At 42.4% G+C, this 112477-nt stretch overlaps 3 protein-coding genes across 7 annotated transcripts; 2 read left to right on the top strand and 1 right to left on the bottom strand.

Moving 5' to 3' along the window:
- Positions 1 to 1780: 1780 nt before the first annotated feature.
- AHCY (adenosylhomocysteinase) lies at positions 1781 to 28394 on the bottom strand. Its single transcript, XM_057432361.1, has 10 exons — positions 28278 to 28394; positions 26402 to 26592; positions 23438 to 23513; positions 21454 to 21606; positions 18117 to 18229; positions 15462 to 15669; positions 14623 to 14710; positions 13858 to 13975; positions 7269 to 7463; positions 1781 to 2772 (listed from the first exon to the last, which is right to left on the bottom strand). Exons 1-10 carry the CDS (start codon positions 28303 to 28305, stop codon positions 2641 to 2643), a joined length of 1302 nt encoding a protein of 433 aa, XP_057288344.1. The 5' UTR covers positions 28306 to 28394; the 3' UTR covers positions 1781 to 2640.
- Positions 28395 to 33049: 4655 nt separating this feature from the next.
- On the top strand, positions 33050 to 99645 carry ITCH (itchy E3 ubiquitin protein ligase). 4 transcript variants are annotated; one of them, XM_057432376.1, is made up of 24 exons: positions 33050 to 33070; positions 63423 to 63513; positions 67786 to 67924; positions 70090 to 70214; positions 71361 to 71498; positions 73613 to 73655; positions 75915 to 76084; positions 77279 to 77528; positions 78746 to 78841; positions 80077 to 80251; positions 81232 to 81298; positions 82141 to 82225; positions 83596 to 83724; positions 84346 to 84418; positions 85400 to 85471; positions 87262 to 87350; positions 88034 to 88193; positions 89314 to 89447; positions 92006 to 92146; positions 93897 to 94017; positions 94751 to 94855; positions 95069 to 95165; positions 95534 to 95606; positions 96208 to 99645. In XM_057432376.1, exons 2-24 carry the CDS (start codon positions 63444 to 63446, stop codon positions 96305 to 96307), a joined length of 2652 nt encoding a protein of 883 aa, XP_057288359.1. In that variant the 5' UTR covers positions 33050 to 33070; positions 63423 to 63443; the 3' UTR covers positions 96308 to 99645. The 4 variants fall into 4 exon arrangements, with proteins under 4 accessions (XP_057288359.1, XP_057288358.1, XP_057288360.1 ...); XM_057432375.1 differs by lacking the exon at positions 33050 to 33070 and adding an exon at positions 38938 to 39065; XM_057432377.1 differs by lacking the exons at positions 33050 to 33070; positions 63423 to 63513 and adding an exon at positions 38951 to 39065.
- Positions 99646 to 102766: 3121 nt separating this feature from the next.
- DYNLRB1 (dynein light chain roadblock-type 1) lies at positions 102767 to 107789 on the top strand. Of its 2 annotated transcripts, none has more exons than XM_057432374.1 (4): positions 102767 to 102841; positions 103944 to 104019; positions 105555 to 105722; positions 107277 to 107789. In XM_057432374.1, exons 1-4 carry the CDS (start codon positions 102839 to 102841, stop codon positions 107318 to 107320), a joined length of 291 nt encoding a protein of 96 aa, XP_057288357.1. In that variant the 5' UTR covers positions 102767 to 102838; the 3' UTR covers positions 107321 to 107789. The 2 variants fall into 2 exon arrangements, with proteins under 2 accessions (XP_057288357.1, XP_057288355.1); XM_057432372.1 differs by having other exon boundaries at positions 105555 to 105728.
- Positions 107790 to 112477: the final 4688 nt, after the last annotated feature.

Raw genomic sequence — 112477 nt, 5'->3', positions numbered from 1 at the left:
AAATTTGTCCTGATGTTCCCATGGAACCTCCTATGCTCCAGTTTACGCCCATTGCCTCTTGTCCTATCACGGACATCACTGAAAAAAACCTCGCTCCATCATCCTGACACTCACCCTTTACACATTTGTAAACATTGATGAGGTCACCCCTCAGCCTCCTCTTCTCCAAGCTAAAGAGTCCCAGCTCCCTCAGCCTCTCCTCGTAAGAGAGATGTTCCATTCCCTCAATCATCTTTGTAGCTCTGCCCTGGACTCTTTCAAGCAATTCCCTTCCTTCTTGAACTGAGGGGCCCAGAACTGGACACAATATTCCAGATGCGGCCTCACCAAGGCAGGGTAGAGGGGGAGGAGAACCTCTCTTGACCTACTAACCACCGCCCTTCTAATACACCCCAGGATGCCATTGGCCTTCTTGGCCACAAGGGCACATTGCTGGCTCATGGTTATCCTCCTATCCACCAGGACCCCCAGGTCCCCTTCCCCTTCACTACTGTCCAGCAGGTCAGCCCCCAGCCTGTACTGGTACATGGGGTTGTTCTTCCCCAGATGCAAGACTCTACACTTGCCCTTGTTGAATTCCATCAAGTTCCTCTCCGCCCACCTCTCCAGCCTGTCCAGGTCTCTCTGAATGGCGAGACAGCCCTCTGGTGTGTCAGCCACTCCTCCCAGTTCAGTATCATCAGCAAACTTGCTGAGGGTACATTCAGTTCCCTCATCCAGGTCGTTGATGAAAATATTAAACAGCACCGACCCCTGAGGGACTCCACTAGTCACAGACCTCCAGCTACATTCTGCCCCATTGACCACAACTCTCTGCCTTCTTCCTTCCAACCAGTTCTTGATCCACCTCACTACCTGATCATCAAGCCCACACTTCCTTAGCTTAGCTTCCAACTAAATTATTCTATGAATTCATAATCCAAGTTCACAGCAGAATTACAACCCTGTATTTCAGAATAGCAGATGTTCAGCTGAGAAACAGGTGTAGAGAAGCCAAAGCCCAGCTCTGGAAACTAATGAATGACAACACCCAGTCCTTGTTTTTATTGCATTTGCTTTACAATGACATTTTGTCATCATTGTGCTCTGTGACAGAAGGTGACCACCGCCTACATTTAGATGTGTACTACAACTGTGTATAGCTCAGTGTATATATGCAAGTTTAAAAGATAATCCTCACTACTGATTATGGAATCATTTATAGCAGCTTTGTGGGACCCAAATTCAAACTGGTACTTTTTAGAGGTCAACACAAAACAAAGCAATGAAAATATGTTGCGTCCAGATTAACACCTTGTGTACTAATCCCTCTTTTTCTTCCTCCAGCAGTTCATACTCTACACCACCAGTTTTAATGGCTGACATCACACCTGGTGCTTGAATGAATGAATCTCAGTGCACTTGAAGCATGCTTTATCATACCAAACCATTCATCTTCTTGCATCTGGAAACAGAGGTAGCCTCCTGTACATTACTCACTGCTGAATAGTGTCAAGAGAGGACTTTCATGACATATTGAGATAAGCAGGTGGTGAGAGGGAGAAGAGTGTTTTTCCTGTAAGATTCAACCCCTCAAATATTTCAGTAACCTGAGAAGTAGCTTTTCCCAGCTCACGTATATGATGCAGGCTAGCCACAGCACTGGCTTTTGCCTTAAGGAAACCCCATGTAGACACATTACCTATTTTCAGTAGCTTCAGGATCATACAGAGCATCCAAAAGCATCTCACTATACAAACCATACAGAGCAAACCCAAAGCATCTCACTATACAAACCAAATCAGGCCACAGTCAGATCTTTAATAAAAGCACTTTTGAGTCAGTGACAAACAAGATACAGCAGACATGACAACTCAAAAAAAAAGAAATCAAGTTGGGGGTAGAAGTGTGCTGCTGGTGTTTCCAGAGGATTGAACAAGGTCCCTAAACCTAACCACCCCTCAGTGGCTTCTCAGCCATTCACAACACACTAGAAGGCTGCTAAAAAAAAAGTCACTCTTGCCTCACCCCCTTCAAGTTGGTACAGAAGAAGCAAAGAAGGTCAGTGTTCTAGCAAAAACTGATGGAGTAAATTAATCCAGAAAAAAAACAAATCCTCCAATTCTAATCTCAGAGTAGGAGGTTAAGTTGATTTGACAGGAGACCAAACATACACTCCTCCTTACTTCCTCCAGATTCACAACATGCACTTCAGTTAGGGCACCTCTGTGGAGAGAACCCAGACACTGCCAGCCTCCTAATGTTAAGGATGCACCTAATTCGAGCAGGGCATGTCAGAAAGCATCTCCCTCTAGAAACTGTTCCCCATCTTACTGGTTGGCCACTCTAGAGGCTGTCACGTATTTGACAAGACTACACATTTTCATTTAGCAATCTTGTCCTGCTCCCCGTACGCGGATACCAGAAGCCAATAAAAATGGTACAGGATCCTTTTCGCAATAACATTAGCCAAGTAACCAATTCAATTCCAAGAGTCAGAGTGATCCTCTTAAACAAACAAGGCCCTGAAGCTCCTTTGGTAAGGGGAGAAGTTCTGCAGCACTGGGAGGATAACGGCAAAGGACTTGTTCTCAGAAGCCCAGCACACACAAGCTTTGGAAGGTTGTATCTCTGCTTTGGTCTTTGGGTAGTGCCACCTGTTCAGTATCTGTAGTGGTCTGGCTTGAATGGCCCATCTCTTGATAAGCCAAGGTATTTGGCCTGTTTGTCACTCAGCTTTGTCAGCTTCACACATAGTTTATCCAGATGAGCAGCAGCCACAGCTTCATCCAGCTGGAAAACAAGACACTGAGGTGAGAATTTTTGCAGAGTAAGTTAGTTCAGGAAGTCATGGTAAGTAGTAAGACAAGAATGTGAAAAATATGTAACAGCTACATGGAGGACTTTGACTGACACAGATGAACAGTCAGACAGCTCTTTTCTGGCCAATATACCTCACCTGCTTAAGCGCAGAGGTATCTGCTTTCAGCACAGAACTGCGTTTAGATGGAAAAGGCCCAAGCTTTTGAGGGAGTAAAATTAAGCTTAAAATGAGACAGAGGACTCGATTAAGTCCATTTCTATCTTATTAACACAATCACATCCATCCAACAAGTAAAGAACGCAGATAATCTATTCAGAGACAACAATATTCAGTTGGATAGAATGGTAAAGCCCCAGTCATGTTTCCACTATGAAGGCACCTCAACACACTAGGCTATCATAGAATCATACAATCGTTAAGGTTGGAAAGGACCTTAAGATCATCAAGTTCCAACCCCCCTGCCATGGGCAGGGACACCTTACAGTTTCAAATAATTTTAGAGAAGGACGTGGGGGTATTGGTTGACTGGAAGCTCCCCATGACCCAGCTTCAGTGTGTGCTTGAGCCCACAGCCCCCCCATGTGCTGGGCTGCACCCCCAGAGTGTGAGCAGCAGCTCAGAGAGGGGATTCTGCCCCTCTGATGTGCTCTGGGGAGACCCCCCCCCCTTGCAGCCCTGATCCAGCTCTAGGGCAGCAGCACAAGAGGGACCTGGAGCTGTTGGAGAGCGCAGAGGAGGCCATGGAGATGCTGCGAGGGCTGGAGCAGCTCTGCTCTGGAGCCAGGCTGAGAGAGCTGGGCTGGGTCAGCCTGGAGAAGAGAAGGCTCCTGAAGGGGAGACCTGAGAGCAGCTCCAGTGCCTAAAGGGGCTGCAGGAAACCTGGAGAGGAAGTATCTAAAAATACTTGAAAATAATATTTGGGATTTCTAAGTACTTCATGTTTTATGGGATTATAGATTATATATTTATAGGGCTTCTGACAAGGGCTTGTAGGAACAGGACAAGGGGGAATGGCTTTCACCTGCCAGAGGGGAGACCGAGACGAGCTCTTAGGCAGAAGCTCTTCCCTGTGAGGGTGCTGAGGTGCTGGCACAGGGTGCCCAGAGAAGCTGTGGCTGCCCCATCCCTGGCAGTGTTCAAGGGCAGGTTGGACAGGGCTTGGAGCAAGCTGCTCTAGTGGAAGGTGTCCCTGCCCGTGGCAGGGGTTGGAACTGGATGAGCTTTAAGGTCCCTTCCAACACAAACCATTCTATGCTTCTGCAAGTTCTAATACTGGAAGAATGCATCTCCTTTCCAGATATCCCCATTTTAGGCATACATGTATTAAACAATTCATTCCATAATCATTAATTTAGCAAGAATGCTAGTGTCTATTGGCAATGTCTTCATTAAAGAAAAAGCCGAGGTTGGCTGCAGGACACAGGCTCAGAAATGTTGATATACTTTACCCCACATGTGCAAGGCAGACATGCAAACTCAAAGGACAGAAAAAAATATCTAAACTACAAGATAGTAAAGCAGTACAGGGAATAGGTAAGAGAGTCCAAAACCACTAGAATAACAAACTAGCTGCTATGTCAGAGGGGAATGTAAGAGCCATAAAGGATATTCAAAGACAGAAAGGATAGCCCTAAGAAGAGATCAGCTGCTGCTACAACAGAAGGACAAGTTTTACCACCATTTGTAATTCCTGCAAATTACAAGTAATCATTGCTAAGAAAACAGAGAAGATAAGTCTAAATTCCAGCAGCACAGGGAAGACTGGCAGTATTTCCCCCATACAAGTTAAATACATGCCAAAGGCTGCAATATATTTGAAGGGCAATAAATCAACAAAACAATCAAGGGCAAGATCTTCAGCTTGTGTGAAACATCATGTCCTAAATGATTCAGTAGCTAGTTCTAGATTTCCCACTCAAAGGGAGTGTGGCAACTACCTTGAATACTCCCATTGCAACAAACCAGATAAAAAGCTACTGTACAGAGTACCGTTATACAGAGCGTAATTCACTGCAGACCAACCTGCTCATAGTAATATGGAAATGACAACCTCTCTTGAGCACCAACACAGCCAAAGATGTACAAGGCAAAATTAAAAACGTAAGATGAAATGGCTGAAGAACGTGGGAGTGAACCATGAAAGCTACTGAACACTACATTAGAGTCAGGAAAAAAAAAATCACAAAAGAAAAAGCCAACTGGAAGGACTGTGTTTAGAAGGGAAACAAGTCCTGAAGCTTAGCAGATCCTGCCAAAAAAAACCAAAAGAGGATTAAAAATGGAATGTGTATCTGGTTGATTAGAGTGACATGTGACAATCCGATGAGTGTATTTCCCAGCAAGTTTAAGACAAATTACACCCACTTGAAAAGCAACTGAGTCCCTGACATTCCCAGATCAGGTTCTCAGAGAGAAGCTGTTTCAGAGCTGCTTCAGCTTGGGGCCTTCAAGATTTAGATGAAAAGGTACACAAATTTAGATGAAAGTAAGCTGACATTCTATCCTGGTTTTGCCTGGGATAAAGTTAATTTCCTTCCTAGTAGCTGGTGCAGTGCTGTGTTTTGGCTTTAGTCTGAGAACAATGCAGATAATACACCAATGTTTTAGTTATTGCTAAGTAATGCTTACCTCAATCAAGGACTTTTCAGTCTCATGCTATGCTAGTGAGGAGGGGCGCAAGAAGCCAGGAGGGAGCAGAGACAGGACACCTGACCCCAAGTAGCCAAAAGGGTACCACAGCTCATCATACCCAGTACAGAAACTGGGGCAGTCAGCTGGGAGGAGCCTACTGCTGCTCAGGTTGGACTGGGTATTAGTCAGCCAGTGTGAGCAATTGTATTGTGCATCACTTTATTGTTTTCCTTTCCCCTTTTTAGCTTTATATTCTCTCCCCTTGTTATTTCCTTTATTAGTAGTAGTACTATTATACTGTGCTTCAGTTATTTAACTGTTCTTATCTCAACCTACATTCTTTCAGTTCTCCTTCCAATCCAGGGGGTAAGCAAGCAGCTGTATGGTACTTAGCTGCAGGCTGTGTTAAACTACAACACATTCTTACCTTAAAATCAGATAGCTGAGTATGACGATGCACAGAGTCAGTGCCAAGATCATGGACAGAACAGTTTGCCTGGATCTCAAGGAACACACATGGCAGAAATGTGTGCGTGTTTGTAATAGCTTATCAAAGCAATATCTTGCAGTCAGAAAAAAGTGCAATATAAGGTACTTGGTAATTCTTGAATTTTACATTTGGACCTCAAAGCTACTACGCAGAACAAGGAAAGATATTAGCCAGAAAATTCTCAGGGAAAGCTCTTCTGCCCATCTTTAGTTGATTCTGACAAGGCAAATCTTTTATTCTTTGAAATTCTCTATGGAGAGCAGAGGGTAAAAAAAGCACTTTATCACAGCACACGAACCTGAAGAGATCACTGCCATATGATCCACTAACATGCAATCCCATTTCTAAGTAACTGATCTGGCCATTATTTCTCATTTCCAGTTCAAGTACACTAAAAATTGTTCTTCAGGAGAAGTACGAAGCCACATTTTATTAGCATTGCACTACTATTTTCACGACAATTGTCAACAAAACTTTTCCTTTGAAGCTCATGTGTCAGCTTGCTGATCAACTCCTATGCTGTATTTCTGGTATGCTTTCATTAACATGGTTTTGGAGGCTTAAGTCCTTCAGCAAGCACTCCAAAAGTAAGCCCAAACATATACATCTCACTTCCCAAATGAAAAGTATTTTCACATTTAATCTCACACATGGTTTCATTCCAAAGGCAGTGGAATCTAACTCCAGCATCTTTTTTAATGACTATCTCAAGTTCTCAGGCTCTTTTGGAAAATTAAAGCCAGGTTCATTTTCTAAAAAGAATCTGTGAGTTATGACATGATCCAGATTTTTCCAAGAACACAGAATGATAAGTTTAAAGGGAAACCTGAGGGAATCTGTCATTAATATTTTGTGATGGTATTAGGACTGGGTTCTGAAAAGCTCTGCTCAGGTGCAAATGGAACCCAGCAAAAGTGATTCCTAGTTTCATTCCAGCTTCAACTCTGCCACACTAGACTTTGCTGCTGGATGGGTGTGTGAAAGCTTGCTGTGAATACTGACATTCAGCAGGAGGAACAAGCTGGTTAGAAGAAGCTCCTTACTACCTTGAAACAGCACAGGGCTTCCCAGCACCTTAGGGAAGAGCACCAGGTGAAGCCAAAAAGGGACTGGACGCTCCTATCACAGGACAGGTAAGTCCCAGTTCCGCATGACATGTAAGCCACAGAAACCAGCCCACTTCAGACTCAGCAACGCAAAGCCAACCATCTGCAAACTGATAAAAGCTCCTTGCAACAGCATTCAGTAGGAGAATGAACTCAAGGACAAACAAAACAAATGTACATGATCACATCTGAAGTTGACTTCCTTACAAACTTGCATCTTCCTGGTATTCTAACTCACCTTCTTTGGCAAGAAATGGACTCCAACAGCATATTTGTCACTATTGGTCCACAGCTCGATCTGTGCCAGCACCTGGTTGGTGAAGGAGTTGCTCATAACAAAGCTGGGGTGACCCATGGCACAGCCCAAGTTGACCAGTCGGCCCTCTGCTAGCAGTATAATGTGGCGGCCATTCCTCAGTGTATAACGATCCACCTGGGTAGGAAAACACAAGAGCAGTGCTAGGTCAGGGTAAAGAAAGCATTTTAAATCATACAAAGCTTTGTGGGCTTTCTTGCAATTCAGAAGTATGCTTGCAATACAGACTTTGATAAAATTGAGACATCCCCTCTCTCAATTCCTCACCAATGTTTGTGAAGCTCACAGCTATTCTGGACTTTGCACATGAATTTTGGCATCTGCCTTTCATATTGAACCAGTTACCCAGTTCATGGGGCTCTTCCACATATGCATTGTCTCAGATGGCTGTAGTGGGAAGCATGCTACTAGCAGTAAAATGCAGCTCATATATGCCTAATTGTAACAAATGGTGTGGAAAACAGGAGACAAGAGGGAACACCTCGGCATCAAACAATCCAGAGCCTTTGCATTTCACACAGGGGTAAAAGCCAGACTCCTCAGCCTGCTGAAACTGCTCCCATGTAACCCCTCCCACTCGCAAAAGGCCAATGCTCTACAGTATAACCAGCAGCTGTCCTAGCTTCTGCTGCACCCCCCTTTTTGCTGTCATGGGGCCAAAGACACAGTCCTCCATTCAGACTGACTTCCAAGCTATGCTGGGGACAACAGGACTCTGCACATAGAATCAAGCCTCAGATGAGCTAAGGAAAAGGGTCTCAGCTATATAAGAGTCCCACACAATTCAGGACATAATGTCACTTCATATGTGCCTCAGTTGTCTGGGCCAGATTAGGCTCCTGCAATGTTAAAGTTAACTCTGCTTCTCATCTGTACCAGTTGCTAGCTATTCTCTCCCTTGTCTTCACCCCTGTAGGAGGTTACAGTATTAAAGCCCAGAATCAAGCATCAATATGGGCTATAAGTCACAAGAAAATTCAGTACTCATTGGTATTTACTGGTCATGTTACACCAACCACAAGGGAGTAAAGCAAACCTTTGGAAAGACTTAAGAGCTAGTCAACAACCAACCTTGGACAATGGTTAATGCTTTAGACCACTTACACTGTCATAGCAAAGCAACTATGAAATACTTAAAAGGGTTCCTCCCCACAGCTGTATTTATACTTTTAGTCTTATTAAAGTTATTTAATGTGAAGCAAACCACCCAGCACTCAATTTTAGTCTTAAAGCTTTGGCATATAAGTTAAAAGCCATGTGTAAAAAACTGTAACAGTACTGTCTTCTGAAAAGCCCATCTTTGTGCAGGTCCTTAGCAGAGATGTAATAAGTAAACCAAGAGAAATCATTTTACTGAACAGGTATTTTGCCTTCAGAGCAGGTCTGTGCCTCCACCTGTCTTCCCGAGTAATGCTTCAATCACAGCACTGTTTCTATTTCTTGGGTTCATAACACAAATTGCTTTTTGAGCATAGATGCTGACAGTAAGCACCCCAAGTAGAAGCCTTAAACAATACTCTTACTTTCTCCTGTCCAAGGGCAGGACAGCAAGGTAGGGTTAGTAAGAACTTCCTCCACTGAGCAGCTGCAGTATTTCTTATGGATGCTGATTCGTCACTGTGGGCCACCAGTGACAGTGCTCAGTCCATTCAAAAAATACCATATGGGTTACTGTAAGATTATGAGAGGAAGAAATGAAACAAAGAAGGAAGCACTCATAAGGAAGAACACTAAAAACCCCTGAGAACAGCTACAAGATTATATTTAAGATTTTACTTACAAGGTAGCAGTTGAGTACCTTTTCAGTTTTAAAGTCTGGGTGCTTTAGATGTCAGAATTTTATACCCATGTAAAATCCACACAACTTGCACCTGGCCAGCTGCTCGCTTGGGCAGAGAATCACATACCTTCAGCAGCTCCTGACAGGACTCAATCAATACACAGGGTAACACAGAAAATGCAAATTAATGTATTCCTTCAGAAATAAATACCAAACAGCAGTGGTACCACCAGAGGCTTAAGTCAGAACTGTGGGAACACAGCTCATCTACGGACAGACAAACAGGCTGATGCATAAGCTCAAGAAATTGTTGTGGAAATAGAATTCAAGTTATCCAAGCATTAAGTTCATCTCCACATTTACACAAATGTCTCCTCCCTTTCCCCATCAGCATTTAGCTGCTCTGGACCTCCTGGCTGCTTTGCACATCATGATACAAAAAACTTATTTTCAGAGGCCAAGTTCATTGATCCCACCCTGATGCTTCCTTTCCCTCTCGAGCTGAGCTTGCACTACACATCAGTTTCTAATACCAGAGCACAGCTGCAGAGGGCTGCAGTGCAAAATCATATTCAAAACAACCTGCCAACTCTTCAGCACTATTTCCTCCTTAACTGTACTTTGAAAGCAACAGATGAGTCAGAATGGCACAGTGTTTTCCTTTCCCAAGTATTAAACACTTCTTACACCAGCTCACTGCTTGTAAATGGAGACCATATGGTACTGAAAACTATCATGTGAGACACTTCCACCACTACTCTGTACCTCTAGCTGAAGTCTAGCAACCCTTAGCTCCAGTACTGATCCTCTGATCAACCAACAGATGTCTTCCCAGGAGGTTAGAGATTTTTGCTCTTGACTTATATTCCCCTCCCTGCTACAAGATACAGAAAAAAGCTGCCAGGTCTTTAAGTATTTGGAGAGTTGGTATTATAAAACGTAAGATACCTCAACTCAGAACACTGATGTGAAAACCACACCTGTTATTCTCAGGATAAGCACAACATCTCACACTTTTAACAAAGGTCTAGACTCCCGCTGAGGTCTCCAAAGGACTAGGGACAACATAACCACAGAAGCATCCCTCTGATGAATCTGAGCAACAGAACTGAGAAACCAGCAATGGTCTAAGTGGCAAAGTGGTGATTTCCTTCCCAGATTTCAGTGTAAGAGCAATTCTACCAATTATTATAATGAATCTTCAACTGCTGCCCTGAGAAAGGTTTCAAGACATGCAGATGAATTCACATACAGGTGGAGAGGGACAGGAGCTGCACGATACTGGCTCCATGGAGACCTCATAACAGCCTTCCAGTACCTGAAGGGGGCTTATAAGGATGCTAGGGAGGGACTCTTCATTAGTGACTGTAGTGACAGGACAAGGGGTAATGGGTTAAAACTTAAACAGGGGAAGTTCAGATTGGACATAAGGAGGAAGTTCCTTATTGTAGGGGTGGTGAGGCACTGGAATGTCCAGGGAAGTTGTGAATGCTCCATTCCTGGCCATGTTCAAGGCCAGGTTGGACAGAGCCTTGGGTGACATCTTTAGTGGGAAGTGTCTGGGGTTGAACTGGATGATCCTAAGGTCCTTCCAACCCTAACTATTCTATGATTCTATGATACCTCCTGGGAGCTTGTTTTGAAACCTAAAGTTAACACATGTCCTGGAAGAGTTAAACAATTCCAGCAAATTTCTACTTTTAATTTGTTTCAAGCATGAAATTTGGAATCCTAAAGTCACATTTTGCCTTCCACTCCTGCCTCTCCCTCTTTTGGAACAAGTACGCTCTTAGGATGTGTATTAGCCCATTCCTGTTCAAATGCCACGGCTATCAGGAACAGAGAATGAAAAAGAATACTGAATGAAGCTTTTCCACAGCAGAACTTGTTCACATAATACCTCCTCAGCAGGTACTTCCTCACCTTGGCATGCAGGTCTGAAGTTTTTAGGGACAACAAATCTAAACAGACACAAAATGAAGCATAGGGATATACCACTGTCACAGCACATAGTATTAAGTACACCAATAAGAGTCCAACTGGGGACTCAGACTAGTTAGCAGTGCTTCAGATTCACTGGTCAAAGTCAGCAAATCCCAAGGACTAACCTGAATCAGACCAGCTTTTATTTGGCTTGGCAGTGTACACATCGATAGACCATCAGTTCAGCAAAGCTTCCAACACACAGAATGGCCATAGAAGATCAGGTTCACCTCTATGTAAATCCCATCTCCAGGGGCAACCAGTAGATGGGTAAGGAAAAGTCCAAGAGGAGGCCAAGGGCAAAATGCTATTTCTCTCAGTAAATTCTCTCAGCTTCACTATCGGTGCATCAAGCAGAGGGAGAGGTGATCTACTCAGCGCTGTGAGAGCTTTACCTTTTACAGCTTTAGGCGAGTCCTTTCAAACAGGTAGGTTTTCAGCATTAAACCACATGGATGACCTTGACCCCAATTCCACCCTTTTGAAACAGTAATATTCTGGTTTTAACCAGAAACTTGTTACAGCTTTCATACCTCAGACTATACTGCATCTCAGTGTACCCAATAAATCTGTGACATACTGGCTCCTTCAATAGGGTATATAATGAAAAAGGGACTACTACCTCGGCCAATAGTGACACAATTTTTCATGTCGACTTCAGGAGCCACACTGAATGGCCATGTGCAGGTAGTCTGTATTTCACCACACCAGCATCCAAGTTAGCCTTCAACATTTATTTTCTGAGCAATCCCAGTTCTAGTTTTAAAACCTGAGCTTGCAGAAAGCAAGCAGCTAGCTACAGGCTCAGGGCTGCTGGGCAAAATCAGCTCCACATTAAGGTCATGAGCAAGAACAGACTTGAGCATAGTGAAAACTTGAGGGTATAACTTCATATATTCAAGCTGAGCCCACACAGGGTGTCCCAACAGCAAAACACAATCCTGAAAAAACTCTTGACTGTTTAGTAACAGTTTGATGTGGGTAGCCAATAAGCCACAGGGGAACTATGAAAATCATAAGGGCAGATTAAGATCCACCATGTATGCATGCTTGGGTGTGGCATTTTTAAAAAAGTAGAAAACCTGTCCCAGAATCCTGCTATCAGCAAGCACACTCCCTCCCTTAAAAGTCAACTAGAAGTCCCATGCCAAGACAGACAAAGCCTGGTTTGCATTATGGTATATTCTCCCTCAAAGCTGGCGTTACAAACCAGTTTTGATTTAGTTTAGTTTTTCTGCTTTGAGACAAAGCTGAAAAGCTGAAATTTTAGATCCCCATTTCCCTACTGACGTGGTTTAAGCACAGCTGGTAACTCAGAACCATGCAGCCGCTCACTCCCCCTCTTCTTCCCGCCCCACTCCCAGAGGGATGGGGAGGAAAACCAAAAGAACGTAAATCCCATGGGTTGAGATAAGAACAGTCCAGTAACTAAGGTACCATTTAAAACCACTACTGCTACCACCACTAATAACAATAATAAGGGAACTAACAAGGGGAAAGAATATAAAACTAAAAGGGGAAAAGGAAAAGAAAACAACAAAACCAAGTGATGCACAATACAATTGCTCACCACCCACTGACTGATCCCCAGCCTGACCTGAGCAGCAATCTGGGCCTTCTGGGTAACTCCCCCCAAAGAGCTGTGGTATGGAATACCCCTTTGGTCAGTTGGGGTTAGGTGTCCTGTCTCTGCTTCCTCCCAGCTTCCTGTGCCCTTCCTCACTGGCAGAGCATAAGTCCTCGAATGAAGTAAGCATTACTTAGCAATGACTAAAAACATCAATGTGTTATCAGCGTTGTGCTCAGACTAAAGTCAAAAACAGAGCACTGCACCAGCAACTAAAAAGGAGAATAATGACTGTTACACCTGAACCCAGGACACGTATGTAGCTGCACCCATAGCCTGAAGTAAATACATAGTGGAACTGCAAGCAGAGGAAGGATAACACATCTGGCCTTGTCTGCCCACATGCAGACTTCTGCTCTACACAGGATTCTAAAATGAAGCCACTTTGAAGAGAAGTCTGAGTTGGGCAGAGCTACAGATAGGCTTTCCTGAAGCTTCTGACTGAAAAAAACCCTTTGAAAACAGAGGCATGAATTCTTAAGAACTTTGTCAGAACCCCAGAATTTCCCTGAGATCCACGTTAGTCCTGACAGCACACAGAACCAAGACCAAGATTGCTCTGGTGCAGAGCACTACATGAGCAAGCAGCTTTGAGAAGAAACCAGGCAATATAAGGGCTCAGTTCTTAAGTTTCATATGGTCTCTATGGTCTGTTCAAGCTTGCTTTTTGAAACTCAGTTATGGCATTGGTTTTAGCTCAGGACTATCAAAGAAAGCACATTTCGACGTCTCCTCAACATACCCCAAATGTCAAAATTGACTTTCTATAAGGAATCAACTTGAGGCAATTAACTGTTTACACAGCCACCACCAAGTGGTAGGCTCCTGTTTGTCAAGGAAGTAGGAACACATGGAGAAAGATGCATCCACATGCTGTGCACCTGGGCACTAGCTGGAACCCACTATGTTAACACCAACACAAGAATATGTCATGCAGCTTGTTTCAGTTTAATCAGGGAAGATCAGAGTAGAATCCCCATTCTCATCAGCCCAGAGGAAAACTGGCTTCCAAGAAAGCTAGAAAAACAAAGTACCTTCAGAGAAATACCTCCCTTTCTGGAAACAGACACTGAGTAGATATTGCTTTTCAAGCAGTAGAGCTTGCACAAGGGCTGTCTCACCTGAGGTTTAACATTCACCGCCTCTACTGCATTTTCATTCAGCCATTTTGCATCAACTTCCACATCAAAATGGCCAATATTACACACTATGGCATCATCCTTCATCTGCTCAAAGTGCCTGCAAAAAAAAATTAAAAAATTTACATTCAAAGTTAATGCACAAAAAAATTTCTTCAGCAAAAGAAAATGCTCTAGCCCATAGCTCTGTTCAAAGAGAAATGCTAAGTGCTCACTGATTGCATTTGACTTAAGATGTGTGGCTCTGGTAATCCTGCAGGCATGCAAAGTCTACTGGAAAAAAAACTCTCCAGCTTCTAGGGAAGGAAACTTCCCAGAGACACAAGAGGTTATTGAGGAGAAAATATTCTCCCAGTATGGAAAGTAAAACCACTGTAATTGGTCAAACCTGAAAGATGTTTACTCACAGATGGAATTGCTTTCAACCTTTACCTACCTCCTTTCTTCATATTTAGCTGTCCTAACAGAATATTCTGAAGAATAAGAGCATCAGAGCTATTTATCCCTCTACACCTTTTGTTTCCCCATCATCACATACTGTAAGACAGGAACAACTGCAACATGGCAACATCCAACTGAACTGAAAGACCAAAGCCCCAGTTTCTCACTAAATAGATGCTAAATTCTGATATCCTGCAATGATAATGTGTGCTAACCCTCACCATATTGCTGACAAGTTATGACTGTATTTTAAACCAGTCTAACTGTACAGGTATGCTTTCACCAAAGCAAATGGCTAGACCATACCTGCCCTGAACAATGTCAGTGCAGCCAGTGGTGGTAACAAAGATATTGCCTTCTTTGCAGGCCTCCTCCATGGTTGTAACTTCATAACCTGAAAAGAGAAAATGTTATTCCTCTATCCAGCACAAGCACTTATTAAAAAATGAGGTACAGTATTTCAAGTAGAAAAGTACAGAGAAAGAATAGGTCTGTCCCACCACCTGACCTATGGAGGATGCAAAGTATAAGTATACTTGTCTTACTAAATACAAACATAGCATCAAAATATCTACCCCTCACTCATTTCCAGTCTGTAGATCTACACATGCAATGTCTTATGCCCGTTGGTGTAGTACCTGGCACAGCACTCAAACTGGATTCAGGGGTCAAGTTTGCAAAGGGAAGTACACCCACAACACCTGCAGGTTCTAGTCAGGTATGGAAAGAAATGGAATAAACTGGTACTAAGTATAATTACGCAGTCACTCCCATGAAGAGAAGGAGCACAGCTGGAAAGGCAGAGAGCATGGCATCTTAATGCATGCTGGAGGTTAGAGTGACAAAACTTGCAGATAACAAAGCCATCCTAAAGCAGGCTTACCATGTTATGACATAGTGGCCCTACTCCACTACAGCCTCTATAGCCTTGACTGCAAAGACATCTTCGAGGCCTACACTAATAAACTCCTACCCTAACTGCCAGGAAAGAATTCCTACAGTTAAACTGGCGTCAACTCTACCTCAACAGGGATGGAGCTGAAACCCACTAAAACTTCCTTGGCCAGTTATCACTTGTTGCTCTACACTGACACACAGACACCTCTATCACATGCATTAATTTCTGCATCTCCTTCAGTTCTTACCTTCCATGGCTGCCTGCAGTGCATTGATGGGATCAATTTCAGTGATGATGACTCTGGCTCCAAAGCTCCGCAGGGCCTGAGCGCAGCCTTTGCCCACATCACCATAACCTGCCACAACTGCTACTTTCCCAGCAATCATGACATCTGTCGCACGCTTGATGCCATCGATGAGGGACTCTCTGCAACCATAAAGGTTATCGAACTTGCTCTGAGGAAGAAAAAGGAGCAGTTTCAGAACAGATGCAAGTAAAAATTCTTTAAAGAAACAACTGACTCATGTTTGTAGTACAAACCAGGATGCTGTGTACAGAGGCAGGTCTGAGTTCCTCAACCAGATGTTCACCTGTTCTTTGCTGCTGTTTATCAGACAATGAACTGCACAAGCAGACAAAAAACAATGCCAGCAGAATAGCTGAACAACTTATTATCATTTTTGTAAGACACATGCACCCTGAAGAAGCAGAAAGGTACCCACATTAACCATAAGAAATTGGTTCCTGCAGTCCAGGAAGATCAAAATAGCATCTTCTCCCAGGAAGAGTTACAATAATGCTGCCAGAGTGCTCAAATTTAGAAAAATCCAGGAAGGAGCCATGCACAACACTGGTCCCTCCAACCGAAGACCCCTGGATTTCATCTCCTAACGCCCCATTGCAGAACATCCCCCTACTGTAACATTAACACAAGCTTAACTGCCAGACCTCCAAATCAAAGTTCCTATGCTAAGTCAGATGACAAATAATACTCCATTTGAACATAGAACTAACCTCAGAAACATGTTGCTGTACTGATTTTTGTAGTGCCCCTGCCTTTTCTCTTTGGGCTCTTTGTTCTGACCAGGAGTGTGTGCTGTATAAACAGATTTGATTATCTGAAGAGCTACAGAAGTCAAGGGTTAAAACGATCTGGCTACCAAAGTTGTGCTATACTTCCCAAAACAGGGTATAAAGAACTCACCACTCACAACAGAAGTCTGGTCTCAAAGCCTGCCCTGCTATCAAGCATGTGTAAGGTGGTGTAAGCTGTAGACTGAGTCCCAAACTATAACAAATTTTTTACAGTAAAAGCACAAATTCCATAGGTATATAGATTTATAATAAAAATAAAAATACTGTGACTATGACTCCAATAAATCATCCGAGTAAGTTACCAGGTATACGGGCATGCTACTCCCAGCTTCAGAACCTGGCCGAGGACTAATGTGTAAGACCTTACACTTCAGATCTACAAGATCCTGACTCAGCACTTGTAAGTCTTATCACAGGCACATTTGCCATTAATATTTCAGAGAATTTGTGTCTTTCAAAATTGCAAGCTACTGCCAGTTGGTCATGCTGTTTTCTAGTCCTCCAGCAGATTTTCCTTGCATTATAAGGCTTCTTATGGAGGAAAACAGCATTGTCAGATTTGATTCCTCATCACCAAATCCCCCAATTACAGAGTCTTCCAGGTGCCTGTGTATTTCCATGCAGGCAAGTTAACAGAGTGCCAGACGTAGACATCTATCCCACCCAAAAATACATCTGAGTGGCAAGAGGGAAGAACAGAACTGAATGCTGCCTACCTTCTCTCTCCAAATACTAGTATAGGAACCTGGCAACCAATGTAAATATCTAACTAGGAGAGCAGAATTTGCCAGCTCAGTTGCATGCCTTCCTGGAGATGCACAACTGTGGTTAGTACCAATCTTTTACTAGATAAATAACAAACAGCACTTGAAAGTGAGCACTTGCTTGGCACTAGAATAAACTGATCTTAACCCAAATCCATTCAAGCTTTTTTAGAAATGTGAATTTCCAAATCTACTAAAGAGTATTAATAGTTATTGTGCAGGAGGCATAAATCTAGGTGAAAAGGATGCAAAGAGGAAAAGCTTCCTCCAAGAACAAGTGCATCCTAGCCCACTAGCTATGAAAAAAATGCCAGATGCCTCTTTGTGAGCAGAAAGGAGATACTCTTAAGGCAGCAAACTGAAAAAGGAGGCCAAACAGTCAGTGAGAACTGCCATGCCCAACAGGATAACGTTAGTATGGTAACTTGAAATAGATTTAGCAACTGGACTTTAAACATGTACATGCATAAAGCCTTAAGCACTCCTGTAATTACTACTATAATTCACCTGCATCCAAATAGCACCAGCACTCTTTGAACACCATTCCCCCTCATCCCCGAATTCACTGGAATTTGTCTCAGGAAGCAGTAATATACCTAAGAACACAATAAATACCTACTGCCCTGTCCTTTGCAACTGCTGCTCAGAGATATCAGACCTTTTACCAGTCACAAGCTTATAAACACTCCTTTTTCCATCTGGTATCCACCACCTACCTGTGGGCTTTAAGCTGCTCAAGAGTGAGGACATGTCCCTTGCCATAGGAACTGTACCCCAGGAGCCATGATCTCTATAGGTGTTTTCACATTGAGATGTAGAAGAATGCATGTCCTTACATATTAAAAAAGCTCTTCATGTTCTGAAAACATGGCACTTCCCATTAGAGACACCATGGGCTCACTTCAAGGATATGGCAAAAATCTGTTCAGTACCAGATCAAGAATAGCTCAGCAAGAGAAGCAATACTTGCATGGAAATGCTGACATCCCCACACCGAACTGGTCAGACAGCAGAACATAGCAGAAGGGCTCTAGATGTGTTACCTTGGTGACAGAGTCATTTACATTGATAGCTGGCACTTTCAGGGTCCCATTGGCCTTCATTTTGTACAGGTTGTGAACTCCAGTGGTTGTCTCTTCTGAAATACCTCTAATTCCTGTGGGGAGGATAAAAGTTGGAGTTAACAGTGCTGCAAACCAACACATCCAAGCACTGGGAGCATACTCCAGAGGTCTAACAAACTCTTTGCAGGAAGCAGGGAAGAGGTAAGAACCCTCGTTTTGGTCCACAAACAGTAGTTTGAAACTTCAAGCAAGCTTCTTTCCCCATAAGGCAATTAAAAGAGCAGGACAAAATATTCTTTGGAAAAATGGAAGGGACCAGCTCAAGACCCAGACCTCCAGCTGAGCCACTGGCTTTGCACAGAGGACAATCAAAGCTGTCAGCCATGGACAGGGACAACTTCCACTAGACCAGGTTGCTCCAAACCCAGTCCAATCTGGTCCCAAACACTTCAAACAGAATTTGTACCAGTCTCAATGGAGTTTAAAAGCCATTACATTTCCCTTTTCCTTCCCAGAGCACCAGGTTGAAGCACTGCCACTCTGTCACAAGAAGGAAATGAGACCAACTAAGCCAGAAGTAAACAGAGCTTGATATTAGGCTGATTTATCCCCAGAGGTCTGTAACCCCAAACACACACACCAGCAGGTTCCCTTCTCTGAAGACCACCTGCCTGCTGCCCCCAGGTGATACTTATAACTGGTCTAAACTGCTTTGCAACTCCACTGAGAGTCCTGCCTACACCACTCAATTTCAATGCCAGAGTGACTTCAATGACTGCAAAGGGCCTACGCTAAGGAAAAGGTTGAATTACATTGAAAAAGCCTTGCTAAGCACTTTGCTCCCCTGTATTTCTTTCCTGGTCAATGAGCAAGTCTGCATCAATGGATCACAAGTGATCCAATCTTCTCTACCCTTTCTCAATAGCAGTCTTCTGCACAGATGCCAAAGACCTCCCTTGCACGAGTTCAGATGACTTTCTCCTCTGTTCAGTTCTACTTCAACCATTCCTATCTTTATCTTACTTTTAAGGGCATTTAATTTAGTGGAATAAGCCCAAAGTAACAAGGCCATTCTGCCCTCCAACAGCAGGCATGATGAAAGAGAGAGGAAGCTTGCTGAGTATTTCCACACAGCTATTTAACATATCTCCTAGTTGAAGCAGGCTTGAATAGCCCTACTTTCAACTCTTAGTTGCACACTAGTACTGAACTAACTTCTCTTTAAATTAGAAGTTGCTGAAGCTTGGAAGACAGGCATTTCCCTTTGAAATTACCCCAGAAAACTTGTTCAGCCTTTAAATGACAAGTAGCCTTTTTAGATGCTGCATGCCAAAATGCCTCCTCTGCTCACAATAAAGTCCTTCCACACACTGTGCATGCTCTTCTAATGTTGCTTTTGTCCTACCTCTCACCCAAATATTACCACAAGCCCCTAGGATATATTAGCCTCTGTTATCATGAAGATAATAAAAACAGATGCTACACAGCTTCATTTAAGCAGTATTTGCAGCAAAGGGCTAAGCACAGAACTTCATTAAATGAGATCAAGACTACTCAGTGGTACCGTTCTGGAAGTTTTGCTGTTTCTAAGGAGCAATGGACTGGAAGGTTGAACAGATAAAGTTCTGTCACACTCCAGAGATCAGTCTTTAATTAGTTTACTAAATTAAAAGCACATAGTGCACACATTCTGCTACATATGGCATCTTGTCTAGACTCTAAAAATACAGTAGAAAAGCCATCCCCATGAATTCAGGGAGCAATTCCAGGCAGCAGGGATGTTTATCATCAATGGCAGATGGCCAAGACAGGAGACACTTCAACAGCCACTGCTCTGCTGCACCATACTATACCAGTCCCTTCCACACCAGGACCACACAAGTAAGAAAGAGCAAAGGGCTGCAGAGGACAAAACAGCAGACAGCAGGAGGGATGGAAGTGTGAAAGAACAAGGACCCCCAAGTCCTCAGCACAAGGACCCCCAAGAACAGGGACATCAGCTGAGGTGCTTCATGTTCATGGCAAAGAAGCAACTCTGTAAAACTGAGTATGAATGTGGAAAATGCATTTTTTTTTGGCCTCTGACACTGCCAGGAAGACATAAAGGCATGATCCTTTGCGGTTTGGCAGGAACACGAGATCATGAACATCAGACAGACAATCTAGAAAGAAGACCTTTGGCAGAAGAGAGGATCCCAGCATGGCTGAGCAGACACCAATGAAAACCTCTCACTACAGTTCAAATAAGATGTTGACTGGATTACTAGGGACATCAGGCTGAGGATGAAGGAGAAACGGAGGCCTGTTACACAGAAGCAGCTTCCTCTCTTCCTGCTGCCCCTACCCACATTAGCACACAGATGGGGAGCAGCCCCAGACTTTTCCCCTCACACAGCCATATCCATGGGTTGCCACCTTCAAATTTTCCCCCATAGCTTCCTCTTAAAGCAGTGCAAGAATAAGCACTGATCCAGAAGGTTTTTACAGCAACCTCACCTCTAGGTTGACCTAGAATGAATATTAGTACACAGCACTGTATCAGTATAATCTCCACCCCATATCACTTTCCAATGTTCTTCACATCCCAGATCAAGCATGCCCTTTAGCAACACTGGGTGTCTGCAGCTTGCAGCAGCACAGATAATGGACACTGGGAGAGCTCAGGAGAAGCCATCATGCTTCAGGTCTGGGAGGCACAGATCAGCTCCTGCAGGTCATGCCAAATTCTATTCAGATAAACCCTTTACATAAACATGTGCCAGCAACACCACACTGATCTGCTTTTAGTTTCACTAACTTACACTGAAGGTAAGTTAAAGCAAGAGCCCCAATCCTGCCTCCATCAGCATCTTGACTGACAAACTGGATGAGTCAATGCCATGTAGTTTATAAGGTAGAAAATTGTTCCCTTTCCAAGAAAGGTTACAAGTTGCCATGACTTCATCCAGAAGTGTGCTAAGATGATGAGGAAGTAAAAGCATTAATGGTAAAAATATTAACTGCAAGCAGACATTGAACAATTCTAAAACACAGCCCATTTCCAGGAAGGCTGGAAGCCTTGGCAAGCCAGCTGTACCACTGGTACAGGTTATGGGCACTGTGAAGGATGACCAGGACAGGTCACTGCAGCTTAGATACTAAAAAGCAGAGATGGAAGCAGCTCCTGCAGGTAAGATGCTTTGGTCTTGGCCTGTAAGCCGTTTTCACAGACTCGCAGCCTGTTCGCACATGCCTGTCTCTACCCCACCCACAGAAAGCGACTGCATAAACAGCCTCCAAAGCAGAACTGTGCCTGACAAAGCAGAATAGCACTCACCTTTCAAGAGCTGTGGGTATTTGGTATGAACTAGATTGGTAAGATCTCCACCATCATCCAAAATCATGTTGAGGGGCTGCCCATCCTTGAAGTACAGGGTCTGCTCAATGCACCACAAGTATTCCTCATCTGTCTCCCCTTTCCAGGCAAACACTACACAAGAACAAACACACAATTAGCCAGTTTCTTACTCAGCATGTGGTAAAGCAGCCAAAAGAAGATTTCATCAGCACCTCTCAGAAGCAGACAGACAGATTATTATCTGTGCCTGCAGGTCAGAAGAGACATTTGAACTGAAAAAAGGATTTCAGAATGAGCAGGAATGAAATCACATTGCTTTCTGTTCCAGGGCACAAACTTGGTCAAATTTTGAGGCTTCACTGCTCTCTTTATCCTTTTTCCATGTTAAGAGAGAGAAGGCAAAGCAAACCAAACCAGATACATCCGCAACACTCACATGCTCCCCTAAAACACCCTATGTTACTAGGAATTAGAAATAGCCTCTGGATATATTTATATAGACAAACGAAAACACAACTACAGCATTTTCTAGCACAGCAGAAGAGAGGGACTAAAATTTAGCACCAAACTCATCAGAAACTTTTAAACTTTAGCCTCTAGCACAGCACCAAAATCCAAGCTACCACGCCTTGTCTGCTTGTAATAGGGTATATTTCTGTATTGGTACATCTACCACCAGCAATATGCTGCAACCACTAGCATGTTGTATCTAGCAGTATTTCTGCCTTTCCCGGCATTTGTACTAGATTCATACTATACTTCAGCCTCAGTGGTATTCAATCCATTCAAACATATATCAGGCACAACTTAGACACCCCAACATTTGGCTAAATTCTCATGTTTTCCACTGTTTACACAGAAAATTAACCTTGAGCTATGAAAAGCCAACCATGCAATTGCCCATTCTGAAGGGGCAAATCAGTATCTCATATTGTATCCAAAGGATCAGCAGCCCTCCAGCATTTTGTAAATTCAGTATGTGAAGTGCAGTATTAACAAAAAGAGCAAGTTTCACAAAACAAGGATACCAAGGGGAGAGTTCAAAAACTTAGATAAACACTCCACCTATAAACTGCTCTTCAGTTGAGTTTTGGGTGTTGAGAGCAGTGAGGAAGTCAATATTCTAACATCAGATCTAGAGTCCCATCTGGTCTTTTGACATCAGATGCTAGAGACCAGCAGAGGACACGTTACTTGCAGCTAGTAATGAAGGGACCACTTTCTTCTGTTACCTTAGAATGGACACAGCTGGGGAAGGACTTGTGGCACTATTGAATTATATGAAAAACACCTCCCAAAGCAAAAAAAAAAAAACAGGCTGCCAGAAATCAGATCTAACCTCTGCAAACATCCAGGCTCAAGTTATGCAGTTCCCAGCACAGAGCTAGGAGGACTGCATGTCCTTAAGCCAAGTAACACAGCAGACAGCTTAATGTACCTGCAAGGACTGCCTCTTTATTGGAAGGTGCCAGTAACAAAACAGCAGCATCCTGATAAAGTGCTTCAGGGACATTAGGCAGCAACATAGCTGGCCTAGATCTAGCCTAAAAATATCTTGAGGATTGAAACTGTCACTGTAATGTATCACACTACCATCAAGATCCCTTCCCCAACCCCTATTTAGCTCCAAGCTTGCTGGAAAGCACCAACCACCATCATCTACACACACCCAAACACCAATCCATTTAATTACCCAAGCCCATTCAATCAGCTTAATGACCAGGCTTAAAGCTGGTAACATCCAGCCAGGCTCCTCCATAGCCCAACACCAACCACTGTTAGGAACCCTACATGTAGTCTGATGCAAAGCTTGAATCAGACGTCCTGTTTGGTAACAATCACTACTTTTGATGGGCTACTTCTATGCTGAAACCTGTTCAGAAGAGCTTGTTTTGTAGTTTGATTTAGCTGGAACAGGCAGTACACCTCAACTGAGAGCCAAATTAGAACATTGAAAACTTACCAGGGATACCAGCTTTTGCAATAGCAGCTGCAGCATGGTCCTGCGTGGAGAAAATGTTGCAGCTTGACCATTGTACCTGGAAAACAATCCAAGTTTTGTTTGCTGAACAAAGTTCTGAGATATCAGGCACTCTCTTCCAGACACAGGAGGTGAAAAGGGAGCAAGAGCAGAAAGGCATATTAGTGCAGGTTCTTGCCTTTCTTAGTAGCTCTGAAAGGTTAAGGTGAAAATCAAGTATGTGACTAGGCCTGGGGAAATAATGTCACTTGGGGAGAGAATATAACAGAGCTTTAGCTGTGCTGCATATTCACTCATGAGAGCTTATTCATGAGACATTCTGCCAGGCAGCCAGAGCATACATTCAGCTATAGATCTGCAGGAAGTGCACAGTAGGGTGGGTTTTAGAAAGTTTTGGTCAATGAAGTTCAGATTTTCAGAACAGCCACATAGCAAGTGTCCACTGAGGGATACAGATATGCAGCAACACACCTGCTGGCACTCAGAAGGGTCAGAAATGCAGCTGAAACTACACTTGATCAAACAGGCATTCTCCCAAGATTATGCTCACCCACCTCCCTCTCTGTGCTCCAGTCATAGAAGCTTTTCCATCTGAGCTAAGCATTTTCCACACTAGGCTCAGGCACCTAGAAAAGCAACAGCATATCGCTGAGTTGCATTGAAAAGTATCTACATACTTACTGCACCTCCCCAGCAGGCACAAAACCCACCACATCCCAGAGCCACAAGCAAGTTCTCACTGCAGGGCTGACTGGCAGGTTTTTGCATGCTTATTCGTAACAGAGCTCGAGGAGAGAGAGCAATAAGGCATAATCCTTCAGCCTGTTTCCAGATACTCATCCCACTTTATCAATAGTTGACACTTCAAAGTAAGGGCTGCAGTAGGAAGTACCTCATCTGAGCCTCCACGATACTTGTCAGTGAAAACACAACTGGAAGGAGCACAGGAAAAACAAATTCATGACCATAAGCACTGTACTTCCTCATCTGGGTTTTTCTAAGCCCCTTCCATATCAGTACAGATTACACTGGCAGATGTCATGACATTCAAAGCATACAAAATACCTGTCTATTGGTCACACTTCAAATACTTGATACATCAGCCACTTCAACTGCATCCTCAGATCTATAACACCAGTTTGTGATAACAGCATAGACCCTAGAATAACTAGCATACCCGATAGGCTCAGAGCTAATATTTACATCACTGGTTATGAAGATAATGCATTTTTAGTACAATTTTAGAATTTAGGCACTCTGAGGGAGAGAGTATTTATTCCATCTTTGCTAACCTAGCCAAAAAAGGGGTACCAAGATAACTATGCTGCAGTGAGCTACATGGTCATTCTATAGGGCATGGTTTCATCAATTTCACTCCTCCCTCTTGGGCACCAAAGTTCTGGCAGAACAGATGAACCCGGGCTGAATCCAAACCCAAGTCAAAGTCTAAACTAAATAAATGCAAGTCTAAACTAAATAAATGCAAGCACTGGGAAAAGGAAAGAGCTAACATGACAGAATACATCTTAAAAGCACAACCATGCTTATGCACTTATGCTTAGAGGAACCAAATCTCTGCAGGTACTTCCCTGAATGACTTGGATGAATCCCACACAACACTAACTGGGTACTGTGCTCAGAATAAAACAGCTTGGCAATGCTCAAGTAAGCACACAGCCTCTGCCCAGGCCAGTCACATGCTGACACACAGCAACCAACAGCAGCAGCAAGGAGCTTCCCAAATTTCAGTGGCTACTGCTTTCTTTTAAATCCTGTGGAGGGACAAGAGTTTCATATACAGAGTAGCTGGCATAAAGCCAGGACTAGCTCCACAAAGCTCTCTTTCAGTACTGCATCATTTACAACTGTGGAACAGCCCTGAACAGGCTGAAGAATACCCTGCACAACAGCAGGTACCTACCTTGCCCAGGCTGACCTGGCATGTTTCTAGACCTACCCACTCCACTTTTTGAGGAAATGCCTTAGTGGCTACAGAGAAAGCTTCTCTTTCTCCCAGTGCCTTTTGATCAGCATGACACTGCTCAACTCATTCAGCAATTCACAGGGAGGGATCCCATATAGAGCACCTCTGGGCAGCCTGAGCTCAGGCAGCTAAACTTCTAGAAGGAGCTTCAGATCACATGCATACTTAACATAACTCATCATCAGGTTCCAGTCAGTTCCCTGCTGCTCAGCATGTGAGCTACGTGAATTGTGCTCAGATGCCTGACTCTCCTCATGCCCTGTAAAATGAACACTCAGCAGTGATGTCTGGACTTGAGCCAGCAAGCCAGGCAGAGGGCACAACAGAGCAAATGGCTTACAGGTATCTCAGTATTTCATATGGACCAGGGTAACTGGTCCATAGTCACACAACAAATTCAAAGACATTGGAGTCCCCAGTCATCGATCACTGAGCTGCGCTGCCCCTGTGTTGTTTTCCTGCACAGCTAAAGGGCCAGCACGAGCTCTTCAGAAGCCTCACTGTTTTTTTGCTGACTTTACCAGGGCACAGTGTGGCTCTTAATACAGGCTAATCTGTGCTGGAGGCTGTCACTGTGCTTCCACATTACTGGCAACAAAGATACATGCCCGAGCACAACACTATCCTGTACCAGCTTTCAGCACTGCTGCTAAGGGTACTGTACACACAACTGCTGGAGCTGCTGCAGTCAGCAACGAAGCCCAGAACAGCCACTCATGAAGATGCAGCTTGTCCAGAGGAAAGACACATACCACATCCCAGAGGTGTATGCAGAGCAGGTGACAAGCTTTTTGCTTAAGGACAGAAGACATAATACATCCATCTGGGGACTGCAGCACAGCCTGTTACAAAAATTACAGCCAATTGCCAAAACCCCTAAGGTACTTATATAAGCACAAGCAGTACCCTAGGCAGAGCATTATCTAACAGAACACTAAAGGAAAAACTCAGAGGCACTTTACCTCAGCTCCCAGCTTGATAAGGGTCTCTATGAGAACTGCTGTCTGCACAGTCATGTGAAGGCAACCGGCAATACGTGCACCTTTCAGTGGCTTTGATGCAGCATACATCTCCCGCATCTTCATCAGCCCTGGCATCTCATTCTCTGCAATCTCAATGGCCTTGCGACCCCAGTCTGCAAGGCTGATGTCAGCTGCAAGAGAAGGATAGCTGTCAGAGTTGAAATAGCTAAGATTCTGGTATCTGTTCATACTCTTGTGGGTAGGCACTGGCTGCAACAGCTGAACTGAACAACCAGCAACAGCCGGCAGACAGAGTTAGGCAAACAGACCCTATTCCAGTTACTCCCTAGTTTTTCGCTATGATACACAGGCTTTCAAACAAGTTTAGAGCTAACTTAACAGCCCCTCTGGAAAAAGTGTGCTGCTGTATGAGCATATTCATCAACTTGATCTAACGTGCAGACATTCCAAGGGCCTTTAATTTGGTAAGCCCCAGCCTTAAGCGTTCCTCCTTGCAGAGACTGCCCAAGGGCCTGACACCTCCTACAGATTTACTTCCACAGGATTAAGACACGCATGGAGGGGCTGCTGGTATGGCAATAGCTTCCCCACATTATAGCACAGACAGCATGGTAGCTGCCGTGTGCACCAGGAGCTGAGTCCAGTCCAGCTGCCCCTCTTAAGAGCTGTTCCTACCCCTTATACCCACAAAGATTATTTTTAAGGCATCACAACTACCTTAAATACAAGTCTACATCTGCTTTATAAAACAGATCTGGAGTAGAAAAGTCCAGGGAAAAAAAAATGAACAAAAGACTTCCAAGATGCAAACTTGCAGTAGAAAACACTGTGCTCGCCATGGATGCCTGACTCCAGCCTTGAAAAGGCAAGGGTCAAACAGCTAGGGCCTAGGTGCAGCGCTCTGCAGCATCAGCCAGTACCCAGTGGCCCTCTGGCTCGGTTGGCTCTTTCAAGCATGTCAGCAGCTTACCATTTCATTAAGAAATATGGTCAGATAGTTTTCTTTCACCTACCTGGTGAACACAGGCCATTGAAAGCACTTGAGAACACCAGGCAGGACCTCAGAGTCAGACTGTGTGTGTAATACAGACAAGCTAATTGCATTTTGCTCCTGAATGAAGCCTGGAGGCCACAGAAACCACTGCCTCTGCTTCAGCTGACTGCTGCTCAGCTGCAGGGGAAGGGCCATGGAAACAATTCTATCAGGAGAGGGAGGTCTTGAATCCCAACCCTCCTAAGGGCTCCGCAGCTTTACCAGCGCTGCTTAAAAACCCCCAACAAATAAACCTGGCAGTATTTAATCCATAACCTCCAGGCTAAATGAGTTCTAAATCTCAGCCTTATAGGCTAAGGTTCTTCTCTTTGAATTTAGCCTTCAAAGAGCACACAACTCTGTAGAAAAATTAGGGGTTTTGTTGTTTTTTTTTTTCTCTGTGGGGTTTCAGGTCTACAGAAACACCCGCCAAAACCTTTGGGGAAGCGTGCGGCACAGGCCCCAGATTCAAACACACTTTCACGTTCGGAGCGCAAGCCTGCCCCAGCGGAGCTGGAGGCAGAGCAGAGGCCGTGGGCCCCGGGGCAGGAGAGCAGCGGAACGCCGGGTTGAAGAGCCGCTGCAGGAAGAGCCGACAGCTCCAGAGCGACGGGCAGAGCCCGCCGAGCCCCGCTCCTTCCCCGCGGGTGGCCGGCAGCACACGCGGCGCCGCGGCCGCCTGCCCTCCGCGGCGGCACGGCCAGCGGGCTGCTGCCATCTTCCCCCCGCGGCCGCATCCAGCCGCGGCTCCCCGGCACGGCGCTGCGGCAGCAGGCCAGGCCCGGAGCACTGCGCTTCCCCGGCGGCGGAGCTCGCACTCACCCACTTTGTACGGCAGCCTGTCCGACATGCTGGCGAGCCGCGGCAGCCGGCGAGGAAGGAGGCACCAATCCCTCCAAGCGCGCCTTAAGTAGAGGCGGTACCTCCGCCTGCGCGGGGCGGGGCCGGGGCCGGGCCCCGGCAGCTACGAACGAGAGGGGACCGGGCTGCCCACCCCCATGGGCCCTCCACGAACCCACCTCCCCGCGGCCTGCCGAGCCTCGGATCCCCCTGCAGCCTGGGCTACCCTCAAAAGCTGACCCCCGGTACCACGGTAGGCTCTAGAGGCCTCCTCTGCCCTGGGGCAGATCCAGACCCAGGCCAGGGCAGGCTCTGGTACCTGGAGCGGTCTTGCCACCCACCACCACAGGTGCCAAGACAGCCTTTGGAGCTCAACAGGACCAGAGCGGGGCTGGGGGCTCTGCCAGGACAGGCATGGAATCATAGAAGCACAGAATACCAGGTTGGAAGGGGCCTTAAGGATCGTATAGTCCAACCTTTTTAGACAAACATGACCTAGACTAGATGTCACAGCACCCTGTCCAGCTGACTCTTAACAGTGTCCAGCGTTGGGGAATCCACCACTTCCCTGGGGAGATTATTCCAACGGCCCTGGTCCCTGGTATGAGGCCTGGCCATGGAGACACGGTGGGCACTGACCAGCCAGCACACCTGTCTTTCTCTACTGGGAGGTTCTCTGAATGATCCCATGAGTTGGTCAGTATAAGCAGTTACTCTGTGGCATGTGGACCCTTTGCTGCAGCAGGGCTGAGGGCAGTGTACAGCTCAGGCAGTGGGGCCTGTGAGGCCGGGCAGTGTGCTGGTGAGATGCCGTGCAGACAAAGCTGAGGCACGTGAGCTGCTCTGTTTGCCTGGACCTTGGACTTGGCTGCAGCCCGCTGCGCTTTCCAGCCTGCTGCTGGTTTGCCAGGTGCAGGGCAGGAATGGCACAGGCAGGCCTGCTGGCCCTTGCCCCCTGCCGCAGCCAATGCTCGCTGGGCATGCAGGAGGCAGAGCCCTGCTTCAGCCTTGCCTGGGGGTCATGCACACACTTGCTCTGGTTCTAAAATATGAAATACTGTCGTGGTTTAACTCCCAGCTAGCAACTAAGCCCAACACAGCTGCTTGCTGGCTCCCCCCACAGTGGAATGGGGAAGAGAATCAGAAAAGTGAGAAAACTCTTGGGTTGAGGTAAAAACAATTTAATAGGTAAAGCAAAAGCTGCTCACAAAAGCAGAGCAAAACAGGGAATTAATTCACCAATTCCTATGGGCAGGCAGGTGTTCAGCCATCTCCATCACATGTATCAGTGTCTTGGGAAGACAAACACCATCACTCCGAATGTCCCTCCTTGTCCCTCTTCCCCCAGCTTCATATGCTGAGCATGATGCTATATGATGTGGGATATCCCTTGGTCAGTCAGGGTCAGCTGTCCTATCTCTGTCCACTCCAAATTTATTTGTGCGCCCTCGGTCCAATTGCTGGTAGAGTGGTGTGAAGAGCAGAAAAGGCCTTGCCTCTGTAAACACACTGTATCATCAACACTGTTTCCAGCACAAATCCAAAACACAGCCCCATACCAGCTACTGTGAAAAAAATTAACTCTATCCCAGCCACAACCAGCACAAATACATTTTTCATAAGCCTCAGTCATAAACTGAGGCAAACTTTGAAACCAGCATGTTATGTACCTTTTATCTGTGAAAATAGTTAAAAGTGAGGATTTCCTCCTACTTACACAGAAATTCTCCTTGAATCATCTTGCAAAGTTTGAAATAGTTCTCAGTGCAGAGTTCACCCCAAGACCCCAGCTCACAGTACTCTCCAGAAATAAGGTTTGAAATCTGTTAACCTGAGTGGCAGCTGACCTCAGTCCTACAGAGAACAGTCACAGAGAAAGGCAAAAGTCCTGGTAGGAAATCTGTAGCCCTTCATCCACAACATACGCAAGTGATAATGTTTGTGTTTGGTATTTGGAGCGCTGCAGGCACACTGGCATACCTGATACCACACCAAAGAGTTCTGTAACTCCCAAAGGAGTAGTGTGTCTGTTCCCCTGGACAGGTTCATCTAACTCAGTCATGCTTTCACAGGGTTACATCACCAACCTTCTTGTCACAGCTCAAATCACTGGCTCACAGCAGCAGGACAGGAGTTCAGGCTGTGGCCATCTTGTCTGAGACACTGAGGTTGCATCGCTGGCAGACTGCAGTTTCTGTGTGCTCCTGCACACCTGCATCTGATAATGGGCAAGCAGGAGACTTCCTGACAGCTCTACTTTATGCAGCATGACCTAAAGGCAACAAAATGCTCCAGACATGCCTTGCATTAGGTGCCAGCCCACAGCTTCTCCAGCAAACTCCGTTGTCAGTTTGTCAGTTATAGTCAGTGTCCTTTGGTACTAACCCATGGCAACCCATACACAAAATGTCCTTCCTAACTAATGAGCAAGACCAGAACAAAGACATCATTTCATGTAGCTCCCACCAATTTCAGCTCAAGGCATACTGCTCTGCGAAGGCTGAAAGGACCAGCACCTTCCCACAGCTACATCAAGGAGTGGGTGGCAGGAGCTGACAGCATTTATTAAAGGAGGACGGATCAGCTCCACCTAGCGTGAAGGTGCTCCAACGCAGATATTCTCAAGGAGTGCTTAAAGACAAGTCACGCTAGCGGCATGGTTTGCCCTAATCCTCTGATGCAGGAGATTGATGCCCCATAGCACTGTATTTTACGACATCTTAATGTAGCACTGACTATTCGTATGTACCCTGGTCCTTTCATTGTTGCTGTCAGTGGTAGATTTGGGACACCAGATGGCACAAGATAGGCACAAAATGGAGGGAATAGGATGTAGTGAAGAAAAAAGAACAGGAAAAAGAACAAAAAATTACAAAAAAGAAAAAAAAACACAACCTAACAGAGCATATGAAACAACAACAGAATGTTATTCAACATGTTTCATTTGCTGTAATAGTTCAAGTGGGGAAGTTCTGGGTTGTAAATTTAAATATCTCAAAGTCACTGAAAAGCTGTGAAACAGGGAAAAAAAAAAACAAGCTTTAAAAAAAAAGAGAATATGATATTTCTTCAGAATTATATTTAAAAAAAAAGGTTTAGGTTTACTGGCATGGCTGGGAGATGCTGTAGATTTCAAGGCTAGGAGAAAACATCAGTGTAAGCTTCTGATAATACAGGTACTTCACACAGGTACTCCATACAAAGCCAGGTAGTTACTTGACTGGACAATTAATCTATTATGTACACTATAAGAAGGATTTCATGCAATCTGAATTGTTGGTTTTTTTCATAAAAAGAATGTCCATAATTTGTTCACTGCCCTTCGAAAATGCCAAATACTCTGACAAAACAAACCCTGCATGTCTCAAAGGGATACCCACAAACAATGAGAACATTATATTCTGTACCTCAGCTCACCCATACCCAGAAACTGCAGTCAACGATTTCACTTTCCCACAAACTTATATACACATTGCAAAGATTTCTGCCTGTGAAACACTATGATATTGTGGTGGCAGTGTTCAGGAGCACCCTGAATTAGGAAACTAGTGTTGTTTTACCCTGCACAGAGGTTTGGTGAGGAGTGAAGAAGAATACCCATAGTGAATGACGCAGATGAAAGAGGTGTTGCGTAATGACTGTTCCAGCAAGGACAAGCTGTTCTGTTCAGTGAGGCAGGTACAGTGATGATCCAGTTGGATTTTATCATGGTAAATGTCACAAGGTGTCTAATGAAGGTTTTAACAGTGATGCCATCACTGGCATCTTCTAAGTGCAGTGCTTTGCTCTGTAGCTTCATGGCTTGTGAGGGCCCCAGCCAGCAGCTGAAAGCTGCAGCAGCTTTCTTACATGCAGGCTGCATGACTCACACTGCTAATTTAGCTTAGCAGGGGTCCCATGTGGATGAGAGCCCTTGTTCTTTGTGCCTTATATTGGCTTTTAATATAGTGGTGTTATGGGCAGCATAGACATAGGTTTATATTACTCACAAACGTGTTACAGCTCACTCCACAATTAAACTCTCCCTGCCTCAAGCATAAACTCTGAGACAAGTATTGCCTCGTGGGTTTGCACAAAGTCCTTCACAACATGATTTCCTGACTGCTATCATCTTGTGCAGCAGCACACAGTAACACCGCTGGGGATCTAGCTCAGTTAATACCATCTCAATCCACAGCAATATTTATACTACTGTAGCAAGCATTAGCATTATGATACCATGATAACACCATTTGCCCCAGTGATATTAAATTCAACACATTCCAGATTCTACTGTGAATTTTCCACTTTCTCCACCCCTCTCCTCAGCGGAGGCTTCTGCACTTCACCAGGTCCTGATTCTGTGTTGCTGGTACCATCCACTTTCCATCATGGACTGCCCAACAGAGGGCAGAGGGAGCCTTCGTTTAGTCTTCCAGGTAAATGAGGACTAGCAGAAGTTTGGTAGGATCAAGCTGGTGCCTTTTGGAGGAGTACAGTTAGTCCAAGGGTTGAAAGGAGGCTATGTTTCTGTGTCAGGAACACTAGAAATTATTTACTTGTGAACATGCTGTCTTTACACACAAGTGCAAGCATGAACTAAAGCAAGAGCTAGAAGATAATAAATTAACTGCTGTGAAGAGAAGTTTGGACTGATTTTACCTCTTGCCTCTTATTTTCCTTAGATCCCCAACATGAGAAAAAACACCAGGTTTGTTTCTTAGAGAAACCCTTAGGCCAGCCTGCTACACAAGAGGCTGGTTCAGACCCTGAGAACCTGAAGCTCTGGGTTGGTGGCAAGTCAGTATGACATTGTCTTCTCCTCCCTCTTGCAGTTGTAGCAAGCATGAGCATAATATGAACTGAGGACCAAGCCTTGAGTCTTGTAGAGCAAGTTTAACCAAGTAAATTCTCCCTTAATCCAGCATGGGAAATTATGAGCACTGCAGCTGGTATGTTAATGGCATGTGATGGGACTGGTACAGCAACCTTCCTGCCCCTTGTTGTTACTCACCTTAAGTTTGTAATTCAGCTGCCCAGTTACTAAGTGCACAGTGAGCATAAGAAAGGCTGGATGAAATAAGTTGAGTGAATGAGTAAGATTACTACTCAGCAAGGGATATTCAAAGCCAGGGCCTGTTACCTTCCCTGCAGTTCAAGACTGGAGCTTTGGTTCAGAGTTCTTGTTCAAAAGTGTAATGCTGCAGCTTCAAGGGACACACAGTCTTACGGAAACATAGAACTTCACCTCTTACCCACAAGATTGTTAGCTTGGGTTGTTTTTTTCTTTCTAGAGGAGGACATTGGGGTATCCTGGTACAAGGAACCACATAAGGTAAAGAAGGTACAGACTCCTGAAGCTGATACTTTTCAAGAATTCACGATGGAAACCAGTTCATTAGCTTTATCTGGCTTTGGATCAAGCCCCAAGTATTTAAATCATACCTTCTCCCTTTGTACTAGTTTAAACATTACATAGCTTTTTATTAGCATCTGTTTTGCCCTGAAATGCAAGCTGATTTATACCAGAGCAATTTGCAAGGAGGTAAACCACTCAGGGCATAAGTCAGCCTTTCTGATGTTGATAATTTAAAACTATATAAAATAAGGAAGGTTATCAGGGTGGGACAGGAACAAACCCAGGTCTAAACAAGATAAAGGCTCTTTCTACTAGCATCTCCATTTCAAAAACTCTTCTCAAAGATCCTGTCAGAAACAGGCATCCCACTATCACAGACACTGAGCAAATGCATGTGTTCTCATCCTTTAAGAGTCCTAGATGCAGCATCCAGACAGCAAAGAACCCAAGTAGTGCCCACGGGTGCCCTGCCTATCTGCCATGCTGTCTCACCACAGGCCTGGCTTACCTGAAGGCTGTTTGCAAGGTCTTGGTGTAGGCAGTGATTTACAGTATCATGTTCTTCAGTCCCAGGGAAAAATAACAGTCAGCCTTTTGTGTGGGGAAGAGAGGAACAATTTTCCCAGTATCTTGTCCTTCCTTTAAAACATATACATGCCATGGCTGTGTCATTTCCGTTCTCAAGACACCTAATCACTCCCTCACAGTTCCCTGACTATGCACTGTAAAGCAATTGAGTAATAAAACACTTAATTAAACAGCCATGTCTTTGTTTTACCCTTTAATTAGATTACTTGGAAATGATAATTTCTCACCAACCTGAAGGTTTCATTCTGCAGATAACAGGAAGCAATTTATCTTTTCCCACTGATACTTTCATAAATCTCAAGTCAATTCTGATTTTAAAGTCAATTAGAAATAGATAAACTCTGATTCTACACTTATCTTCATGAGTGATATCATGAATTCAGAGTCTGATAACAAGGGAGCATAGCAAAAAGTCTTTTTTTAGAGATGACAATTTCAAGATTTTATTAAATAAAAATTTTATTTATAAATATTTATTAAATCAAGTCTGTTTTAAAAAAATAAAGCACTTGCTGCAATACTTACCTACATAACAAAAAGCTGCAGAAGACTTATTTATAAAATTTACTTTATAGTTTTTTATAAAGTGCTTTGAAATCCAGTAATGAAAAATGACGTGAAAACAAAATATTCCTGCATTTATAAATCACCAACTTTGCAGACAGAAGTGTTAAGCCACTGTCAAAGATTTAAAATAGCTTAGTAGCTAATGAATGCTGATGACATCTGATGATTATTCAACAGTCACTTTGTGATATTTGCTTGGGGCTGTGTCTAGCCCAAGGTAGGTAAGCATTCACACTAGCAAAATTCCTTCCATGGGGAGATGGTCACTGTGGTCTCTTCAGTAGCAGGATCAGCTTGTGTTGTCGACTTATATAGCATTACTACACTGAGGTCCTAAATGAAGGTAGACAAAAACCTCAGGGAACTCAATAGCCAGTTCTGTGTCTGGGAGGGAGTAACCCCAAGACTGCACTGGTGATTAGAATATTGTTGCTTACAATGGCCCAATTGAGAATAAATGCTATACATATTTTGCCACAAGAAACAATCTCTGTCACAGTGACCTTGAAATCTCTATTGGAGTGAGAGAGAATGAAAAATATACTATGACTACTATTATCTCTCAGAAATTAACTCCCAGAAGCACTGCTTGAGTGTATGAAACTTAGCAAATCTGGAAAGCTATAAAGTATGCACAGTTTTTCTGGAATGCCTTTGTACAAGATCATCCTGGAAACTGTAGATAACTTTCCTAACCTGCTGGGGTTCTTAGCACTCGAAAGCTACGACAGAGAATAGCAAGAAAATTCCATCCTGCCTGAGTATCTTGTAGTTATAGACAGTATAAGGAAAAAGAAAATAATCAAATAGTCTTCCCTTTTCCCCAGATAAGCAAATAAAGGAAAGATAAAGCCTTGGATACATAGCTCTTCTGCCACTCAGTTATATTCATCTGTGCTTGCCACATTGTTCTGGTGTCAATTCATTATCTGTTATTCCAGCTCACTACCAGGCTATGATTTTTAACAGGGAAAATGATCTCTGAAAGAGTGTGAATGTGAAGATTGCTCTGTGTTCATCCTGTCCTGGCAAGCATAGACTAATCATAGTCTGTGCACCTGGAATGCATTCTTTTTCTCATGAATTTTGCAGAGCAGATGGCGCCAGTGGAACTTGACTGGAGGCATCAAAAGCTGAAAAATAAAGAGATTGGGGTTGATGGTGTTGAACAACAGTAATTTTTCTGAAATGTCAGTTACAAAAGGGGGAAAAAAATATTAACACAGAGGACAACTTGTGCGGTGCCCTTGAAAAAAGTCACTGTTATTAATTCACATCTGCTTTAGCAACATTTACCTTGGAAACCTAAAAACCAGTAAGACAAAAGCATTGACTGCAAATGGACACACTGCCCTAAGGATATATGCACATCTCTTGAATTCAATAGCAGTCACCTGTATGTGTACTTGGGGTAGTGTCCTGGGTTCAGCAGTAGCAGTCATTTTTCTCCTTGGTACCTAGTGCAGTGCAGTGTTTTGACTTTCGGCCTGGGAACAGAGCTGCTAACAATGATGTTTTGGTTTGGTCAAGGACTTTGTGAGCCTCATGCTCTGCCAGGGAGGAGGGGAAGCCAGGAGGAAGCAGAGACAGGACACCTGACCCAAGCTAGCCAAAGAGGTATTCCATACCACAGCACGTCATGCCCAGGATGCAACCGGGAGTTAGCCGGAAGGGCTGAGACTGCGGGGTTGGAGGAGGTATGGGTCGGGGCTTGGTCGGGCTGGGGGGGGGCAAGTTATCGGTTGGCTGGTGCTGAGGTGTTGTATTCTCTTCCCTTGTTATTTCCTTTATCATTGTTATTATTGGTAGTAGCAGTAGTGATCTGTGTTATACCTTAGTTACTAAACTGTTCTTATCTCAACCCGTGGGAGTTGCATTCTTTTCGATTCTCCTCTCTGTCCCTCCAGGAGTAGGGGGAGGGAAAGAAGGGCGGGGGGGAGTGAGTGAATGAGTTACCTGACTGGGTTTAAACCACGACAGGTAGCATTCAGCGTCTTCCTGCAAACTCTAAACTACTAAAGTTCATATTAATTCAGGCAGCTGAGGTAAGAGGTCATAGTACACCTAGCTTCAATGTCCCTGCAGCTTTGGGAATCAAACCACAGGCAATCTGCAAAAACAAACCCAGCGTTATGTATCAGATGAGAGATAGAGCAAATACACTGTAAGGGAAACCCAGCTATGCAGATGTGGAACTCCAGCTGAAGTCAGCCTGAGCTTTACTGTCCTGCCAGGCAGGAATCTGTACCACAGCAATGGATGAGAGATGACTTTATGTCAGTGATGCAGGAGAGAGAAATATCTGTTAAGAAAGGCTTGCAGAACTCATTAATTGGAATGGGCAATTTAAATATGTAACTATAAATGTATGTGTATGTGGTCAAATATCTGTAAAGGAAGATAAAGATTTAAAAGTGCATAGAAAAACTTCAAAGAATAACCAACCAACCAAACAAACAAACAAACCTCCAGAACTTATTTGAGCTGCTGAGTTTGTTTGGTTCCTATACTAGACTATAACCCTGGCTTCAAACTTGCTTCCCAGGGATGCATACCTTCTGGCAAAGCCACACACTTCTGACTCCTCAGCACTCACAGGCTCCGACCAAGTAGCCAGTGTTGTTCTGTGCTGGAATTAAAGGGATTCCTGTGCTTGAAGTTATGTGCGCATATATCTTGGTCAATCATAACTGCAGAAGGCTAACTGGCATGGAAACATGTATGTTATTCTGTTAGGGGAAAACAATCTGAGCTGTTTTCTTGCTTAGGCCTCATCAACAGAAACAGTCATTTAATTGCAGCTATGGAATCTTTCTTATTGGAGTTTATGTGTGAGGCAGGAAGAGAAGACGGATTTTTACATCCCTACCAGTTGTAAGAAAATGCTAAACTTTGCACTTGTAAAGTGTGCGATATCCCTGAAACATTAGTGAGGATATTCTCTTACTCTTTGAAAATAATGGATTCTTTTCTCTGATTTCACTGCATGGAAACTGAACACTCTTATTCCTCTCTGTCAAAAGAGGAAGTGTATTTTAATTCCCATGTATTCACTTATGCAATGGTGCATTCTGGTTAAGAAAAAGTACACTTGAAACAAGGGTTTATGTAAAGGTTAAGTAATATTAATAGCTTACGTATCTGCAGCGCATACATTAAAACCACAAAACCTTGACTGTGTGGCCAAAGCCCACACTACCACTGACATCTCAGTTGCCTGTCTGTAAGAAACTCAGATTACCCAGAATGTCTCTTTTTGTGATCAGAAATTTCCCGTTAGTGTTGCTGTGATAACCCAGCACTGCCAGTGGCTTTGTTAAGCTATTCTTGCAACTTCAGCAGGGTGTTAGCCTAACCTGTGGGGCTGCTTTGGTGATCAATGATTTTTACTGTAGTGTGTGGAGTGGGTCCAGAGAAGGGAATGGAGCTAGTGCAGGGCCTGGAGCACAGGTGTGATGGGGAACAGCTGCGGAACCTGGGGGGTTCAGTCTGGAGAAGAGAAGGCTCAGGGGGGACCTGATTCCTCCCTACAACTGCCTGACAGAAGGATGGAGCCAGGAGGGGCTGGGTTCTGCTCCCAAGGAACAAGGGATGGGACAAGAGGAAACGGCCTCAAGCTGCACCAGGGCAGGTTTAGATGGAGCTGAGGAGCAATTCCTTCCCCAGAGGGTGCTCAGGCATTGGAACAGGCTGCCCAGGGCAGGGCTGGGGGCACCGTCCCTGGAAGCGTTCACACCCCGTGTAGACAGTGCCCTCAGTGCCATGGGTTAGTGGTGGCCTTGGCAGTGCTGGGGGATAGTTGGACTTGATGAGCTTAGAGATCTTTTCCAACCGAGCTGGTGCTATGATTTAATATTCTATGTATGTGCTGTGCGTACATACACACACAACCCTTCCAAGGGCCCTGGCCCATACGGTTTCTGTGGCAGGTGAGGTGATGATCAGGCCCAAGCGGCTCCGGGCAGCCTCACGGCCAAACCCCAGTCCTACCCCGGGAACCGAGCGCTGCGCAGCGCCCAGCAACCCCATCGCCACAGCCCGCGCACACAACGCGCATCACCACCGGCCCGGAAGTCAGGCACCGCCGGCCAGGCCGACCCGCGCGCCAGGCCCGCCGCGGAGCACGCCGGGAACTGTAGTCACGGCGCGGCAGTGGCCGCGAAGGGACTCGGCGCATGCGCTGCTCCCGCCCGACTTTGCGAAGTGGCTGCTTCAGGCCGGGCTGGAGCCGCTGCCATCTTGGCCGGGGAGCGGAGCAGCTGCTGCGCTCGTGCCCGGTGAGGGAGCGGGGTCCGCGCTGCGGGCGGGGCGGGCAGCGGGAGGCGGTGGCGGGCAGCGGGAGGCGGTGGCGGGCACGGTGGGGTCTGGGCTCTGCGGGCTCGGGGCTCTGCGGGCTCGGCAGGACGCGGCGTTCCCCAGCGCTTCTCTTGGCGGCCGTGGCGAGGCAGGGGGGAGAGAGGGACCCCGGCGGGCGTAGGCCCGTCTGCTTGAGGGGTTTCTCGCCCCGGGAGGGCCTCGCTGAGGGAACATCTCTCCGCCAGTGCTGCCAGCCCAGGCCCTGGCGGGTGTAGGTCTTGGGCCGGAGATCGGACTAGGACGGCAGCGTCATTCTCTCCCCGGGGCACGGGGCGGCGGTGCCGGGACCCCGGCACTGCCCTGCGGAGGGCTGCCTGGCTCTGCCGCCCTTTTGCCGACGTTGCCGGCCTGCGCTGGGGAGCCCCTTCGTTCCGGCGGGTTGGGCCACCTGCCGGACCCCGGGCTGGGTCCCCTGTTTCCCCCATCTCTGCATCGCTTGTGCCCAATGTCCCCGGCAGTATCTGCCCCTGCCACTTGTTCCAGGCTCCGTGTCGCTGAGATTAACCTCGAAACCTTCACCTTCTTTGGGCTCTGGGGATTCGCTCCCGTCAGAGGTTTTGTTTTCTGGCAGTCGGTCCGTAACGCAGCGCTCTCAAGCCTTCGTGTTTAGCTCCTCTGAAGAGCGCGTCCCCCCTCCGTCCTGTGGCCCCTCTAGTTCACGCTGCAGTCTCTTTGCGAGGCTTGGCTGCCTTTGTCTCGTCAGGGTACAGCCGTACCTTGAAGTAATGTTTCCCAGTGATAAAGCATGACAGTAGCTGGAGGTTTATACTGAACTGTGTTCGCTCTTGTAAACACAGCAGAATGGCAACGCTGGTGCCACCGCTCTTATTTTGGAAACACGGACAAGTTCCAGCCGTTACACCTCCTGCTTCCAAAGAGGGTGTCTTTGACCTTGTGTAGCAATAGTATCCAGATAAAAGCAGAAGGTGGTGTTTGAGTATGCCTTTAGTGGCTCTGATAGCCAAGAATTCAGCTGTAACTTGTGATGTTAAGTGGCAAATAGAACTTCAGATCTGTGTGTGATGCAGAGGGAAAGGCAGGTGTAGCATTTGAGATGTCTGTTATCATTGTGTGCCATCCTTTACCCTTGAAGCTTCAGAAAATATCCCCAGCAAAACTTACAGTTTAGTTACAGACAAGTCAGACACGAGGGTAGTTTAGACCATATTTTCCCAATATATTATTGCTTCTTATAGTGAGTTTCTCATAATTTTGTTTGGTGTCTGCTACCCTGACACTCATCCTTTTCAAAGGGAAAAGGAGAGAAATACAGACTGATACTTGTAAGTTGACAGTCACTCTTGAGGGTATGACAGTAGATCCAGCTCTGCTTGCTTGTATTTACCTGAAATAAGGCATAGATGTTTAAAAATTAAATATGAACTGCAGACTTAGATTCTGAGGATTGTAGTGCTTAAAAAAAAAATGTTTAAAAAACCAAAACAAACCAAAACCCCAAACACCAAATTTAAACTCCTTTCTCTCACAACGAAAGTCCAGAGTGGTTCTGGTGTAATGCCAGTTACACTGCTCTTTGCTACAGCCATTTGAATCTAAACTTGCTCTAGTGTGCGTTGTTAGTTGTAGTGTCTAACAGTTTTAATCAGTGCACTGAACACATCTCTCAGCGATCAGTGAAATAATATGTAGCATTCTGATCCAAAGTGAATTTTCTTGTCTTCAAAGGAAGGACCTGATACAGTGCATGTGCAAGATGATGTTGTAGTGGAAAATAACTGAGACTTCTGAGTGCTAACTTTGAAAGCTTCTTACAGATTAAACAGTTACTTTGAGGCTTAAGAGAGATTGAGAAAAGATTATTTACATGAATTTATTAGTTAAGCAGCATCACCTCGATTTCTTCCCTCAATTTTCTCTCCCCCTTTAAAGTTCTGTTTCTTCTGTGGTGGAACACATGTGAAATATGAAGTTGTTGTGTTTCTTTGTTTCTGAGTTTCAAAATGGTTGGGGAAGTTAACTACAGAACAAATAAGAAGACAGGTAGTAATGTAGCATGATGTTTCTCTCATAGAGTTGAAATTAATGATTGTTTCTAGGCAAGCTCACCTTAGCATTGCTTGAAAAATATTTCGTGAGAGGTGTACAAAATCAATTTATTTTCTTCTATTGTAGAGCATATGCAATGGATAAGTGGCTTCTCAACAGCATTATCAGTGGATAGCAAACCAAGTGATAAATCTGTTCAGCCATAGTAAAGTGGTTTTTATGTTGTTTTTCAGTTGATTTCTGCTAAAAAGCAAGGAAAAGAGTCTGTAGGGTTAGAGCAGAGGATAAACCCCTTGCAAACAGTAATGGTGAAACTTCTGGGAGTGCTGTTTATTGTGAAGCCTTTCTGTTTAGCTAGCCAGTAATGTTCAGGTAATGTTCTAATTCTTGTCAGTCTGCTGCACTTACATGTAATTGAAGGAACTACTTTGTGCCCTTACACCTAAGGAAAGTGAATACGTGTGCATAACCTAGAGGAGAGTATTTGTCTCAGTTGCTGCCTGTAACTGTACTTTGGCCAGCTATAGAAGCACTTTGAAGTGAGTGGTTACTCAGAAGACGAAATAGACAAGCCATGATTATAGTCTAGCTTGGAAGGGTTCTGTTTTTTCTAGATACTTACTTTTTACTGTCTCATAAATTGAGTATTTTTAACGATTTTATGCAATCCTTCTTGGGCTTGGTTTGACTGTTATATGAGCTAATTCTGTGTCTGCAGTTTGGAGAGGGAAAGGTAATTTTTCTTCTTCATTCCTCTTATCTGTTCATTCCTCTTTTCTGAAGAATAAAGCAATATGGACTTGAACATTTTCTGTAAGAGACTGGCATTCTGGTTTTACTTGCTGTAGTGCAGAGTTGCTGCAGTTGAAGGATTGATCTTTTTCTTCATAAGAATTGGAAATTACACTCAATAGAAATGACAGCATTGTGACAAATTGGGAAAGAGTATTTTAAAGCAGCCAAGGCCCTATTTTGTATGACCAGCTCTTCAGTTATGCTGGCAATTTCTGCTTTTACTATACACAGGCATAGAACAAACTTCCTGGTAAAACATCAAGGGGAGATTTTTTACCCCCCTCTCTGAGGAAACGTGATACTAGATCTTGTTATGCTGGTTATTCAAATCATTTTTTAAACTTGGCAGTATGTTAATATGCTGTTCTCTCTTTTTTAAGTTTTATTACAGTCCTCCCATTTAGAAACTGATAATGCCTGCTTTCCACCCACCTGCCTGAGCTATTCTAAACCATGCTGGTAGGAGAGACCTATTGTTTCAGGCATGAAATGAATTACTTGCATGTTTGCATTTAGATCATTGATTTTTGAAGTTCAGAGTTTAGACTCAAATGGTATTGTTGGTAAGCAGGAAAAGGTCTGTTCTCTTCAGGTGGATTGTTAAAGTTTTATTGTGTGGAACCTTGTTTCTAATCGGGAAGAAGTGAAACTTGGGTGACTTACCTTTTACCTAAAATGTGCAGATCTTGTATTTGGACTTGGGTAGGTGATGATACAGAAGCTGGAGCTTTCAAGAAGAGGGTGTTAATATCAGCCTGTATGAAACCTTTATGCTCTGTTTTCTGTTCTTTAGAGGCCTAGTTTTTTGTCAAGGGTAGCCTTTCAATAGACTTCTTCTCTCTTAGTATTAGCTCAATATGTGGAAAGATCAGTTAAGATTTAAAGCAGTCTTCAATAGAAAAAGACTTAGTAAAGGCAGGTTTATAATCTGGTTCTCTTTTATTCATTTATTCATCAAGTGGATAGCCATTTGGAATGAAATATCCGTCAAGAATATAATTTGTGACTGGGAGCATGTTCATTTACTTAAAAATAAAATGGGCTCTTTGATTCCTTCAGTTTCACGTGATCGTGATGGATCTTTTGCCAGTGCAAGTAATTTGTTAAGTGGTTACTACCCTTTTTAGCTTTGTCTTGTCCAGTGCAGTGAGAAAAGCTAACGAAGACTGGGTGCTGAGCAAGCTGAAGAAGAAGTGCTGAGACATGGAAGAGCAGATTGTGTTAATTTTTAACTTACTTTTGGTCAGTAACCATTCTAGTGCTTGCCCCTATCCCCAGTGCTGTCTTTTAATTATATATTAATAATCATTACTGTTGCTTGACAGAGTGCTCAGATATCCAAATACTATTTCTTCACTGCTGGTTTCATAAACATTTGAATGGATTAAGACCTGTTGCTCCAAGTACTGCATTTGTATGTACTTTTCTGACACCTTGGATCTTGCTCTGCCAGTGCCATGAGCTGCTCTTCTCTTCATTTATTTGCAGAGCGGCTGGCTGGAGTGAGCTGATTCTTTAGAAGGATTCCTCAACTTTAAAGAGTTTTTACTTTGGCTTGTCAGAGTTGAACTAATTGACCATTGGATCGCTGATTAAATTCTCTTCACAGGGTTTACCTCCGTAAGTGCCCTGTGTTTATATGTATGTGTGTATTTCCTACTGTTGTAGGAAATGTTGTTGTACATAATTTCAGAGACTAGATAAATACTGGGATTGATATATAAAAATGTTCATGAGATGATAAAGTGCTTGGTCTGATCTTTAACCAGGCTTACTAACCTTTGTAAAAAGTGGGAGCTGCATATTTTCACTAGGTTTTACCTGTAGTTGGACACCTGTTACTATCTCTTCAAGTTGTGACCTCCTGGGGTAATCTTGCATATGAAGGGCACTTCACTCTAGAAAGGAAGTGAGGAAAAAGAAAATAGGGGAGCTTAGAAGGTAAAAAGTAACAGTGTGACACTGGCTTGTTTTCTGTGTAAGGATAGCAAGGCTGCTTCTGTTCTTCAGTGTACACAATTCATCCAGGGCACATGGTGTCATCAGTGATATAGTCCTCAAAGCAGCTTCTTATTCCAGCTGTTTGAAAGGGAAGAATGGGTATGATGATAACAGGAAAGAGGACGATGCTGAGGGTTTAGGAAAGCACTCTGTCCACCTTCCTTCACTGTCACCTGAGCTTTTGGGTTTGTTTTACATTGTGTTATTTAGTTTATTTTAATTCCATTCAAAAGTCTTCATCATCTGAAGATACAGAGGAAGACTTAACAGTGGGCAGTACTTCTGCAGATAATGGGTGTACTCCATTTTGTGCTTGTTAAATTGAGTTTAACATGCTATTCTAAAGTGTTAAAATATCTTTGCCTTCTGCAAATGCAGAATGCACTGTGTATTTAGAATGACCGATTTCCAGAGCAATGCTACATTTGTTAAACATTTGCTTGAACCGGATCTAGTTCGGGTGAATGAATTAGTGATCACAAGGTGAGGGTGTTCTCATTGTTCTTTTTGTGCACCATCGGACAATGCGGGAGTTAAGAGGGCAGGGACTTTGTTGACAGTAATGATAGGGATAGGATCTATCTATAGAGAAAGCCCTTACCACAGCTGGGATTGCTTTGCTTTTTGATCTTTCACTTCCTATTTTTAAAATAGTAAACTCTGTGTTTTGTATTTCTGCTGTCACAGCTTATAATCAAATACAGGAATGTTTTTATGCATTACAAGCTAAATAAAACTTTTCTGAACAAAATTGATAGACCTCCTCACATGTAGACTCAGGATTTGCATCTGGAAGACTCCTGTGTTGATTAAGGAGGTCATTATGCAGCATTATGACCCTATGGACTTTTACTCTAGTATGTGTGTACCTTCTTGGTTTGCCACATTTTGCATGGATGGGTAAGCCATGAAGGAGCATATGTATGGTGTAGTAAGTGTGTTCACACTGTGTTAACACTCCTTGTGTAGGACAGTTTGTCAGGGCATGCAAAGTATGCCTGTTTTATTAAAAATAAAACTAAAACTAGTTTTTCAGTTCTCAGGAACTCTGAGCTTCTCTTCTTCCTGAGGATTTACTGAATTTAAACAGGTCAGTGAGTGTCAGTTCAGCAGCAGAACTGACACAAAGGTGGGGACTAGGAGTCCCCATGTGTAACTAGGAGGAACATGAAGAGGAAGGTGAGAGCACTCTTTCAGCAATATCAGACTGCTACAGTAGGACTGTGTGCTCCCCTGATAACTGTGCTGCTGTCATTCTTACTGTGCACTTACCTCTGGCTTGCTGTCAAGTTTCAGTTTAGGAGGCAGTTCTAAGCTTCTTCACATACCTGTGGGCTTTAAGTTGTGTCCCTGCAGTATGGTGATTCCCTGGAAGTTGAAGGATGCAATTAAAACTTGTTGTTAGCAGATAAACCTACTCTTTTAAGTATGCTCTTGTCAGTTCTTCATAGAAGATCTGGCGTAAAGACTGAAACTTTCAGTCAAGGATTTTATTTATTACTACAATTGGAAGTCCTGGGTTTCAGAGTCCAAAGGTTTCAGAAGAGAACACTACTTTGTCTTCTGATAAAGGGCAAAAGGGTTTCAGAGCAGCCCCACAAAACCCCAGTTAAATGGAAGTGCTGAGAATACTGAAATAGTGGTGCAGTTCTAATCCATCTTTTTCCTATAATTTCTGTTTTATTTTTCAGAGGCATGGGCTGGAATGTAACAAGCAGTTGAATGTTGTGGGGTAGGGGTGATTTTGTTGTCCGCTCCTGGCTATGCTTTCCTGTTGCCATCTGGTCACTTGCAGAAGATTCCCAGGAAGCAGGTGGTGGACTTCTGTTGGAATTAGAAAGCATGAAGATGATTCCTCTGGAACATAAGATTGTGCTTGCAGCAGTTTGCAGTTCTAAAAAAGACAGTGACCCATAGCAGGCTTTCAGATATCTTCTTGTTTACTTAAATCGTCTCAATTTCCCCCTCACCCTCCCAGAAATTCTCATTTCCATTACATCTTTTGGCTTTGTGTATTTCACTTTAGTAAAGCATAATTTAGGTTGGAAATAGGCAAACTTTATTTCCAGCTGGCACTGAATTTAACACATGGGAATGTTACTTAATTTTGTTGCAAACACTAGATTTCCAGTTCTAGTTTCTTTGATTATTTGTAATACGTAAGAGTATTCAGAGAAGCAGATTATTTTTCTTACGGGGCAGTGTATGTACAGTCTTACCTTGGTAAATGTAAGAATTTCAGCGCATTGGGTACAGTAGTTCTTACAGTTGAGTCCAAGTTAATCAAGAGGAACGGTATCTTGTACTGTCTAACTTGTTAAAGCAAGTACAAGCAGCAAGTGACAAAGAACTTTCTTTTTCAAGAGATTCCAAATAATCCAAGCAAAGCTCAGGTTTGTGATTGCCGCTGGTAGTAGAGAATGAAGCAGTTATTTGAGCCTTGCCAGGTTGAGTTGCAGATCTGTGCAGTCTGTTTTGGCTGAGTTTATTGCTTGGGTACTTCTAGTGACAGTCTGTTCAGCAAAATAGTTTTTGTTGGGCAATATCATTCACCAGTATCTTTCTGCCGATATCTCCATGGCCCTTTTTATCTGTGTTCATGAGGTGTGCCTAGGGATCTCTTCATCACCACCCCAGAGAGAGGCACCTTTGTACAGGTGTACAGCACTTCCTCAGTGCTGTTGAACACTCTTTGAAAACAAGGTGTGTTGCATGCTATACAGTTCTGAACAGAACATACTAATGAACCATGTATAGGTTAGTATAGGTACCAGCTTTATTCTGTGATTGAAGAATGTCTTATGGGTGACGGGATCTGGTTTTGGTTCTGGGTTTCTAGACTGCTAGTAAACAACATCCTTTCAAAAGGCTTCTTTTAAAAACAATCTTTAAAATAACTGTAATAGTGGGTGTACTTGTTAGTAATGATTACAGGTAAGAGTGTAATTTAGTGGTCAAGCTTTCTATTTCCATCCCCCCAGAGTTAAAACCTTTATGTATCTTTGTTTGAATAAGGGTGCGTATGAGCCACTAAATATTCAATAAAGTGCTGCAAATGGAATGGGGAAATATGTTGGAGCAGGCATTGAGCTGCAAACAAGAAGAAAAACTAATGGCTGGAGATTACAGAGTCCTGAGTAGTTTGTCCTCTGTTAGGAACTGAATATATAACTTCTTCTAAAGTGACTTGTTCTAAAGCTGGAAGGTAGATGGTGGAACAGAAGGTGGTGGCCTTGCATTTTATTCTGCTGTGAGAGTTGATAATATAGAGATAGCTTCTTACTGACAATTCAGAAGTAATGCCTTTGAAATACGCTTAAAAATAGCTGCAGTACAAAACCAGTAGTTTTCGTCTGATGCCAAAGCACAAAATAAGCAGTCAGAGTAGTTAAAGCTCAAGTGGTTCTCCAATAGATCTGCTAGTCTTAGCTCTCTTTCCATGAGCATCAAAAGAAGTTCTGCAGTTTCTGAAATTTGTGTTTATGAAAGTTAATGATTCCCCCCTTTTTAATTGGGAAATAACAAAAACTGTCATGTGAACTCTGATGCTCTGTGGTATTTCTGTAATAGTGAGGTAAGGGAGCTAAATGTATGCACTGGAAACTGTGAAATGAGTGAAAATTAGTGGATATGTTAAAAAAGGCTAAAGTGGTAGAGCAGCACACTGATGTGGATTTAATCAGTTTGGTATGCAGCTATATTGTGCCTCCACATCAAAATACCTGTATATGTCACTGGGATTTTTGGCAGTATCATAGTTTGGTCTTTATATCGTAAGAGAAACTTCATTGCCATTCTTTCTCACTGAGGTTTGCATTGATTTATACAGATATGTCAGAAACTTTGAGAAGCTCTTAGGGGATCAGCATCCTTTAAGTGACACAGCAGTACAAATTTGTTACACATGGGATATTTTTAGTGTAGAGTAATTTGGCTGTAAGTACTTCAGAGATGGGGACAGAGGCTTTATCATGTGTAAGAGACATGGAGCAACATATTGCTTACTGTCTGGATTTGCTCTGGAAAGTTACTGCGATATGAGTTAAAATGAAGGAAATTCTTAAAGGTATGAACGGCTTGAAACCTGCCATCAGCAAAGTAAAATGTCTTTTTGTCTTTTTTTCTATCACCCATTATATTCAATAACTTCCCCACCTCTGATGTTATGTAAATAATGAAAGTATACCACAGGCTCCAAGGCAGCATTATGTGAACATTTAGTGAGGTTTCTTACCATGGCAAAAGAAAATTGCAGTAAGATGGGAATCAGTGTGCCTGTGAAGTGTAAAATGGTGCATGGGTTTATTCCTTTTCAGGTCCAGAACTTTGCACTTCCTTTTGTGGAACTTCTGTTTCATCAGCTTATTTGCTGAGGGTGAGCTTGGTCCCATTGTCCAGGTGATAAATGAAGTTGCACAGTGTTGGTCAAGTGTTTACCCTGGCTACAGCACTAAGGATTGGCCTTTAGCTGAGTGGTATCCTGCTGACCACAACTCCTTGAGTCTTAAAGCTCAACCAGGTTTTCAGTTCACCCCGTGGTTCTGTCTGACCCATATGTTGTTTTGTCTGCGAGGATGTAGTATGAGACAGTATCAAAGGTAACTAGCATCCATTGCTGTCACTGCTCTTTCTCATCGCAGAAAGTTGTCAGTTTAGCCAAATGTGATTTCCCCTTCATAAATCCATGCTGACTAATCCAAATCACCTTCTGTCTATAATATGTTAATAAATGGCTCTGGTAAGAATTTGCTCCCTGACCTTCCCTGGGATTGAGAGGGGACTGACCAGCCTGTTGTTTCTTGGGTTGTTAGTCTTGCTTTTTTGAAGGAGTGTGTCTTGTACCTTTTTCAGTACCTGGGAATGGGGAGAGTCACCCAGAGGAGCTGAGTGACCTTTTCAGTTTTGCATGGCAATTTGGGCTTCACCAAGCTCAAACTACAGAGATTTATCAGAAATGTTAGTTTTGGCGAATTATTTTCTCTAGCACACATAATGAATGAGGGAAAAAAATCTGGTTTTAGCATCTCTGTAGATGCTTAATACTTCCTGAAATGTATCCATCTTCTAAAAAGAAACATTTGTGTTTACATGCTAGCGATACTCAGTTACTGGTTTTACTTCCACATGAAACAAGTAGTTCTGTGGTCCATCCCATTGCCGAGGCCTCAGAGAAACACTATATCTTACCCTATTTGCAGACGCAAGTACTTTGTGCATTAGTCATTCAAGTTAAATAGGTACATGCTTTAAATGCAGTCTGTTTGTCCGAGAGAATCCTTATTTATTTAGTTTTAACTGCTGTGGTCATGTCTTTCCAGTAGTTTTGCAGGAAAAATTTTCTAGCCTTTGTTTTGCGTAGAAGAAGGGGAAAAGCAATGATGGAGAGTGGGGAATTTTGGGGTTTCCTTTTTATCTTTTTATAAAGAAAAATATTCTATGGAAGAATCTGCTCTGAAGCTGTCAAAAGAGAGTGAAAGGCAGAAGTCCTGACGCAAAGTGACTAAGCATACTCATGCATGAAAATACTTTACATCCACGAGCTGAGAATTAATGCAGTAGAATGAGCTAGTCAGTGAACATAACTTAGAGGTGTGGAGGTTTTCCATGTGGCTATCACGCATGCCACAGAGGAGCAGGGGAACGGGAAACAGGGAAGGCAGCTGCAGTAGTTTTAATTGTATTTATGTGGACAAGGAGTTCACTTTGGAAATGAATTCCCTGATTGTTCTCACAGACTGTGCTTTGGTTTGACTTATGGTGAGCTTGGGTCAGGGAAGCTGACTTGCTTATGCATAAAGCTAAACTGGAAGCTGCAGTCCCACTGGTGTGGGGCTGTGGGATCAGAGTAAAGCTGTTCCAAAACTCAAACTCCAGAAATGTGTACAGCGTTGGTATTGGGGCTACAGACCCTTCTTACTGTCTACCCCCTCTGCTGTTACATTTTGCTAGCTGCTGATGTGGACATGGCCAGAGCAGATCTGGTTAATGAAGGTACAGTGAGAGTTTAAAGCCCTGCAAAAAGGCTATTGCCATTCTAAAAGATGCTATAACAGTAAAGAGACAAGTCAACTACAGTATTTGAGAGGTGTGTACAAGGAGCTTTCGGAAAGATTTGAGTACAATGGCTCTGTAACAAAAGAGGAATCTGTTTTGGCAGATATTTCCCTCAGTGAAGCTTAGGAGCCACAAGACAGTGCAATAAGCTAATATGACCTAAAAAGGAATAGACCTATTTTTAAATACAACTTTTAGAAAGGAATTCTTTTAGTTTCCCTTGAATGTGTGCAGTAGGAACAAGTGTACAAAATGAAGCAGGAAAAGTCTTCAGGAAGAAAAAAGAAATGAACCAAAAAGAAACCTAAACTGAAAGAGGAACTTTTATGTGGATTTTTGTTAACAAAAGGTGCATGTAAACGCACATCCAAAGGTATTAAAGGAATACCTGTTACATTCCCTAACCCTGGAATTACTTTCGGAAAACAGTGAGATGGAGAATGGGTCAGAAGGAGTTAGATTAGAAGCTCTTCGTCTTTCAACTGGGAGCCTTAGGAAATGAATATACAAACATATATGTACAAACGTGCTGGAAAAATAATTACACATTTAAGAATTAAATCATAAAACATATCTTGTCATATAATTACATTTTTTTAGAACTATTACCTTTGCCCTCTGATTTTAGTAAAGCAGTTTGATTTACAGTTTGCATGAAGTCCTGAAAGAAGTAAATTACCTTAGCTGAGAAATATCTCATGAGATGGAAGTTGTAGTTGAATGTGGCAGGAAGGGGGCTGCTTGGGGTAGAAGAGGCTGTTCTGTTTGGAGTTCCCCTGTTCTCTGTTTATTCACTCTTTTTCTCCATATTATTGCAAATACTGAGAGGAATTGAATTTCTAAGGAATTAATCTTTAGGTACCTTCATATTTTAGCTTTCATGTTAAGTATGGTTTGTTTTTCTTGATCCATTTCAGTAGCAGTGTGGCAGGGACCTGCAGGAGGGTCAGTGTGAGGTTTTTTTGCACATTTATGTGTTAGGATATGTGTTAGTGTGAAACTGCAGTGTCACTCGCTGTCATTGTATTGAGAAACTTGAGCACAAATATACATAGGAAGGTTCTGAGAGATAAGATATAAGTGCTGCTTGGCAGTTGGTTAGACTGTGTTCAGAAATGTCTGAGAGTAAAACCAAACTCTCCTCCTCCTGTGTGAGAGGCTTTGTAGCCCAACTTTAAATCAGTGTCTGTTGTGTATAATTTGTCTCCTTGTCCGTCATTGTCTGACCACTTCATAACAGGGAAAAATTTAAGTATTTTATGGTGTGGTATTTTTATCTTGGCAGGTTTTGTTCATGTGTTTTATGTGGAATAACTTTTAATCATTGACTGTCTTTGTTTGAAATATGGAAATGTTAATTTGTGTTTTTCCTCACTATTTCTACTAACTTGCATTTCATAAGAACTGTTAGAACTGCAGAAAGATGGGTAAAAGGGAGGTGATTTGAGGTATCTCTTCCAGGCAATCATCAGTTGATAAATTACAAGTACAAAAATTGCTTAAAGGAATAAAAATAACTTACAATTGTGACTTAAAATTTTTGTTCTGGGTGATAACATTAGGATTATTTCATTGCCCTAATTAAAAATCAATTTAATAACATAAATAAAGTGGCTTATGGCTTGTGGATGTGTGTCCATCTCTTCTCACTACCATATCACATAGCTAATGCAGTGATAAGTGGAGGCTTCCAGATAAATTCCTTCCTTCCCCTTCCATAGTAACAGGCAGGAAGAGACTTTGGTGAAGTTCTTCAGAGAATTTCCTTTTCATCTTTCATGATAAGGTCTAAAATAACCTGTTGCAATCACCAGCATTAATATTTGAGATGCTGAAGATTGGGGTGTTGCTTTGTTAGGAACCTCTTAGCGTCAGAGCCAGCTGAAGCATAAATGTAGCTGTGGAGCAAAATGAGATTTTTATGGAGCAAACAGAACATAAATATTCCTGCTTTTGGTAACTCTGTTTTGTAACTCTTTTGGACTCCATCTCTTCAGTGCTTCTTTGTGCTCAGAGCTTTCTGTTGCGATTACAATATGAGTAGTGTTGAGAAACATAATCTCTGAATTACGAAACAAATTCATGTATTTCTGAGCAGATAGGGTGTTAGGGTACAGTCTTCCTTAGGTAAAGTGTAACCAAGGTTGCATGCTGCAGAATATTGGTTTGATGAAACAGTTCCAATTCAAAACACAATTCAAAGCAAGTACTAAATGCTTTTGGCTACCTGCTTGGTGTACTGGTAGTGCACAGTTACCAGTGACTGCCCATAACCACCTGGCCACACCGCCAGCTTTTCCCTTGGGAAAATTCTCCTCCAAGGTTACCACAGGAAAATGTTTACACTTTTGAAGTACTTTCTTTTAAAAACCTGGAAATTTAACAATGTTGCTTTTTAAAAGTGAAATATAAAAGGAGGTTTTGCCCATTAGGGCTCTGTCAGCACATGTCTACCAATGACATTGCTTCAGTCTTTGTAATTGTCTTTGAGAAAGGATGTCCCTGACGTTACAGCACAGTTTATTTTTAACCTGTATTTCCATCGAGCTCCATGTAGGACATGGTTCACAGTGCAAGGAAGTGGAAGAGTCAAAAAGAAAACTGTAATTAATTTTTACAAGATATAGAAGTTCTGATTGCTAAAAGTTGATGCTTTTTTTTTTTTTTTTTTGAGATGTCTAACGGTCTTAATAAAAGGAGTTGGGTAAGGTCGGATGAACTTTGGTATTTGGAAGTGTGAAAAGGGTATTTCCCTATGTGCTCCATTGTGGAGTCCCTCCCATGGGATACAATACTTAACAAACTTCTCCAGTGGGGGCTTTCCCATGGGCTGTGGTTCTTTAAGAACTGTTCTAGCATGGGTTCTTTCCATGGGGTGCACTCCTTCAGGAAAACATTCCTCCTGTGTGGGTCCCCATGGACCACAGGTCCTGCCAGCAAACCTCCTCCTGCATTGGCTCCTTTCATAGAATCATAGGATAGTTAGGGTTGGAAAGGACCTTAAGATCATCTAGTTCCAACCCCCTTGCCATGGACAGGGACACCTCACACTAAACCATCTCACCCAAGGCTCTGTCCAGCCTGGCCTTGAACACCACCAGGGATGGAGCATTCACAGCTTCCCTGGGCAACCCATTCCAGTGCCTCACCAACCTTACAGTAAAGAATTTCTTCCTTATATCCAGTCTAAACTTCCCCTGTTTAAGTTTGAACCCGTTACCCCTTGTCCTGTCACTGCAGTCCCTAATGAAGAGTCCATCCCCAGCATCCCTATAGCCCCCCTTCAGATACTGGAAGGCTGCTATGAGGTTACCACGCAGCCTTCTCTTCTCCAGGCTGAACAGCCCCAACTTTCTCAGCCTGTCTTCATACAGGAGGTGCTCCAGTCCCCTGATCATCCTCGTGGCCTCCTCTGGACTTGTTCCCGCAGTTCCATGTCCTTTTTATGTTGAGGACACCAGAACTGCACACAATACTCCAAGTGGGATCTCATGAGAGCAGTGTAGAGGGACAGGATCACCTCCTTTGACCTGCTGGTCGCGTTCCTTTTGATGCAGCCCAGGATACGGTTGGCTTTCTGGGCTGCAAGCACACACTGCTGGCTTATATTCAATTTTTTTGTTGACCAACACCCCCAAGTCCTTCTCCTTGGGCTGCTCTGAATCTCTTCTTTGCCCAACCTGTAGCTGTGCCTGGGATTGCTCCGACCCAGGTGTAGGACCTTGCACTTATCATGGTTAAACTTCATAAGGTTGGCATCAGCCTACCTTACAAGGTGGACTGCAGCCTCCTGCCAGGAGCCTGCTCCTGCGTGGGCTCTGCACAGGCTGCGGCTTCCTTTTGGGCATATCTGCCTGTTCTACTGTGGGATCATCCATGGTCTGCAGGGGACAGCCATGGTGTTCTTCATGAGCTGCAGGGGAATCTCCGCTCTGTTGCCTGGTAACACCTCCTCCCCTACTTCTTCTTCACTGACCTTGGTATCTGCAGAGTTGTTTCTCTCACGTTTTCTCACTCCTCTACCACACAACTGCTGCACAGTGGTTTTTACCCTCTCTTAACTGTGTTATTGCAGAGACACTACCAGCATCTCTGATGGGCTTAGCTGGGGCCAGTGGTGGGTGTCCTGGAGCTGGCTTTCTCCAGCATGGCACAACTCCTTGTCTTTTCTCACAGTGATTACCCCTGCAGGGTCCCTGCTACCAAAGCCACATAAATCCAATAAAACCACCTACTATGGAGACAGGTTTGGGGCTAAATTGCTTTCAGGGATTTGATACTCCATCAAGAAACGGCAACCAACAGTTGTTTCAAGATCTTGCTATATAGGGTAAGCTTCCACAAGAGGAGGCCCAGGAAAATAGTTTTGCCCATCATGAGATGGATAAAAGAGCACAAACCCTTATAAACAAACTTTGTGTTGTCTGCCCATAATAACACATGGGTACTTCCAACCATAAAAGGAATAGGCTGGAATATCTGGTTTCTTGACTGAAAAACATAGTCTTGCTTTGTGAGTAGCAAGGTGACTGCTTCCCTTCCAGTCCACAGATCAGAACATAAATCAGGTGTGCACAACAACTAAAAGCATTCTCCTGAATCCTCATCACACAAATATTAGGATGAAGCATAGTTCAGAGTCAATGCAGTATTGTGTTGAAACTGTATTATTACAAAATCTTTTTTAACAAGAGCTTAAAAGGCTAAAATAAGTTTCTAAAAGCAGTGATTTGTAAGGGGTTAATCCAGTTACTGTCCAGTTAATACCAATGAATCCAACAGTTTAAAAATCTGATTGATTGTCGTAGCATGATTCAAGTTTCGCTCTCTTCTCTGTCTTCCTAAAAGCAGTTTAATTTTCTCTGCTGTGGGTTAACGTGTGCCAAGTTTAATATATCTTGTTTTCCAACAGTGGTATTTAAGAACCAGGCATTTTAAATATTGCTCTATTTCTAAGATTACAGCAGTTCAACCAGTTTTGGCTTAGTGGTTTGCATATATGAATTGTTGTCCTCTTTGAAATGTATTGTACCATGAGAAGGAAATGGCTAAAATAAAAATAGACCATCCCTTTGTTTTTACAAATGGTTTTAATTCTCTCATGCAGCTCTCTGCAGTGGCTTTCCTTGCCAGGCTTCTTGGAATCAAGCAAAAGGCATATGACATTCATGTACACTTTTGTCTTTTGTTCCTCTCTGAGCATTTCTTAGAAGTCGGTAAAAGCTATGTCCTTTTAGTCAGGAAGGAAATTCATTGGCAACTTAAGTGAGTTGGTGGCAAAGCCTGTTCTGTCCCTTTTATCCTGCCTGCCACAGCCTTAGCCTGTGAACAGCTTGTGGTTGGGGAATTACTGATGTGCTGCTAAAAGGGAAGAAACTGTCAAACTTCTCGATTCCCCCCTCCGCACCCCTTTTAGTGTTCTATATTGCAGTACTGTTTCTTTACATGTCTTTTTTTCCAATTGTTCAGCATCAAATGCTATCTGTATGTAGAAAGAAGTCCTATGAAGTATTTCTGCCAAGGGACAGGTCATACAGGCAGGCTTCTTGGTGCACAGGGATGCTAATGAATGAATTCTCTATAATTTTGATGTAAGTCTTTGGTTTGAGAGGCCTGAAGACATAGTTTAATTTGGATTGCAGACAGTGTTGTTGGAAGCATTTTTGTCTGTATGTTGAAGTTGATGGACCAGTTCTATCTGCACAGTTTGCATAAGGAACACTGGTGATCCCTGGTATTGAGGTAAAAGTTACAGTGTGAATATCACGGGGTGTCTGGCCACAACATTTCCAGAGTTATTCTGTCTTTCCTCAGGCAATCTCTTTGTTTTGATAGTCAGGTTAAATGTTTTTCAACTCTTTCAACTTAGAAACTGTGGATTCAAAAGAGTTTCCCATGTTTATTTCTCTTTTGAAGTGGTACTTCGCAAAACCAAGGAATTGGTGCTGAGGTTTAATGTTGTATAATTAATTGTCCCAGTGCTTTTAGGAAGGTGTTTAAGGCTGTGAATCTGTAGTTCCTCAGTCTTTGCTGCTATCATTTTAAATATGTTCATAACACAGCATAGAGCCATCTTCTGATGCTATTGTAGGGTATCAGTAGGGTGTCAGACTGATCATTTATATTGTGTATGAGGTCGGTGGAAATTAGTATGACAAATCTCAGTGAGACTTTACAGGAAAGGAATGTGGTATTTACTTCTAAAGTCTCAGTTTAATTTTACCCACTCCACTCATTCTCTCCTACACATCATTTCCTCTTTTCTCTCACAGTTGTGTACTCACAAGCACCAGGACATTTGTGTGTTGAGGTGGTATAGTTGGTGTCTCTTATGTGCAATATGGAGCTAATGGTATCTGTCAGCTGTTTGGCATGGTTTTGAGTTCCTTTTGGTGACAACCTACTTTATAGGTGGATATTTGATATCCTATGGGAGTCGTTTTAAGCTTAGTCCTTTGCTTTAAAATCTGGCTTACTTCAGCCCTCATAAATCTGAAGTAAAGGCTTAAGTTGTTTTTTTTATTCCTTACTTGGAATATCCATATCCTTGTAGCTGCAGTATGTTTTCCTGCTGGGCTAACAGGAAAAGGAAGGATGTATGTGATGTAATGTAATCCTGCTGGCACTCTCTTTAACCCACAGGTTCCTTTGCTGGCCAGTCAGCTGTGTCTTACCAGAGTGAAGGCATCCTGGTCTTAACGCAAACACTCCTCAGAAAAGAAGTGTCCTTTGTTATCAATAAAAGCTATTCTTTTAACCTTTGTTTTGCTGGTTTTCCAGGTTTATACATGCATGTTTCCATTCCTCCGTAGTTCATACTAATCTTAACATCTCCATTACAGTTGTCTACAAGGTATGTTTACCTGTAGCAGAAAAACATCCAATAGGAATATTCAGGATAATAGTTACCCAGATAATCTCACTCATAAGATTATATATATATATATACACCTGTTGCAGGAGATAAAGGGAGATATGACTTCTGACTCTGAAATACTGCTGTACTTCAAAAGGGTGTAGAAATGAAAGCCTGTAAGCAGATGCAACAAGAAAGTGGTTCTTGTGTTGAGCCAGAAGTACAATGGATCGTATCTGTGGTATATATAAATTAGATAGTGGGAAAAATGTAAAATACACATTTTTAAGGTGGCATAATGGGTGAAATTTCCACTTAAATGTCAAGGATTTCTCATTAGCAAGCCCACAGTAGGGAAAGGACAAAAGTTGGACACCTCTTCTCTTATGGTTCTTGGTTTATCTATCTTGCTTTCCCCTTGTTGCAGCCCCTGAAGGTTACTTGGGTTGCTTCCCGAAGTGATTAAATTGTATTTCCCATAATTATATTTTTATTTAGTCTATTGAATTGGCTCAAGTGTTGTCTTTGAGTCTGCATCTCACTCATTCTTACCAGAGCAGCTGCCTTTATGTGGCTTCATGAATAATTAAACAGAGTGTGTATGCCGTAGAAGGGAGGTGTGCATGTGGTGCTGGGTCTAACCTGGGGAGTACTTTTGCTGATAGTGGAGATGTGTCGACACCAGCTCAGCAGTTCAGCCTAGAGTCTTGGGCTGGTTTCCAGTATACTCTGCATTTCACAGCTGTTCAACAGGCCATTTAGGCTTCTGGATTTTAAATTTCAGCAGATGTATTACGGCACAGACTACTTTGATTTTTACTGCCTTTCTAGTGAATAGGTGTAGTGCTGCTCGCATGCAGGAATGGCCATTCTGCTGTTAAAACCCTTTGTTTCCATTCCTTATATAAATATCCCTTGATGCAGACCTCATAATTGCTTCCCTTTCCAACATGTACTCAACAGTCTTATGTGTCTGTTCTTCCTGGTTGATTACTCAGCAGTTTATTTCTTTCTGTGTCTTGTTACTTATTTGGACAAAACTGACCATGTCCTTGAAACTTATTTTAGGGGAAAAAACTTATGAAAAATGTCAAACAACAAAACCAGCGCTGTCACTGGTTTTAAGTTTTTTAATTTAAAGATGAAACTTGAACAGTTAAAGTAACTGCAAATTTGCTAAACAAGTAAGTTGACAAACTAGCTGGCTCTGCCGGGGCTTACTGGGTGATTACAGCTAATGTTTGAGAGAACTTTTCCACAATATCCGTGCCTTCAGTGAAAAAGAGGCTTCAGTGTATTGGGGAAAGGAGGGGGAGCATTTGTATTTTATTTCTCACACACAAAAAAGTGCCTTATCAATGTGAACAGGTTACTCTGAACTTGCTCTGAAATACCTAATCTCACCTCTTCTTAATTGTATGTCATTCCCATCCCTGTTGATAAAAATAACTGTTGTAAAGGGGACATGTTACAGTTTATGTATTTTTTTCAAACAAAACTGTGCATATTTTACACTTTCCCCAGAAGCCTGTATTCCTGGGTTACACAGTGGGGTTGTCAAAATCACTGTTACTAGCTGTAGTAAATAAGCTTTTTCATGATGCAATGATATTTTTTACTGGGTTATTGAACCAGCAAATGCACTTTGGATTGGGAAGCCTGTAAAGAGCCTCTTTTGAGAATGAATTACTAAACATAAGGCTTACAGCAGCCAACAATGTGCAATTATTTCAGTAGTTTTTAAATTATAAAGAGCATGTGCCAACATATTTTCAGAGCTATGCATGTATAATACATAGTCACGGGGTTTCATTCTGACCTAGTTGTCTCTTCTATTCTTTGAAATAAATAGGAAACAGTATTACCTTCCTCAGTAAGCCAGTTATTTAACATGAATCCCATCACTGAATAAAGTCATTGTAAGTTGAATTGCTGTAATGCTCTGAAGATCTCTCAAGCCTTTGGCAGCATTTTATTTTGATGGGTACCCCCTGGTTGTGTGGGGTAAGAAGCTTCTTCCCATCTCTTCCCTCACTTTTCTTTAACCAAGAAGCACTCAAATCTGCACTCAAAGTGTTCCCCACTACTTCTTCTGATTTCTTAACAGAAAAACATGAGGATCATCCCCTTCTGCCTTCCCTTTTCTTAGAGTGTTTGTAGCATCCGGTAGAGAGTGCCTTTGTTATTCCACACCACTCCCACAAAAAAAAAAAATATCTGGTGATGAAGTTTGCCGTCTTGGATTAAAATGCCACTGCAGATGATGCAGTTTAGCCTGGCAGCATCAGGTCATGCCATAGGAGAGGCTTCTGAGAAAGCTCACTATTAGAGGTGGAATTCAAAGAGCTGAATCCCAAGAGGATGCATGCACTGAATTTCCTACTGTGAGGGAGATTTATTTTCAGGCATGTTTGTTCAAACCTGCCTGAGTACGAACACTGGCATATGCAATAATGAAGCTGAGTGTAATTTATCTAATGATCTACGCATTATGGGAGCATGTTATAAAACCAGACCTCCTACCTACCTGGGAGTAAGTGTGCAGCCACCGAAGAAATTCAGGCAAGTGTTTGAAAGGTTACTTTTTAATGACAAGAAGATGTTAATTCTGTATTATTCTGTATTATATCTTTTTATGTACCATATTATATCTTTTTATATGCCACATAATTTGTCTTGTTCATTTCTGAGGAAATTCTACTTACCTGATCCTTTGCTGAGTATTTGTTATGCTGCCCTGCTCTCTCTGTGACAGCCTTCAAACCTTGCAGCTACTGTTTCTAAATTGCAGACTCTGGCAGGTTTCTTGGAAAAGGGTAGCAACATCTCAGGGCAAAAATGGCAATATAAGCCATAACATCATATAAAACAAAGCAAAACCAGGGAGAAAGAACCCAAACACACAAACCCAAATCAAAGCCCTAAATACGTATGAAGATGTGTGTAACTTTCTGCTACAGAAAAACTGCTTGCGTGTCCATTCTGGGTTTGTTGAAGTACTTTTTGCATTACAGTGAATTATAAAGCAGACACAGCTTCTTTATAGTGATTTCTCAGAGTATAGTTTTGCTCAGAAAATGGTTATTTATGACATAATTTGAAAGCAGTCATTGAGCTCATTTCTACTGGCAAGAGTTCTGAAAGTCTCATGCAGTTAAAATACTTGTTGGTGTTCACACATGATGGCTCTTCACATCCAGTTGCTGACAGAACTGCTTGTCTTAAATAATTTGCTTTTCACAGAATCCTGAATGTGTTTTCTATTGTAATAAACCGAAATGGCAATATCTTAATAATGATTCCAGAGTGTATGTTGTCTTATTTTTGTGATTAAGTTTCTAAGCAGCCCTAGGCTGGTTTTGAGTTGAAATCCTACGCAGTGCTACTATTAAAAATAGCTCTTAATACAGTAATTTCTTACCAAAGAGACTTAATTTGTGTATTTGTTATATAAACAAAAGAGGAGCTAAATGCTAAAAATTAAGCTTAAATACAGAAATCAGATGGATATGTGTGACTTGAGGGGTTTATTGTGTTTTGCAATCTCTTTGTGCTTCTAAGTGTAGTTCATTAATCATCACAGATTCATATTTGACTACTGAATGTATTTTAGCCTTGTTTCCTAAGAAAATAAGGTGTATACAATCCCACCTGCTGATCCTGTTCAGCTCTTCCCCTTTTCCTGTGCGTTGCACTACAGACTTTGATAATTTCTGATCCGCTCCAGCAAAAAACTGAGGGAGATGGAGGTGTCAAAGTTGGTTAAATTTCTGAGTTATAAAAATCTGGACAGAGTGTATATATATGCGTGGTAGGGAAAAGGCTTGGAAAAGGCTTAGATTAGTGCCCAGCTGAGAGAGAAGCTGCAGTGTGAGTTCAGCTCTTCCTTGTTGGGTGCCTGGCATGGAACCAGGGATTCTGTTTGCTCAGTCTTTTTCAGCTGGTGATCAAGAAGAGCAGAAAAGCTGTTGGGAGTTGAGGTGTTTGAAAACATGAGAAATAGGCTGTTGAAGTGCAGGGTACAGGTAGATTGTTGCTTCCTGATTGTTTTCTTGGAACTCTTCCTGGTTAACCAATGGAGCTTGCTTTAAATGAGGAGCTGTTGGATATTGGCAAGTGTGTAATAAAGTAAGACTCCAAAGTTTGATTGCTCAAAAATAATTAGAAATGTTATGGCAGCTGAGAGAGCTCAACAATCAAGGCCAGATTGGACTGGCCTTGAGCAACCTGGTGTAGTGGAAGGTGTCCCTGCTGATGGCAGGGGATTTGAAGCGGGTGAGCTTTAAGGTCCCTTCCAACCCAAACCAGTCTGGGATTCTATGTGTAATGTGGTTTCTTTTCTTCTAGAAGCACTGGGAGGCAACAGGTTCTTTAAGTTGTGCCAAGACAGTTGTTAGTGAAAACCGCGTCTTGCGTGTATACATATGGTAACTCAGCACATGTTGCAGGACAGTCACTGCAGATGTGATTAAGCTGCTCGGATTTTTTCTGCATATTCTCAAATTGGTGAAATATTCATAAAGTCATGTTAATGAGTGTATTTTGCAAGCTTAGAAATGAAAGTGAGCTTTAGCATGTGCTCCTGAATAGATGTTGTATGCTGTATATGCCTACTATATGACTTCAGTTAGAATCCCCTTCAGTAATTGCATTTGTATTCTGGGCTGTATTATCTCTCCAGGTGGAAAATAGAAGCTCCTCTGTAAATGCAAACTCCTTGAGGCTATCCTGCATGTCTGTGTTGGTCATGGTGCTGTTCAGCTGCTTTTTTAAAGTATAAAGGACACACCTAGTGAGTTCAGTAGAAGGATCAGAATAAGAATCTTCCGTTAAATCTTCTACATTTAGACTACTTTTGAAATACTGATTTCAAAAGCTTTTTCACTTGAGCAGGATTTATATTTGTGTGATTTCCATCTGGAATCTAGTAATGAACAGTACTGAACTCCACTGATAACACTACATACTGTTGCAGCAAGTCATTAGTACTCTTTTTGGTGGTATCAATTTCTCCAATAATTCAGTATCAGCAAGCTGTAGGATGCAAGAACTTCCCATTCTTCTTATCCCATTGGAAGCTACCTGTGGAATTATCAGTTTCATAGTAATTGTCTATTTCTCTAAAAAGAAAGTTGCCATATTCAGATCTGATCTCCTTCTACAAGTAATGTTGTGCACGCAGAGGGCAAGGGCTGTGCTTCGTTAGACCACTTGTGGTGTTATCAGTCCATTCATGTGTGTATAGCCTTTTGTGCTCAAGGTACAGATATTAGCGTGGTAGTTTCCATGGTGGAAAGAATATAGGGTGCAGAAAATTACCTGGGAGCTGGCATGTGGTATTTGATCTGCTCTGGGGTTCCAGTTTGGTGGCTGACCATGTGCAGCAATGGGCTGGGAGACGTGTGCATTCCCAATAGCCAGTCCCTTGGCCAGAGCAGCTGAGCCCTCACCAGGTGGGAACCCAGAGAGGGGTCAGACACAGAGGTGGATGAATGGGTTTGCAGTAGGTTATGACCACAGAACACAATGAGGAGGGAGCACGGCATGAGAGGGATGCAGTAAGTTGTATCCAGTGGGTAATTTGGAGTTTTCAAGAATCCATTCATTTTCCATTGAGTAATCTGCTGTAGAGGTTTATATTTAGTTTAGTTGGTAAGGGGTACTGAGCTGAAGATGTGTCCTAAAAATGAATAGGAGACAAGGATGGCTGGACATTTCTAAAGTGATGTCTGTTTTTAAAGTAGTAGCATGCTGTTTCATTGCTGTCAATTTCGAAGCTCGATGATGCATATTGTACACTTTTTCTCCCCCTGCTTCCCAAAACCAAATACTGAATTGAATGAAGTTCAAAGAGTAGTAGGAATATCTGCGTGCTTTGGTGCTAGGAGTCCAGCCTAGCACGAGGTAGCACCCACTACCGCACCAGTGTGAGGACTGGGGTGTGGTAAGAGGTCAGGTTGAGCTCAGATGAAAGGTATCTTACCCTCTTTCAAAAGTGATCTATTTCGTCTCTTAGTTAAGTGCTTTGTAGAATTGCAGCCCCTCTCTGTTGACTTGATCTGAGTCAGTTCTGACAGATACAGAAATGGGTTTGTGTATTTAAATTTGAAATCCACTTTTTAATTGAATCATTCGTTTTCAGTCTTTTTCCTATGCTTGTGGGTTGTTTGGTTGATTTTTTAATATATAACCAAGTAATACTTGACATGGGCAGCTAAATTTACCCAGGACTTACAACATCGAAATAGGCTGATACTTTCAGACATAAGAGGTACAGCAAACTTTGCAATGAGAATGTCATTCCCTCTCAGTTACTTGACAAATGGAAGGGACAAAATCAAAAGACCTCTTTTGTGTAGGACATGAATATTTACAGGTCGTGTAATAGTAGAGACTAAGCCCTTTGTAAACCATTTCCTGGACTGTGGGGAAAAAAAAAAGGAACTAGAAAGAAAACAAGCATGGTGGGTTTGTTTGCAGTATAATGTATCTACATGCCAAAAACCAGATGATTTAATTTTTGAGTTTCTGAGGATTGAAATGTTTACGTTGTGTCTTCATCCAGATTCAAGATCCAGCCCGTATTATGGCTGGCAGTGGGTCCAGATCAGGACCATCCAGTGGGTTATCCATGAAATCACAGCTTCAGATCACTGGTAAGCCTTTTGAAAGGAAATCTCTCTTCTGGTTAGAAACATAGAAGTGTTTTCTTTCTCACAATAAATTGCAAGTCACTAGTATGTTGTATTTTGGGGACTTTGGGGTTGCACAAAACCCAAGAAAAGTTGCATAGTAAAAGGTGACTTGGCATCATTACTTGACAGCTATTTTATTCAGGATTTTATCTAAAATGCATAAAAAAAAAGGAGTAACTGTTTTTAAATGCTGTTAAGTAAATTGTACAGAACAGTCCTCTGAAATGTAATCCTGTATTATGATACTGCTTTCAGTTAACACTTGACATAATACCAAATCCAGCATTTACTCTTAACAATCTCAAGCTAAGTGAATGTAAACTGCTGTTCATTAAATCTGACTTATTGCTTCTCCCTTGTGACATGTTTTTGTGGCCACCGTTATAAAGGAGCTTTAATAAACATATTGGTAAGAATACTGATCACCTGTAGATTACATTGGAATGGATTTGCCTGCCATGCTTTGCTTTTTCAGTGCCCCACCAACAGAGCAGCTGCTGAAACTCAATTCCCAAGTTTTACTCACTGTAACAAACTTTACTAAAGCATAAAGGCTGAAGCCTGGGCATATGAGATCTGTGGATGTAGACAGGTCTAGGTTTAGAAGCATCAAGGGTATATTTTGAATGCTCAGCATGGAAGATCTGTGGGTATATGCAGACATTTCACAAAGTTGGTATTATGGGGATGAAAAAGAATTGTCAAAAATAAGATGGGAAAGCTTTAGCTAGAAAGAAGGTTGGAATTGGGTAAGTTGTACTGGTTCTAGCTGTCACCTTGAGGTCACAAGCTTGTTTTTTCTCAGTGGGCTGTGACTCTTTAAGAGAAAACTTGTTCCTACATGTTGATACTGGAGAGAAAAAGATAAAGAGGTTTGGAAGGGGATATTTCCTTTACATAGCTATCTAAGGCGTACTCTGTTAAAGACCTGTGACTCACATAAAGAAAGTAAAATGAAAGAAATGGCTTTGTTTAGAAATTAGACTGTTAAGATATTTGTGTGGTTCTCAGTTTGTGAGAAGCTGAGCCATAGTCTGCAAGCAGACTATTTCCTGTGCAAGCAGGAGTTACTTTATCTGTAAACACCACCTGCCCTACCCTCAGCTCCCTGTTCCACTGTCTTCACTAGAATTAAATCAACTTTCAGGTTGTCTGGTTGAGAACAAACCTTGAAAGTAGGTAAAAGACTGCTGATTTGTGCTGCTTCAAAGTAGGTCTTGATGTCTTTGAGATAGCAATGTTAAGGCATGAAGTGCTGTAGTATAGAAGTACTGGAGACATGAGGGGAAGGGAAGGGGAGTTATTTGTGAGAATTAATGTTAGCTAACTGGAGTTAATTTCTGTAAGATGTCTTTAATAGAGAAAGAGTTTCCCTTGAGAGCAGTTCAGAGCAGTTTATACTAAGCTACTTGTCTAAATCTCTAAAGGAGCAGACTATAAAGGGAATCTACGTAGATTAGCCATATGGGCTTGAATTAGTCTTTTTTTAAGGATGTAGTGCAGCTGAGGTAAGTGACGAAAACCCAGGAGACCAAGTTGTTATTTGTTAGAACAGAGTGGACTTCACTGCCCAATTGGAATTATCTTAAGTACTGAAAATTGTCTTAAATACTGGCTTGTGAGTTTAGTGTTATGAAGGAACCAAAGAACACTCCTGATCCAAGAGCCAAAGGTCAGGGGTAGGCTGGTGCATACACATGCTGCTTTGCCTATATGGAGGCAGCATAGCCATGGTTGTTTGGAAAGACAGGAGTGTTACAGTCAATGATGTTGAGTGTTTAAAAACCAAACAAACCGAAAATCAAACCACCAAAAAAAACAACCAAACAACCAAAACACCAAGACATATGTGCCTGTTTATGTTCATCCCCATTCCTGTCCTGTGTGTTGTCCCATGTATTCTGTCCGTCCCCACCTCAAACCTCTAGAGCAGCAAGTCAAAGAATCGTATCTTAGAGAGTGGTTTGTGTTGGAAAGGACCTTAAAGCTCATCCACTTCCACTTCCAACCCAGTGCCACGGGCAGGGATGCCTTCCACTAGAGCAGCTTGCTCCAAGCTGCGTCCAACCTGGCTTTGAACACTGCCAGGGATGGGGCAGCCACAGCTTCTCTGGGCACCCTGTGCCAGCACCTCAGAACCCTCACAGGGAAGAACTTATGCCTAAGAGCTCATCTTAATCTCCCCTCTTGTCAGGTTAAAGCCATTCCCCTTGGCCTGTCCCTACAGGCCCTTGTAAAAAGTCTCTCTCTAGATTTCTTGTAGGACCCCTTCTAGATCAGTAGAATCGTAGAATAGTTAAGGTTGGAAAGGACCTTAAGATCATCAAGTTCCAACCCCTTCCATGGGCCGGGACACCTCACACTAAACCATCTCACCCAAGGCTCTGTCCAGCCTGACCTTGAACACCACCAGGGATGGAGCATTCACAGCTTCCCTGGGCAACCCATTCCAGTGCCTCACCACCCTAACAGGAAAGAATTTCTTCCTTATATCCAATCTAAACTTCCCCTGTTTAAGTTTGAACCCGTTACCCTTTGTCCTGTCACTGCAGTCCCTAATGAAGAGTCCCTCCCCAGCATCCCTGTAGCCCCCCTTCAGATACTGGAAGGCCGCTATGAGGTCTCCACGCAGCCTTCTCTTCTCCAGGCTGAACAGCCCCACCTTTCTCAGCCTGTCTTCATATGGGGGGTGCTCCAGGCCCCTGATCATCCTCGTGGCCTCCTCTGGACTTGTTCCAACAGTTCCATGTCCTTTTTATGTTGAGGACACCAGAACTGCACACAATGCTCCAGGTGAGGTCTCACAAGAGCAGAGTAGAGGGGCAGGATCACCTCCTTTGCCCTGCTGGTCACGCTCCTTTTGATGCAGCCCAGGATACGGTTGCTTTCTGGGCTTATGTTCATTTTCTCATTGACCAACACCCCCAAGTCCTTCTCCGCAGGGCTGCTCTGAATCTCTTCTCTGCCCAACCTGTAGCTGTGCCTGGGATTTCTCCAACCCAAGTGCAGGACCTTGCACCTTGTCATGGTTAAACCTCATGAGGTTGGCATCAGCCCACCTCACAAGCGTGTCAAGGTCCCTCTGGATGGCATTCCTTCCCTCCAGGGTATCAACCGAACCACACAGCTCGGTGTCATTGGCAAACTTGCTACGGGCGCACTCAATCCCACTGTCCATGTCACCGACAAAGATGTTAAACAAGACGGCTCCCAACACCGATCCCTGAGGGACACCACTCATTACTGGTCTCCAGCCGGACATTGAGCCATTGACCACAACTCTTTGTGTGCAGCCATCCAGCCAGTTCTTTATCCACGAAGTGGTCCATCCATCAAATTGATGTCTCTCCAGTTTAGAGACAAGGATGTCATTGGGACAGTGCTGAATGCTTTGCAGAAGTCCAGGTAGATGACATCAGCTGCTCTACCCCTGTCCATCAGTTCTGTAGCCCCATCATAGAAGGCCAACAAATTGGTCAGGCAGGATTTCCCCTCAGTGAAGCCCTGCTGGCTGTCACCAAGCACCTTGTTGATTTTCATGTGCCTTAGCATGCCTTCCAGGAGAATCTGCTCCAAGATTTTGCCAGGCATGGAGGTGAGACTGACTGGTCTGTATTTACCTGGGTCATCCATTTTCCCCTTCTTGAAAATGGGGGTTATATTTCCCTTTTTCCAGTTGTCGGAAACTTCACCTGGCTGCCATGATTTTTAAAAAAATGAAACTCAGAATTTGCCTATAGCTTTTCTGTAAGTTTGCATTGATACAGGACACTTAAACTTATTTTTCTTAATGATGTTTTTTTCACCAGAAGTGGTGGCAGTTTTCCATGATTCCTTAGTGAGGAAGACAGAGCATGTTTTTAGCTTTTTAACAAGCAAGTGTAATGAACTCCTGTAATTCTTTTGGCTGGTGATAGGATGATGTTGTAGAAGATATTTTCTACTTTCAACACCTAAGCCCTTTTGTGGATCTTATACTGATTATTATTAATTATACTGTCTGATCCTACGGAAGTGCTGTTGCATGTTTTAGGCATATGTGTGAGCTGTAGCATCATATAAAATGATCTGGAATGCAAGAGCATTTTGTCCATCTAATGTTGGTTGTTTTTTCTTGAATAGTGTTGTCAGGCATCAGTGACTTGATACTTGAATACTGAAGCACACAACTGAAAAATACTGTTTGCAATTGAAATCTTACTGAGTAAATTACTTTTTTTTTTTTCTTGACAGTTATTTCAGCAAAACTCAAAGAAAAAAACAAATGGTTTGGACCCAGCCCTTACGTGGAAGTCTCCGTAGATGGACAGTCAAAGAAAACAGAAAAATGCAACAATACAAACAGTCCAAAGTGGAAACAGCATCTTACAGTGTAGGTTTGATGGTTTTGTTTTCCAGTTTACTAGAGCAAAGTTAATGCAAATGACAGTGGACTTCAGGTTTGTGTTTTTAAGGCAGGCCTTCAGTGTTACATGAAGGCGAGACATTTGTGTTAACTTCTGGAACAAATTATCTTAGAATCATACATCACAGAATCACAGACTGGTTTGGGTTGAAAGAGTCTTAAAGTTCATCCAGTTCCAATCCCCTGCCACAGGCAGGGACACCTTTCACTAGACCAGGTTGCTGCAAGCCCTGTCCAACCAATACTGATACCAATTTGCCTGTTGTAAGGCTTCTCAAAACTCAAGGGAGCACAAGGGGCAGGTGAATACTTTATCTCTGAGAGCAACTTTCTAGGAAAAAAAATTTGTGAGTCCATTCTGTAGTATGAGCTCTCTTATGATGCTTGTTGTTCTGCTGTTGCCAGAATACTTTTAAGAAGGACAAGTTAAATATCTAGGCTTTTTGGTTTCTCTGATCACTGGGAGAGCTCCATTATTCCACAGGATATGCCTTATTCACATGCATTTTCTCACCTGCCATCATCTTGCTACAGAAGATTTGGTTAAATTTAGCAGTTTTGAAATGAGCATGTTTTGATTTGGCTTGTTTTGCAGCTAGAGGGAGGAGGATGTGAGTTACTGCTGTGACAGAAAATCTGTGTGCATGTGTTTCTTCTCCAGTAGGGGCTTTCCCAGTACATTACTGCTGGCATAGGTGTGTGGAGTGGAGAGTCTGACCACATAGGTAATCCTTGATCAAGGGCTTCCAGGTTTAGGGAGTGACACTGCTGGTGGCTTTTTCTAGGAGCAGAGATCAATAAATTCAGACTGTCTGTGTTTGGCAGAGGCTGCAGTATTGTGGTTTTATGACCTTATCAGCCCACAAAATTTTTCAGGGGGAACTGAGGCTCTTGTTTGGTCTATGTGGAGGCTGACGTTGTGGCTGGTTGTAGTGTGTCTGCTCTCTGGAAGGTATCTTTCCAGTTTATAGCAGCATGTGTTGAATGAAATTCAGATTGTTGTATCACTAAACCAAGTAAAAATGTGAGAAAAGCCTCAGGGAAGTGAAAGGGGTTAAAAATAAATGGTTGGATTCTTTGAATTACTTGGAATAAAGAGAAACTGTTGTGATAGTTTGGTCCATAAGGGTCTTTTTTGATAGTAAACCTGGAACCAATTCTCCAGCGACATAATCAAATTAGCAAACTGTAGAAGTAATGCATCCTGCTCCTGGAGATGGTGAGGGGAGTTTATGAACTGTGAAGTCATGGGAGAGATAGTGTGTTCTTCTGGTCTCAGGAAATGCATTGTGAAGCCAGAAGTACACTAGTAAAATGCTAAATACTTTTGTATACATTCCTACTTTGTCAGAATACAACGTTAGTATGTGCCAGCTTATGGGGGGAGCAGTCATTCTAAAAATAATTTTGAGCATTTCTGAGTACTTCACGTTTTATGGGGTGTCCTAATATGGGGCTTTTGACAAGGGTCTGTAGGGACAGGACAAGAGGGAATGGCTTTAACCTGCCAGAGGGGAGATTGAGATGAGCTCTTAGGCAGAAGCTCTTCCCTGTGAGGGTGCTGAGGCACTGGCACAGGGTGCCCAGAGAAGCTGTGGCTGCCCCATCCCTGGCAGTGTTCAAGGCCAGGTTGGACACAGGGGCTTGGAGTAACCTGTGGCAGGGAGTTGGAACTGGGTGATCTTTAAGGTCCCTTCCAATACAAACCAGTCCGTGATTCTGTGATTTTCTTCTCTTATAACCTGTACAGAAAGCAAATGCGTCTTCCCACTGCGTGAAAAATTCTCACATCGGGGTACGCAAATGCTGAACACTCGTGAAATGTGAACCTGCAAGAATCAGTCTGGTTTTTATAATCCTGGTTACACTCAGATGCTAATTGTGAGCTGATAGCTTTTCTGTAGCTATTTCCTTTGAAATAGTAATAGTAAAAAACATATTTTCTGAACAGCCTTGCAACAGTCTTGTATTTAAGTGACAGCCTGCATACTAGGATGTGATAGAAATGGTGTGATGTTAACCACTGCTGTTTCTTTGGTTTTCAGTGATTTTAAGTAGCAGTAGACTGGTCAGTTCATCCACTTTCCCTGCCAACAAATGGCCTTACTCAGTGCTTAACTTCTTCTTTTCAGAATTGTCACTCCTGTAAGTAAATTAAACTTTCGAGTCTGGAGCCATCAAACTTTAAAATCTGATGTCCTTCTGGGAAGTGCTGCTCTGGATATCCAAGAGACTTTGAAATCAAACAGTATGAAACGTAAGTGCTGCGTGCAGCTCTGTAGATGGCTTGTAAGGATTCCTTTTGTGGCTGCAGGCTGCATTTATGAGCTTCCTTCCACTTTTTCAGTGTGGAATATTTCGTTATAGACAGTCTGCTATGATGCCATTGAAAACCTGGTGTTTTTCACTTTACTGGTCTGTGCAAGAGGGAAAGCCTAGTTAAAGAAAAATGTTTCCTTTTATATAGCTGAAAAATCAAACTGAGATCTTCTTAATGTTAGGAAATGTATAAAGTTATTTTTGTTCTAAATAGTTTTTCATGCATTTCAGAAGTAGTTGGCTTTTAGGAACTATGTACATCCTGGGAAGGTTGAAAGAAATGTGGAATTCTGCACCCCTGCTACAGAATTTCTGTTGCTATGGCATAAAGCTTTGTGCTGTCACACTTAAGTTCTGTCCTTTTAAAGAAGTGTTTGCTTCTGAGCCTCCAGATGTGGGCATTATAAATGCAGCCTGTTGATAGCAGTGTAATAAGGTGTTGTCTTGCCAGAGTGTTACTGCCCTGCTGAATCTGGGTGAAAATTGCCCAAGGGGACCTGCATTGTGGTGTATGACACCAGATACCCTGCTGTAGTCACTGCATTTGTGTTTCAAACCATTTCATCAAGGACTGAAAAGCAGTTATTTACCCTGAAAATACCTTTGGTCTGGGGATATGATGCAAAATCTTCATGTTCTAAATGTGAATATTGATGTCCTTAAATAAATGTGAAATATTTTAATCAGGAAATAGAATTGATACCTGCTCCATGTAGGGATAAGGTGAATTCCATTTCCTAACTACAGGTTTTTGAAGGCAGGTGTATTAATTGCTTTAGAACTGTGAACAGAAACATGAGACTCAATCTCTGCTGTGATGATAATCCTTTCATTAGCCAACAACAAGCTTATGCTTCAATTTTCTCCTTTTTATAGAAATAGTAACTTTTTCCTGACATCTGGAAATGATTAATTCTATCACAAAACCCAGAAAATGTTATGGAGAGACAGAGTAGTAGTGCTGGGGTTTGTTTTGGTCTCTTTTTCCCCTCAATCACTGTGTTCTAAGAATGGCTTCTTGAATAAAATGTACTTTTTTGTCATGCAGTAAGATAAACCCCTGTTCTTCTCTGTACCTTTTCAGTTGAGCAGGTAGTGGTGACATTGCATCTTGTTGGTGACAGAGAGCCAGCAGAAGTAGTAGGAGATTTGTCTGTCTGTCTAGATGGCATGCAGGTAGATCCAGAGCTCCTAACCAATGGTGATGCCTCAAGTACAAGAAGTAAGTAATTTTCAATTCAAATGTCTTCTACATACATCTGGTATACAGAGGGGTTATTTTTTTTCTGGAGGCCTTAAGACAATGTTTTAATAATAACAGCAGTGGTTTCTATAACTTCCTGTTTGTAGAGACCAGAACTCTTATGCACATCTATTTGAGGTGGATTCATAGTCCATAATGAAGATTTTCAGCCTTACTGTAATGAAAAGAAGATCAACATCTTTATTTTTGGGGGCTTTATTAACATATCTAGCAATTACAAATTGTAATGAAACCCTCAGCTTCCCTGAATGTTTAATAACTTCAGGGGAATAAACAGAAAAGTATATAAAGGAAGTTAATCTCATCATCATCATCAGTACTCTGCTCACTGGGAGACTTGGGTTTATATTTGTTTTTCTTAAAATATCTCATTTAAATAAATGTTTTCATAGACTTTGTTCCCTGTGGAGTGCTGCAGAGAGGGATCCACTATTCTGTTTAGTTGGTGCCTTCAGTTTCAGATAGTTAGTTTGAGTTTTAAATGAAAATCTTGAATACATGTAAAAATGTGGAATTGCATTAAAATAAAAAGTAACGGGGTTTAATTCCATTGGCGCAGGACAGGAAATGGAGCATTTCTGTGGGTATTGTACATTGCAGAGTAGAAACAGATAAGAGGTTGTTTCTCCAGAAGGCAGCATTGGAGGGACTGTGCCCTGCAGCAACTGGCTAGGCAGCCATTTGGCAATTTTTAGGCTTCTGTGATTTTTTTAAAGCACTAGAAGACATTGCTTTGAGATTCCACCAGAGTATCATAGGAAAATGGAATTAACACATGAGCTCTGTGACCATTATTTCTTAAAGTGTTCTTTGCATCTTGTTAAAAAGATCAATCAGACAATCTGATTTGTAAGTAAAAACCAATGCTGGGTTATGTGGGACTTGTAGAGCAGGGCTGAGGTGCGTTGATGTGATGTTGTATGAAGGTAACAGATACTCCTCTTCTGCAATACCTGGTTTTCTTCTGTGCTTTCTTCCATTTCCTGAAATTCACCGACTGAGAAAAAGGTGCTAGCGAGTGAAAAAAGGCACGCAGGCAATGGAATTGAGTACTGTCACAGTTTTGGCCTTGACAGTGAAGACAGACATTGATATACCAAGCCAGAAGTTCAACAGAGAGTTTTTGCGTAATCAGGGCACTGAAACACATGGGGAAAGAGTTAAATCTTAAAGTAGTCTTAACATGTTCTTATTGTACAGGCTAAAGGCACCTGCAGGCAAATACATTGTTTAAAATCACTTCCGTGCTGAGCTTGCTAACAGCACATGATGTTGGTCTTTACGTGTCTTTGCCTTAGGTCTGTGCACAGCTCCTATCAGAATTGATAACTGACTTCTTTGTTAACATTTGTTTAACTCTGTGGAAATAAAGTATTTGTGCTGTCTACATGAATGAGCAGTTCTGTGCTACACATTCAAGCATTGCAAATGCTGGCACAAAAGGCAAATATTTCCAAGCTGGCTGAATAAGCACTTGCAAAACATTTGCAAATCTAGGCTGAGCTGCTATAATTCTGTTTCGAGTGCAGCCAGATTTTGTACCTGCTTGAATGATTTTATGCTAAATACTTTGCAGAAAAAGGGAAAGGTACAGGCTAGAGAGCCCCAGGAGACAAAGCTCCTGTGGTTGCTTGCTAGCAGCAAGCAGAGATAAGATTGTAGAGAAGTTCTTGCCCTTCTTGCTCTGCCTGTCGTTGTCAAAAGAGAATATGAAAAGTCAGCTCCACTTGAAGAATGATGAACACTGCTTTATACTGCTACAAAAACAGGAGTCACTTACTGAACTCTGCATATGTTTGGCAATTTTCATAAGGTCAAATGATAACCTGTTATTCCTTCCAGAAGGTGAAAATATTACAGTGGCAGTGGTTAAAAAAATATATATACACAGACAGACACATAAAGACATGCAAAGTGTGTACAGTTTTTAAATAAGACAGTAAATAAACAGCACATAGTGTATCATCTCCATATTTGAAAGAAATGTGAACATTATAAACTTGCTTTTTTTTCTTTAAATGATTCAGAATATTGCTTATACTTCTGTTGTCTTTTTCTTTCTGTTATTTAAGGTCCTACACAGAGTGATAGCTCCAAAGCAAGGAATGATACACGGTAAGACACTTTTCCTCTTGTTTTTTATCCTGCCTTTTAGTGTTTGCAGTTTTGAAAGAGGAATTGTATGTTCTGTAAAGAAGACAATCAAAAAACATCAGAGTATGCCCTATAACAATGAATATTAAAATCTGAGCATGTGCTAAACAAAAATACTGTACCGTTGTGCATTCACAAAAAAATCCCACTGGTGAGTAAAGGGCACTAGTTATTTTTGCACTGTTTTGTTTTATAGCATGGAGCTATCAGAATTATATTTAGCTTTGTTAAGAAGATCCCAAAAGCTCTAGCAGTTGCAGTGTTTTAAGGTCGATATCCGATTATGTACCCTGCTGTTTGGTAGGATAAAAGTGTGACCATACTTGATAGTGGATTAACCTGCAGTGAGCACCATGCCACTTCAATTAGTTCCCAGCACTACAAGCGTTTTAAGGATCTGCACAATGCACAACACTCGGGTGACATCTGGAGTGCTAAGTTAAATTCACTGTGTTTTCAATAGGTCATAACTCTTAGTTATGTTGGCTGAAGTGTTCCCATGAAAGCTTATTTTTGTTCTGCTTCCTTTTCATGCTCACTAAAATATTTCTGTGCTTGGGTGTTCAGAACGCCTGAGTCCATAATAGCATAACAGTAATAATAGCTGATTTGGGTTTAGTACCAACCAGTGGGGGTTTTGGTGTCACTAAAGCTCCATTTTGAGGATCGTGTAAGTGTACTGTAGAGATAGGACATGGGGTAATGGGTTTAAACTAAAACAGAGGAAGTTCAGGTTAGATATAATTAAGAAGTTCTTTACTGTGAGGGTGGTGAGGCACTGGAACAGGCTGTCCACAGAGGTGGTAAATGCTCCATCCCTGGCAGTGTTGAAGGCCAGGTTGGATAGAGCCCTGGGCAACATGGTCTAATGTAAGGCGTCCCTGGCCATGGCAGAGGTTTGGAAGTTGGTGGCCTTAAGGTCCTTTCCAACCCAAACCATTCTATGATCTGGAGTGTGCCTAGTAATGGCTATTGTTACATGTAGAATAATGTTTTGATATGCATTGATATACCTTAAGCCAACTGGTCAAATACACTCCAGATAAATGGTTACACTTTTGATTTCAGTGTTCAGACAGCAGCAATACAGTTTCTGGCACTGAGGTTACAGCTCTTCCAAACTTCAGATCACTCATGATTTGTGTATGTTTTCATAGTCATTTCTTCTGGGGTTGGTACAAATTACGTGAACCACACCTGGTGTAGAGAAAAAGCATTTGACCAACCCCAGTTCCTCTGCGGTTGGTGTGATACGGTATGAATTATGTGAACCACACCTGCTATAGAGAAAAATGATAATGAGGTCAAATGTACTTAATGTACGTGATTCTGCTTGATCTTCTGTGACTTGGGATTTACTTCAGTTTATCTGCTGGGGTTGATTTTGTGTACAGTTAAAGGAAAGTCATTCTGCAGGTACTGGGCTAAAACCTTAACCCATAGTTTCATTCCTGATGATCTCTCTACTTGACCTGCCAATCCACTTGGATTTTAGTTGGTAATCTTTTTATTTTGCTCAACATACTCTGAAAATAAAATGCTTTTAAATTAAAGGTGTAGATACCTGTAACTCTGCTTAAGATGCTACATCATAATAATATACTGCTAAGGAAAACTGAATGGCACAGAATGGGTAAATACTTCTATTTCATAATTCTTAAGTTTCTTAATTCTTGTAAAATTGAGAAGCTTATATTCATAACTGTTGGTCAAAACTTTAATGCTTAGTACTAAATTCTCCAGCCCTTTCCAGAATTCAGCTTAGGGGAAAAATTGTGTATGTGTAATAGTTTTCTAATGGAGCATTCTGTGTCCTCTGAGCATCTGCTAGCTCTGTGGAGCAACACACGCAGGCTGTTCTCAGGTCATGCTCAGCTTCTTATCTCATTAGAGACAGGTGGAATTCATGGGTGGAAATAGCTGAGCAGCAACATGCAGAGCCTGGGCCTAAAGGCAGGTGTATTGAGTTGGGAAATGAAAGAGGAGATTTCAGTGGCAGATGTTACATACATCTATTTCACAACCTCTTTATCAGTTGAGGTTTCATACACATCAGGAGATAAACTTAGCATGCTTACACAGATGTATAGGTTTCTATTATTATTATGAATGTAAGAGTCTAATCTAGTCGTAACTGTTAGGTTCTAGTATCTTTCATAAAGTTTAAAGTCATCCATACACTATTAGAACAGTTCTTGTTTCTGTCTTTTCCTGCAAAAGGACTAACTCAAATGGCCTTGAAAGCTGTGAAGATGCTTCTCCCAGTGAAAACAAGACTGTTAATGGCAGTGATTCTCCATTACTCACAAATGGAAGCTGCAAACCTTCAAGACCTCCGAGGCCTGCCAGACCACCTCCACCCACGCCCCGAAGACCCACTTCACTAGCCGGTATGTGTGCTAGGGGCAGGCAGTCATTTCAAAGCTGCACACTCTTTGGGTGAGCCTAGCAGTTTGATGCTGACTTTTAACGACATTTTTCGTGGTAAATTCCTTGGCAGATAACTTCAGAAGGACTATATTTTAGCTTGCATTCGGTACATATTGTTTCATCAATGTTCTTATTAGAAATTTCTTGCTTCCGTGTCTGCTAAGTAACGATTGCAGTGGTGCTGCCACATGTAATGGAGCTGAGACAAAAAGAACGCAAGTGAATGCTATTACAGCTCTAAAATATCCACTGAGTTTGAGATGAAATCTACTGAAGGGCTCACAAAATTGTCTCAAGCTGATAATACTGGGTTTTGAAATACTAGTTACTAGTTTCTACAAATTAAGCTAGTTTCTGTGAAATAGCAGCACTTAAAACATTCATTACTCTCTTGCACTCAGATAGGTTGTTTGTTTTTTTTTTTTTAATGTTTTATTCTCTGATAATTTAAAAACTACAAAACTTTAGTTCTGAAAAAGTTAGTTGATGTTTTTAGGGTAACTCCTTCAGCCTCATACACTGCAGTCTTCCAGCAGTCTCATTATTACAGTTGATAAATGCTGAGTCTGGATGGGAAACTGTAATACAGTAATGATGTTAAAAGATGAACCCAATGTGGGTCAGTAGTAAGGCCTGACTTGTATACAACCTTTAATCCCACCCACCAAAAGGCATTAAGAAAAAAAAAAAGAAAATGTTTAAAGAATATTTTGCCCTCCCATTCTGGTAATTTCTTTCCATGCGATACCAAATCTCTTCTTCAAAATTTTATGCTTATGATCATTTAAATTATTATTCAAAATAATAAATGGAAAATAGTGAGCTCATCAATGCAAGAAAGTAGTTTTTTGTTTATAGTCATTTAGTGTTTACAGGATGCAGACAGCTTACTTTGGTAAATACTACCTATTCTATCAGAAACATCAAAATCCTGCCCTTGATAGCAGTTCTTGGATTAAAGCATCTTTATGAAGTGAGACAAAATTGCTTTTGAATTAGTGTTTGTGTGAAGTGTGCAATGTGGATGTGTGTGGGCTTTGAAATACCAGTTCTTGCGTGTTTACTTTTGTGATTTACAACCTCTAAAATAGATTGGTGATAAATACCAGCTAAAGGTGCTTTATCTTCTGTCTTTGATATCTTTGACATTGTAGCAAGTGCAAATGGTCCTTCAACCGCATCCACGGAGAACGATGGGGCCAGTGCAGGATCACTGGCAGGTCCAGCTGCAAGTACCTCTTCCGAGCAGAGCCCTGAGGGGGCAACAGCAGGGGCAACAGCGGCAACAACAACAGCTCCTGCAACTGCTGCACTCGCCACGCCTCCAGTATCTAGACAAATCCAGCCAGTAAATCCTCCACCTCAGGCACTTACTACAGTCAGTCAAGGTCCTCTTCCACCTGGGTATGACTATTATTATTATTATTATGGTGATGATGGTGTTTCTGGCTTACTTTATTTTACTTACAGCAGGTAAATCAATATTACAAAGTATTTATAACATCTGCCATTTGCTGCGTAACAGAAATCCTTCCCTCAGTACTAATTGGAGGTTGTCATAATTGTTTTGTCTGGTAGGCCTTCTGGTGTGGTTTAGTCAAGAAAAGAATTAATCTTCTGGATATCTTTGATACTTGTCATATGTTCCCATGCCAATGAAATACAGAAGTTTTAGTGTGACAGCTTGTTGTCTTTAAGTTAGAATGAAGTCAGGTATGTAGAGGAAAAGCTACTATTGCCTTGCATATTCTGCAGTATATCCTGAAGTTTTGGACTTTATACTGCAGTTCTTGGAAGTAGTACAGGCACCATTTGTGTTACAGGCTCTTGTGAAATTTGCTAGATGGATGGTTTGTTGCTGTCACTTAGATTATAAACTTTAAACAAAGTTTCTGAACTCTTTGAGAGATGGAAAGCAAAAGCTTCCCAATGTGAATGGTGTAATTGGTGAAATAGCTGCCTTAATTTGCAGGCAGTTGAATCAGAAAGTAGGAAAGGGCTGCATTGCCTCTCTGCCTTACAGGGAAACCGAAATATAAAAGCAGTCTTGAAAACACTGATTGTTGCTTGACCATGTGATTTCAACAGAAATGGCAGATTAGCATGCTTTTGTTCCTGTGGTGTTACCTCTGATACAAATACAGGTCTAAGGCAGTATCACAAATGCTGCATATGCAGAAAATGTGACCAGTGAACCCTTATGATGAACTCTGCAGAGTTGCATATTTTGAGGATTTAAATTGAATTAATGTTACTCTGAAAGGGGATTCTGCTCTACAGATGAGGATATTCAATGGTTTATTGATATATTTGATATTGAATACAAGTCTTTGCTTGGCTGCTTGCTAAAACTGTATATGTAGGCATGAACTTCAGCTTAAATTTCCCACAAACTGAAGGTGGTCACATGAAATGCTTTTGTGTTCTAGTTGACACGAATTACTGTTGCTATGACCATTGTACCACATTGTACAGCGTTTTGGTGCATCTTGTGAAGCGTGTGCGAGTTTCAAGCATTATATTTAGAAATAAGCATTTTATGAAAACAAGCATTTCTCATCTTTATACTGAAGATAAATGGTTGGATCTGGAGCAGATAAAAATGCTGTTTTGTTTTTCAGTTGGGAGCAAAGAGTAGATCAACATGGTCGAGTGTACTATGTAGATCATGTTGAAAAAAGAACAACGTGGGATCGCCCAGAGCCTCTTCCTCCAAGGTGAGCCAGAAGAAGTCACAGGATGTCAGGATTTTGCAGAAATTGACAGTTTACTAAAGCTAGAAAGCACATTTGTAAAGAGAGATGTGAACCTAGTGCAAGCAGTTGCTCCAGGTTGTCTCCAAGGAGTGTTGCAAAAAAAGCATAGTACGCAGCATGGAGAAGACTTAAAACTCAAAAGTAACAGAATCTGAGTTTTCTGTCAAAGGTTAAGCAAGTGCATCTTTACTGAGAAATGGAATTAAGTTAAAGACAGTAGACATCCCCAACTGTAAAAGAGAATCAAACCACAGAAAGTATTTTGGGATTGAGGTAGCTATCAGTTTGAGCAAGAATGCCCTTGGGTGCCTCTTTATCCTGAGGCTACTGTTTGCAGTCCTTTGAGTCTCTCCCAGGATTCCCAGCTGCTAATTTACTGTACTCTTATAAAGCTTTGGTGATGATTTGGTTATTATATTTGGTTATTTGGCTTTTTGAGCTGTTGGCATCAGAGCAGCCAGGGTTGTTAGCCTCTACATGGAAGCAGTTTTACTCTGATGCCTTTCATTCATACTCACATGGTTCACACACTACACAGAATTATGAAGTAAAACCATATGAAATAGTGAAGAGAACTTGATACTAAAGAACAAAAACTGGCAGACAGTCTCGTAACGGGAACCCACTTTTCATAGTCAATGTATTTTGAACTCTGAGAGGTTTGACTAGTGATTCAGGTGTTAGCATTTTCATTCAAGTTTTATCATTAGTACTGATTTTATCTGAACTGAAAACAATATAAAAAAAAAAAGAAATAAAAGAACCAAACCAAAATCCAATGCCCACACCTCCCTTTTCCATCAGGTCAGAATGTACAGCCCAAACTGTCAGAGGGCTTGCTGCCTTTTAGGAGAAGCCAGCAGACCATAGTCATATGGGTTGGGCAGCATAAATGCAGTAATGACAGTATAGTATTGTCAGTGGTTTGTGTAGCTCTTAAACTGTTTCAAAAAATCCTTAAAGTCCAGTAAACAGAATGAGTCTGTCTTAGGATAGTATGCAACAGTAAAAGTGGTTCCCTTCAAACAATTTTAGCTCTTTCATACTTTTAGTAGAGGGTAAAAGGGAAGAAAAATGCCTGTTGATGAGCCTGTGCTTTATATCCACTTCCAACATACTGCCTGTTGCCTAAAAGTGCTTCTGAGCCCTTAAAATTGTCTGACTTTGAGAACTCTTGCTTGTAATTCTTTTAAAAGCTGGGAGCGACGAGTTGACAACATGGGGAGAATTTATTACGTTGACCACTTCACAAGAACAACAACATGGCAGAGACCAACGTTAGAGTCTGTCCGGAATTACGAGCAGTGGCAGCTTCAGCGCAGTCAGCTTCAAGGAGCCATGCAGCAGTTTAACCAGAGGTTTATATATGGGGTAAGGAATATAATGGTGACTGGAAAGGTTGAGAGGGGCATCTTTTCAAATTTTCAACCCATCAGTCTCTTGCATATTGGAAGTGTATTTGGGGTTTGGCAATGCTTATGGGTGACTCTTCCCCATAAAGTCACTGCACTTTATTATGGTTTATTCTTTATGATAATATAGTTATCTTTGTGTGTGTAGCATAGCAGGAGGTACTAATTGATAACCTTTGTTCATGTCCTCACAATGACTGCAAGCAGCACATGCAGTGTAATGGTTTTTATTTGTCAGCTGAATATAGGTGGTGTTCTTTGATAAAGTTTATGTACAATATTGATAAAAGCCATTGGTTCAAAACAAACTACAGCTTGGTAATAAAGCTGGTTTGTTTGTATTATGTCTTGAATTGACTTTGACAAAGACCTGGAAAGTAAGCAAGCTCACAGGACATGTACTTCTGTTTTGGGTATAATCACAATAATAATAATAAGCACAATGAATGTTACGAAAGCAGGGAAACTGAAAATAATCTTTCCAGAACCTTAAATCCATTGTTTACCTCTGATGAATAGCAGACTTAAGGTAACTCCAGCTCATACTGCTAGTTTATCAAGAATGGTGTATGTTCTAAATTTGGTGTATGTGTAGAGAATAAAAATGGACCTCATAAATGGTGGTAGGGAGGAGTGTGCTGAGGGCAGGACTGAAGAGGGTTGCTTTCTGATTGTTTTGGTCCTACTGTACTAATTTCCCTCTCTGTATGCAGGGGCGCTAAACAAAGAATAATTATTTTCTTGGCACTAGAGTTAATGGAGCATGCCAAGGGCTGCAAAATAGGCCCTCTCTGTGGAGAAAAATAAACTGTTGGCATCTTACCTTATTTGTAACATTAACAAAATGCATTTGCTTCAATAATTCATGATGCCTATGGTAGAACATCTGGAAAGCAAATGACTAGTCATTAATGCACCATTTGTTTGTGTGACTTGCAGAACCAGGACTTTTCATCGACACAGAGCAAAGAGTTTGATCCTCTTGGCCCTCTGCCACATGGATGGGGTAAGACTGACTTGCAAGTGTTTTGTAATGCAATGTAATTAAACAATAAAGCATATTTCTGCCAAATTAGTTTGTCAGCTGTTCTAGGCTCTTAAAATTAATCAAATGTGCTGTTAGAACAGAGTCCTGACAAGGATGTGCAGTTCTAAAGTGGATTAGAAACCATAAAGTATTCTGGTTTACTCCCTTTCTCAAGGGAAGTAATAGCTGCTTTCACACCGTCATCCTTTTTTTACGGCTGTCATTAGGCAGGGTTCCTGCTCCCCTCCATCCCTTTCCTGCCAAGTCAGACTCCACATCCCCTCTAAATCAGACTGCCAAATTCTCACTCCAGTCCAATTTGTGGAGCCTTTTCTTATTGGTCTGAAAATCTAACTAATTTCTGATGTGGCTATGAAGAAGATACAAGAATGCAGATTTCATGATACATAAGCAAAGTTCTCAGAGTTAGGTAATTTAAAGCAAGTAATTACTTGGCAGAAGTAGACCTGGGGTTTTGGCTCTGGTTTTCAAACAGAACTATTGCTATACTTGTGCATTGTGGCACATATATAATATTTCACAGAAAGTTCTTTAGGCTGCTGTTACCTAGAAAACAACAAAACTGAGTTTCTCAGTGTGTTGAATTCCACCATCAGTGTAGCTTATAGACAAGTGTCTACTTTCCAGACTTCTCCTGTAAAATGAAGCATTTTGCCTGTTGTAGCCAGATTTTGGCCTGAAGATAGAGGCTGTGGCTGGGTCTGTTGACTGATTTTATTTATTTTATTTGATGTAGTCTCAGCAAAACGTTAATCAGATATTGTTTTTTATTGTCCCCTCCCCCTTTTGCATCTTTTCAGAAAAGAGAACTGACAGCAATGGCAGGGTGTATTTTGTCAATCACAACACACGGATCACTCAGTGGGAAGATCCCAGGAGTCAGGGGTAAGAAATGAGTTGCAGCTTTGTGTAAGTCTGGAATGAAAATGTGGCAAAGTAGCAAGAGACCTAGAGCTAGGAAATGCTGCCCACAACCGAAGTACTGACTGTCCTACACACTGCAGGCAGCCTGTTGAAAGGTACTAACCAAAATGGAACTGTCAAAATATTACTTAGTAATGGCACTATTTCCAGGAAAGTCTTGGTCAATAGCAGTAAGTTCATTCCCCAGAACAGCTCCTACTTACTCTGAAACATGTGTCTAAACATTTGTATCATATGGGGTAGGATTTCTTTTATACAGTGATGGGTGGGATAGCGCAGAGGATCCTCAATAAGAATTTGCTTATTTCCTAGATAGTAAATAGCTAAGAGGCAGGAAGAAATAAAACTTGAAAAACTGCAGCCCACCACCTCACACCTTTTAAAAAGGTGAAGGGAGAGACAGAGAGAGCTTGAGGCGCTACTGAAAGTGATGGAGTACTGTTGATTTTGGGCTTTGGTCACCCTGAGTCTCTGGAGTAAGGCAGGTTATGAAATAAGGGTGAGGGATGTTCAATCCCAGCTCTTCCTGTTTGAACTGAAAACTTCCGTTTACTGAAGCAATTTCATCTGTTCTCCATAGAGGAGTAAGAAGGGGGATGGGGGAGAGAAAACCAAGTACATGTGGAGAGCTAATAGCTGTAGCCATAGGTGACAACTTTTACATCTCAGTCACCTCTGGGGCTGTGTGTGTGGAGAATACTCTTTAATACAACCCAACAACCATGTGTGCTGGCTTCACAGTTAGAAGCATGGTTCTACAATGTAATTCTGTAGAGAAAAGTCACTGTGTGAACACTTTGAAGTGATGATGCTCAGGTCTTCCAAATATATTGAAACCTATTTTTGCTTATACCAGACTTGAGTTGAAAGTTGTTGAATAATTCTAAAAGATCAATATTTGCATTTTCCTCTGTTTTTGCCATTCTGAAACTTTTTTGGGTGCCGTGATTGCACATGAGGTACCAAAAGCTGCCTAGTAAAATTAAGTCAGTTTTCAAGTAATAGCCTATAGTTAGAAGACAAAATTATGTTGTTTAATGGAGGAACATTGCTAAACCTTGCTGACATTTTTCTCTTAAACTTCCATTTGCCCTTACTCAAGGTAGTGCAGTCAAATAAGCTAATGTTTATTTGAACAGTCCTTTTGGCCTAATTGAGAACTCACATGAAAAATTGAGAGGGGGGAAAAAGGCAGAATAAATATTGAATGCAAAGTTTCTCAATCCGTAGCTTTTCTAGATCTGCCACAATTTTTACTGTGTCAGGTATTGCTGTAATGACTGAATGTATGAAGTTGATCAGTTACCATGTGTTTTTTATTGTATCCATAGTCAGTTAAATGAGAAACCCTTACCAGAGGGCTGGGAAATGCGATTTACTGTGGATGGTATTCCATATTTTGTGGATCACAATAGAAGAACCACTACCTATATAGATCCCCGCACTGGCAAGTCTGCTCTGTAAGTGTTTTTGACTTTTAAAGGCTTAGTGCCATGTTGGGTTCAGCGCTTGCTATTTTTAAAAGGTTTTTCTCTCTTTTTGTATGCAGGAAGTTTTATGTGTAGTAAGATTTGTTAATTTTCTGGGCTTGTTTCATCCACTGATAACTGCCCCTGAAGAAGGCAGTGTCTTGAACACTTGAGAATCCTTCTTGCCAAGTACTATACAAGATGTAAGGGTTGTGGAGGAGCTTCATCAGTATTGTTGATGACCAGATCCCTTCCTTCCAGTTACAAGTCTGCCTGTCTTTGACTTTTAGGGACCAGGATGGACTTAAAACCAGAATTTAAGTCCCAACTTTAACTAACTGAATGTTATCCCATCCTTATTGTTAGATTCTTCTTTACAGTTAATAATCGGATACTGTTTAAAAGTGGTGTGTGTACACTCCACAGTGGAGAAAATTTTTTTATAGTTTAACAACAAAAAACCACACCTCAAAATCAAAAAATGTAAATAAGAAGCTTCCAACTAGTTAGCACCTAAACCATACCATTGTATAACCAATACAGATGCAGGCATTTACTTATGTTACAAAACCACTTTTGAAATTCATTTGTTTGATCTCCTTTTGGTTCCAGAGACAATGGACCGCAGATAGCTTATGTGCGTGATTTCAAGGCAAAGGTCCATTATTTCAGATTCTGGTGTCAGGTATGGATTCATCACTTGGGAGTATTTGTTAGCATTTTTGGGTTTTGCTTACATGCTTTAAATGAACTCCTTTAATATCTTGCAAGTGAAGGTAATCAAACTACTTTAACATTAAAGGTGAGTTAAAGTAGGAAGGAGTAAATACAGGATGTATATAAACTCATAAAGTTTAAAGGTAGGTAAGCTAAGGCTTTGAAACTTCTAGAATAAAAAAAGTAGCTAAACTGATGTTTTCTTTTAAAGTTGGGGGGGGTGTTCAGAATAGTGCTTTCTGTTGTTAATAAGGGAATACAGGGAGATGCAGAATTTTTATAGTTAATATTACTTTCTGCACAAATATAGACATCTGGAAGAAAATGCAGGGCATATGACTCAGAGCTTGCATGTCTAAACATTGGAGAGTATGTGCTGTAACATCAGATTCCAGAGCGTCAGTCTTGATCCTCTAAACTCAATGTATATCAAGAGATAAAGTAACCTGGTATTGAGGAAAAAGTCTCCGGTTTGAATGTTCCAGTTTTCAAGAGTCAGTGAATTATCCTTTGAAAACCAGAATAGACTAGCCTAACTTTTCACTTTGAATGTGGCACAGAGTAACCTGAATTTTCTCAATTTTTAATTCTTTATTAAACTAGAATGTTATTGATCTTGACATTTTCTGCTGTCTTGTAAGAGTATAGTATTTGAACCTGTTGTAAGCAGGCTCTAGAGACATGTATATCTCACTGCAGATATACTCACTGTAGTGGAAGCAATTTCTTGGAGTAAATTAAAACAATTCCTGGGTTTGTTTTATGTGGATTAGTAAAATTCAACTGTACTTCCTAAGGCAATATATACTACAATTATTAACTACATTAATTATTAACTACTTCCTAAAGCAATATATACTACAATACAGTTAACTACAAATAACAGTACAAGCACAGTATTAAAAACGTCAAATGATTGTATACTTCACCTCTGAAAATTTCATTTCAGCAACTGGCAATGCCACAGCACATAAAAATTACAGTGAGCAGAAAAACATTATTCGAGGATTCGTTTCAACAGGTATTGTATTAAAACTTGTTAGTAGTGGGCATGAGAAGTTGAGTTGATAAAATTTATTGTCTTGTGTCACTCTTGATCCTTTGCCATCTTGTTAATGTTATTTTAAGTGAGAATAACTACTAGATTAATAGTTAGGATACATTCATACTTCCATATTAAGATCATGCTAAAATATGAAGTTCTGGCTCCAAAGACTGATTCATCTGACAGAGAAGGTGTTTATCTTTTTTCCCTCAGAATTCTTTAAAACCTGAGTTAATTTGAGGGGAGTGCTGCAGCAGAGCAGCTCCCCCATCTCGGGAAGTTTTCATGTTTGTTGACATGTTTTTGCTAACAGTTTTGTTGTATTAGCATGGGCTGTGTACCAAAATATATCAAGTTGATCTTAGTCTCGGTGTTACAGAGATCCTGGGTCTTTAAATGAGTAATGAAATGGTTAAAAGGAACAAAAAATACTAATTCTATTTAGGTTCTTAGTAGCAAAATTCTTGTTAATGTCTATAGACCTAAACCATGGTTAAAATTTGTTCCTATGCAGTATTTCTAGGTGCTTTTGAATTTTACTTTTACTTTATGAATGTTTGTTGTGGCAATAAATCACTCATTGCTGGTTAAATTGAAGCCAAAAGCAGCTCTTTGTCAGTTTCATAAGATAGAAATGAGCTTGGAAGAGCATGGAATGATTCATCTTGGCCACTTCTTTATTTTCCTGATTTAAAAGTAACTTAAGAAACTTAAAACAAATTTGGCTAGGGACAGACGAAGCTAAAAGTCCCTATCTTCTTAAGTTATTCTTATTTCCTATAGGTCGTCAGGTTTCATTCCTTGTAGGAATTATCACAGATGTGTCAAGCCAGGAAATGTGAACAAATAGAACAGTGTGTTTTGAGCTAAATATATTCTTACATAAGGATTAATGTTTTCTTGTTCAAATTACTGTAGACTGGCTTAGCAGAAGCAACAGGCAGTGCTGTTGGCTAGTCTTCTCATTTGGAACAATGATGCCTTTAAATAAAAAGGGTTAGAAAGGGGCAAAATAAATCCTGTAACTGAAAACTAGCTCCAGCTTTATTTCTGCATATGGGCTGGCTTGGTGTTTTTTACAGTAACTGTAGAGGTAATGAAATTATGCTGTACTGGAAACAATCAAGTGAGATTATATAATTCTATAAACATCAGCAAACCAAGGTTTCCTTAGGAAAGCAGGGTGCCTGATCCATAGTTTAGATGACATCATTGCAGAGCCCCAAGGTAGTGTTTTATACTTGTTAGTCATCGTTTGCAGTATCTCTGCTAGGATTATAAATTTTTTTGTGGTGATTACTACAGGCATCCAGGAGAGATATTAAAATGCAAATCTTGACCCAAATTCCATGCTTTTTGTGGCAAACAAAACTTGAGGTTCTTGGACACAGAAAGCATCATGTGAAGTTTCTTCATGTAAACCTCTGACAATTGACCAAATCAGCATAATTACAAATTTGGTCATGGTATTAAATCCAGGATTAGTAAAGTTCCTTAGACAGGCTGCTGGCCTAAGTACCCCAGGTCTTTAATATCAGGGTTATTATTTATTTTTTTCTTTTACATATCTTTAATCTATGGAAATAGGTTTGCAGTGACGCTTCAAGTTGCATGAACATTCCGTAAGCGTGTACTTCAGGCACTCATAGTTCATTTTATGTTCTGAATTATTAAATGCTATATTGCTTGATAGCAAATAGTAGTAAGTCTAGCCAGTGCTTACAGCTGTTCTCTTAAAAAAAATTGGTTGTTTTTCTTTCACTAAGATAATGAGCTTCAGCCCTCAGGATCTACGGAGACGCTTATGGGTCATTTTCCCTGGTGAAGAAGGCTTAGATTATGGAGGTGTTGCAAGGTAAACTAACATGAAATGGCAAGTTATACCTTTTTCTGCATTGTTGGTGTGAAGACTTCCCCAAAGTAGATACTTAAACTGCAGTGCTTTCAAAATATTAGTGAAGTTCATTCCTTATCTTCCTTCAGAATATCTAGGGAAGACAGTTCCTTAAGATGTGTATGCATGTCTTGAAACTGCATGGAATTATTAGGAATTACTTTGTGCATCTCTGATCATTGAGGTGATTAATCTACTGAATGACAGTAAGCCTTTGGCACAACAGTTCATGTCAAAGTAGAGGTTTATTGAAAAAGTGAATGGAAATCTACTTTCAAGTCAAAAGTCTTCACAGGAGTGTAACTGAGAGGTACATCAAGTCAAAAGTCTTTACAGGAATGTAACTGAGAAGCGCATATATGAATTGGCATTCCCTAATCACTCAAGTTTAAATTGGTGGTAGGCTTTTAATCTTATTTAGATAAGGCTGTTTTTGTATCAAAACCACTGACAGTTGTATATCATTGTAACTTTGCATGTAATAATTTGTCTTAGTATCAATTTGGTTTCAGTTTGGTCTAATGGACTTCCTGGTAAAGAGGTCGAACTGACTGTGCCAACAAGTACCTAAGGCAACCTGAGCTAGCTAAAGTAATTTCTAATTTAATTTATTTTGAAATGTGTTTTTGTTTGTGTGATTTCAGGGAATGGTTCTTTCTATTGTCACATGAAGTTTTGAACCCAATGTATTGCCTGTTTGAATATGCAGGGAAAGATAACTACTGCTTACAGATAAACCCAGCCTCTTACATTAATCCAGATCATCTGAAATACTTCCGATTTATTGGAAGATTCATTGCCATGGTAAGTTCAAAAGTAGAAGGGGTTCTGTCCTGTAATTTTTCTATAAACTAATCATAGACTGGTTTGGGTTGAAAGGGACCTTAAGATCATCTAATTCCAACCACCCTGCCATGGGCAGGGACACTTCACTCTAGACCATGTCGCCCAGGCCTCTGTCCATCTTGGCTTTGAACACTGCCAGGGATGGGGCATTTACCACTTCTTTGGACAGCCTGTTCCAGTGCCTCACCACCTTCACAGTAAAGAACTTTTTCCTGATATCTAACCTAAATCTCTGCAATTTAGTTTATACCCATCACCCCTTGTCCAGTTGCCACAGTCTCTGATGAAGAGTCTCTCCCCAGCATCCTTGTAGGCCCCCTTCAGATACTGGAAGGCTGCTATGAGGTCTCCACACAGCCTTCTCTTCTCCAGGCTGAACAGCCCCAACTTTCTCAGCCTGTCTTCATACAGGAGGTGCTCCAGTCCCCTGATCATCTTCGTGGCCTCCTCTGGACTTGTTCCAACAGTTCCATGACCTTCTTATGCTGAGGACACCAGAACTGCACACAATACTGCAAGTGAGGTCTCACAAGAGCAGAGCAGAGGGGCAGGATCACCTCCTTGGACCTGCTGGTCACGCTCCTTTTGATGCAGCCCAGGATACGGTTGCTTTCTGGGCTGCGAGCGCACACTGAAGCTGGCTCATGTTCATTTTCTCATCGACCAGCACCCCCAAGTCCTTCTCCTTGGGCTGCTCTGAATCTCTTCTCTGCCCAGCCTGTAGCTGTGCCTGGGATTGCCCCAACCCAGGTGTAGGACCTTGCACTTTGCACTGCTGAACTTCATGAGGTTGGCATTGGCCTACCTCTCAGGCATGTCAGGGTCCATCTGGATCCCATCCCTTCCCTCAAGCATATCATCAGATGAATAATTCATTCATTTTTTAGTTGAAACTATAACCAGGTGTTTGTTTATAACTGCTGTTGGTATAAGTTAATTCAGTATATTAGCAGTCTTGATGTTCAAGGTTATTTTAATTCTTTGGCTGTCAGATATCACTGGTGCATAGTACAGAATGTTGTCGTATTAAATATTAAATCACCCTTTGCATTATTTTTTCTGTTTTCATGTTCTTCAGGCTTTGTTCCATGGGAAATTCATTGACACTGGTTTCTCTCTGCCGTTCTATAAACGTATCCTAAACAAGCCAGTAGGACTCAAGGATTTAGAATCTGTTGACCCAGAGTTTTACAACTCTCTCATCTGGGTAAAGTGAGTTTGACTTGATTTTGTTCTTGAAATAGCAATATAATGGGTTTTATTTTCACTTATGCCAGGAAGTAGGTGTTAAATTTATTATCACTGGGAAGTGTATCAATTGCAGAGCAGTACTGGAGTTTTCCTGTAATTTTAAATGCACAGATAACTTGATAATGCAAACCCCTTTTTGGTTCATTGAATAATCTGCACAGCCTCTTGCATTCTATTTTTGCTGGTTTAAAATAAACCTAGCTAGACATTCTACCAATGTGGCAGTCTTGAACGCTGTTACAAATAAAATGGCCTGAGCAAATTCCACTGAAACTTACCAGGTAACTGATGAAATCAGCAAAAATCCATTCAGTGTTTCTCTGTAGTACCTGCGTGAGTTAGAAAAGAGAAAAGTTTAGCGTACAATAATATGAGGTGAGCAACTGTAGTTATTCTTCCATGTACGCATTGTCATTGTCCCCTCTACATTCATACTGTTTGGAGTCCTCGTTTTCCACTGCTTTGCAGATTCCTCTCCAGACACCAGCAAGCATAAAGGATCTGGAGTTTTTAGACCATCATTATTTTGGAATTACCTGTTAAAAATATTTTCAGAAATAATTTTTAAAACCCCTTAGGTCTAAAGCATTGTCATTCTGTACTGATTAGATAATAGCAGCACTCAAGGGTGTTGTGGTCCATGGTTGATGTGCACCATCTGTTTCAATAACAAAGGTGATTTTCCTGTCCTAGCAGTTAAAAAAAAAAAAAAAAAAGACAAAAAGACAAATTCAGTTAAAAATTATTTGCTTCTATATGTTGCTATAGTAAAAACAATTTAGCAAAAAAAAAATTGACTGGAGAGAGAAACCATTTTACTTAAGATTCATACAAAGCCAGAATAGTTTTAAAGATGCTTTGAGAAATTTCTAAAAGCTGTGGGGATAGACTGGTGTTAGAAGTGCAGAAATAAACACAAAAGACAGGAATATTACCTCCTGTAATGGTGAATCATGGAAGCTGTAATGGTGAATCATGGAAGCATTCTCTTGAATGAAGGAAGGGGATGGTGGAAGCAGCTTTACAGGATGTTTATAAATTGAGAGAGGGATTTTGAGTTGGTTTTCCAACAGCAGCATGTTCTGTACTCAATGTATGTGCTGCTAAAAAGTGTAATGAGTTAAAATTCCATTAGGAAAACTTTAAGTAGTTGCTATTTGAATAAAGATGCCACAAAAATGATGCATGCAGTTAAAGGTATGAATATTCCGGAGAAAATCTTTCAGACCTCTGATGGGTGCACATTGACCTCAAGGCAGAGAGACCCAAACTTCACGTTTAGTGCTGCTGAGCCAGCTTAGCTGTAATTGCTGATGAAGATGGTCTCTAAGGAAATGGCTGCAAATTTGTAGGGGAAAAAAGTCACGTCTGTCAGGGCAGACATAATTTTGTTACTCACCAAAAAGCAAATTTTGGCACTTGCCAGGATGCTTTCAGTACTTGTGAATGTGTGGCACTTCTCCTATTAGATGGCTCTTTGTCTTGTTCCCACAACTTTGAAAATGTCACAGATTGGCTGAATCTGAAAGAGGACCTCTAGAGATCACCTAGTCAAACTTGTCTGCTCAGACTGAGCTAGAGCAGGTAGCTTTCATTTTAAAAGGAAGGGATGATTTTATTTCATCATCCATCCATCTGAAGCCTGCCTTCCACATCTGAGATGTCCTGCAATAGCATGTGTTTTGGAAAGATCAAGTTCAGAAGCACTGTTGCATCACGGAGCTAGATAAACCACAGCAGTGTTCTCAACATTTCTGTGTTGTGGTTGAGGACAAATATCTTGATTTTTGCACTGCATTTTGGGGGGAAATGGTCATCAAAGCCTCTGCATATGCAAGTGATTCTTCACTTTACAGAAGCATCCATCAACATATAGTGTTGTACCTGCTATTCTCCTGGTTATTCACACCTATAAAGAGAACAGTTTATTTGAGCAATGTTTGTTGGCTACAGATTCCTTCTATGTGAAAATTTCAAAGAATTCCTCTTTAGCAGAAGTATTTGTACTTAGTTAACCTGGGAGCTTTGAACATTTCAGTATATGCTTACAAGATTGTCTCATATATAATACCTACTGGAGTTGAAGGTAATTCAGTAAACATTTAACTAAATCCTGGTTGCTTCTTACTGCTATTATCTGACAAAGTGACAGCTGCTGTTTAACACTGTCCTTACATTACCTGTTAGAAGAAGCAGTCATTCAATGAAACATGCAAAAATGTCATTACTTTAAAAGTTTCTGTATTCCATAAATGTTCCACAGATGCTAGGAGGTGGCTTGTCAGCCTTGTGATGGGTAAGTTTAAGGGTACAACTGATGAAAAATTTCTGATCCATTTATGCATGTTAGTACAGTGAGTCAGTACTGCTTGCAAAACCATAATGATTGTGTAAGTAATGTTTCCTTATCCTAATTATCTAGCTCCAAACTTTTTTTCTTAAGGTTCTTCATACCCATCTCCTCTACTGAATACAAGGTCTTGACACAGTTATTAAAAAATCATATTTTTTCCTAACAGAGAGAATGATATTGAAGAATGTGGCTTGGAAATGTTTTTCTCAGTTGATAAAGAAATTCTGGGTGAAATCAAAAGCCATGATTTGAAGCCAAATGGTAGCAACATTCTGGTCACAGAAGAAAACAAAGAAGAATACATTAGGTAAGAATACAAGAAGATTTTTAAAATACTCTCATCTTAGTCATTTCTTTCTTTACTTCTAGCAAGACAAGATAGTCAAAACTCTAATGGGAAGCATTGCTAAAATTCTGTTTCTGAGTAATTGCTGTTGTGGGCAACAAGTGGCCATTGTTTGGATATCATATTTGAAAGAATATTGATAGGAATAAAGTTTCTAAAATCCACTTCTCCCAAAGACTGCAGAAGGTTCACTTTTTTTCCAGGGATATTTAAGTTTAGCAGAACATCACGACAACAAATGTGAATGTCAGATACTTAATGAAACTTGCTTATGTTTAATATTAGAATTATATTGCTTCATAGCCTGCTGATATTCTACCCAGCCTCTTATGTTTTTAAACTTAAGAATCATTTGTGATGATACTTATTTTTTTAGAGATACTTGATAGTTTTTTTTTTACTTGCTAGGTTTACGTGAAGAGGTCTTGTAGCATAATTAGGTCTTGGCATTTGTAACAGGGTCACAAGTTCTATTGTCATAAATGATTACGTTTGCAGTGCCAGGATGTGTTAAAGCAGTAAGTTGAGAGGAGCCTGAGTGTGATGAAAGAACAGAAATGTAAACAGTGACCTGCTTTGTCCTGAAATATTCCCTTCTTCCTCAGTGTGCAGCAGTACATAAGCTCTGCTTTAAGGTGTGAACTTCAACATACAAACATGGAGGACGTGTTTGCAAAACAACAAGAAGTCACACATTGCAGGCACAAAACAAACTGAATCGCAGTGAACTTTTTTCCTCCCTTCCTTATATTGTGTTCCATGAAGGCTCCGTTCACAGGAAGGGGTGAGGGAGGAGGGAGTGGATTTTGTTTCCATTGCATGAGTAATCTGAAGACATTTCAGTGATTCACAGAAAAGGTAGCAGTTGCAGAACAAGCACCCTGGCATTTTGCAGTTTTTCAAAGTACTAATATTGGGGTAGAAAATAGGGAGGATCTGCAGAAAACCATTCTCTTTGAGTTTTTAAGAACCCAGAGAGAGCACAGATTCCAGTTTCACTCCTGTTTTCCTGTCTTACTCTAAGTCCTGCTTTAAGTCCCCAGAGTTTCTAGGATTGAAATCAGAAAATAGCCATCTCTCCTTTAGACTCCATTTCTTCTGACAGGTTAGGCTTGTATTCAGCATAATATCTGCTTCTCCCTGGGTTCAGGTTCTTCGGGTCTCCTGCCTGCTTTCCACCCTTTTATTAATGGAGAGTGGAGTTTCTGCCACAGAACAAAGTTTCATGATTAACAGAAACAAATTTGGAACTTTCCAAATGGACATAGTCATTTCTTGGTAAGCTAGCAGTCCTACTTAATCCTCTCCAGTGCAACTTGACCTAGTTTTTACCTTTTCATGGATAATGACTTGAGATTTCTCGGGAGAATAGTAGACAAATATAGCTCTGCATCTTTTTCTTTCTTCAGATACCTAGGGACTGCTGTGCTCTCATTAATATAATCAGTGAATAGATGCTGCCTCTTCTTTGAATCTAAAACACTTTCATAGCAGAATGGTTGGAAACATAGGGGTTTAACTTAAAAAACAAAATCACTTGCAGAGAGTAAAGGTAACTAATAAAATTACACAATGCTCTATCCCCAGAACTTTCCAGACTTTCCATATTGTTTTAACTTCCCTCACAGCTCATCTCAAAATAAGCTAACAAAGATGTGGACATGGGTTAGCATGGGCCGCTTAAATCATCTTTCTGTATCTCTTTCTACAGGCTAGTAGCAGAATGGAGACTCTCCCGAGGTGTTGAGGAGCAGACACAAGCTTTCTTTGAAGGCTTCAATGAAATTCTTCCGCAACAGTATCTGCAGTATTTTGATGCTAAAGAACTGGAGGTAAAGGATTGTTTGGCTGTTGCTGCATCCAGGTCATTACACATAAAATACTCCAGTCATTAGGTCTGAAGAGCAGAACTTGCCAAGGCTGACAACACTACTATAAAGGACATGTGAGGGAAACTGGATGGAGTGTATTGGATTAATGTGTTTCCCTTCACTTACCTTTTGCAACCTACTTACGTGTTTCTAAAGGCTAAGATTCTGCCAGTAGACACTTTCTTATAGAGTTGCTTTTGTAATCCTCAGCAATTTGATTTGCCTGTGTTCAGAGAATGAGTAACTTGACAGAAAGGGAGATGAAAAACAGATATACAATAGATGATCACATATAGCTCGGGCCAGGTTTTAGGTGATTTTAATCTCTCAAAATTGCAGTTTCTGAAGCATCTGTTCAATTTAGAAAGATAAAACCTTAAAACCCAAAACAGCCTGTTCCTAACAGAGGACTGTATGGCTGGGCAGTGATAAACTGTTCCTGGCTTGAATGTCTAAATACAATTGTTCCACTTTTCATGATACAGATGCCTTCTGTTTTGTGCCTTCTCCAAACACACGTCATGAGCAGACATCATTCTTTGTTGTAGAAGTTTTGGGGGTAATTAAAATTAAAACCAAGTATATTATCAGTGTAAATGCTTCTAAGTATGGGTGCACTTGATGTTCGGTTTTTCTACATGGGCAGTCACGGAAGGTCATAACTTGTGTTTATTTCACTTTTTCTGCCCTCAAGGTGCTTCTCTGTGGAATGCAAGAAATTGATTTGAATGACTGGCAGCGACACACCATCTACAGGCACTACACCAGGACCAGCAGGCAGATAGTGTGGTTCTGGCAGGTTTGTAGACTTTGTTTTGTTCTCAGACCTACAGAAGTTGCCTACCACAGAACAGAGTTACTGAAAAATGTCTGTAGTGTGTACACAGAGATGTTGTTACTGCTAATCCAGCCATCTGTAAATCATGTAAATTGCCTGTTGTAGATGGTGATGATGTGAAAATCTGACTATCAAATCTATCCCTAAATGTTAATTTCAATTACTAATTTTCAGTTTGTGAAAGAAATAGATAATGAGAAGAGAATGAGACTCTTGCAGTTTGTTACTGGAACATGCAGATTACCAGTGGGAGGATTTGCTGACCTCATGGGTATGTATAAATAATCCCTCTAATGCATTAGCTGTGTTTTTTAAAAGAACTGATTTGCAAATTTATGGGCACTTTAATGATTTTTATGTTAATGCTATTTTGTAGGCCCTACATATATTTGAGCTGTGATGGAAAAAGAGGTGGAGGGGATGTTTACACCTAGTGTATTGACTTTCAAAGTCACTTCAAATTCATGCATTTCACCACATGCATACTTTGAGCTAGACAGAGTTGTGTAGCAAAGGACAGATGTCTTTTATTGGTGTGAGTAATGGCAATCTTGTGTGTAAGCCCTTAACACTTCAGTTGTAGTATCTTGCCTGCTGATGCAACAGTGGCTAGACCTTGTTTATCTCAATTTGTTACAGGGAGCAACGGACCCCAGAAATTTTGTATTGAAAAAGTTGGCAAGGAAAATTGGTTACCTAGAAGTCATACCTGGTGAGTATGTAACAAACCAAACTATTGCTGCTGTCCTTGTTTTGCTGACAGCAATCTACTCGGAGATTGTAGTAAATGGTGATATACTTCACTGATTAAGGCTGTGTGAGAGCAAACAGCAAGTTATACCAATAAACCAGGTGAACTGTTGAAGAACTGGTAGGGAGCAGATTCCATTGTAGATTTCATGGATTTATGTACTACTGAAAACATACAGTAATAAACAATACTGTCTGAAGAGAGGGGATTGATCTTTAGTAATCACTACACTCTATCTTCATAGTGAAGTAGCCACATTCATGTTCCTCCTGCGTATCAGGTGAGTAAATCCACATGTCAAATGTGAATGATGACTCTAGTTAACCAACGAGGGAAAGTTCATGAAAACCCATCCCTAGCACACTACATTTCTGACTGTTCAGTTCTTGAACTCTAACTTTTGCTCTCAGAAGTACATAAATTTATGTTGGAGTCTGCTTTTCCAAGGATATAAAGCCAGGTATCCATGTACACAGCAAAAAGTTTAATTACTTATATTCATATTGGATTTTTTGTGATGGTTTAATTTTTTTTACTATTTAAGTTTTTTCTTTATTTTCAGTTTCAATCGCTTAGACCTTCCACCCTATAAGAATTATGAGCAGTTGAAGGAAAAGCTGTTGTTTGCAATTGAAGAAACAGAAGGATTTGGGCAAGAATAGCTAAAATTTGCACCTTGAAGAATGTGAACTCAACACAATGTCTGGTCTTCACTTCTTCTGCTTGTTGCACACTTCATTGTAAAGTAGACTTGACTTGGATTTATTTAACAATACTAATGTGTAAGTAAGTGGATGTTATCCTGAGGTTTTATCCACAGTAACTCTGGATTTCTACTGAGCACTTTCAGAAATCAAATGAGCAATCAGATATGGCTACAAATGAATTCTGACCTATGTAGAGGTTTTAATACAGCTTTGGGCTCTGCTTTGGTTTACCATTCATTAATTAGAATGTGTCCTTAACAACTGACAGATTTTTACCAATAGTTTTGTCTTTCCTTTTTAGTAGCATTTTTTGCTACTGATGCACTGGGAAGTTCATTGGTAGCTGCAGTGCTGCAGCAGCATCCTAAGCCTCTTTCAGCAGTGTTGTAGAGCCAGCCTGTCGATGAGCAAATCCATCACTTCAGCCCTTTTTTCTATCTCAAGTGTGACCAGACTGTTTTTTCCCTGCCTGGAGTCTGCTCACATGCCAGCTGGACTCAAGCTGCTGGTTAAGGGGATGTCAAACTGTGGCACAAATCCAGGGCAAAGCTTTGCTTTGGTTTTCTTTTTCCTAATTCTGCTAATTTCAGCAAAACAGCCACCCGCCCAAAGTTGTTGGAACCTTTCTGTGTGCCCTTGGAAGAGTTCTGATCTTTTTTTTCTGTGTAACACATTTAAGTTTTAAATCATTATTAACACTGTGGTACTTCACTTGTTTTGCAAAAGACAAGACCACCTGGGATTGCACTGATTCCATGTAGATTCCTGTTTGCAGACTGATGTTTCTTGTCAACAGTGTTAGTGGATGTTATTGTCAGTGTTATTTACATGTTGCAGTCAGTTGCTCTGAAGGCTCTTGCGTTCTCAGGACGAGGTACCAAACAACTGGAGTCAGAATATGATAGTACTTAGCATTTCTGGTGATGAACTGATGGCTAAGGCTAAGAGGATGAGAAAATTCAGACAGGAATTGCAGATCTTTGAAAAGCTGGAGCATCAGTGAATAGTTCAATAAAGACTGAAACTCACAGTTTTGAGGGAGGTTTCTAAGCTAATTCACTGCTTGTAGCTAGTAACTTCTGTAGGGAGTTCCTATTGAATTAATAACATCTTTTACTTACTTTTAGAATCTGTTAATACTCAGTTCTCTTCTGGTTTACAATAACATTTTGCATTTTACTGCTCCTTTAGACTGAATGCACTTTTTGGGTATGGTCAGCTCCTTCCCTGTGTGAAGGGAGGAAAGCAAACTTCAGTAAGCTGAGCTGGTAGCCATGGTAGGAGATGTGACACTTGAAGCACCATGTAGCACGTACTAAAGTATAATGCAGCTCAAAGCATTGGGCCAGGAGCTGATTTTAAGAGGCTTTTGGATATGGGAGCCAAAACAGGACAGTGGGAAACTGTAAAACTGAACTTCTAGTCTTGAAAAGAGCATTTCTTTCCTCTTGACCCTTCTGTCTAAACTAAAGAGGGAAGAACTGATTCAGGTCTAAGAACCACCAGGGCACTGCAGGTTTTGACTGAGTTTTTTGGGTTGTACAAAGAGATGCTTACTGGAAGGCAGGATTCTCAGCCTGTAGAGTGAGCAGGTCTTTTGTCATGCATATTCTAGGAAAGGCATGGAAAAGGGTTTCTGATGACATAGAAATGACCCTCTCTTACAGTTCCATTGCTGGTAGAACCAATCTGACTTCATGGGTTTACTAGGAGAAAAATCTGCCAACTTCAGAAAGGTTTGATGGATTTCTTAGAGTACACAGCTCACGAGGAGGAAAAAAAAAAGCCTTATAAAATATATTCTGTTTGTATGAATTCTTACAATGAAAGGTAGTTATCTAACATATTTCCAAGAGAGATTAAATTAAGCAAGATAATGCAAGATTAAGCTATGACAAATAGTCTGTGTTCTGCATAATGCTTTATGATTCATGTAGGGAACCTAGAACTATTGTTAATGTATAAATATCACCCAAAAGGCTTTCAGCCCTATATTTTTAAACTGAAGAATAGTTATAATTGAAATAGCCTTAGCCCTAGTTCTATAGGGTGTGGCTGTTGAATATTTTTATGGTTGAAATGTTTAGTTCAGGACAAGGTAAATGCTTGTATATATTTTTGCAGTCCGGGATTCCATGTATTCCATTTTTCTTTAATTTAAATGGCATGTTTCTATGTCTTTTCTGCTGTACTAGGATGGGGGAAAGGGGGCTGGATATCCCAAGCACCAGACAGGATTTTAAAAGATAAAGAAATAAAAAAATAAAGAATCCATTGGGAGGGAGGAAGAGGGGGAAAATAATCTGTGAAACCTGGGGTTGGCCAAAATATACAGAAATTAAAGCAAATATCTCGTGTAAAACTGGTGACATTTCTGAAGTCGGAGGTTAAGATTCCTCAGCCAGTTTGCTCTGTCAGCATTGGGAATGTGAACAAATCTGTTCAGTTTTTACAGCCTGTTGTGTAGAAATAAAAAGGACTTCATATGAGCCGCTGGTGCAGTTCGGCTCTTTATGGGGAGCTGGTGAAAGAAGATGGAGCTGAGCCCAGAGCATCCCGAAGCCCAGATTGCAGGTTGTGAGGAACTGGGCTTCCAAGTAACATTTTCAGCAGATGACTGAATTTGTCTCCCATCCAGCTGATTGAGCAACACAAACTGCATGAAGTCATAGTATGTCACAATGCAGGGTCTGCCAATGCAGGCAATTGCCAATTGATGCCAATTCCTTGACTGTTAAAAATAACTTTTATTTAGAGTTTTCCCTTGGGAGAATGACATGACCAAATGAAATGCTGAGCTGCTGATGGAAGAACTAACAAAGCCTTGTTACTCTGGCCAGCTCAGGAGATGTTAATATACTAATGAAATGCACAGGAAATGCATCATGTCTTCATCTGATCTAGAATGGAAATTGTTTCAATCAAGATGCTGGCATTTAAAAAGAAGGGGGTTTATTATTCTGAGGAAATTAAAACAAAAAAATTGTAAAGTTTGTATGATTTTATTTTCTGCATTTTTATTACATGCTGCACCAGATTTGTAATCTCAGCTCTCTGCTGTATTGGTATTTCCAGCCCTCTTTTTGTGGTGTCTTTTAATTTTCTTCAAGAATCACTGTTTGTGTATATGTGCTCTAGTGAACTCATCTATAAACTGGGATCAGCAGCACTGGATTGTAAAATACTGTACTGAAATTCCTTGTTGAAGTTTCCTTGCATTGTAATTTCAAATACTCAGGTAACTGTAACAGTATCTCAGTAAGTCAAATACTTTTATAAAACTACTTAAAGAGCTGGAGGTCTCATCATTGTTTGTTGTCTGTTACAAAGCATACATGTGCCAAAGAATTGTGTGTGTGCTTTTGTGGGGGTGAGGCGAGAGGCTGCCTCAATCACAACCATGAAATACCAAGCTGGCAGAGACCTCATGGTTCATCTGCTCCAACCTTTATAGGCAAAGCATGAGCTTGTTGTGAAGTCCCAAAGCTCTACCCAGCCCAAACTTGGTAGTGTCCAGTTCTGAGGAATCCAGCAATTCTCTGAGGTAACTATTCCAGTTGCTGGTTGTTTATGATGGTGGTAACTAATCCTTGAGTGAGGTGGAATCTCCCCAGATGTACCTTGTACCCATCATCCTTCAAGTTATCCACGTCAAACCTTGTAGAAAGGGAGTATGCATTCTCCGTGAGTTATCCCACAGCCCCCTGCACACTGGCAAAAGAGCATGGCAGGGCTGAATTCCACCCCTGGACACCCGCTGCTGGCACCACATCTTGTGCTGCCTTCACAGCTTTTGCTGTGCGTAGGCTGCAGCTTTTCACACGAGCTCACCTGTGCCAGGCCCGCCTGGAGGACGTGGCCACGCAGTCATGTCCTGCTACCACCTGCATCCCGCAGTCGAGCAGGGCTGAATTCCACCCCCATGGACGCATCCCAACTGCAGCACATCAGCACTGCTCAGCTCGGTCCCAGGCTGATTGTGGCAGGGGGTCCTGGCCCCGTGGAACTGGCCAGCACAGCGTTTAACCAGTTTACTGTCTATTTAAGCACAAGAGTGTATTTCAGTCATCACAAGAGGTAAAGTTAGGATTGCCCCATGTCCCCTATGAAGCTGCAGCCCCTTCACGGCTTGTCCGTGTCCCCTGCTGTGCAGCTGGTCCTGAACTCCGGTGTCACGGAGCTGTGTTGTTGCAGCCCGTGTCCCACCGGCATCTGCCCGTTACCAGTGAGAGGCGCAACACAGACCTTCGCCCCTGCACCCTACACCTGTCCTGCGCTCCCTCTGACCCTTCCTGGACCCCCAAGCCCTCTGCCCTGCTACCAGCCATTTTGTCCCGCTGCCTGCTGTAGTCCCTGGTTCCCTGCTCCACGGTCACCGACTCGGTGCCACCGTGCAGCCCCACGGGAAGACCACCCTGGTCCTGCTGGCAGCACAGCCCAGCTCTTGCCGGAGCGAGCAGGAAAAGACCTGCAAACGCAGAGTAAGGACACTGGGTGCCGAGGCAGGCGCAGCGCTGGGTCTGTGCCCCGGTCCCGCAGGCAGGGAGCACGGCCGCTCACCCCTGCCCTCTGCTCTGGCAGGTCCTCAAGCCTTTACCGCCCCGCAAGGTGCTGAAGCGCAGCAGGCGCAGGATCCTCCGCCAGCCTGTCAGAGCTGGTTCGTGCTGCTGGACAAGGAGCCCCCGGCGTCCCCAAGGGACCCACTGCCCTGCCCGGGCAGTGAGAGGGGGCCGGGTACCCAGAGCCCCGTCCCACTGCTCTGCTCCGCTGCCCAGGACAGCACCAACGCGCTCTTGTGCTTGCCTTTTGCTTCAGGCTGTTTCAACACGCTAGAGCCGGAGGACGAGGCTGCCAGCAGGCTCCATGTGGGGCTGCAGGAGGAGGAAGAGCACACGGATGTCGACATCTATTTTGAGGAGGAGGAGGAGATGGAGTGAGCAGCGGTAAGGCAGCACGTGCCCCCATCCAGTGCCGGCAGTGAGGGTGGCTCGGGGGCTGCCGCGCTGGGGCTGACCCTGCTGCAGGGACACGGTGCCCGGTGCCACAAGCGCCACCACATCGCTGCCCTGCGCTGCCTCTGGGCCACGCGAGCCGAGCCTCATCGCGTACAGCCCAGCTCGCAGCCCCAGCCGGGGCTGAGCCCCGCAGCAGACTCACGCTCTCCCCAGCGTGTCCCAGGCTGCGGCAAGCGCAGTGACCATCACAGCCTCACTGAAATGACCTTGTGCTGCTTGCTTCCAGGGACGACCGAGATGGGGGTCTTCAGGGAGCAGGAAGATGGTTTAATAAGAAGAGTTGCTGGTTTTTTTTCAGGAGATTTGTGGGTTTTATAGTTTTTGTTTTGTACTTTTTAGTAGAAGAGTTGTTTTTTGTAGAAGATTTGAAGTTAGTAGAAGAGCTGCACTTAGTAGGTTGCAGTTTAAGGTAGTTGTAGTTTGGTGTTAGAAGGTTGTTTTGTGGAGTTTCTGTGGTGGTGTTTGTTGCTCTGTAAATACATTTCTTGATCTTCTTCTGACCCAAGATCTCTTTGTATTTGCTGTTGAGCACACACAAACAGCGTTGGCAGAAGAGTGGTTTCGACTTGCTCTGGGTTCCTGGGGCTGGAGGGGGCTGGTACTGTTGGCACTGAGTGCTGGGACATCCCAAACGCCCCGCATGGGCTCCCTGCCTTGCCAGAGCGCTCTTTCAGGCTCTCTGTAGCTGCGGGCAAGGGCTGGGCACGGGCGAGGGACCCAAGGTGAGGGTGCGCACACCGACCCCTTGGCAGCCGCAGGTCCCCTGGCCCGGTGCTGCCATCGGGCACGGCTTGTTCCAACGCTGACCAAGGTTTCTTGAGATGCTCCTCAAGCTGCGAGAAACACGGCCATGTACGAGGAATTGTTCATGGAATCACAGTCACCTACACCAGGTTGGAAATGATGCTGAGGATCATGTGGTCAACCTTTCTGTGGAAAGCAGAGCCAGATACAATGTCCCAGAACTTTTTATGTCCAGATCTTAACATGACCATTGCTGGGGACCCGATCCAACCTATTGGATCCAGCCTATTCCAATGGGTGATTTTTCTCTGGTGTAAAAAGTTTTCCTTTTTTTTCCGTCCCCCCAAGAGTAACTTGTGCCCGTTACTCCTCCATGCAGTCACTGTATAAAGGGACTCTTTTTTATAGCCACCCTTTAACTACTGCAATACGGTGACAACATCTGCCTTGAGCCTTCATGTCCGAAGGCTTCCCTCACGTTCTGGCCACTCCTTGGGGCATCTTTGTGGCCCGTCTCTGGACCCTCTCCTGCCCATCCACATCCTTTCCCTGTAACGAGGACCGAACCGTACCACAGTGCTCCACGTGTGTCAGCCCTCTCCGCCCGCCGCCGTTATGCGAGGGCAGAGCTCACCCGCCTTCACCTCACCAACACCCGCCCTTAGAAGCGCTTCCGGGCCGGGCGCAGGCGCAGCGCGGGGCCGTGACGGGGCGGTGGCGGCTCAAGATGGTGGGTGAGCCCGCGGCCGCGCTGCTCGGGTCGGCGCCGGGCTGAGGAGGGGAGGGCGGGCTCCCTGCGGTGCCGCCGGACGCGCGCCTTCAATGCTGCTCCGGAGGGCGAAACCCCGCGTTCGTGAGGCGGAGATGCGCGGCCCTGGGACCGCCCGGGCCAGCGGGGCTGCCCCGCCCGGCTCGGCGGCTGGGCCGAGCGGGGTCCGTCCGCGTCCGAGGCGCTGCGCGGCTGTGGGCAGCTCCTGGGTCTCTCTCCGGTTTCTCTCAGTCCCCCCCAGTTGGGTTCGGGTTTGGGTTCTGTGCTAGGAACGCGCGGGTGCGGCCCTGTTCGTGTTCAGCGGGTGCTTTCCCGGGAGGTTTGGTTCAGATACCAGGCAGAAGCTCTTCCCTGTGAGGGTGCTGAGGCGCTGGCACAGGGTGCCCAGAGAACCTGTGGCTGCCCCATCCCTGGCAGTGTTCAAAGCCAGGTTGGACGCAGGGGCTTGGAGCAAGCTGCTCTAGTGGAAGGGATTGGAACTAAATGAGCTTTAAGGTGCCTTCCAACCCAGATCACTCTCTGATTCTGTGAGCATCTTGCAGCTATTCCAACACAAATCATAATTATATATATATAAATGGCATTTATTGTTTTTACCCTTATTTGTGATTGTTCTTAGCATTAATTTGATAAAAGGGAAGGTGGTCTTGCATTCAGAATGTATCTTCTACTTTTCATAAATTCCATATATGTTTTCATACATGATATTTGTTTGACAGGTAAATTGCAGCAGCCTGACTAAGCAAATCTAATCATCTAGTTGCAAGCCTACAGCAAGGAACAGATGTGGGAGGTTGCAGGAGGGTTGGGAAAGATTAGAGGGAGTTCCACGTTTCCCCAGTATTGTAATCGCAGAGGAGTGAAGAGCAAAGACGGAAGACAACTGAAAAGACCATGCAGAAAAGGTAGTACCAAAGTGCAGGTGCTTAGCTGCGTAGAACAGTGTAGGTGGTATGTGCCTGATGCATCTTTGTGTGGCTTTCAGGCACAGTATTACAAAGCTTTGGTGGAAGGCAAACAGCAGCTGTAATATTCTCTTGATTTGTGCTTTCTCTGTTTGCAGGCTGAGGTGGAAGAAACACTGAAGCGAATTCAGAGCCAAAAGGGAGTGCAGGGAATCATTGTTGTGAACTCGGAAGGTACGATGTCATTCTCGGTTTGCTGAGATACAGCTAGTTCCAGCTGTGCACTTTTAAGGGCTGCTGATTGTTATACTTGTGTTTAGGTTACATTCTGTCTTTAGTAAAGATATACGTGTAATCAAAAGACAGACAGTAGTTAGGTTACAAGAGAAAACTCAATTCTCATTTCTGCTTTTCTGCAAGTTCACTTTGTTATTTTAGGAAATAAATACATTAAAAAATTTTGCAAAAGCATAGAAATATTTGAGTTATGGCAGTGTCTGAGACTGTTCTGTCAAAGCCTTTATTAGTAGCACTAAAAGAGCTCCTGACATTGCAGTCTTGCTGCTGTGCATGCCCAGAATACTGCTGTTTTGGTGGACTTGAGCTGTCTGATGCTTGTCGCCTCATGGGACTCATGAGTTGAAGAGTCCAACATAGCAGACTCATCCAGAGCACTCTGAATATACCATGAGCAGCCCAACTTCTTAATATTGTGTGATTATCAGTTTAATTTGAATATTTCCTAGAAATAATCCTTAAAAAAGATGACAGATAGTGAAATCACCATCCCAGGAAGTGTTCACGAACTGTGCAGATGAGGCCCTCAGGGACATGGGTTAGTGGTAGCCTCGGCAGTACTGAGGTGGAGATTGGACTTGAAGATCTCAAAGGTCTTTTCCAACCTAGGTGATCCTATGATTCTGTATATGAATATTCTGAAGATCAGATCATTGCATGCTTGTATGCACGTTGTGTCCCTGCTCACTGTTTTTTCATGGTCATGAATGATGGATTGTGCTGTCCAGGCTGAAGCTGTGCTTATTTGAACATCCACCTGCAGCAGTTTTTCTGCCGTGTCAGAAACTTGGTAGTTGGCTGCTGCACTCTTCTGACATGGGAGCTGAATTTTGGCTGGCTTTTTGTGGGAAAACATGTCTAATGGGTGACAGAAGTGTAAGGGAGGGAAAGCTCTGGCCAGACAGTGGGTCTGCCCTCTTGGCTGGTGCACAAGGACCTTGCAGGACTGCCTCAACTCTTAGGTTAAATGTTGGAGCCTCAGCTTCTTAACAATATGATGCAGCAGGTGATGTCCTCTACAGTCAGTGCTGATGCCAGCCTGGCTTACTTGAAAATCATTTAACTGTGAGGTTCAGGAGCCTTTCTGGTAGGAAAAGAAGTTCCCATTTAGGAGAACAAAATTGAAACATTTTTATTTCTTTTCCCCCCACCCACCCTGAATTTATTTTTGTTACTAGTTATTTATATTTATAAATCTCATAAATAAATGAAAAAGCATCAGTAAAGCACTGGTGGTACTAGAGGTAAATAGTTCTTCTCACTTACACCTGTGGTTCCAGATCTTAGCCTTTCCACATCTTATTTCTGTTCAAGTTCTTCCTTTAAGCCTTTAAAAAAACCACTTCTAATCCCTGGTGTAGGGGCAACATCTGCTAGGATAAATAGCTACCCCAGCTGGACTTGCTGATGCCCAAGGCAGAGTTAGGTCTGGAGTTTTGTCGCTGACCTTTTCTGTCCCCTGTTCCTTGCAGGTATTCCTATCAAAAGTACTATGGACAACTCCACAACAATTCAGTACGCAGGCCTCATGCACAGCTTCATCATGAAAGCGAGGAGCACCGTGCGAGACATCGACCCCCAGAATGACCTCACCTTCCTGAGGATTCGCTCCAAGAAAAATGAGATCATGGTAGCACCAGGTAAAAGTGAGTGGGGACAAAGGAGGCTTCAGGGAATCCAGCAGAATTCTCATGAGGTTGATGCTGTCAGCCTGAGAGAAAAGTTCTGCCTGCTGCTCTGTTCATATTGTGTAATCTCTTCTTTACCAATAAGCTGTTCTGCTTGCTTCAAGGTTGAAACTTATCATTGACCTAAGTTTGCTTTTTTCGTGTTTGAATGTGGGAAATTTCCTTGTTTCATCTTGATCAAAGTAGAAAGTGTCAGATAGTTTTTGAGAGCATGTTGCAGCTTCTCATGCTTTGTGTCTTTCCTTTACAACACAAGAGTTGTAAAGGAATGTATTTTGAGAGAAGTTTCAGTTCAGCACTGCAGGCTAAGTGATAAAGCAATCCAATAGATCTTTCCAGATCAGAGAAATGTAATAGAGCATATTCTAGCTGTAGAATCATAGAATTGGAATGGTTAGGGTTGGAAAAGACCTTAAAGCTCATCCAGTTCCAACCCCCTGCCATGGGCAGGGACACCTTCCACTAGAGCAGCTTGCTCCAAGCCCCTGTGTCCAACCTGCCCTTGAACACTGCCAGGGATGGGGCAGCCACAGCTTCTCTGGGCACCCTGTGCCAGTGCCTCAGCACCCTCACAGGGAGGAGCTTCTCCTAATGTCCAATCTCAGTCTCCCCTCTGGCAGGTTAAAGCCCTTCCCCCTTGTCCTGTCCCTACAGGCCCTTGTCTAAAGTCCTTCTCCAGGCTTCCTGTATCCCCTTTAGGCACTGGGAGCTGCTCTAAGGTCTCTCTGGAGCCTTCTCTTGTTCAGGCTGAACAAGCCCAGCTCTCTCAGCATTTCTCCAGAGCAGAGCTGCTTCAGCCCTCGCAGCATCTCTGTGGCCTCCTCTGGATTTGCTCGACTCTGAACTCATTTGTGTAGTCAGGAGTTGTACAGTTATATCAGCAGCAACTTTTTTTTAATCAAATTATAGAATGAGAAGCAATGAGTTCACTAATGTGGCAGGAACTCAGCTTTGCTCTTCCATGCTGCGCTGGCTCTGTTGTGGGCTTGTGCTGATGGGAGGCAGAGGAGGAGACTGCAGTTGCAGTAGGGTGCTCTGTAGGGACTGGCCAGGCAGATGTTAAGGCAGGCTCCGGCTTGTATGCTGAAGCAGGCTTTTTTCATCCTTCATGTGGAAACCAGAGAGGAAGGAGCATTGCTCCAGCAAAAATGTAGCTACTGTCACTGCAGCCCAGCAGCCTGCCTGTGAGATAGAGGAAGTCACCATCTTGCACCACTGATTTTGATTCCATCACTGCATGTGCCAGTTACAGTTACTTCCTAGGCACAAACTGAGTTAAGTTCAATTGCCTTGGGAGCATGCAGTTCTTAAATCTGATGCCTTTTCTCTGTAAGACTCAAAAATAAGTGATCTGACATGCCAGTCCTGTTTTGCTCAGTGAGAATGAATGTCAGAACTTTACAGTTCTCACAGCATACCAGGGAGATACAAAAAATATTGAGTTTTACTGTTGCTGTGAAAAAAATATCAACAATGAAAGAGTAATTTATTTCTTTTTTTCTCCAGATAAAGACTACTTCCTGATTGTCATCCAGAATCCAACTGAATGATTCCACTGACCTGGTCTGTTTTTTCCCTTTGCCCAACTGTTGTTTGTTTTTTTCTTTATTTTTTTTATTTAATGGTAAAGAGTAAAGCATTAGTGTGAACTCTGCTATGTCTGGGAAAACAAAAGTGGATGGTTTTGTTGTTTACAGACAGAAAAAGTGGCTTTTGTTTTTTTTGTATTGCAAATCACTTTGAGGAGTTGGTGAATTAGAATCAGGCAGTAAAAAATGCAACAGATTCTTTTAATAGTTAGCAAGATAATGTAATAAAATTCTAATAATGTTCTAAAAAAGGTGATTCTCTGTATGTTCTTGTGCTTCTGTCACCACTATTCAAGATAGGCTTTGACACTATTACTTCTGAATGACTGTAAATATGAAACTTGCCTGTTCTCTAGTTCTGTCTTACTCTATTGACAAGTTATTTTGACACAAAGTATGACCATATCAAATTAAAAAGTGTCATCATTGACTTCTGTGTTTTCCTTCTGAAGATTTTCATTATGCTCAGGATTGATCGAGGGGTTCTTCAGAACGTAGAACCTTCCTAGGACTATTTTTATTCATCTGTTGCTTTCTTTAAATAACTGTTAGTTGTATATGCACTGTACTCATAATTGCGTTGTATGTTGGAGCATTTTCCTACCACTTTGTTTCAGGCAGAAGTGTTGTGGCTAAGGCCATCAAGACTGCCTGTTAGAGCTCTCCTGCTATCACAGTTCAGTAGCCAATTTGATTTGGTATCATCCTTCACTGTTTTTTTATTGATGGCCATTGAGAAAAAAGGGTCATCTGGTTCCTCCACGATACTAAAGGGGTTATTTTTGTTGCCTCAAAAGAGCTTTGTAATGGCACACAGAGTTCAAGAATTTGTGCAGAATGTCTGCATTCAAGACGTTTGTCGCTTGTGTGTCAGACACAGCTCTGGCTTGTACTGAAGAGTCTTAGTGATGTGCAGAACATTGTAGCCCAGATTCAGAAATGATGCCTGTTGCCTTGCTCTGCATTTTCCTTGTCCAGCCAACTGCTACAGCAGGAGCAGTGCTTGGGGAACTGGATCCTTCCCCAGTCTCACGTGTCCCACAGGGAAGGGAAGGGGTGCCTGCAGGTAGTGCAGCTGCCTCCTCACAGGTCTGGTCCCAGACATCTTGTTGTAAAAATGTTTTACTAGCATGAAAAGGAATTTCTCTGCAGGTGCACATGAGCAGAGAGGCACAGCCTGCAGGCATGACATGTACTGTTCAGTTAAAGAAAGAATCTTGACTAACTGCAGTTTTCTGTTCTTGTGCTGATGAGGGATCACTCCTGAGCCATGTACCTGTCAGCAGAAGTGTCTAGCTTATGTTTAGCCCTGTTCTTTCAAAATTACAAGCAGTAGTAGGAACATGTGATACTGTCCAGTATTACACTGAGGAATAGACTAAGAATTTATGGGTGATCTCAGCAGGCTGGGGATAGTCCAGGTGACGGGCTGCAATGCAGTTTTTGTGTCTTTAGTACAAATGTCACTTGGACACTTTTCTGGATTTCAGAGCACAAGGTGATGGGGTGGGTATGTGGTGACTCAAACCTTTATGTTCAGCGTTAAATTTTATGTGCATTTTCAGACTTGGGTATTAATTAATAGACCATGTCTATTTTTTTTTAGGTAGGTATGACCAGGAAGCAGAGAAATGCTTTCTGAGATCTCTAAGGTGGCCAGTCCTGCAGCATCAGGGTAGGGTGCTTTATAGAAGTTCAGGTAGCTGAGCTGTCATCCTGCCAAGAAGTGACTGACATAAACATCCACCTCCTGGACACAGGAAGTTGTGAGAGAACTCACACAGCATGTTTTCAGTGCCCCTGTTATTACTAAGTTTTCGTTTAAGCCATGCCATCAAACCAGTGCATAGGGTCTGAAATCATGCTCTGCGTTTGGAGTAGTCCCTGATACACACCAGCTTATAAAATGCACGTGAGCTGTCGTGACGTAATTGAATGCTGTCTTCTAGTAAATGCCCTCCAGCAAGCTCAAGCCTCTGTATAACAACGGAACAGTGACAAAAGGCAGAAGAAGAATGTGACTTCAGTTGTCTCTATCTTTTGCTGTTCATAGCCGGAGAAATGCTTCTTTGGATGTGGTGACCTGCTCCTGTATTTTGGCTTTCCCTGGTAGGTGGCAGTATTACCCTTTTGAACAGTGAAGAATTTCTTTAGTACCATGAATTCCTTTGGACAGTTCCTTAAGGATAGCTGGCCTACCAGTGGCTTAGTGTCATACCTGACTCTGGGACAGAGTGTTGAGGTGTTTGTTTTTTTTCAACAAAGAAGCTCTAGAACCACAATTGCGCCCTTTTTCTGCATTGTGTTGAGACTATAAACTTGCAGTGATATTACGGAGGTCTTGCTCTGTGATGATTGATTGGGGTTTGGGAGCTGGTTTGGGGGGTTTTATGCTTTATCTTTCAAGGACTGTTAGCAGTCTGACTTGAAATAGGAATTTGAATGACGGGGTCTTGAAGAAAGTGGTTTTGGAGTCTGGAGGAGCTTGTCAAATCCATCTCGTCAGAGCAGGGCCTTGCTTATGCCAGGCTAGTGCTACTTTCACACCAGCATTCAAAGTTAATTCAGTATTTTTCAAAAGGGGAAGGGTAGATGAGACTGAAGAACAACAGCTTCCATATAAATAATTACCATGGAGACAAAGTGGCTTATTTGGAGCATCAGAGAGTCTCAGAGATCTGACTGGAAGCAGTTCCTCTGTATGCAAGTTGGGATTTCGCTGTATGCAAGGAGGATTTCACTTTTCCTGAGGTATCATAAAGAGGGTCAAGAAAGAGATGGGGTGAAGTTTGACTTCTTGTCCTGTTTGCTGAGACTGGGCCTAGTTACTTGTATGGTAAAATTATTGTCTAATTGAGAAAGGGCAGAAAAATAAGCATTATAGTTCTTTTGTCTAACCAGAAATCCTGATGAAGTGGTTCAAAGGAGGACGTGACTAACCTTTGTGATCTGCGCCTTAGTGCTGCTTTGTGTTGTGGTAGGAGACTGGCCTAATTGGAGAAGCCTGTTGGGATGGATTCCTCTCTGAAGGCAGAGGAGGCATCTGCTGCTGAGATGTGGAAACCAATCCCTAATGCGTTAACGAGCTCATGGTTGAGGGGTGGCTCTGAACTGTGAACAGCAGCACTTGAGGCCCAAGGACATGCTCTCTTGTGCTGATACTGCTCTGAGGTAAGGCTCTGGCAGAGGAATGAAGGTGATAACATTCACACTGCCAGAGCTAGGCCTGTAGAAACTCACCTGTGGATCTGAGAGCAGCTCTTTTAAGCTGCTTCAGCTTGTGTTTGCTGCAGCACCCTCCTAAGCAACCCTGTCTGCCGGAGGTGGCGGAGCTCTGTGCAGCACTCCACCAACAGGGTATTTATGTTTGATCTTGTCTAAACACTGTTATGTATAGCTACACCTTTAGGGGATGAAAGTCTGGCATAGATAGTTACACAACATAGGCTCGCCTTATGTTGGTAGAGCTAAAGCAGCTCCTTGAACCAGAATGATGTGTAGGAAAAGCTGTGGTAGCTGGGTTGTGCAGGGGCAGTGAGCCTGAGCATCAGCACCATTTCTGTTGACAAAAATACACTTCCTTTACCAGGACTGCAGGATTCCTTCATGGAGATTTCCCTCCGCTTAGCAAGGTTTCACAAGCACCTAGAGGTACTTATTATCAGTGGTGTTTACCCTGTAGGAATGCTGTCATGTGTCAACCTGGTTGTTGATCACAGGTCATGTTAGGACAGCTTGCTGCTGCTGGGTTGACATGGCTGGTTTCTGCTATCCTCTCAAAACCTTTGACTGATTCAGGTTTTTTTTGATACAAAGTGCACCTCCTTAAATAAGAAGTTTTGCCAACAACAGCAGCAGGAACAGGCAGAAGAGGTATTAGTGTGTGCAAGAATTTTCAGGAAGGCTGAGGGCTGAAGGAAGTAGTGTATAAATCACACTCTGCCATATTAGAACTTCCTTGATCCATGTCCCATTTCTGTTTGTACATTAACATTCTGGAAGCTCCAGAGCTTCCATGAACCAGAGTCTTTTCTCCTTTTCCAGGTGTATGAATAATCTGTGGAATCATGATCCCAGTCCTGCAATGAAGTCAGTCTGCATGGATAAAATCAGGGATCAAACCACTAAATTATAAATTCCTCATGCCTCTCATCAGAAAGGGGTTTACACTTAATAGTAATAAAACTGCCTTGCCTGAGGATGCAGTCTGTAAAGTTGACCACCTTGCCGTGCCTCATTCAACATTACTGCTTTCCCTTATGTGTTTTCTGATTAAAAGGACCTGTATTGGAAACATCTCTACTTGTATCCTAATTATAAAAGTGACTCTGAAGAGTCTTCCATACACATCTGTGTTTGTTTAACTACTGCTACTGCCGGGTCAAGGAAAATCCATGATGTTAGCCATGAAAGTAATTGTTTCCTTTCTTGGAGAGCTCTAAGAGGAGAAGAGAATTTGGTTATACTTAAACCTATTTTTAATTGGTGACACTTTCAATAATTGGAGCAGTTTTTAACAGATGCTTTTTTTTTTTTACTGAGGCTGTACTTAATCCTTTAATATTCTGCATTCACTTGTGTTTTGTGCCAGTTCACTGTAAGCAATAAAACACTGTTGGCAGAATGCGGCTTTGGTTGCAGTGTACCTACACTGAGGAGGGATGTTAAACACTGTTCTCCATGGAATGCTGACATTCCGTGTATTTTTGGTTCTGTGTGGTTTTGATTCATTTATTCAGAAACAGCCTGCCCTATTTGTAGTCTTTAAAATATTCAGCATAAATGCAGCTCTGAATGCAGGAAACAAGGGACTCGTTAGTTGGGAAATGATGGAGGCAGCCATGGGAATTGCAGGTATCCAGTGACCCCGATGGGGTCGGTTTGTGTCTGGGTTTGTGCGCTGAGGAAGCTCAGAACCGGGCCCGTGGTCTGTGCTCCCGGACACGTGCGGACCCTTCGTAGTGCCGGCGGCTGCGCTGGGACGCCAGAGCCGGGATCTCCGGAAGCAGCAGCCACCACGCGCTGGAGTCTCGACACCTCCGTCCTGCGGGCATCTCCGGCGGCCGCAGCCCGGGGCTAGCGTGGGGCAAGGCCGGAGGTCAGCAGCTGCTGCTCGCT

The sequence above is a fragment of the Pezoporus wallicus genome, unplaced genomic scaffold (genome assembly GCF_028554395.1).
Source record: "Pezoporus wallicus isolate ANWC-B61680 ecotype Strahan unplaced genomic scaffold, APGP_CSIRO_Pwel_v1 contig_8090, whole genome shotgun sequence".
Classification (NCBI taxonomy): Eukaryota; Metazoa; Chordata; class Aves; order Psittaciformes; family Psittacidae; genus Pezoporus; species Pezoporus wallicus.
Note: the sequence above shows the minus strand (reverse complement) of the source record. Positions and strands in the feature narration are given on the sequence as shown.

What these genes read in the sequence shown, in the direction of transcription:
- AHCY (XM_057432361.1), bottom strand. Translation starts at nt 28,305, where the DNA reads ATGTCGGACAGGCTGCCGTACAAAGTGG. An exon ending in ACTGACATTGTTCAGGGCAG is followed by an intron (nt 13,976 to 14,622) that starts GTATGGTCTAGC and finishes TTTTTTTTGCAG; the next exon opens with GCACTTTGAGCAGATGAAGG. An exon ending in CGGTGAATGTTAAACCTCAG is followed by an intron (nt 7,464 to 13,857) that starts GTGAGACAGCCC and finishes TTTCCTACCCAG; the next exon opens with GTGGATCGTTATACACTGAG.
- ITCH (XM_057432375.1), top strand. Translation starts at nt 38,964, where the DNA reads ATGCGCTGCTCCCGCCCGACTTTGCGAAGTGGCTGCTTCAGGCCGGGC. An exon ending in TGATGCCTCAAGTACAAGAA is followed by an intron (nt 71,499 to 73,612) that starts GTAAGTAATTTT and finishes CTGTTATTTAAG; the next exon opens with GTCCTACACAGAGTGATAGC. An exon ending in AAAGCAAGGAATGATACACG is followed by an intron (nt 73,656 to 75,914) that starts GTAAGACACTTT and finishes TTCCTGCAAAAG; the next exon opens with GACTAACTCAAATGGCCTTG.
- DYNLRB1 (XM_057432372.1), top strand. An exon ending in CATTGTTGTGAACTCGGAAG is followed by an intron (nt 104,020 to 105,554) that starts GTACGATGTCAT and finishes TGTTCCTTGCAG; the next exon opens with GTATTCCTATCAAAAGTACT. An exon ending in CATGGTAGCACCAGGTAAAA is followed by an intron (nt 105,729 to 107,276) that starts GTGAGTGGGGAC and finishes TTTTTTCTCCAG; the next exon opens with ATAAAGACTACTTCCTGATT.